The following is a 144179-nucleotide window of genomic DNA, read 5'->3' as shown; positions in this document are numbered from 1 at the left end:
AAATATCATAAATTACGAGCTCCACAGTGTAATCATATGTTTTCAAGTTTGAGCGTGTCGTATTTGTGATGCTTTCTACAAAGAAATGTCAATAGCGAGGATAATGGCCTCTTTTTTTCTCCATCTGTGCCTCTGAAAGACACACACTAATGGCTTTTTTCCAGGCGACTGTCGCACAGCTGGGTGCCCACAACGCATTACGTAAAGGTGGTCACTTAACTTTCTTACTGAAATATTTACGACACCAGTTTGCACTACAGTGACAGTCTCATATAAAATTTCACAGGTCGAGAATTTGCGTTACAAATATGTAGAAACAAAATCCTTTAAATATGATAGTGTCCAAAAAATTTTCGGCGGCATTGTGGTACATTCACACATTTACACACATTTCATAATTCTTTAAAGTACGGTTCCTGGTTTCCATCATCCTTTCTCACAAGTCAGTGTCCCTAACCACTGCTCCTTATTCCTTACCTTATTGCACATATACATATTCATCAACATGTCTTCAATATTTCATCATAATAAATACATAGCATAATCATATTCCTCATATAGCATCATCTCATTGATCATAAACATACCTCAACAGTATAATACACATCGTCGTAGTAATAATAACATCATAACATATCAATCACATCTCAAAATCGTCGTAGCTTTCTGAATATTTTATAACCTAAAAAAAATTCTCTGCTCATTTAAAAAGTGTCATCTACCTCAAATGTACTTTAAAAATCATGATCCCATACCAAATATGATATTCAAAGCTCTCATAGTATCACAATGGTTCCGAAAAAATTTGAACAGTTCACAAAGTACAGACAAAATACAATTTCATAAGTGTAAAGTTACAAAACGGTGTAATTATGTAAACATCTGTCACTGATGTAGTAAAAAAATTTTTGTTTCTCTGTTAAATAATCAGATAGCTGTGTAATTCAGTGTTAGAGAAATATGGTACCGATGTGTAAAGTTGTATGAGCAAATACCATATTAGCTAGGGCTCCTTGTGCTTCCCAAACGCATGGTACACAAAGTAAGCGTGTACCCCCCCTGAGGATTAATGTAGTTATACCCTCAGGTGTTATAGATTGCAGCAATGGAATGAAATGTATCACGGAAAACTTTCTTTATAATTCAAAAATCTTTAAAAAAAATGTTTTAAGTACAAAATTAATCACTCAAATGCGTGTCCTGTAGCGCTAAATCGTGCGTCTTGTTGTAACATAATATCTGTTATTACTTAAGGGTAAAAATGTGCCAAGTGTCGTAATTATCGTCGTCCGTAAGAAAAGTTCTGTTGAAGTCAATGTACTTACCTCGTAATAAACAAAAGCCAAATGCTATGCGTATAGATATTGTAGTCATTAAGTACAGTACCGTGATCAAGAAAGTACTACACTGTAACGTATTGTTGTGCTACAAAAAAGGCTGTCTTATTGTAGCTATACCACAAAGTTACTACTAAAACATGTTTTACTTTCCAGAAGAATTCAGAAAAACTGTCCAGATATAAAGCAGATACAGCGCAAAAGCAACAACGTAAATTGTGTCACACATTAGTAGTGTCGTGATATAATTGTGTAGCTGTCAAAGAAACTAACCACTGTGTCATCTGGTATCTCTCAGAAAGTACTTTAAATCCAGAATGGATTTTTAAGTAAACCAAAATGTTGCATTAAAATCTCATTAGCAGTACCAGTATATGTTCTAAGTATGTGAGCCTTATAGTCGTTACATAATCATGCAACTAACAAGCAAGAATGTATATACACAATAACACTGTGTCGTCTGCTCACTATAACAATGCATTCGTAATTACCTTCTAAATAAGTTGCCCAGGTTCTTGACTGGATAGTTAGCTTTGAAACATAGTTGAATGTTAACAGTTTCTAAGTGTGACAAAGCATACTAGTAACGTGAAGTGAAAAGTTTTATGGCAGAGACAAAGTTAAAAAGCAGATTATCTTTCAATAAACGGTTTTACATGTGAAATGTGGTGCAAGCCTTTACTCTTCCTACTATGCAGAGCTCCAGCTTCAACGGAATTATCATGTGGTGTATGGTACATCAGTAAAGAATGTTCAAATTTTTCTCAAGGTTAGCGTCTATGTTATTTTTCTCTGAGCCAGCCGGCGCTCGTGGCTGCCTCCGGTGCAAGTCATTGTCTGCTATCTCTTTGTTGGCGTGCGTCGTTATTGGTATTAGGAGACCCAACTTCTACAAATTCACCTTGCCGAGAGGGCCCAGCCCTGTTTGAATCCCGCCAGTTCTGATGCAATTCATGTCTGTTGTTATGATTACATCGTCTGTCGTCATGTCGGTAATTTCTGTAATTAATTTCTTGTCGGTAATGTGGTGGAGAACTTCTCCCTGAGCTGTAACTGTGCGGAGGACGGTTGTGTCTGAAGGTATTCTGCCTACCTTGATAATAATTGTTTTGGTTCCCATATTGTCTGTTTGTATGGATTTCTCTGTCACATTCATTACTACAGAAATGTGATCTTTCTCTGTAACTATTATTACTCTGCCAACGGTTGTCATACGGGTGGTGTCTGTTTTGGTCACGATTTATGTTGTAAGAATAGCCTTGTCGTGACCAGTTATTATTTCTGTCGTCACGGAATTGTGACGCATGTGACCTGTGATTGTTGTGCTCCTGTTTTCGCATCCCGCGACTGCCTGTGTCAATTTCTAATTCTTGTAAGAGTCCCTGAAAAGCTTCAATGTCGTCTTTGCAACGCCTTGCCAAAATAATACGTCTTAAATGTTCAGGCAATTTGATTAAGCAAATGCTGATGTGTTCTGAGGGGCTGTAAGGGTTTGACAGGTACTGATTCTTGTGCAACACGTCTTCAAAATATTTCACAAGACTGGAAAATTCAGATTGTTCGAAATGTTTCATCATTATGATTCTATGTTTTACTCGGTCTTGTGTAGCTTCAGACCAGTATGCTGAGAGGAAGGCCTGATAAAATTCTCCTTCACTGTGACAATCGTGAATGACCGATCGCATTCTTTCAGCTGGTTCACTCTCTAAGTAGCCACTCATAAATTCTAATCTGTGCTCTAATGACCAGTTGGGAGGAAAACAATGAGAGAATTGATGAAGCCACGCTTGTGGATGAATGTCGTTGCCGGAATTCTTAGATGTTTTGAATTTACGTGTAGTAATAAACAGCTTATAGTCAAAATCATCGTGTCGGCGAGTCGCATATCGGCCATTGTTACGTCGTGTCGGCGGTTCCATCTCAAAATTCGGTGCACCTTGCCTATTTCTTTCATAATTTCCGAAATGCCCTGTGTTATTCTTTGCGGCTTTTCCGTATTTCTAAGTCCCTCTTCCCGTGTTGGAGCGCAAGCGTCCTCTGAAATATGTAATTTTTGTATTACTTGTGCAACCTGATCTTGTACTTCCCGGATTTCTATTTTGTGTTGCATATTAATTTGATTCTGATGTTGTTTGAATTTCTTAATTTATTCATACTCTTCTGTGTCAGTGATGGCTACAGGTCTTGTGTCATTCAGATCATCATCTACCCTTGTAGATAAGTTAGTGACCTGATCCGACAGTTCGGCTACTTTCTTCGATAGTGTACCTATTTCCTCAGTGTGTTTTTCTGAACCAAGTTTCAGAGTGTCCATTTGTGTTGAAATCGTATCTACTGTGTCCTTTAAGTTTTCCTGAGTTTTTGCAAGTTGCGTAACCTAATCGGTAGATGCAACTGAGTCAATTTTAGCTTGCATGGTCTCATGATTTTCATGAACAATATTTTGCAGTTCTTTTATGGCTGCTTCGTGACTCTTTAATGTATATTCATGTCGCGGAAAAATAGGTTGGAAATGCTCACAAATTTGTGTTTTTACGTCATTACAGACTTTTTGACATTTCGATTCGATTTTATGTAACTCAATAGTTAAATCTTCATGTGTTTGTTCAAGCGTGGTGTGAAGATTTTGTTCCATTGCATCTAACTTTTGAAGATTTTGTCCCATTTCTTTCTGATTTTGTTCAAGTGTTGTGACTAACTTCTGTAGCCTTTGTCCCATTTGTTGCATTAAGTGTAATAACAATGCACTGGTGTCTGAAACATGTTCCTCAGTGCTATTTGGCAGTGCATTTGAACCGGCAATATTCACATTTTGAAAAGCAGAAAATGTGTCCTGACTTATTTGAGAAAATGGTGAGGACGCAAAACCTAAATCTACAGTATTTGCAAGATTGTGTCCTGTCATTTTGGATTCCTGAGGCGAGCTGTTGCCGACCAATCGATCGATAATGCTTCCCTGTTCACAATTTGTTTCACTGTCTACAACATTATTTGCCGCCCGCTCCATTTCCCTATGCACAATTACCAAATTACTACTTTGAATGTCTGTTAATTCATTACATGGTGGTGCTGATAAGCTACACTCGTCGTCACTATTATTTCTCAGTTTACTTTGTAGCCTAGTATTACGTTTTTTACACGCCATAATAATCACATATTTCACACAATAACACAGGAAAGCACAATTTGAAATGTAAAATAAGAAAACACATTAATGGAGCACTGAAAATAATATCTAGTTAATCGCACACGCAGCTGTGAAATACTTGGTGCAAATATACATGCGTGCCACAACTGTTTTATTGTACAACAATGAAAGACTGCAACTACAAAGTTAATTCTCTCTGCAATTATGCGCTACCAATAAACAAAAGCTACACTAATTACACAAACTACAAGAAAAAATCTGAAGATTCCAGTGAGGTATCCTGGCAGGGTCGCCATATGAAACGTCCCCTTAGAAAAATTTATACAATGACTGTGCTTAAACTGACACACAATATTTTTTTAGCGCAACGCTATCTGACTTTCAACAATCCCTACAAAAGAATGGCCCTGACTAACATTAACCTATACCTTTCACAAATCACTTACCTCACAAAAATCTTCATTACTCAAGCTACTGCAATACAGCAAGCGCCACTACTGCCAGCTAAACACAAGATTCAAACTACTGAAGGCACCAACTACTGATAGGCATAGTTAGCAAATGAAAGATTTTGATAGAGAACAAACAATGTATTTACCTTAATAGTGTTCAAAAGTGATAATATATATATATATCAGTTCATGACATCCATTCTTACAAATGTACTGTTTCTGATGGACACACTTCCATATCATCCGCTCTCAAAACACTGCCATTTCTCTCTGCACATCCACCACTGCTGGAGGCTCACCTCCAACTGCGCAACGCTACGCGCTGTTCACATCCAGCTGCCCAACGCTACAATGGCAGACAACAATGCAAACTAGCCACAGGCTACACACAGCACACCCAGTGATTTTCATACAGAGCGCTACGTGGCGTTACCAATAAGGAAACCTAAACACCTACTTACAAAGTCTCATTAGCAAACGACTGAATTTGTAAGTGCTTCACAGCTTATGGCCTTGTTAATCCACAGTAAGTAAATGTCTCAGTAGTACGCTTTATCACCAACGCAGGGACATTCATTAATTTACACCAAAAATTTGTACTGCTGAAATAAATGCAAAGATACTACACCGTTGCAGTCAAGATTAATCACAATAAATTAAAATGTTCCAGTGATCCATAAGGCACCAACAGCAGGGGTACAAAGTGCGTGTAGTACTGACAGCAGAGTGTTCCGATTACGGTCCTTGCATACGCGAAAACGATGGAGGCAAAACTGTAAGCGTCCAGGTCCGCACAGTATGGATAAACAGCGAAGTACAAATCCACTTGAAGGCCGTAGGAAGACACCGTCGAAACAGCACTGTGACGAAACGTCCCCTCAGAAAGATTTATACAATGACTGTGCTTAAACTGACACACAATATTTTTTTAGCGCAACGCTATCTGACTTTCAACAATCCCCACAAAAGAATGGCCCTGACTAACATTAACCTATACCTTTCACAAATCACTTACCTCACAAAAATCTTCATTACTCAAGCTACTGCAATACAGCAAGCGCCACTACTGCCAGCTAAACACAAGATTCAAACTACTGAAGGCACCAACTACTGATAGGCATAGTTAGCAAATGAAAGATTTTGATAGAGAACAAACAATGTATTTACCTTAATAGTGTTCAAAAGTGATAATATATATATCAGTTCATAACATCCATTCTTACAAATGTACTGTTTCTGATGGACACGCGTCCAGATCATCCGCTCTCAAAACACTGCCATTTCTCTCTGTACATCCACCACTGCTGGAGGCTCACCTCCAACTGCGCAACGCTACGTGCTGTTCACATCCAGCTGCCCAACGCTACAATGGCAGACAACAATGCAAACTAGCCACAGGCTGCACACAGCACACCCAGTGATTTTCATACAGAGCGCTAAGTGGCGTTACCAATAAGGAAACCTAAACAGCCTATTTACAAAGTCTCATTAGTAAACCACTGAATTTGTAAGTGCTTCACAGCTTATGGCCTTGTTAATCCACAGCAAGTAAATATCTCAGTAGTACGCTTTATCACCAACGCAGGGACAATCATTAATTTACACCAAAAATTTGTACTGCTGAAATAAATGCAAAGATACTACACCGTTGCAGTCAAGATTAATCACAATAAATTAAAATGTTCCAGTGATCCATAAGGCACCAACAGCAGGGGTACAGAGTGCGAGTAGTACTGACAGCAGAGTGTTCCGATTACGGTCCTTGCATACGCGAAAACGATGGGGGCAAAACTGCAAGCGTCCATGTCCGCACAGTATGGATAAACAGCGAAGTACAAATCCACTAAAGGCCATAGGAAGACACCGTCGAAACAGCACTGTGACTGCCACTACCTAAAGGAGTGACAACTCGACCTCGGCTCAAACAGGACAGCCGAAAGAACCGTTGCGCGCGAAAACCCAGGCGTGACACCCTAGCTGCACCCCTTCTGCCTGTTCTCACCTCACAACCCACTGCCGGCCTGTTTCAAACTCCCTGAGCCAGCGATCATCTACGATACCTGCAAGTTAAATTCGGGCCGCCTATCGGGGCCGCCAGCGAAAGAAGGCACCAGGAAGACAGAGATAAAATGAACGGGAGCCGCCATGGCTCAACTATGTTTCATCAGTCAACTGTTTTAGTACCTCCTGATCCTTAATTTTGTTTTTTCGTATCCCAACTTCTACATTCGTCCAGATGCACACACTGCGGGCCATCCAAATAGCAACAACAGGAAGGAGAGTAGACAACGCAGTCGAAGAATGTGGGATTAAATTTCTACGTGATCTGAGATTGTAAATGGTGTGAAATGTAGTATACAGAGTTGCCACCTCTGGCTGTAACAGTTGGTGGTTGCAACAAACGAATGAAAACAGTCGATACCGTCGGTAGCTGGAGAATAATCGACTTATTCGGCTGTACTTTTACGTATCGGTTGAATTATTTATTCATTCACTCCTTCGAGTGAAACAAGTCTATAGGAGCAACCGGATGAAAACAGTCTAGCCAGTCTGTTGTAGTTTTACAAACTGACTAAATTATTCATTCTTTCTTTTCCAGTTAAACCAGTCAGTAGTTGTTCTGTCGGTTGAGCCATGCATTCATTCTTTCAACTGAAATCACCTTCCAGTGTTTCAGTTGACTGGACTACCGATACATTGTCTTCTGACAAGGGAACCTCCCCATCGCACCCCCCTCAGAATTAGTTATAATTTGGCACAGTGGATAGGCCTTGAAAAGCTGAACACAGATCAATCGAGGAAACAGGAAGAAGTCGTGTGGAACTATGAAAAAAATAAGTAAAATATACAAACTGAGTAGTCCATGTGCACGATAGGCAACATCAAGGACAGTGCGAGCTCAGGAGCGCCGTGGTCCCGTGGTTAGCGTGAGCAGCTGCGGAACGAAAGGTTCTTGGTTCAAGTCTTCCCTTTTTTAAAGGTACGTCACAAGGCGCTTCTACAGAATGTTTCACTACATAGTACCGGCACTGCCGCGGCGCGCGCTTTAAATGTGTGGCTACGCCGTGTATAGATACGTCTCAGCTGTGTTCATTTTTAGGCAAATGCGTTAAGACCATAAGGAATACAAAAAACGATAGCTTCCTCCGAAACACAACATTATAGAGTAAATAATATTAAGATAAGAATAAACATAGAACCACCTGTTCATGTGAATGTATTGTATGTTCCTCTATTGCTGTTCGTAAAATGAACACCATATAATGCAATCAATCTGTAGAATTTAAGGCTTGTTTCTATTAAAAGATAGAAATTTTCTTTGAAGGATATCATTGAAATTTAACAATTTTTGCAACACGAAGAGTGTTTAAAAAGTAAGCAGAAATTTATAATGTTGTGTGTTGTATTAGGCCGATCTGCACTACTTTTTTGTCACTGTCTTCGTTAACATGTCTCAAAAGTATGTGTACAATGATATGCATATTGGGTATTTACTGTTGTTGTCAGCTGTCAAAAAGGTTACATGTGTCTTAGTAGCATCAACGATTATTTATTCTGTATAAAAACAAATTAGAGAATCTGTATTAAATTTTGTTATAGGAATGGAATAAAGTGTACGAAATTTTTAGAAATGTTAAATATTGCTTTTGGTGAGCCTGTTGTGAGTGAACCGATGGCATACAAGTGGTATAAACATTTCAAAGCAGGCCTTAAAGGACAGCAGTTTTACAAGCATGGCTGAGATTAAAAATGCACAGTTAAGAGACCTATAAACTATCACGAAGAAACAGTTCCTAAAGAATTTCGGGAATTGGAAAAAGCATTGGCATAAGTGTAGAGTATGTAATGGGGGATATTTTGAAGAGGATAACATTGCTGTAGATTAACAAATAAAGTTCTCACCAAAAAATAAAAATTAATATGTGAAGCACCTCGTATGTCAAGATATCTGCTTTGAAGTCCAAAATCGATGTACATATTTCGAGGAAAATTTCGGCAGTGTTTAGAATAGCTATTGCGCACATATTTCAAGCAATATGTCTCAGAAACAGGTGAATAGTGACCGAGATAGAGATTTAGTCTTCCATACGCGGTCGCAGGTTCGAATTCTGCCTCAGGCATGGATATGTGTGATGTTCTTAGGTTAGTTACGTTTAAGTAGTTCTAGTTCTAGGGGACTGATGACCTCAGCAGTTAAGTCCCATAGTACTCAGAGCCATTTGAACAATTTTTTTGTTCCATACGCACCAAAGGTTTTACGTGATTTTGAAACTGTCTATAACGATCGGTTTCCTCCCACGATTATTAGTTTTCCTTCGTGGCGATTCCACTAAACCACGCGACTTATTTTCGTGTTTCTTCCTTATGCGTCCTATTGGACGAGGCTGACGTTTGCATAGATTGCAGTCCTTTGATTGGAACTGGTAATATTAGCCAACAGTTCTTCTTGGGTCGCCTCTTCAATACACGCTGTAATAACATTAGAAACGCTCGTTACTCCACAAATACCTCCTCCTCCTCGTATTCTGCACATTTTGTTGCAATGCTAGACGATTATACATCACTTCCGGATGTCGAAGTACAGGGTGATTCAAAAAGAATACCACAACTTTAGGAATTTAAAACTCTGCAACGACAAAAGGCAGAGCTAAGCACTATCTGTCGGCGAATTAAGGGAGCTATAAAGTTTCATTTAGTTGTACATTTGTTCGCTTGAGGCGCTGTTGACTAGGCGTCAGCGTCAATTGATGCTAAGATGGCGACCGCTCAACAGAAAGCTTTTTGTGTTATTGAGTACGGCAGAAGTGAATCGACGACAGTTGTTCAGCGTGCATTTCGAACGAAGTATGGTGTTAAACCTCCTGATAGGTGGTGTATTAAACGTTGGTATAAACAGTTTACAGAGAATGGGTGTTTGTGCAAAGGGAAAAGTTCTGGACGGCCGAGAACGAGTGATGAAAATGTAGCACGCATCCAGCAAGCATTTGTTCGCAGCCCAGGAAAATGGACTCGCAGAGCTAGCAGAGAGCTGCAAATTCCACAATCAACTGTATGGAGAGTCATACGAAAAAGCTTAGTTATGAAACCTGAACGTCAACTACCCGAGGCGATGGATCGGCCGCCAGGCAGCCCGTGACAGAGCACTTCATCACTGGCCTCCAAGAAGCCCTGATCTTACCCCCTGCGATTTTTTCTTATGGGGGTATGTTAAGGATATGGTGTTTCGGCCACCTCTCCCAGCCACCATTGATGATTTGAAACGAGAAATAACAGCAGGTATCCAAACTGTTACGCCTGATATGCTACAAAGAGTGTGGAACGAGTTGGAGTGTCAGGTTGATATTGCTCGTGTGTCTGGAGGGAGCCATATTGAACTTCTCTGAACTTGTTTTTGAGTGAAAAAAAACCTTTTTAAATACTCTTTGTAATGATGTATGACAGAAGGTTATATTATGTTTCTTTCATTAAATACACATTTTTAAAGTTGTGGTATTCTTTTTGAATCACCCTGTATATCAGTAAGTGTACAGAGTTAACTGAATGACACTGACAACTAAGATCCCACAAACAGAAACGACGTATATCGCTGCACGCCGATCTACTCCGCTAGACAGGTAACGGGCAACACATTTTGGGTACCCCTGTAGGCCGGTGGCAACGTTCTTCCGGGAAAAGACACTTCCCCCACCAAAAGTGCTGCTCGCTCTTGAGTTTACAGACAGACTATACTACTACCTATGTTCGCAGCCGTCTGGGCGGCTAGGAGTGACGTGTTACGTCACCTGCTGCGCTGCTGTCCAGGATAGCAGCAGCAGTGGAGAAGTGGCGGGTATCACGCGCTGGGTGCAGGCGTCTGACGTCAGCGTGCCATGGCTACTTCCTCCGTTCGGCTGCTCGCCTGGCATCGCAGTGCGGACCGCGCTCTACTCTGTGTGGCGGTCACGCGAATTGCTGGAAGAGAAGGTGGAGGAGTGAGGTAGGGGGAGGGAGAATTAATATACTTTCCGCTCGTATGAAGAGCCTCTCAGCACATCTGTTGGTGTTCACAACTCGTGCAGTATCCAGTAATGATCTGCCGAAAGTTCCTTAAGTGTGTAAGTAGGCTGTTTAGGTTTTTATATTGGTAACGCCACGTAGCGCTCTGTATGAAAATCACTGGCTGTGCTGTGTGCAGTCTGTGGCTGGTTAGAATTGTTCTAATATTCGCTATAGTAGTGTTGGGCAGTTGGATGTGAACAGCGCGTAGCGTTGCACAGTTGGAGGTGAGCCGCCAGCAGTGGTGGATGTGGGGAGAGAGATGGCGGAGTTTTGAGAGCGGATGATCTGGACGTGTGTCCATCAGAGACAGTAAATTTGTAAGACTGGATGTAATGAACTGATATATATATTATGACTTTTGAACAGTGTTAAGGTAAATACATTGTTTGTTCTTTATCAAAATCTTTCATTTGCTAACTATGCCTATCAGTAGTTAGTGCCTTCAGTAGTTTCACTCTTTTATTTAGCTGGCGGTATTAGCGCTCGCTGTATAGCAGTAGTTTGAGTTACGAAGCTTTTTGGGAGGTAAGTGATTCATGAAAAGTATAGGTTATTGTTAGTCAGGGCCATTCTTTTGTAGGGATTATTAAAAGTCAGATTGCGTTGCGCTAAAAATATTGTGTGTCAGTTTAGTGTTGATCAGAATAAGTAAAGAGAGTAATGTCTGTGCACGTTCAGTTTTGCTCAGCTGTTTCAAAAGCAAATAATGTAAGAGGTTTATCAACACAATAATTCATTAATTTTTCTAAGGGGAAGTTTCATATGAAGAGCCTTATAATGAATTCTACTCTGCTTTTGTAAATGATGAAAGTCTATGTGAATGCAGCTTGCCGCTAACTTGGTGTAATGTTTTGTCTGTACAGAAGTGTATCTGTCGCCTTTATCGCTCTTTCCCTCTCACACATAAATCGGTACAATAAAGTCAGGGCTTCGTGTTTTCTAGTTAGGCTGATCCGTGAAAAGACAGAGAAACAATTATGCTAATGGAGGATTCTCTCACTCTCTCTCTCTCTCTCTCTCTCTCTCTCTCTCTGTCCTTTATCTGTGTACAGTTTAAATATATTATTTACGTGAAATCAGCCTAGTAGAATCTCTGGTGGAGCCCTTCGTCTTAATATTCAGCGGCTGGCTTGCTAGAAAAGATCTTTACATTGGTTATTATTATTAAGCGCTGCATTCAGTTGGGAAAATCGATCGTTTGAACAATTCGTTCAGTTTACGACAGATCTAAAATTTCAGATGTGGACGAAGCCTTTTTGGACGATTTAAAAAAACTCAGAGATTGCAGGCTCTCTTCGTCACAGCTGAAACTTCCCAATTAATTACAGGGTCCAGACAATCATCAATGATTCAGACAGAGAACTCATTCGTCATTCACTCTAGAATAAAATGGTCACAAACCTTATTTCTGAGGAAATTTGTATATTCAATCCATTTTCGTACATGTTCCGTTTTCTGTTGGTTCCAAGTCTCATGTAATTTTCTTTTACAGGTTTTTCTTTCTCTTTATCTATCACGCTAGCGGCACAAACTTTCCTAGCTCGCTTTAGCGCGAAGAAGAGTAAATAAATCTCCTTGAGCAATCCGACAATCTTCCAACCGATACTTCCGAAGCTGTTCCTTTCTCCCACTACATATCTGTACCTCTGTTGTTCCAAAGAATAAACGTACTAGAAAAATACCTTGGCGTCGACGAGCTGTCGGCGCATATATTACTAGAAAATCTGATCAGATACTTTTCAAACGTAAATACATGTGGATGATTTGGTTGACCATTATTAATTATTGCGTGGTAGATGGTAATTTTCCGTGGGGAGATTACAGCCTCTCAGAACATCTGTTGGCGTTCACAACTCGTGCAGTATCCAGTAATAACCTGCCGAAAGTTCTTTAATGTGAAACATGTAAAAAGGCGTTTATTTTAGTAAGATACGTTTTATTCACCTCTCCTCGAAGTAAGATACGTTTTTATTCTTTAAAAATGTTAGCAACCCTAGTTATGTTTCATGTACATCCGAAAAGTCTCAAGGGTATATAAGTGAAATCATTCAAGCCCAGAGACTGAGTGAAAACATCTATGTAACACGTTGTAACGCACCAAGGACAGAAAACCCCAATTAACAAACTTTGTGGAAACTTAAATTAGGGAAGTGAGTCATCTTGACAGTGACGGCAACTATTGACGATAAAATCTACACTGGTAATATTCTGATTAACACCTATATCATTCAAATACTGAGAATAGCATACAAAAACGGGAGATAAAAGGAAAGGATTACCATAGATTCTTTATCAAACATCTATAGAATAAATTCAAAATCATATGAACCAAGGTTAAATCCAAGAATTTAATTCAGTCAAAGGTAACATTTACCATGGAAGAGAGTTGTACCCGCATCGAAAAGGAAATTCAATACGACTACAATGCAACTCGGATATGGAAATGTTCAGTTAGTTAGTTGCTCTTGAGTCACTCTAGAGCACTTTTGCGATAGTTGTCTGGACGCAAACGCTATTAGATTGTTTCAGTTTCGGAAGTTTGATAATTCGTGAGGAGAGACTGAGGTATTGCTCAGCCATTCGACTGATGAAAGTGAATCTTTACCGCTCTCAACGCGACGGTATAGTAAGACGAGTGTTAGACTTCAATTGAGTGATATTGGTTTATCGGACTTAGCCTTCGTACTGATGAACAGTTACAAACGTTGAGAGCAATGGATCAACGACAGAAAAACAATTCGTAGTCTTGAGCAGGACGCAATAAAACGAAGACATGAAGAAAGACAAGCACGCCGATTAGTCAAAAGTTGTCGTCAGCTTCACTATTACTGAACAGAACACAAGTTAATCTTGAATGACATATCGGTGTGCGTGTGTTTTAGGGACAAACAATTAATTACAGAAAGTACTGAAACGTCCCCTTAGAAAAATTAATGAATTACTGTGCTGATAATCCTCTTACATTATTTGATTTTGAAACAGCTGAGCAGAAATGAACGTACTCAGACATTTCGCTCACTACCTATTCTGATCAACACTAAACTGACAGCCAATATTATTTCCGCAACGCAATCTGACTTTCAGTAATCCCTACAAGTGAATGGCCCTGGCTAACATTAACCTATACGTTTCACAAATCACTTACCTCACAAAAATCTTCGTTACTCGAACTACTGCAATACAGCGAGCGCCACTAATGCCAGCTAAATAAAAGATTCAAACTACTGAAGGCACTAACTACTGATAGGCATAGTTAGCAAATGAAAGATTTTGATAGAGAACAAACAATGTATTTACCTTAATAGTGTTCAAAAGTCATAATATATATATATAGTTCATGACATCCAGTCTTACAAATTTACTGTCTCTGATGGACACACGTCCAGATCATCCGCTCTCGAAACTCCGCCATCTCACTCCCCACATCCATCACTGCTGGCGGCTCACCTCCAACTGTGAAACGCTACGCGCTGTTAACAGCCTACTGCCCAATACTACAATAGCATATACTCCATCAACGCAAACCAACCACAGCCTTCACACAGCACAGTCAGTGATTTTCATATAGAGCGCTACGTGGCGTTACCAACATAAAAACCTAAACAGTTTACTTACAGAACAATAAAATCTGAGTCAAAAGATAAATCTTACGTGTCGCCTAACTCATTAAACGGACAATACAATGTGTATTAATGCAAGCTAATTGACTCTTTAAACATTTTAAGTGACTAAGTGAGTACATGATTAATGGACAGTGAAAAGCGATTAGTTTAAAGCAGTATTACAGCGTATTAAAAAAACATTTACTCCAACGTGAGTTATCTCTGGAGTTACGTCGGACCGTTGTTAATAACTTGAAGTAGCAACGGCATAGCAACGGAATAGTAGACAGCAAAATTTCATCCTCGCTATGTACGATGTGAAAAACGACCGTAATGAAGAAAAAAAGGATTAAAATTTTATTTCATCACAGAACTAACCGGGCATGAAAATAAAAATAAACGATTGCAGTTTACCAGTTCGTACAAGCTGAGAAGGCTATTGCTGACAGATAACAGAATATTTCTAAACTAGGCGAGGAGTTGTGTTCTTACGAGAGTTGCAGGTGGTGTTCCACGTCACACCGACGGGGACGAACATCGTTACGAGTTGCGCCTCCTCCCGGCCAGTATAGGAGGAGGGAAGGCACGTCACAACGTGTAAACGTCAGAGACCTGCGTCAGCCAATTGTCTCGCATTACGTGAAGGTACTCGGCCCCAAGGAGTGAGTGCGTAACAGACACAAAAACTTTTTTTTAAAGATATAATCGCTATTTGACTATACAGCATGTTTTATTCCACAAACAAGATTTCAGCTTTAGGAAATTTACAAGTATCAAAAATCACTAGACTTCAGTAGACCACACGCCATGGTCAAAATATTTTTTTTTCCCTTTATTGATTTTCAATTCCCCCGGAAGGGGGTGGGCTGTCAGCAGGTTAGTACGCTGCTCTACAGCCTACAGACTTTTATTTTAAAAAATGGAAGAAGAAAAGAAACAAGAAAAACAGGCGATAAAACGGTGACATAAAGTGTAAAATGGCGGAAAAATGTGGAAAGTTAAAACAGAAAGCAAAAGGGGTTGGCAATGTTAATAAAAGACACAGGAATCAGACAAGTATCATAGTACACAGACAATTAAAAAACTCGGCGACAGTCTGGTTTCTGTTCACAAGAGATAAGAAGCACACCCAGCTATAGTATGATGGCCGTTCGCAATACTTCTCAAAAAAAAAAAACACAACACGGAACACTCACTGTAAAACACTCACTGTAAAACACTGCACGAAAAGGGCGGCACAAAGACGACACTCCCAGGGCCAACGGCAGATGGGGGGGGGGGGCGGACCTGGAGGAAGGGGAAAAAAATGGGGGAACCAAGGAGGGAGAGGACTAATAAAGGGGGGGAGGGGCAGGGCAGACGCGAGAGGGAATGAGAGGAGGCAGAGGAGGGAAATGCAAAAGAACTCGGGGGAGAGAAGGGGGCAGAGTAGAGGGGAGTTGGGAAAAAAGAGGGAGGAAGGGGGGAGAGGGAGCCCGGGAAAAGGACAGAGGGAAGGAGGGGGAGTGAGGATCAGAGTTGATAGGAGGGATAAATGGAGGGAGAGTGGGCATCATCCAAGAGGGGGAGTTGAGGGAAGCCACCTTGGGAAAGGAGATGAAGGGTGTAGAGGTGGAGGGTAGGGGGGACACAACAGTGAAGACGTGGCAGGGGGTGGGGATGGAAGAGGAGAGGAGCAACCAGGGGGTGAGGGGGATCAAGGCAGCAGGAGGTGTAGAGGATGTGGATATGTTCGAGGAATAGGAGCAGATGGGGGATGGTCAAAATAGGTATCCTCGGTTATATAAACCAATTATCTCAAAAGTAAACGCGAGAATGTTCGTGTAACAGGCTAATTTACTGCCAATTAGCATGACTTATTCACTTGGTATGGTGATGGAATAAGATAAATGACCAAATCACATGTTAAACATCGCTACACTGTGTCTAAACGTCCACTGAGATAAACATAAGTGAAACGGTCGTCAAAGATCGTCATAAAGACATATCAGTTTGCACCATGCGATCTGTGGTATATCGTTTGACAATATTTTGATAATGAATTGAGTCCTACCCAATTCCAATTTTTTTTTTTTATATTTGTGATACTGGAAATTTGTCTAATGCCAAAATCTAGATTGTAGGATAAAATCTCTTCTACGATCAAAATAGTGGTTATATTGAGAGGCACCCACATGCCTTGCTCATACTGTGGCATCAAGCAGTCAGGCCAGCAAGATGAGTGGTCTGCCAAGCGAGTGGATTCATTCTTATTTATCGAGTAACATGAACTCTCGTACTCACAATTAAGTTACAAATTATCCTCCTGTATGAATAATATGCAATGGAAGCACCCATCTGACTATCAGTAATTTACAGAACTCTGACTGTTTACTACGCACTGGCAATACCACATTTTCTTTCCTTTTTATTTAACAGCTTTTATCAACACGTGGCCATTGCACTGAATATGAGTGGCGCACACATTATAAATTCTGGATATCATGACAACATACAATTCGAAGGAAAAGGCCACCAATATTTTTCTTTTCACTATCTAATTTATTCCGATAAATTCTATAACCTAAACACACAAATTCTATAACCTACAACAATAACACATGAGAAATACCGCCCAGTGGGCATGGCTTAACATTGGTGATTCTCTACCTTATGGTCTCGTAATTATTTAGCGCTACAGTGCACTTTCTGGATAGGATGGTGGATCTTTTATTATTTCTCACACTTCGACTCTCACAATCATCATCACGAAACTTTCCTCCAGACCGAGCAGTACAAAAGGAACATGCATAACCCACTAATCTTTTGAAACTACCTCGCTACTCTCCCATGCAAACCACACATACCCAAATTACATGACATACACCACACTCCAGTATGAAATACTACACAGGGAATAGTCACAACATTGTCACTTTCAGCTTTCCCAGTTTCACACGACACTGCCCCACTTCGTAATTCTACTTTCCTACTATGAACTCTGGAGATATATGCACGTCTTCCTGTGCAATGCAAGCCAAGTGGCGTTGCTGGATAGACGGCTGACTCACCTTGTTTCTCTCTCAGAGTTTGGATCTAGCGTCACACGGAATCGTATCACGCAAAGTAATATTAAGACCATATTCATCACACACGCGAGTCCTCAACTGATACCATGGACGAGTACTTCTCTTTATCTTTTGTCTCATACACAGTTTGAGACTCACACAGTACTCACCACGTGGAAGTACTCATCTCTAATTTCAAGTCCTGCACACGCCATTTCTTAAATATTTCAACTTATGGTACACACGATATTTTTTAAATATTACAACTTATTGTACACACGCTAGTAATTCAGCTTAACTTAAGCACACGGAAGTACACTCCTGGAAATTGAAATAAGAACACCGTGAATTCATTGTCCCAGGAAGGGGAAACTTTATTAACACATTCCTGGGGTCAGATACATCACATGATCACACTGGCAGAACCACAGGCACATAGACACAGGCAACAGAGCATGCACAATGTCGGCACTAGTACAGTGTATATCCACCTTTCGCAGCAATGCAGGCTGCTATTCTCTCATGGAGACGATCGTAGAGATGCTGGATGTAGTCCTGTGGAACGGCTTGCCATGCCATTTCCACCTGGCGCCTCAGTTGGACCAGCGTTCGTGCTGGACGTGCAGACTGCGTGAGACGACGCTTCATCCAGTCCCAAACATGCTCAATGGGGGACGGATCCGGAGATCTTGCTGGCCAGGGTAGTTGACTTACACCTTCTAGAGCACGTTGGGTGGCACGGGATACATGCGGACGTGCATTGTCCTGTTGGAACAGCAAGTTCCCTTGCCGGTCTAGGAATGGTAGAATGATGGGTTCGATGACGGTTTGGATGTACCGTGCACTATTCAGTGTCCCCTCGACGATCACCAGTGGTGTACGGCCAGTGTAGGAGATCGCTCCCCACACCATGATGCCGGGTGTTGGCCCTGTGTGCCTCGGTCATATGCAGTCCTGATTGTGGCGCTCACCTGCACGGCGCCAAATACGCATACGACCATCATTGGCACCAAGGCAGAAGCGACTCTCATCGCTGAAGATGACACGTCTCCATTCGTCCCTCCATTCACGCCTGTCGTGACACCACTGGAGGCGGGCTGCACGATGTTGGGGCGTGAGCGGAAGACGGCCTAACGGTGTGCGGGACCGTAGCCCAACTTCATGGAGACGGTTGCGAATGGTCCTCGCCGATACCCCAGGAGCAACAGTGTCCCTAATTTGCTGGGAAGTGGCGGTGCGGTCCCCTACGGCACTGCGTAGGATCCTACGGTCTTGGCGTGAATCCGTGCGTCGCTGCGGTCCGGTCCCAGGTCGACGGGCACGTGCACCTTCCGCCGACCACTGGCGACAACATCGATGTACTGTGGAGACCTCACGCCCCACGTGTTGAGCAATTCGGCGGTACGTCCACCCGGCCTCCCGCATGCCCACTATACGCCCTCGCTCAAAGTCCGTCAACTGCACATACGGTTCACGTCCATGCTGTCGCGGCATGCTACCAGTGTTAAAGACTGCGATGGAGCTCCGTATGCCACGGCAAACTGGCTGACACTGACGGCGACGGCGCACAAATGCTGCGCAGCTAGCGCCATTCGACGGCCAACACCGCGGTTCCTGGTGTGTCTGCTGTGCCGTGCGTGTGATCATTGCTTGTACAGCTCTCTCGCAGTGTCCGGAGCAAGTATGGTGGGTCTGACACACCGGTGTCAATGTGTTCTTTTTTCCATTTCCAGGAGTGTATTTCAACTTATTGCTACACGTAGTTTCATTGTGACCGTTGGTCACTTCCGAAGATTACTACAATCCCATTAATATTACCTGCCTGACATTTAATTCTCCCCACAAAAGTTCCTGAAATAGAGAAATTATTATTTCAAACTACTCTTAAATATTCCACATGCATACCATGTCTCCACTCTTTTGTCATTATGGAGCACAACTAAAACAGGTCTTAACAGCACAAGATCCAGCGGCAGTGTGCTGAAACATGGCCGTTCTTCAGGTCCTCTCACACATCTGTCGAAGTGGGGGAGCACCTTGCTACCGTATTGGTCAGCCACATTTCAGGCGCTCAAAGCTCAGGTAAATTTCATCTCTTTGGTCCCACCAAAGGTGACCAAAGGATCGACTCAAAGATGATCATATATTCACATTCACTATCTGCGGTTAGCAGACGACCATACAGATCGTGTATTCACATTCACTATCTGCGGTTAGCAGACGACCATACATTCATTCATTTCACAGATCTCACCAAACTGGACGTAGGGATTTATTTTGTGGGAGTGCACATGTGATCAATTAAATAAATAGTCATTCTTTCCCACACTGGTATCCGGCTTCACTGTATTAATTGAAATTGAGTTATTATTAGAAAAAATATGTTGTTCTGACAAAAATAATGAAGTATGTTGTACCTATTTTCACTGTCGGGCGGTACTGTACCCTTTCACCACCGGCTACCCATGCAGAAAAAAAATGGCACGGTGCTATCCTTGCAATGCGAGGGTAGTACCGAACCTTTTTTTAAGAAAGCTGTATTAGAACAAACGTAGCAAGTCATCAAATAACCAGGAGGAGACTTTAGCCCCTGGTGACCTCAAATAGACGACCAAATGCTGTTACTTTACCAAATTATTGACACAGTTGTTGCATTATTGTACTCTCCACAATCCGGAGTAATGTACACATACAAATTTACAACAATCCAAATGGCAAATAAAACATCACATCATACAAATAAAAAATAATGGTGAGATAAAAATTGGCTTAGTTACCAGGATCTCCGTTATTTTTAGGAGTAATACAAACTTCAATAATTCTAAAACAAATAAAAAAATACTAATAGTACTCATGAAATTTTAAATAGCTCACCGTCCAAACACAGAGCAAGTAATCTGACATTCATAAATTGCGGGGGAAAAACCTTTACACAGCAAAGTCTAAATACAAAACAAAATCAACAAAAGAAAAACATTGCATACACTAGTTACATATAGAATGTCAGGCTTCATACCATTACTCTAAAATATACATCAAACATACAGAGAAATAAAACTGAGAAGAAAAACAATGAAATATACCACAAGTTACATACTGGTTACGTAATATAGTCAACCTAAGACATCATGTCATACCTAATTAACTATCATCACTTAAGCAATTACCACCACTACTCGACTGTGAGTTTAACCTGATCCTTGTCCACCAGTACAAATACCTGCTGCTGATCTAGTCAGTCCATCAACTTTGATCAATACACACAGTAAATAGTTAGCAATAAATGCTTGAATCCACCAGTAGCTCTCGTATCTTACTCTACTGCTCATTTCTCTGTTGTTACACATTTAGACGACAAGAACTTGCATTTCGACTAGCCTTCATTACCCTTTAATGTGAAATATCACCACTGTGATAATCCAAATAAGTGGCTTCAGTCAACACACCAACAAGATCATTAATGTCCACGACATCAAAATGCATCAGTTAATTCCGATATTTGTTGTGCAATGCAAACTCTTGTCCCCTGTGACAACCTTACTGACCAATGCAACAAGAGCCGCTACATTACTATTACGCCACTGGCTAATAATTAAAGCATCATTGTACCAAATATTCAAATAAACATGCTACGTGAACTGGTAACCCAGAACAAACAAAAACAAAAACACTAACTATTCTAAACACAAATGTTAATGAAATACAATTACACTTGCTGTCCCTTCAGGAATGAAACATATAAAAAAAATTTACACAATTACAAGTACAAATACATTATTCCCTATCTTGCGAGTCACACGGAATCATTTCATTCTGTGATTTTCTTGGGGTCAACAAAGTTGCTGACAGGTTCCCTAGAAACACTGTCTCAGTGTAAAAGCTCTCCCATGGTTACCCGGGCGAAAGTCTTTAAGTCACTCAAATCGGCATTTTGAACACGCACTGAACAGTAAACTGTATCTCACATTAAACACAAATGTCATAATCACTCTCAGTGTACCATCCACACGAATCTGGTCGTCCAGAAATGGCCCTACAACCACTATTACCCACGGTTCTGTCCTTTCAGTTCATGGTGTAATTAAAAGTCGTATGTCCCAACAAACAGCACTTATTCCCGCACCAATTAAAGAAATGTCTCCCACTACAAACGCAAATGTCAATGTCCCACTCTAGTTTCTTGCGTTCATACAATAATTAGTCACCAAACGACAACTGTCCTCTTTAAGTATACCAAACGTCCCACATGCTATTCACAAAGCACACTTAACAAGTCACTGCCAAAACTTTATGGATCCCACCGTTCAGTGGTCAAGACAAAACAAAACAATCGTCCTGTCTGCTAAAGACAAAATCTTTTCCACCACTCACAATGTGGAAACACCAGTCCTTCACTTTCCACCTTATGGAGACATACGAGCAGTCATCTTGTTTCACGGCTCCACAGTCCAGTACTAGTCAATAGTTGCTGGTAACAAATGCCCGCCGGACTCTGCCCCACGTCGTTCATTCTGCCGTGGCGCCGCCGCACGACCCGTTGAGCAGCAGAAACCACCCGCTGTTGCCTCTGCGGGATACTTTCCCCCGTCGTAAGGGTGGCGGAACTTATGAATGGCCAGTGGTACGTGCGTGTCGCCCCAGACCGTTGACCTGCTGTAGCGGGCGCATGGAGTGTACCCCGACCGGCAGTGGAGTGGGGAGTGCACTGGCTCTGTTGCCGACGTCTGCTTGGCTTATGTGGTATGGGCGCGTTTGGTGTAGCCCCTCAGCGCTACGACACCCAATCAGTCAGACCCTTCCGTGCATCTCGCAACATTACAGACAAAAGGATATTCTTACAATATTTAAATACTCATTGATTACATGTATGATCTATTAGATACATTGGTAATAAAAGAATCTTTGTTGTAAAAAAACATAAAATCATACACCCTAGTTTTCTACACATACAACATCAACATTTATCCCTTTTCTATATACGGCCCACACTTGTGCTATTGATTGTACCTGTCGTCCCTCATACAAAACATGAAAGTGTAAAAAAAAACAAAAGGAATAAGAAACAATCTATACAGCTCATAATTACAATATCAAATAGTAGACTACTCTAACATCCTATCACAGTGAAAATATTAGAAACTGTTGATTCTAAAACTACAATATACAGTGAACCTTTGTGCTTGTGACAGATTGAAATTAATACCCCTTGAAAGTGTTCTAACAAAAAAAAAATAAGAAATAATCTACACAGCTCACAATTACCTACCACATGTTATTAAATAGTAAACTACTTTAACATCCTAACACCATAAACATTTTAGAAACTGATGACTCTAAATCTACAACATACAATGCACCTTTGTGCTTGTGACAGACTGAAATTAGTATCTCTTTATATATTTTACATTTTATTATATATAACAACATTTCTAGGACACGTATGTACCATCCACATGTCAGATGTTAGATCCTGACCTGCCATCGAGGTTCATCCAAATCAAACAATAAAGCACAATAATGTTTTAGTTATCGATCGGTAGCATCCCCTTTACAGGAGTGTGCACATTGATCACACTACTCTACGACTCTCACTCACCAGACATCACATTTTCCTTCTCATTCAATCCATTAATACACTAACAGAATAGGTCTAGAAGTCAGCTATCCTTAACACCACCACACTCACGACAACATACCATACCTTTGCTTCCTTATACTCAACCACATAACACATGAAGCTGTTTCGGAGATAGCTTTCCAGTCTCCAAATTCGTCCTTTCACTCTGGCACCTCTCTCCATCGGCTTACCTCTGCATTCACTTTACCGATTATTCATCCTGCTAAATATCAACTTAGAACTGCGACATTTCATCTAAGAACAAAAAATACACAAATTATTCATCCTGCAAAATAACTGTACACATTCTTGGTACCGTTTTGATTAGTTATACTGGTACCAGGCTTCAACAACAACAACAACAACAAAAATTATTTTTTTATATAGCAAATGTTATCGTAAGACTTACATTTATATTACATCTTACGTCAGTATTCCACAACGTTCACCATTTGGATCTCATACTCCCTTTATGTCCCTTCACGTTGTGCAGTTGTCCTCATCTCTTCATTCGTATTTCGGCTCTCCGTCCGTCCATTACTCCATCATTTCCTGGTCTTCCTTCGCCATTCGCATCAATCTCGATTGCAGCATACACAGGCCTCTCTGTAACATACATCTAAGACATCTCCACATTATTAATTCTACTCACCTTTATTTACCACTGTTTCATTACGTCGAATCTCTCTTTCTTAATCACACTGCTTCACGTCGCTTCTCTCCTTTAATATCACCTTTATCAACTACTATTTATCACGTCGCTTCTCTCACTATCTACCATCTTTATCCACTCATTAATCACCACGTCGTTTCTGCTTGATCCTTATTCATATGACAAAAAATACGTACATACACCACTCTGTCGACTCCTGTTCATGACTCATTCGACCAGTCTATTCCGTCATACTTCCCGACATCCCGCCTGAAAATTCTTATGTTCGATTTGCCCCTGCACAACGTTACACACCACAAATAAATACACTGACTATCTACCATAACTTGCCTACTTTCGATCTATCCTTCACTTTTCCATAATTTGATGTTAGAAATGTGATGAAGCCCACGAGATTGTTTTCCCTTGATCGTCTCAATCAGTACAGCATTTTCATGGACAATCCGCCTCCTCTGAATGGTCCACTATACACAGTAAAGAATTTGCTAGTTAGGAATCTAAACTTACATAAAAATTAAATGTGTGCAGAGAATATACAAGCTGGGAGAGATGGGACAGCCCAAGTGTTAGAAACTTTGGTGCTAGTGGCCTCTTTCACTAACACCAGATTCCGAACAACCATACACAGCACCTCATAACTGTCACCACGACTATGACATACTATAGATCAGATGGCATCTAATTTAAAAACTTCGATCACATTACTGATGTTACCTGTAACAGCAGTATAAACGTACCCTATTCCATACAGATCACAATGTTTACTTTTTACATTACATGTTAAGTACCTGCAATAGTCAAATCACACTAATTAAACTGGACTCATTGGCATTATTACATAACATTTTTTTAGCAACTGGTTTGTTTTGAGGAAACAGTCCTTTTACTTTAGTGTTCGAAATAAAAATTTGCAAATTTTGCTCTGAGAGACCAGCCTAACAGATGCCATTACTGGTGTTTTATTCTCTGATCAGACGTATTATTTATTCCGATAAATTCTATAACCTAAACACACAAATTCTATAACCTACAACAATAACACATGAGAAATACCGCCCAGTGGGCATGGCTTAACATTGGTGATTCTCTACCTTATGGTCTCGTAATTATTTAGCGCTACAGTGCACTTTCTGGAAAGGATGGTGGATCTTTTATTATTTCTCACACTTCGACTCTCACAATCATCATCACGAAACTTTCCTCCAGACCGAGCAGTACAAAAGGAACACGCATAACCCACTAATCTTTTGAAACTACCTCGCTACTCTCCCACCCAAACCACACATACCCAAATTACATGACATACACCGCACTACAATATGAAATACTACACAGGGAATAGTCACAACATTATCACTTTCAGCTTTCCCACTTCAATTAATATTTATCCCAGATTCACATGACACTGCCCCACTTCATAATTCTACTTTCCTACTATGAACTCTGGAGATATATGCACGTCTTCCTGTGCAATGCAAGCCAAGTGGCGTTGCTGGATAGACGGCCGACTCACCTTGTTTCTCTCTCAGAGTTTGGATCTAGCGTCACACGAAATCGTATCACGCAAAGAAATATCAAGACCGTATTCGTCACACACGCGAGTCCTCAACTGATACCATGGACGAGTACTTCTCTTTATCTTTTGTCTCATACACAGTTTGAGACTCACACAGTACTCACCACATGGAAGTACTTGTCTCTAATTTCAAGTCCTGCACACGCCATTTCTTAAATATTTCAACTTATGGTACACACGCTATTTCTTAAATATTTCAACTTATTGTACACACGCTAGTAATTCAGCTTAACTTAAGCACACGGAAGTATTTCAACTTATTGCTACACGTGGTTTCATTGTGACCATTGGCCACTTCCGAAGATTACTACAATCCCATTAATATTACCTGCCTGACATTTAATTCTCCCCACAAAAGTTCCTGAAATAGAGAAATTATTATTTCAAACTACTCTTAAATATTCCACATGCATACCATGTCTCCACTCTTTTGTCATTACGGAGCACAACTAAAACAGGTCTTAACAGCACAAGATCCAGCGGCAGAGTGCTGAAACATGGCCGTTCTTCAGGTCCTCTCACACCTCTGTCGAAGTGGGGGAGCGCCTTGCTACCGTATTGGTCAGCCACATTTCAGGTGCTCAAAGCTCAGGTAGATTTCATCTCTTTGGTCCCACCAAAGGTGGCCAAAGGATCGACTCAAAGATGATCATATATTCACATTCACTATCTGCGGTTAGCAGACGACCATACAGATCATATATTCACATTCACTATCTGCGGTTAGCAGACGACCATAGATTCATTCATTTCACAGATCTCACCAAACTGGACGTAGGGATTTATTTTGTGGGAGTGCACATGTGATCAATTAAATAAATAAATTGTCGTTCTTTCCCACACTGGTATCCGGCTTCACTGTATTAATTGAAATTGAGTTATTATTAGAAAAAATATGTTGTTCTGACAAAAATAGTGAAGTATGTTGTACCTATTTTCACTGTCGGGCGGTACTGTACCCTTTCAATATCTTTCAAAAAGTTTTATTTGAATGTGGCTTCACACCAAAGAAAAACCATTATAGGTAACAACGTATCTGACCTGGCTGGGCATCAAATTGAATTGTGCCTAGATGATACATATGTATGTGCCATTACATGCTGCTTCAATTCTACAACTATTTATCGTAGTAGGTGGCAGTGATGACGTGGCAGTCTCCTGGCATCCCGTCACCAGATGTTTTCAGTGGGTGAGAGATCTGGAGAACGTGCTGGCCATGGCAATAGTCGAACATCCTCTGTATCGACGTTTGTCTAGACGGCACAACATGTGGTCTTGCGTTATATTGTCGAAAGCCAACATCACAAAGACCCCGAAAATAAAACACAGCCACCGACTGCAACATCTCGAAAATGGAAAAATTGCTGAACGTGTATAACAATGACAAATGCAACCTGGCAATGTTCGTTCAGCTCAGGGCCTCCACGTATGGATACGTCCATTGTTGAATCGTACGCAGAGTTAGAAATCGTCTGAAAAAACAACAAAATACCACTGATTGTCCGTGTCGATGTGCTGCTGTAAAAAAGCCCATTTTCTGACTCACCGTACGTGACATGACTGTACCATCGTACATAGACAAATGAACAATATATCTTTCCTCCTGGGTGCTAGTCTTGTCAGGCCATTGGGATCCTACATGGTGCAGAGCATAGCCGTCCTCATCACACAATGAAGACTTTCTCGACAGGATGCGTGGTTCCAGACTGTAGCGTCTAGAACCGCTCGGCCACCCCGGCCGGCGATGTTTCTTCCAAAGCTGTGTTGGACATGTACGGAGACGCTCCTGGCGACACTGAGTTTTGCCGACTGACGAGTCGGACGTTGGAAAGCGACAGAGATACTGTGTAAAGTAGCCATGGTCGAAATTATACGTGAGCAGCAGAGCTAATCTTTGCCATCGATTGTCGTCTGTCAAGGGTAAAATTTATCTATCGATTCCGCGGAGCCACTGTCCACACGTCATTGAGTTTCATGGCTTCCTCTTTTCAGAGTGATTTTTCCACCATGTAAAATCCCTTAGAATTGATCGATGAGAGAATACAGAACAAATGGTTTCCACGCTAGAGAGAATTCATTCAATCATACATTTTTACAGAGACTGCGGTCTAATACGTACTGTACCAAGCAGCCACAGTTATAGTATGTGTTGAAAATGGTTTCCATGAGCATCAAGGCATGTCTGTAAGCGCTGTAGCATGTTCTGTCTCAGACGTTCACATCGGCCAGGCTGTATCTGAACAGTGTCAGAGGCAGCATGGACACGCTGCTCCAGTGTTTCCATATCTGAAAATGGCTCTGCATGCACGATAATTTAGAGACGGCCCCATAGCCAGAAATCCGGTGAACGAGCAGACCATGCAACTGGACTCCCTCGGCCGATCCATCGACCAGAGATGACACGACTGAGATTCATCTGAAAGTTAATGGCAAAGTGGGCTGGAGCACCATCATGCAGCATCAATGGCACTTCTTCCAGCAAGGGAGGCAAAGTCACCCGCACGAAAAGCCGATAGTTCCGGCCTGTTAGGCGAAGTGGAAGTAAGACGCTCAAGGTCAATATTTTGAACCCTGGTTATGACAGTCATAATAATAAAGACTCAACCCGTACCTGAGTGTTCTCTTACGTTTGACATAGTAGGACAGAAGTGTGTGGGACCTCTTCTCATGATGGTGGACAGTGGTTGTCTTGCTACTACTACTATTTCATCAAGTCCCACATTTATTATATCATCTCAGAGTTCTTTGAAGGCTCTTGTCAGTGCCAAAGGTATATAGCTCCGCTTGAAAAAAATGTTGGTGTCTTAATTAGTCAACTACGGAAGTTAAAATTTACTCATGCATGTCAGAAAATTCGTCACATTTTAGGCTAAAACTTAGTGAAAACCACGCTTTGGTATTTTTACTCGTTCTGGGTACACTTGTGTTGGCATGTCTTACAAACGGACCATCAAACCTATTATTCAAGGTTTTTGCCTTAGGTATGTTCTTACACCGGTTCCCGTGAGATCACCGAAGTTAAGCGCTGTCGGGGGTGGTTAGCAATTGGATGGGTGACCATCCAGGCCGCCATGCGCTGTTGCCATTTTTCGGGGTGCACTCAGCCTCGCGATGCCAATTGAGGAGCTACTCGACCGAATAGTAGCGGCTTCGGTCAAGAATACCATCATAACGACCGGGAGAGCAGTGTGCTGACCCCACGCCCCTTCTATTACTCCACTGAGGATGACACGGCGGTCGGATGGCCCGGTAGCCCACTCGTGGCCTGAAGACGGAGTGCTTGGGTATGTTCTAGAGGCGCTTGGTGAATACCTGGCTTTCAATGCGACGGCCTCCACTTCCTGAGAAAAGCGATGCTGAAGTTTTATGCGCGTCTCCTATGCCTGCACTGTTAGTCATGTGTTGTACAAACGAGCGTAGAGCAGCGCCTGTGGTTGACGGCAACCACGCAGGCTGTGGGGGTTCACTTTCCGCTCGTGTACTTTGTTTTCGATCATTTGTATGTCTCACAATCGAAGGTTTCCACTTACCCAAATAGGTTCCTCCTCATTTAATATTCTCTTACCATCAATAGAGATTTGCTTTGTGTTTGGGCCGAAAGATGCCATGCGACAGCAAACTCTTCAAACTCCGTCAATTTTTCTGTTTTACATCGTTCCTTAGAGGCTTCAAAATTCATTGAGGCATTTGCTGTCTACGCAACTAAGTGAAAGGTAGTTTCTTTATTGCCATACACGTTTCGCTTCTTTTATTTACGAAGCATCTTCAGTGGCCTGTAATACATGTTTCTTTTTATACATATAATAGATGTTTTATGTGGTAGTTAGATTTTGCCATGTTTTTCTCGTCTTTTTACAGATTAGGATCAACTTTTGTAGCACAAATTTCCAGTGCTGTTAGCTTATGTGTATGGTCCTGGAAATGTGTTTTTTAGCCTCCATACTCCAGCTGGCAGATTTCCGGCGCTCTTTCACCCACATTTGTTACCACACATGACTTACACCACTTGCACTTTACATTTGTGAACAACGTGTATGTGTTTACGGCGTGTACTGCTGCCAATATTCACTGAGTATCTTTCATCTTTTGTTTGTGTTGTGTATGTGGTTTGATATTTTTCATTTCTTTTGTGCGTGTGTGTGTGTGTGTGTGTGTGTGTGTGTGTGTGTGTGTGTGTGTGTGTTTGTGTGTGTCTGTGTGTATTTTGTTGTGTGTAAATGTGTCATTCTTTGTGACAGCATGTCGTGTTAGCCACTAAAACAATAATAAACAGAGATCTGAAACATAACCACAATAGCCGGCCGTGGTGGCCAAGCGGTTAAAGGCGCTACAGTCTGGAACCGCGCGGCCGCTACGGTCGCAGGTTCGAATCCTGCCTCGGGCATGGATGTGTGTGATGTCCTTAGGTTAGTTAGGTTTAAGTAGTTCTAAGTTCTAGGGGACCGATGACCTTAGCAGTTAAGTCCCATAGTGTTCAGAGCCATTTGAACCATAACCACAATAAATAATTAATGAAACTTTCTCTCTCTCTCTCTCTCTCTCTCTCTCTCTCACACACACACACACACATATGCATACACACAAATGTCCATTAAAAAGAGAGAGAAAGACAAACATGTTCTCACAAAGAATAAGACATTTGCACACAATAAAACACACACAAACACAACAGAAATGAAAAATATCAGATCACACGCACAACACAAACAAAAGACGAAAGATAAAAACACAGCGACAGTTGGCAAGACTGCACATCTTGAACACACACATGTGAATCACAAAATGTAAAGTACAAGTGATGTTAAGTGATGTGTTGCAACAAATGTGCGTGACAGAACGATAGAAATCGGCCAGTTGGAGCAGGGAGATTAATGAGCACATATCCAGGACCACACACACACGCGCGCTGGAAATCATAAGTAACACCGAACAATAATTTCACCTCACGAAATTTGTGCTACAAAAGTTGATTCTAATCTGAAAAACAAGAGAAAAACATGGCAAAATGTAACATAGTGAAATATTGTAACTATCACATAATACATCTGTTATAAATATAACTAAAAAGAGCCAACGGCCTTCCGCAGTGGTACCATCGCTTCCCGTCAGATCACATAAATTAAGCGTCGTCGGGCTTGGCTAACACTTGGATGGGCGACCATCCGGTCTGCCTTGCGTTGTTGGCATGTGGTGTTAGTGAGTTCACCTTTCGATTGCTTATCACACTCCTGTAGTTCTGGTGGATCTCCTTTCGGATGTACTTCTGTAGAAACAATTTTTTTTCAACATACTGCAGTGACGACAAGCTACGAAAACTAATGCTGGCTACAAATGCCAGCCTGGGAGTTACACATCGGTCCGTGAAGAAAGGGGGACAACCAGAGGCGACGTCACGTATAGGAAATTCAGGAAGCAAACATTGATACAAGAATGTAGAATTTTAAGTAGAACCACAGACAGAATACACATTTGAAGAAAGTTTGCTGTAACGATTGATTTATTAATGAAACTACTACGGAGAAAATGACTTTTTTGAATCAGTTTGCAGGACATATACTGTTTAATGACATTCTGTGCATTGAAACTGGAAAAAATAATAATATGCATCCAGCGCTCGAACCCTTACCACCAGCGTGTTAGCCATAAAACTTAGTCGCTACACTACGTTCGCCTGGTCGAAACGTTACTAAACTATATTACGAATATAGGAGGTACACATAAAACTTCAACATCGAATTTTTTCGGAAGCTAGGGGCACGGATGAAAAGCTGTCACGCAGATACTGATACCTAAGACTCATCAAAATCCTTGGTAACTGGTCTGATATTCCCCTTGTTAGCTGGTTCATCTCATCTACATCTACATATACATCTACATGGATACTCTGCAAATCACATTTAAGTGCCTGGCAGAGGGAACCACCTGCACAATTCCCTATTATTACAATTTCGTATAGCGCACGAAAAGAATTAACATCTATATCTTTCCGTACGAGTTCTGATTTGCCTTATTTTATGGTGGTGATCGTTCCTCCCTATGTAGGTCGGTGTCAACAAAATATTTTCGCATTCGGAGAAGAAAGTTGGTGATTGGAATTTCGTGAGGATTTCGTCGCAACGAAAAACGCCTTTCTTTTAATGATGTCCAGCCCAAATCCTGTATCATTTCTGTGACACTCTCTCCCATATTTCGTGATAGTACAAAACGTGCTGCCTTTCTTTGAACTTTTTCGATGTACTCCGTCTCTCCTATCTGGTAAGGATCCCACACCGCTCAGCAGTATTCTAAAAGAGGACGGACAAGCGTAGTGTAGGCAGTCTCCTTAGTAGGTCTGTTACATTTTCTAAGTGTCCTGCCAATAAAACGCAGTCTTTGGTAAGCCTTCCCCACAACATTTTATATGGTTTTTTCCAGTTTAAGTTGTTCGTAATTGTAATACCTAGGTATTTAATTGAATTTACGGCTTTTAGATTAGACTGATTTATCGTGTATCCGAAGTTTAACGGGTTCCTTTTAGCACTAACGTGGTCTAGCAGTTTGGTCCCTCCCCAATTTTTTAAACCAACCAACCTTATCTTATAAGTCTACCTAATTTTCAGCATCGTTCCATAGTACCACATCCAAACGCTTCTTCTTTTTCGGCTTTCCCACAGTCTTGGATTCACTACCATACAACGCTGTTCTCCAAAAAACATTCGCAGAAACCTCTTCCTCAAATGAAGGCCAATATTTGATACTACCACACACCTCTCGACCAGGAATGCAGACGTTTCGAGTGTTAACCCGCTTTTTATGTCGCCCTTGCTTCGTCCTTCATGTGTTGTTTTCCTTTCAAGCAATACTCCTTGATTTCGACTACTTTGCGGTCACCATCGTTGATTGCCAATCTCATTTCTTCTACTACTTATTATTTTCGTCTTTGGTCTATGCACTCTCAATCCATATTCTTGTATTCATCAGACTGTTGATTCCATTCAATATGTTATGTAATTCTTCTTCATATCCGCAGCAACGTCGCCAACGAATCATTGGTATCCTTTCACCACAAAATTTTAAACCAGCTGTTGAACCTTTCATTTTCTTCCATCGATGTATAGACGGGAGAGTAGGAGCGAAAGACGACATCTTTGGCTTACATCCCTTTTAATTCGAGCACTCTGTAATAAACATAGTACCTGAAGAAAATATTCATGTAAGAGCCACTGTTTCAGAGTGCACAGTGCTATTTCAACTAGTGAATATATTCGTACATCTGTTGTGCCTCTACACAAATTTTTCTTGAGACTAATTGCTTCCGTGGAAGAGGGAATGGTGGGGGCAGGAATGCGTCGGTTCGCTTTCATGAGAAACTATTAATAGCGTGAACGCTAAGAGACAGGTGAAAAGTACACAGCCGTTCGCTCCATTTCCATTCGTGCCTGTGATCCCGTCACGAGCGATATACGCAGGAAGTAAGCCGTAAGTCGGAGTCTCTTCTACGAAGACATACGCACACACACGCACAAACACACACGCACCCGAAGGCGTGTACAAAGTTGCGTTCACTTTTGTGCTCAGGCTGGGGTTCAATAAACCTCAGAACAGAAGTGAATTTTGAGAGATATTGAATGAACCAATGTACTACACTGAAGTTCCAAAGAAACTGGTATAGGAGGGCGTATTTAAATACAGAGATAAGTAAACAGGTAGAATACGGCGCTGCGGTCGGGAACGCCTATATAAGACCCGTTACTGCTTATACTATGGCAGGTTATCGACATTTAAGTGCGTTTGAACGTGGTGTTACAGTCGGCGCACAAGCGATGGGACACGGCATCTCTGAGATATCGATGAAGTGGGGATTTTCCCGTACGACCATTTCACGAGTGTATCGTGAATATCAGGTATCCGGTAAAACATCAAATCTCCGACATCTCTGTGGCCGGAAAAAGATACTGCAAGAACGGAACCAACGACGACTGGAGAGAATCATTGAACGTGACGGAAGTGCAATCCTTCCGCAAATTGCTGCACATTTCAATGCTGGGCCATCAACAAGTATTAGCGTGCAAACCATTCAACGAAACATCATCGATATGGGCTTTGGAAGCCGAAGGCCCACTCGCGTACCCTTGATGACTGCACGACACAAAGCTTTACGTCTCGTCTGGGCCCGTCAGCAACGAATGTTTAGAAGTTACAGGGGTACTAAAGTTTATGCTGACCGTTACCTTGTAATAGCAAAAATCACAAGCCGAATATCTAAAGCAAGGAACTTTCATGGATTTCAAGCAAAAAAATTCCGTGTTGACAAGTCAAGGAGCCTGAGACTGCTCAAAGATTTTCTGACTTGCTCGAGAAAAACCTGGCAAACTTTCAAGAGAGTGAGAGGATCTAGGAAATATGTAATAACGAAAATGTCATTCTTACAAAAACCGTTATTGAAGGTGTATGAAGAGCATATCGAGCCATACTCAGTGACTGGTTTGATGGAGAGTGTACACAAGTAACAGCAATTACAAACGACGTGTGCAAGTGAATGCAAGAGGTAAACCATTCCTGAATATCTGTAGAAGGTTATAGAATAACAAGAAGAGAAGAAAAAAATGCTACGAAAAAGAAAAAGAGAAAGCATGTATGGAAAGGACGGTAAGAAATGAAACAACTGAAAAAGATGAATGAGAAGAGAGCTTTTTGTCACAAGTTAAGCAAGAGACAAAAGTATTTTCAGCCTAGGACAAATTTATGTAGAAATTTAAATGGGTCAGTTTTGAGCAGTGATGAAGAAAAGTGTGAAACATGGGCTAAACCAAGAGTATCCAACCTTTTAGTTTACCTGGGGCCCATTGGAAGAAAACGATTATTCTTGGGCCGCAAATACCATACTTAACAATAACTATATCTGCTCAAAAAAAAGAAAAGAAAAGAAGAAGGATGGACCAATGAGAGAATCATGTGGCGTCAGCTTCAAGCTGAAAATATTCAATCTAAAATAACTTTTAAGTAAACGGATTTTTTTGAAAAATCGTTCGTTTGTTCGATGCTCACATGTCAGGCCACACCAATACATGCTTTGTGCCGCATGTGACCTTCAGGCCGTGGAGTGGACGCAACTGGGCTAAACGCTTTGAGAAATGCTTAAGAAGACTTTAGCTGATAAAAAAGGAATCTTACCTCCTGAAAACACAAGGAAGTCAGAAACAGAGAAACCAGCACCAGCTGCTGGGAAAGCGGTGACAGCCATCAAGAACCTGAAGAATCCCCAGGAGTAGATTTTATACTAGCAGAGATGGTGAAAAATATAAGAAAGGATTTGTCAAACAATTACACAAACTTGTAATTAAGATTTTGATAAATGAAAGTATCCCTGATGAGTGGAATGTAAATATCACGTGCCTAATGCTCAAGAAAGGTGATAAAATGGTGTGCTCTATACGTGAACATGTCTGTTACCTACTCCACACAAAATATTCTGCAACATCCTCATTAGCAGGCTTGAACTTTAATCTTGGAAATGCTGTTGGTGACTATCAACGCGGATTTCGCCAAGGAAGGAGAGCCGTTGATCACAACCTCACGATACGTAAATACCGGAAAACTGCAAATACTAGAGCAACGTTTACAATTTAGGAATTATGTACATCACCTCTTTATAGACTTCAGATCAGCTTACGCCAGAATTGACTGAATTCAGCTGATAATAGCAATGAAGGAGAGGTTCCTAGTAAACTGACGGCCTTAGGGAAAGCTATGAAAAGTTATGGAAAACACGTGGGGTCAATTTAAGATACAAAATATGTTCTCGTGCTGTGACAACAAAAGATAGAGTACGGCAGGAAGATTCATTAGCCTAACTTCTGTTCAATATATCTTTCGAAAAAGTTATAAGAGATGAGGTTATCATTGCAATGGGGACTCCCCTGTAAAAACCTGTTCAGGTACTGTCATATGCAAATGATATTGATACAATTACAACAACACCATAGCAATGAAAGAAATCTTTACAAGTTTTCAAAGAGATGCTGGAGAAATAAATCTGGAGGTAAATGAAGGGGAAACTGAGTATATACCTATAACCAAGAAAAAATATCGTAATGAACAGCCATTCATTGAAATTGTTTCATACAGGTTTGATGTCGATATCTCGGATCGGCAGAAAACTGTAAGAATAACGCGTACTTTGAAATTAAAAACGAATATCCTTTGCCAACAAGTGCTACCATGGCCGTACAAAAATCTGAAATCCAAGTTGCTGTATCAAATTGAGATGTTAAAACCAGTGTTCAGTTTGCTATTTCATCGAAGTGTCATATCTCCATTCTGTGACTGCATAATACGTCAAGTTGAAAAAGAGTGTTTGTGAGAGGGAGAGATCAGCGTGGTATATGTATGTGCGTACGATCAATCCCTTTCCTCAAAAACATTTCTCTTCTGCATACTCCCTCTGTGTTACCACAGATGACGTGTCAGCGATCGCATTTGAACCAAGATTGCAGTACACGCGAGGTACCTATTTGCGTCCACCGCCCTGAGTGGAATGTACAAGGTGTTTCAAAAATGACCAGTATATTTGAAACGGCAATAAAACCTAAACGAGCAGCGATAGAAATACACCGTTTGTTGCAATATGCTTGGGACAACAGTACATTTTCAGGCGGACAAACTTTCGAAATTACAGTAGTTACAATTTTCAACAACAGATGGCGCTGCAAGTGATGTGAAAGATATAGAAGACAACGCAGTCTGTGGGTGTGCCATTCTGTACGTCGTCTTTCTGCTGTAAGCGTGTGCTGTTCACAACGTGCAAGTGTGCTGTAGACAACATGGTTTATTCCTTAGAACAGAGGATTTTTCTGGTGTTGGAATTCCACCGCCTAGAACACAGTGTTGTTGCAACAAGACGAAGTTTTCAACGGAGGTTTAATGTAACCAAAGGACCGAAAAATTTCAATGGACTGGGAACGTGACGGATGAACGTGCTGGAAAGGTAGGGCGACCGCGTACGGCAACCACAGAGGGCAACGCGCAGCTAGTGCAGCAGGTGATCCAACAGCGGCCTCGGGTTTCCGTTCGCCGTGTTGCAGCTGCGGTCCAAATGACGCCAACGTCCACGTATCGTCTCATGCGCCAGAGTTTACACCTCTATCCATACAAAATTCAAACGCGGCAACCCCTCAGCGCCGCTACCATTGCTGCACGAGAGACATTCGCTAACGATATAGTGCACAGGATTGATGACGGCGATATGCATGTGGGCAGCATTTGGTTTACTGACGAAGCTTATTTTTACCTGGACGGCTTCGTCAATAAACAGAACTGGCGCATATGGGGAAACGAAAAGCCCCATGTTGCAGTCCCATCGTTCCTGCATTCTCAAAAAGTACTGGTCTGCGCCGCCATTTCTTCCAAAGGAATCATTGGCCCATTTTTCAGATCCGAAACGATTACTGCATCACGCTATCTGGACATTCTTCATGAATTTGTGGCGGTACAAACTGCCTTAGACGACACTGCGAACACCTCGTGGTTTATGCAAGATGGTGCCCGGCCACATCGCACGGCCGACGTCTTTAATTTCCTGAATGAATATTTCGATGATCGTGTGATTGCTTTGGGCTATCCGAAACATACAGGAGGCGGCGTGGATTGGCCTCCCTATTCGCCAGACATGAACCCCTGTGACTTCTTTCTGTGGGGACACTTGAAAGACCAGGTGTACCGCCAGAATCCAGAAACAATTGAAGAGCTGAAGCAGTACATCTCATCTGCATGTGAAGCCATTCCGCCAGACACGTTATCAAAGGTTTCGGGTAATTTCATTCAGAGACTACGCCATATTATTGCTACGCATGGTGGATATGTGGAAAATATCGTACTATAGAGTTTCCCAGACCGCAGCGCCATCTGTTGTTGAAAATTGTAACTACTGTAATTTCGAAAGTTTGTCTGCCTGAAAATGTACTGTTGTCCCAAGCGTATTGCAACAAACGGTGTATTTCTATCGCTGCTCGTTTAGTTTTCAAATATACCGGTCATTTTTGAAACACCCTGTATAAGTTTTAATTAATGTTCACCAACCTGAGACTTCTACAGATGTTGTCCCCTGCGCGAAAACAGCACGTAGGTCATGAATCCGTAATCTTCAGCCTGTAAGAAAATCTTGGCGAGGAATAGTTGTTTTAGAAATGATTAAATTTCTAATCAGTTTGTTTATACGGTGTGCCACTCGCTTTTTATTGGCATAACAGGGGAAACTGCACAATTACGTTCCTTTTTAGAGCAACAAATGATTTTTATTCTTATTGCTAATAAAGTCTTAACTAATTCTTACGGCGACAGACCACATTTCTGTCTTCCGATACTACTGAACCAGATGTGGTTTACATACTAGACATTGCTAAGTCCTGACTGATACCGCGGCGGACAACATGACCGTCCTCCGAGACTGCCTAAACAGTTCTGATTTTACAGCCGAACCACTTCGCTCGTCATCCAAGTTAGGTGCGATCAGATCATCACCGAAGTGCTTCGTCTGCCTTTCCGTTTTGCAGCTATTTATTATTCTGATGGTTATTAATACTTGTGAAGTAATATGGTAGCACGCTATTGACACACGCTTTAATTCAAAATTCAAGTAAATACGCTGTTTACTTTGTCCAATATTAATAACAGAAGACTGTCATTTTGGGGCGCAACTACCGAATGGGGCAGCCAATCGCGGAGAAGGAGCGCAATTTAGGCGGTCTTTCTCACGATACCCGTACCGAACAAACCACCTGTCATCGGTACCTCACACCACATTATGTCATCTTGGAGCTGCTGCCTTCTCAATTGCTCTAACAAGGGAACCTCCCCATCGCACCCCCCTCAGATTTAGTTATAAGTTGGCACAGTGGATAGGCCTTGAAAAACTGAACACAGATCGATCGAGAAAACAGGAAGAAGTTGTGTGGAACTATGAAAAAATAAGCAAAATATACAAACTGGGTCGTCCATGTGCAATATAGCCAATATTAAGGGGAGTGTGAGACGAGGATAGCCGTGGTCCCGTGGTTAGCGTGAATAGCTGCGAAAATAGAGGTCTTTGGTTAAAATCTTCCCTCGACCGAAAATTTTAACTTTTTATTTTGTTTATGTGACAAACCCTTATGTTTTCATCACTTTTTTGGAGTGATTATTACATCCACAAGAAAACCTAAATCGGGCAAGATAGAAGAATCTTTTTACCCATTCGCCAAGTGTACTAGTTAGGTGGGTCGACAACATATTCCTGTCATGTGACGCACATGCTGTCACCAGTGTCGTATAGAATATATCAGACGTGTTTTCCTGTGGAGGAATCGGTTGACCTATGACCTTGCGATCAAATGTTTTCGGTTCCCATTGGAGAGACACGTCCTTTCGTCAACTAATCGCACGGTTTTGCGGTGCTGTCGCAAAACACAGACACTAAACTTGTTACAGTGAACAGAGACGTCAATGAAGGAACGGACAGATCATAACTTTGCGAAAATAAAGAAAGCAAAGTTTTCAGCCGAGGGCAGATTCGAACTAAAGACCTATCGTTCCGCAGCTGTTCACGCTAACCACGGGACCACGGCGCTCCTCGGCTCACATCCCCCTTAATATTGCCTACCTTAGGCATGGACGACCCAGTTTGTATATTTTGCTTATTTTTTCATAGTTCCACACAACTTCTTCCTTTTTTCTCGATTGATCTGTGTTCAGTTTTTCAAGGCCTATTCACTGTGCCAACTTATAACTTAATCTGAGGGGGGTGCGTTGGGGATGTTCCCTTGTAAGAAGAGCTTCTTGTAGCCGAATATGATGGCTGCAAAGCCAGAAATATTACAAGTTTGTATTAGCAACAGAAGATGACAAACGTTCTGTAATGCAAAACGAAGTTTTTATTCTATGAGTCGCTGTAATACTTGTCTGACTTTGAAAACTAGTTGAATGTGGATAATTGAAAGCATTCCAACTGTACTAATTCATTAAATCGCTATAATGCCTGAGTGACTTTCAAAAGCAGTTGAAGGCAGGTAGTTGAAAGCATAACAGCCCTCGTTCTCATCTATATGGATGTGTTTTAAATTCAGGTGTTAGAACTACTGTACAGTAGGTCATTTGATCAGTGTCACGTAGAGACCTCCGTGTGACGGCATAAGTCAGTCAACGCCAAATGTACCTTGACATATAACTTAGGTCAGTAGTGGCACGTTTGTTTGTCCAGTTACAGGGCAAAACTTTACATGTTTTGATAAATAATAGCGCCAAATTTATTTTGATAGAAAGATCGAATTTTCGTGTGTGACCAGAGATCTGTGTAGAACCTATATCTACATCTACATCTACCTGGATACTCCGCAAGCCACCGTACGGTGCATGGAGGAGGGTACCCTGTACCGCCACTAGTTATTTCCTTTCCGGGAAAAGCGACTATCTACAGGGTGTTTCAAAAATGACCGGTATATTTGAAACGGCAATAAAAACTAAACGAGCAGCGATAGAAATACACCGTTTGTTGCAATATGCTTGGGACAACAGTACATTTTCAGGCGGACAAACTTTCGAAATTACAGTAGTTACAATTTTCAACAACAGATGGCGCTGCAAGTGATGTGAAAGATATAGAAGACAACGCAGTCTGTGGGTGCGCCATTCTGTACGTCGTCTTTCTGCTGTAAGCGTGTGCTGTTCACAACGTGCAAGTGTGCTGTGGACAACATGGTTTATTCCTTAGAACAGAGGATTTTTCTGGTGTTGGAATTCCACCGCCTAGAACACAGTGTTGTTGCAACAAGACGAAGTTTTCAGCGGAGGTTTAATGTAACCAAAGGACCGAAAAGCGATACAATAAAGGATCTGTTTGAAAAATTTCAACGGACTGGGAACGTGACGGATGAACGTGCTGGAAAGGTAGGGCGACCGCGTACGGCAACCACAGAGGGCAACGCGCAGCTAGTTCAGCAGGTGATCCAACAGCGGCCTCGGGTTTCCGTTCGCCGTGTTGCAGCTGCGGTCCAAATGACGCCTTCGTCCACGTATCGTCTCATGCGCCAGAGTTTACACCTCTATCCATACAAAATTCAAACGCGGCAACCCCTCAGCGCCGCTACCATTGCTGTACGAGAGACATTCGCTAACGATATAGTGCACAGGATTGATGACGGCGATATGCATGTGGGCAGCATTTGGTTTACTGACGAAGCTTATTTTTACCTGGACGCTTACGTCCAAAGGAATCATTGGTCCATTTTTCAGATCCGAAACGATTACTGCAGCACGCTATCTGGACATTCTTCGTGAATTTGTGGTGGTACAAACTGCCTTAGACGACACTGCGAACACCTCGTGGTTTATGCAAGATGGTGCCCGGACACATATTTCGATGATCGTGTGATTGCTTTGGGCTATCCGAAACATACAGGAGGCGGCGTGGATTGGCCTCCCTATTCGCCAGACATGAACCCCTGTGACTTCTTTCTGTGGGGACACTTGAAAGACCAGGTGTACCGCCAGAATCCAGAAACAATTGAACAGCTGAAGCAGTACATCTCATCTGCATGTGAAGCCATTCCGCCAGGCACGTTGTCAAAGGTTTCGGGTAATTTCATTCAGAGACTACGCCATATTATTGCTACGCATGGTGGATATGTGGAAAATATCGTACTATAGAGTTTCCCAGACCGCAGCGCCATCTGTTGTTGACAATTGTAACTACTGTAATTTCGAAAGTTTGTCTGCCTGAAAATGTACTGTTGTCCCAAGCATATTGCAACAAACGGTGTATTTCTATCGCTGCTCGTTTAGTTTGTATTGCCGTTTCAAATATACCGGTCATTTTTGAAACATCCTGTATATGCCTCCGTATAAGCCGTAATTTCTCGGATCTTATCTACGTGGTCCTTATGTACAATGCTTGTTGGCCGCAGTACAATCGTTCAGAAGTCATCTTCAAATGCCAGTTCTCTAAATTTTCTCAACAGTCTTTCTCAAAAAGAATGTCGCCTTTCCTCCAGGATGTCCCATTTGGGTTCCCGAAGCATCTCCGTAACACTTTCGTGTTGTTCTAACCTACCAGTAAGAAATCTAGCAGCACGCCGCTGAATTACTTCGATGTCGTCCTTCAATCCAAACACTGGAACAGTACTCAATAATAGGTCGCTCCAGTGTTCTGTAAGCGACCTCCTTTACAGGTGAACCGCTCTTACCTAAAATCCTCCCAATAAACCGAATTCGACCAGTCGCCTTCCCCACCAGAGTTCTCATAAACTCGTTCCATTTCATATCGCTTCCCAGCGTTACGCCCAGGTATTTAAACAACTTGACTGTATCAGGCAGGACACTGGTAACACTGCAACCAATCATCATAGGTTTGTTCTTCCTACTCATCCGTATTATCTTACACTTATCCACATTTAGAGCTAGCTGCCATTCATCACACCAACTAGAAATTTTGTCTAAGTCGTCTTTTATCTTCCTACAGTCACCCGACTTCGACACCTTCCCGTACACCACAGCATCATCAGCAAACAACCGCAGATTGCTGCCCACCCTGCCCATCAAATCATTTATGTATACAGAGAACAACAGCGGTTCTATCACACCTCCCTGGGGCATTCCTGACGCTATCCTTTGACGAACACTAGACGTCGAGGACAGCATACTGAGCTCTAACACTCAAGAAGTCTACGAATCAATCACATATCTGTGCATTATTCTCCATGTTCGTGCCTTCGTTAACAGACTGCAATGGAACACCTTCTCAAATGCTTTCCTGGACTTCTAGAAATGTGGAATCTCCATGTTGTCCTTCATCCATAGTTCGCAGTACATTGCGTGAGATAAGGCTAGGCTGAGTTTCGCACGAGCAATGCTTTCTAAAACCATGCTGCTTTGTAGACACAAGCTACTCAGCCTCAAAAAAGTTTGTTATATTCGAACTGAGAATCCGTTCAAGGACTATGCAGCAAACCGAAGTTATGGATATTGTTCTGTAACTCTGCGGGTCCGTTCTTTTACTCTCCTTATATGCTAGAGTCGCCTGCGCGTTTTTCCAGTCGCTTGGAACTTTGTGTTGGGTGAGAGATTCACGATAAATTCAAGCTAATTAAGGGGCTTGCTCATCATTGTCTTTGACATACGAAAACTGTGCGATGTTTACCAATCTAACATATCGAATTTGGTCCTTTTCGAAGCTATACTTATGTTTTACGAAAATATACAATTTAAGTGATACAACGCATTAAGGATCTCGCGAAAAGACATCATTTTTGTATACCTTGTTTTGCTAAAGTGTCAGTGTATACACATAATATAGATATTGGTATTATTTAGTAGATGATTATGGAGAAACAGTCTGCAAACCTTTTTAGAGAAACTTGGCATCGCAGTTCCGGTCAGTAAAGGTCGCATCGTTCTTCGAAAGTTTGTTTTTGTATACCACTGGAACATGCCCATAAGTAGGTCCAGGATCAGACGCTATAAAAAAACTGCATTTGCCAGTCAATACTCCCAAATTTGCCCTGGTGTTAGATTTTCCATTTCCTGCAGCATCAATTTCTGATCTTTGGTAGATGTTCTCTGCTACCTTCATTGAGTAAAGAGATACTCCTCTTTTGTTCATTATCTCCCAAAGCTTTTCTCTATTCACTTTATCGAAAGCTTTCTCATAAACTACGAATAGAAATGTGGCTCTCTGTTGAACTTTCTGTGTTCTTCAATGATATGTCTAATGGCGAACGTTTTATCTGTGTACGATCTACCTTGCCTGAGCCCCGTTTGCTCCTCTAGCAACTGCTGTTAACCATCTCCTCCTGAAAAAACATCTTTCTTTTTTACACGTCACCTATAGAAAGGTATCAACGTACCATATTATAAACAGTCGCGCGTAGTCTCCCCCGATTTTTTAAAGAATCGAACTCCAGTGTATTCATTTGCACATTTTAACCGCCGTAGTTTTTTTGCGGCTCTCAATGTTTACGACGTCTTATCTCCTGAATCATGTTTCGAGCAATGATATAATTTTGCAAGTACATTCAGTGATCTGTGTTCATACTACACTACTGCCCATTAAAATTGCTACACCAAGAAGAAATGCAGATGATAAATGGGTATTCATTGGACAAATATATTATACTAGAACTGATATGTGATTACATTTTCGCGCAGTCTGGGTGCATAGATCCTGAGAAATCAGTACCCAAAACAATCACCTCTGGCCGTAATAACGGACTTGATACGCCTGGGCATTGAGTCAAACAGAGCATGGATGGCGTGTACAGGTACAGCTGCCCATGCAGCTTCAACACGATACCACAGTTCATCAAGAGTAGTGACTGGCGTATTGACGAGCCAGTTGCTCGGCCACCATTGACCAGACGTTTCCAGTTGGTGAGAGATCTGGAGAAAGTGCTGGCCAAGGCAGCAGTCGAACATTTTCTGTATCCAGAAAGGCCCATACAGCACCTTCAACATGCGGTCATGCTTTATCCTGATGAAATGTAGGGTTTTGCAGGGATCGTATGAAAGGTAGAGCTACAGGCCGTAACACATCTCAAATGTAACATCCACTGTTCAAAGTGCTGTCAATGCGAACAAGAGGTGACCGAGACGTGTAACCAATGGCACCCCGTACCATCACGCCCGGTGATACGCCAGTATGGCGATGAGGAATACACGCTTCCAATGTGCGTTCACCGACTTGTCGTCAAACACGGATGCGACCATCATGATGCTGTAAACACAACCTGGATTCATCCGAAAAAATGACGTTTTGCCATTCGTGCACCCAGGTTCGTCGTTGAATACACCATCGCAGGCGCTCCTGTCTGTGATGCAGCGTCAAGGGTAACCGCAGCCATGGTCTCCGAGCTGATAGTCCATACTGCTGCAAACGACGTCGAACTGTTGGTGCAGATGCTTGTTGTCTTGCAAACGTCCTCATCTGTTGACTCAGGGATCGAGACGTGGCCGGCCGCGGTGGTCTCGCGGTTAAGGCGCTCCGTCCGGAACCGCGCGACTGCTACGGTCGCAGGTTCGAATCCTGCCTCGGGCACGGATGTGTGTGATGTCCTTAGGTTAGTTAGGTTTAAGTAGTTCTAAGTTCTAGGGGACTGATGACCACAGAAGTTAAGTCCCATAGTGCTCAGAGCCATCGAGACGTGGTTGCACGATCCGTTACAGCCATGCGGATAAGATGCCTGTCATCTCGTCTGCTGGGATCCAGCACGGCGTTTCGTAATGCCCTCCTGACCCCACCCATTCCATATTCTGTTAACAACGCGAGCAGCAATGTCGCGAAACGATAACCCGCAATCGCGATAGGCTACAATCCGACATTTATCAAAGTCGGAAACGTGATGGTACGCATTTCTCCTCCTTACACGTTTCACCAGGCAACGCCGGTCAACTGCTGTTTGTGTATGAGAAATCGGTTGGAAACCTTCCTCATGTCATCACGTTGTAGGTGTCGCCACCGGCGCCAACCTTGTGTGAATGCTCTGAAAAGCTAATCATTTGCATATGACAGCATCTTCTTCCTGTCGGTTAAATTTCGCGTCTGTAGCACGTCATCTTCGTGGTGTAGCAATTTTAATGGCCAGTAGTGTACATGCAAAGTAGAGTCAGTCGTAAAGAGATAATAAGTTAGAACATCATACCTAATGCTGATGGGCGGCTGGAGTGACCGTGCGGTTCTAGGCACTACAGTCTGGAGCCGAGCCACCGCTCCGGTCGCAGGTTCGAATCCTGCCTCGGATGTGGATGTGTGTGATGTCCTTAGGTTAGTTAGGTTTAATTAGTTCCAATATCTACGCGACTGATGACCTCAGAAGTTAAGTCGCATAGTGCTCAGAGCCATTTGAACCAACCTAATGCTGATGTTTTACTACAAGAAGGCAAAAATGTTGTAAACGATAATTTTTTCCTTTCATTATTTTTGGGGGTGGCAGCGAGTAAAAGTTTCAAAAAAGTTTTGAACAACGTGTAAAGTTTGTTGAAAGGGTTAAGTGCTCTAATTCTCAAATACTGGATGAATATATTCGGGATATTTGCGCACTAAGAATAACGCTGTATCGAGACATATATTAGTACGCAGCTTCTAAATTTAACGCGTAACTTATGGTGTGAACCATTTAAGGAGATTATGATAGAATTTTAAATTAGATCAATTATTATATGAAATGCTGAAAATCGAAGTTTCGTTGCTCCTGGAAGCGATTAGATTGGCAACCTGCGACTGGAAATGGGTGATCGGGTGACTGTTATAACCGTGTAGTAATAATGTGAATGATTCACGAAGTCCCCGCAGTTTAGTGGTTAGAACGGAGACAGCAAGTAGTTTCCTATACGACGGCAGCAGAAAATAGGAGGACGTGCTTGGTTGTCCGGACGGCGGCCGGGTCGCGCTGGGAACGACACGCAGTTTTGCGAGAGCAAGCGCTGGAAACCAAGGTGGGATCGATTTTCATCTTGGCCGCAGGTGTGACGTCACCTAATAGATCCATCAAGGCGCTCATTCGCCGGCGGCCGACTGGAAAATCACTTTAAAGCAGCGCTGGCCGGGGGCGGCGCTCGCCTGGGGTGGAGGTTAGCGGCGGGGGAGAAGTGGCGCGCGGGGGCGGACCGCGGGGGCGGCGGGGGCGTTGGAGGCGACCCTGGCTGCTGGCTATCACCACACCACGCCCCATACACACACCCGGCGGCCGGCACCGCTTCTTCCGCCAGGACAGCACAGTAACTTTAAAAACAGTAAACAACTGAAGCCATTAATTCTAAAACAGCACAGGACAACGTTTTGGCACTATATGAGCTGCTGGTAACAGTTTATTCACCCCGCTTAGCCAAACCATTGACAAATGTAACAGCACAAAATTTCCAGCGAAGTGGTATTTTTTAGAGACATAGCAACACAGATCCTTGAACCAGTGCATTGTGACCGTTATTTTGTCGGTACGGAACTAAAGAAAAGAAAGCAAAACACTATATACACATCAAATCAGCGGTTAAGATAAGCCAGGCGACTGCTACTAATATAAGTGTTGTTGATGTTGAGCTGTCCCTGATCAAAGATTAAATAATCGTTTTAAGTTTGAAAGAAACTGTTCCACTGGCAAATAATCAAGCGAGACGGAAAGCGACGACATGTCACGGAGTATCATAAGAACCGCCTGACTGAAAGTAATAGTGCACGTTATCTGCTCACTGACACATTTCAGTTCTGACACAAACGGATTCTTAATCATGAGTCACATAAGTGTGCTTATAAAGATGACAAGTCCTAAGGCAAAGGAAACTGAGAAGTATGTAGCATTCACAGATTCCCAACATTGGTGGTACTTTGAAGAACTAATGCAAAAATACAAAACGTGAAAGGAGAAACTTACTTATTCAAAAGTGAAGCCTAGGACTCGGATTAAAAGTGTGAATTTGTTTCTCACGCTGCTGTAAACACATTTTAAGTGAAAAAAAAAAACAACTGTTTCCATCTAACTTCACTTGGGCGCTCTTATTACAGGGTTGACACTCTGGAATACGGCTTCCAAAACAGCATAAAACCAAGATTTTTATCATTTTTTCAAATTTAAACCACTATCTGAACGTCACTGATATGAAACAATATTGTAGATACATATGTTAGTCAGCTGCACTCAAAATATCAGTATAATAAACTAAGTAGCTTCAGAGATACACACATCAAAAAATGTTTTGCATCACCTCAGTTCCGAGAGCTCCGGTACGTGTACAGATAATTTGAACACAGATCAACATAAACATCAATCCCGTCCGTTTTATTGCTCATGAAAGCCACATATTGCATATTGCACCACCATACAGCGAGACCTCCAGAGGTGGTGCTCCAGATTGATGTACACACTGGCACCTGTAATACCAAGTAGCACATCCTCTTGCACTGATGCATGCCTGTATTTGTCGTGGCATACTATCCACAAGTTCATCAAGGCACTGTTAGTCCAGATTGTCCCACTCCTCAGCAGCGATTCAACGTAGGTCGCTCAGAATGGTTGTTGGGCCACGTCGTCCATAAACAGTCCTTTTCAATCTATTCCAGGCATATGCGATAGGGTTCATGTCTGGAGAACACACTGGCCACTCTAGTCGAGCGATGTCGTTACGGCGCCTTCCATGACCATCAGCGGCGTGCGTCGGCCCCCATAATGCCACCCAAAACAGCCGGGAGCCTCCACCTCGCTGCACTCGCTGGACAGTGTGTCTAAGGCGTTCAGCCTGGCCGGGTTGCCTCCAAACAAGTCTCCGATGATTGTCTGGTTGAAAGCATATGCGACACTCATCGGTGAAGAGAAAGTGATGCCAGTCCTGAGCGGTGCATTCGCCATGTTGTTGGGCCCACCTGTAAAACGCCTGGGCATTTCTAAACGTAAATGTGTGTGAATTTCTAGGGGACCAAACTGCTGAGGTCATCGGTCCCTAGACTGATACACTACTTAAACTAACTTATGTTAAAAGCAACACACACATACCCATGCCCGAGGGAGGACTCGAACCTACGACGGGAGGGGCCGCGCAATCAGTGACATGGCGCCTCTAATCGAGCGTCCACTCCGCGTGGCGCCTGGGCATTTATAAGTTGGAGCAAATGCCCAAGATAAATGCCTAGGCAAATGCCTAAAATTCATAAATCATTCTAATGATTAATTGATAAAAGGCGATTATAAAAAATTTTTATCTCATATTTTGTATTGGAAAACATGTTCTGCAACACTGCTTCTCCAGCGGTTCAGTAACTAAGTTGAAAAAACTGCATGAGAGTTAAGGAAGAATTATTATGAAAAATAATTTGTGCTGTAAACATAACTTTTTACATCTTTAATTAGGTCAATGCTAGAGGTAGTACATAACAAAAAACTGCGAGGTGCCGGGGCTAGCAGTGTATTTAACACTAAGTTCTAGAATCTACATATGTAAATGATGCTCTAAGCCCACCCTATTCTAACTCCGACTTTTGCTGTTGCACAAGGATTAAAAAATATACGCGAACTGACTGTAATCAACCGTGGAAGTGGGGTAGAAAAGAGTTTGGCACCTGCAATAATTTAATTTGATAAATAAGTTAAATAAAGGAAGGTTTCATTAACGTAGTGAGAAATGATGGGTTGCTCTACCGATTAACAGAACGAAAGTTCTGTCCAAAATAACAATATGATTTATTAAGACTAAACACAAAATAATAAACAAAAACAATGAAACATTTATAATACATCAAATTGGCTCAAATTGGATACACAAACAAACGCTGTGAAGGTGAAGTTGTCCCTAAACTAGATTGTGAGGTTTATGACGAAGTGGTATGTGGAGCCAATTCCTTGCCACTCAAATCTTAAGAGAGACACACAGCTAACCCAACATTAATTGCTGCTACTCAAGACAGAACAAAGTTAGAAAAAGACGAACAGGCGCACTCACCTAGGAAAATCCCTATCTGCCGGTGCTGCGGACATACATTACCAAACTGTCTTCTTAACTGCCAGAACACGATCTGGCGTACTGGAGGCGATGGCTGGTTGCTTCGACGTCCTCGACCGAAAGGCGAGAGCCGACTACCTAGAGCACCCGTACAGGCCGAACACACAACATTCTCGCCCCCACGACAGTGGCCATGGTTAAACGTTCCAATCAGCAACTCGAAAACCGGCGGAAAATTCCACTCCATTGCCGGAGCACTACCATTCCACCAATGGAGATTCTTGGCGCCAATTTCTGCGCTGATTTTGCTACGTCACGGAGCTATGCCCTGAGCCAGCCAATCACAGTTACTATTTTGCAGAAAGCACGGGAATTCTCGCGCCACAACTGCCTGGGTACACAAGTCATTCCCACGCCTCGCTGGTAGCCTGCCAGAAAGTGTTTTCGCTAAGATTCTGCGAAGTAACAGAACCTCTAGCCCAGCCGCTACTTCAGACCCCTTCGGGCGTGTCTTTTGACAATGGCGGCGTCTGCAAAGCATTCACTCGACTTCCTCACACCCGTCGGCTTAACCCTCTCGAGATCCGCAGAGCCCGCCTGTCACCGGACCACCCGGGTGACGAGAGACGCTGCGTGGGAAGTCCGCGTGTGAAGGAATAGCGACTTTTCACCGCATGCAATTAGAGACGAAAATCGTAAGATAGAAATATGAGAGGGGGCTCATGCCACCTCTCAAAACAACACTCAGTTTTAAAAGCAATTTTTGAAATAAAGTATAAGTAATATTAAGTACCTTGCCTGTAGAGTGAAGGTAATAATTACGTTTATACCATACTACTGCAAAAAAATTAGTAATCAATAATGATTTTAATTAGGAATGTGCCATTTTCCGATTCCGATTACACATGTTCCAGAATCGCCGGTACTTTAGGAATCGACTAGTACCAAAATCGAACGATCCCATCATCTTGGGCATCGATACTTTGTTATTACATTTTTTTATGTTAGAGTTCCCACTTTAGCATCACACCAGCACAGTCGCATGAAAGCAGATAAAGAAAGGAGAGAACAGAAAACTATAGTCTGTCTCAAATGTCGCTAAATCTGGTAATACAGCATTTTTTTGCTTTGTTTTTCACTGAAAACAGCTTAACATTTAAAAATACATTTATAATCAAGAAGCACAAGCCAGCTGTTTATTAATTTCAGTAATAATTTCAGTATCAATTCAATAATATTCCGAGATTTGCCACGGATTATAAGGTGTATTACATTACAAAGCGATGGTTTAAGGACAATGTTTTTTTTTTTTTTTTAATTTTATACTGACTTATCACTACACAAGTGTTCAACGCAATGTGTGTTTATGTGTGTGCGTGTGTGTGTGTGTGTGTGTGTGTGTGTGTGTATGTGTGTGCGTGCATGTTCGCGCGCGCACGAGAGAGAGAGAGAGAGAGAGAGAGAGATTGAGAGTGAAGAGCAGAACTAGTGAAAAGAAAAGAGACATTATAAATGATGAACAACTGTCTGCAACATGCACTGTTCCTTAGTACAGCAAGTTGGTATGCTAGTAGAAATAAACATGCTTCTCTCTCCTTTCCTTTCATTCTTACAAATAAAGGCAATGAATAGCTTTCTATTTTTTGTTTTGTTTTGCTACTGCCTTTATCCCGCATTGTGCGCAGGGACAGCAGGGTGAAGTACGGAATTGGCGTGGTTAATTTTTGGGGGTGGCCGGATGCCCTTCCTGCCGCTACCCCCATACCCCACGGGGAAGGAATCAGTGTACCCCAGCTGTCTGCGTCCAGTGTAAATCATGAAATAGTGTGAATGTGTTACAAATGTCTGCGAGTCGTGTAACTGAGGTGGGACGTGGTGACCAGCCCAGTATTCACCGAGTAGGATGTGGAAAACCGCCTAAAAACCACATCCAGGCTGGCCGGCACACCGCCCGTCGTCGTTAATCCGCCGGGCGTATTCAATCCGGGGCAGGCGCGCCTACCCGAGTCCAGGAAGCAGCCCGTTAGCGCTCTCGGCTATCCTGGCGGGTAATGAGTACATTAAGTATGTTTACGCGTAAACATTTACTAACTTTTAATATCGGGAGTATCGTCCCATCCTTTGTTTTATTTGGTAGATTGTATAGTCTACCAGTAAAAACTTTAAAAGGCAAGTTTTTTTATAAATGCCCAAACTTTGGGCATTTAAACCTGCTTTGGGTAAATTCGCGGATAAATGCCTGTTTATAAACGTCCTGCCCACTGGACATTTGCCCGGTCCACATCAGTAATCACAGACAAGCTGCATGCTCATGTGTTACCTCTCGTGTGAGAGTATCTTGCCATTTTGCAACAGGACAGTTCTCGTCCACACATGGCACTTGCTTATATGAAGTGTCTGTGTGACGATACGGTACTCCAGTGATCAGCAGGACCCCCAAATCTGCCGCCAATGGGAAACGTATGGGTGCAGCTCGGACATCAACTCCGACCCAGTTCCAGAGTCCAGGATACCATGGACCAGTCGCAACAGTTATAGAACAACTTGCCATAGGGGAGGGTACAACGGCTTTGTAATACCTCTCTAACGACGTCGATGTCGACGGGACATTAAACCTGAATCTTCCTTTCTTCCCATACGCCGAGAAAGCATGACTGCGTTCACTTGCCATTGGTCCCAGTTGCAATTCACCAGGCAAATCTTTTCAACTAGTCGAAGATTGTGATAACATCAGTAAGCGATCACTTCGCACATAAAATCTTTGCAATATGCTTGCGATCTAGACTACAAGGAAGAAAGAAAATTGACATTCTGACAAGCAACTCAACGTGTAGTTCTACAAACATGACTGCAGTTCTTCAAAATGTAGATCTAGCTCTTAAATGTGTTGCAGATTATTTAAAATACTTACAGTGTTCGATAAAGTTGGGAATTATACCCCCTTCTCAATAGCTAGCATTACCTTCCGAATACTATCGGATATTTTATCAGTATTTTTATTCAGGGTATAGGTGTTCGTTCCCCTTTTTGTTCAAAGTATTTCCTCATCTCTGGTCACACACTTGTGACGGTCTCCTCTTTGCTCATGCAGTCCTGAAAAAATCAGCTTTGATTGTCTCTCCTTTATGTCATCAATTGACCAGAAATGACTTCAACAGGGTTGTAGCACGAGGACAGTCGCTCGTTGAGAAAGCTGATTGCGCAAGCGCACTCTCATGGTGGAGAAACACGAGTAGTCTTGCCACAACTGTAGTCATTTGTTGATAATTTCTGGCGCAATGTTTTCAAAACGCTTGCATAGAACTGATGGTTGACTGTTTGACCTCGAAGCAAAAATTCACAATTCACCATTCCATGGATGTCAATAAAATTGTGAGCATCCTTGTCCTGTATCTTGGACACAGACAACCCACTGTGATGTTTGAACTTATGCCATAACATCGTAGCCCTAAGCCCAACACATATCTCCTGCGATGATCCCTGTATAACTGTTTCATCACTGACAGCTCATACTTATCTGGTGGTCACGGACCTTGTAGATCATGTGTGAACATCGCGGACTCTCACCACCATATTCTGTCCTGCGCAGCTTCCATCCAGTTTCCTAGGAATCCTAGATGTTGCAGATCTTTCCGAAGTCCACCATCCCATCTTGTTCTTGATCTTCACCAGGGACATTTTCCATGACTTTCCTATTACTTTCGGAATAGCATTATCACTAATTCTCGCAACGTGTCCGGTCTATTGTAGTCACTTAACATTTGTTTGTTGAATAATATTGGGCTGCGTCATCATAGCGTATAATGTATATTTTTCTTCACTTTTCAGTTTCCTCCACCCTTTATCTTCGTCCGCAGCTCGTGGTCGTGCGGTAGCGTTCTCGCTTCCCGCGCCCGGGTTCCCGGGTTCGATTCCAGGCGGGATCAGGGCCTCGTGATGACTGGGTGTTGTGTGATGTCCTTAGGTTAGTTAGGTTTAAGTAGTTCTAAGTTCTAGGGGACTGATGACCATAGATGTTAAGTCCCAAAGTGCTCAGACCCATTTGAACCTTTTTCTTCCTTCACTGGGATAAAAACCTTTCTCATGATCTTCCTCTCAAATTCCATTAGTTTTTTCCCAACGCTCTTGGTGATACTCAATGTTTCTATGTCATATAACAGCACTGTATCAATTATTGTATTACATGCTTTCTTCTTAACTTCCTTCGAGATTACCACTGATTTCGTTATTGTATTAGATTATGATATGATCTGAAAGTATTAACGATTCATCGGATTACTACTATTTGGACTAATTCCTCCGTTTGAAATACACTGAAGCGCCGAAGAAACTGGTATAGGCATGCGTATTCAAATACAGAGATATGTGAACAGGCAGAATACGCCATTGCGGTCGTCAACGTCTAAATAAGGTAAAACTGTCTGGCGCTGTTGTTAGACCGGTTACTGCTCTTTCAGTGGAAGGTTATAAAGATTTAAGTGAGTTTGAACGTGGTGTTACAGACGGCGCACGACCGATGGGACACAGCACCTCCGAGGTAGCGATGAAGTGGTAATTTTCCCGTATGACCATTTCACGAGTTTACATGAATATCAGGAATCCGGTACAAAATCAAATCTCCGACATGGCTGTGGTCGGAAAAAGATCCTGAAAAAACGGAACCAACGACGACAGAAGAGTGTCGTTCAACGTGACAGAAGTGCAACACTTCCGAAAATTGCTACAGATTTCAGTGCCATCAACAAGCGTCAGCGTGCGAACCATTCAACGAAACATCTTCGATATTGGCTTTCGGAGCCGAAGGCCCACTCGTGTACCCTTTATGGCTGCACGACACAAAGCTTTACACCGCGCATGGGCCCGTCAACACCGACTTTGGACTGTTGACGACTGGAAATAGTGCCTGGTCGGACAAGTCTCGTTTCAAATTGTATCGAGCGGACGGACGTGTACGGGCATGGAGACAACCTCATGAATCCACGGAACCTGCATGTCGGCAGGGGACTGTTAAAGTTGGTGAAGGCTCTGTAATGGCGTGGGGGTGTGCAGTTGGAGTTATATAGGACCCCTGATACGCCCAGATACGACTCTGACAGGTGACGCGACTGTAAGCATCCTGTCTGATCACCTGCATCCATTCACATCCAAAGTGTATTCAAACGAACTTGGGCAATTCCGGCAGGACAATGTGACACCTCAACGTCAGGAGTTGCTATAGTGTGGCACCTGGAACACTCTTCCGAGTTTGAACACTTCCGCCGGCCGCAAAAATCCCGACATGAACATTATTGAGCATATCTGGAATGCCTTCCAACGTGCTGCTCAGAAGAGATCTCCACCCCTTGTACTCTTAGGGATTTATGGAAAGCCCTGCAGGATTCATGGCGTCAGTTCCCTCCAGCACTACTTCAGACATTAGTCGAGTCCATTCCACGTCGTGTTGCGGCACTTCTGCTTGCTTGCGAGGAATCTACACGATATTAGGCAGGTGCTCCAGATTCTTTGGCTCCTCAGTGTATAATTTCAGGTACTTAAGTTCCTAACTACCTTCAACTTCATCTTTCCCACCACTTTCCAATAGGCAGGTTGTGATTCATCTTTCAACTTAATTCCTTCACTTCAGTCGCTTCTGCATTAATTATCAAGCACATCCACTTCTTTTGGCATTTCTTCTCTTGACTCTGTAATGGTCCAACTTCTGGAGCAATATTTTGTTATCAACACAATCAATTGCCTAAGTTAAATCTAGTACATGCCAAGCGTTCGAAACCTTTTGTTTAGCCCATCCAGCACCTCACAGAGGAAAGAGACTACAGCATTTTCAGTTGTTAAACGACTTCTAAAGCCGAAATGTACAGTTGATAGCAAATCGTGTGATATGATATTATCAATTGTCCTTACATATACAGCCTTTTCAATAACTTTTGCAAAGACTTGCATAGAAATAGGTCTAAAATTATCTACATTATCCCTTTCTCCCTTTTTATAAAGCGGCTTTACTACTGAGTACTTTAATCGCTCAGGAAACTGATCATTCCTGTGGTGTCACCGCCAGACACCACACTTGCTAGGTGGTAGCCTTTAAATCGGCCGCGGTCCGTTAGTATACGTCGGACCCGCGTGTCGCCACTGTCAGTGATTGCAGACCGAGCGCCGCCACACGGTAGGTCTAGAGAGACTTCCTAGCACCCGCCCCAGTTGTACAGCCGACTTTGCTAGCGATGGTTCACTGACAAGTTACGCTCTCATTTGCCGAGACGATAGTTAGCATAGCCTTCAGCTACGTCATTTGCTACGACCTAGCAAGGCGCCATTATCAATTGCTATTTATCTTGTGATGCATGTACTGTCAGACCGATGTTCACCAATTATGGATTAAAGTTGAGTACTCCAGCAGCTACGTACTTTATTTGCTAGTCTCAATTACTTTAACTGTTCCAGACCTCACGCCAGCCTGCGTGAGCTTAAACGCGTGCCTTTCGGCTACCTCCTAGTGGCTTGGCTGTCTTGCCAAGTCACAACAATTCCTGAAGGAAAAATTACAAATATGGCTAAATACAGGGCTGACATGTGCAGCACAGTACTTTAATATTCTGCTAGACACTCCATCACATTTATGAGAGTCCTTAGTCTTCAGTGATTTCATTATTGACTCAATCTCCCTCTTGTCTGTATCACAGAGGAGTATTTCAGACATCAATCTCGGAAAGGCATGTGCCAAGAAAGTTATATGATTTCCTTTAGAAAATAAATTTTTATTTAATTCACCAGCAATGTTCAGAAAATGATTGTTAAATACTGTACATATACCTGATTTATCAGTAATATATTTTTACTGCGAACTGACTTTATATCGTCGACCTTGTGCTGCTGACCGGACACTTCCGTAACAACTGACGATATAGTTTTAATTTTATCCTGTGAATTAGCTATTCTATTTGCATATCACATACTCTTTGCCTTCCTAATAACAATTCTAAGCACCGTACAATTTTGTAATAGGCTACTGTAGCTTGATTGTGACTACTTCTAACATTTTGATGTAATTCCCGCTTTGTTCTACAAGAACCCTTATCCCACTAGTCAGCCTATTACTGCTACTTCTCCGTTTAGAACGTTCTAATGACAAGCAACTCTCAAAGAGCATGAGAAATGTGTTAAGGAAAGCATTGTATTTATCATCTATGTTATCGGCACAATAAACATCCTGCCACTCTTGCTCCTTGACAAGGTTTAAAAAAACTCTCTATTGCTGTTGGAGTAACTTTCCCACATAGTTTGTGATTAAATATGACACTGGTTTGAATACAAAAGCCTTTTAGTGTTAAAATTTATGCATCATGATCTGAAAGGCCATTCGCGCTTTTTCTAACAGAATGCCCATCTAGTAATGAAGAATGAATAAAAATATCATCTATGGCTGTGCTACTGTTCTCGTTCACTCCTGCACCCCTATAGAACAATTTTTGTACGCTTACATCAAAGGTTGAGCTGTTTACGTATATGTTTTCTCTACTTTAACGCAAAATTTCACGATGCATTGTTGGCTGCGTAAATAATACATCGCAAAAATCTTCACGAACCCTGTACCGTCTTTTGCTCAAATAACAGTAGCTCGGTAACAAAGCGCGTTATTCACCATGTGGTTATTGAGAAAATCGTGACAAATAGAGCACCGCCAATGGAAGGTCGCTATGGCATTTCGTTGACGCGAAAAAGTTAGCAAATTTTTAAACAGATTTCGCTTGTAAGGACCACAGCTTGCTCCTTTTTTTTTTTTCTTCTTCTTCTTCTTCTTCTTCTTTACTACCAAGCCACGTGCCACAGTGATAAGCATTGGATCATTGGATTCGTATACTTGAGGACGGATGTTCAAATGACCGTACGGCCATCCACATCTGAAGTTTCCGTAAAATTTTTAGTGTCGATTTTCGGATAGTTCCTTTAAAAGCGGACCGCCAGTCCGAGTTTTGTGCTGAGTTTTTAATGATTTTGCTGTCATGAGACGTAAATTCTTTCTCCCTTCCTTCCTTTGTTTTATACTTATTAGACACCTTCAAGTAAGAGTTACAATCGCGGTGCTTACACAAATGCCACTCACTAATTTACATAGCAATCAACTGACTAATACCGAACCTGGAAAAAGGAAAAATATTACAATAATTCGGTGCTCACAGACAAGACGATGTGACACTGAAATGTGAAGAGCTCTCCGTTAATGCACCATACTCGCTCTGCCATGATTTGTGGCGAGTCCCCGCCGTTATTAGCAACGCAAGAGGCAAGAAACGGAAGAAGCTCGCTTGGCTTACTGCGTCAGATCCACTTTTTTTTCCTCCCCTAATGAGAAAATTGGCATCTGTAATTATCTGGCAGTCGTGAGCGTCCCTCCATTATTTCCAGGGAACGAATTTAAAAGTTGTGTCCCTCCTCACAAGAAGAAAAGAAAGAAAGAAAGAAGTTTGCCCCATGTCCCTCGCTTCACACCATGGCCGCCTGCGGCTGCGCGTCGGGGGAATCCCCGCCAGCTGCCGCGTCCTGCCGCCAGAGGCCACCACTAGCGCTCTCCTCCCCTCCCACCTTTTGCCGTGCAGGATATTAAAAGAAAAAGCACAGTCTGCACATATTAATGTACCTCTACTCTATAAAAGGACTTTTATCTTAATAATATGAATATTTATATATGTGTTTGGAGAGAGAGAGAGAGAGAGAGAGAGAGAGAGAGAGAGAGAGATTGTTTTTTGATTGAGATTTTTACTTTAAGTCGTAACTGGTTCCTGAATTTTGGTGCTGCCTCGTTGAATGATCAGCTTCTGCACCAGTTTGGTGACGTATCATAATTTGGAGGAAGTTATTGTTCTTTAAGGATTAAAATACGACTCTGTTAGTTACCTGGCCGTATTGCGGATAGCTTTGAGCCCAAGTTTTCGTAGCTTTTCATACCTAAGGGGCCACTGTTGTAAGTAAATAAGATCAAACAGCAATCCAATTACTGTAATTAAGAAATTATGAGAGGTTGTTACTTATTGGATGAAAACTATAGAGAATGCACTTCTTTTCCTGTATTTTAGTGAACTTTCTGTCGATTGATAGCGACGACAATGAAGTTCACCTCCTTTTTCAAAAACAAGATATTTCTATTCTTCACTTCCAGAAAATTTGTATACATAAATGTTTGGCAACTCATCAATTGTCTTTCTTTAGGGTCCATACTCAAAGATTCACAACTACCATCGTTGCAGGGATTGCGCGCTAAAGAGTTTGTTGCTGTCCAGCTGCGGTTCACTTCACTTCCAGTACTTTTTGAATCGCATTTACATTTGCGGTATTTACATACATTACTGAACTTCTCAGAATAAAATCAGGTACAAATTAGTTTAAAAAAGCAGTGAGGCACACATAACATTACAACTCGGTCTCCTTTGCCTACATGAACGTCCGCAGAAAATTACTCAAGAGGAGGCTAGGTTCTACAGTTGCCAGTTTTATATTACTCATTCGAAGAGTTGAGAACATCTCACGCCCCAGAACTAAAATTTGGCCGGATATAGGGAAATTTTACTGTATCTCAAAGAACTGAGAGTTATCCACTCAAAATATTTTTGAGAGGTATATTATTTTCACGTCTAATAGGTATACATGTTTCTTTAGCATATGCGTAGCAGATCTTTTCGTACTATTAATACGAATACGGGTGCTGTCTTTTTTAATCTAACGATCTGAAACGAAATACCCGTGTGATTAAGTCCAGCATATTCAAGCAGTTGGAAAATGAAGCTAGAAAACAGTCACTAAAGATATTGTTATTTATTTACTAATAATGTTACCTTGACACTGAACATTAAATATCTGAAGCGGAGAAAACCATCAGACTGACTGAAAATAGTCTTGTTATATATCATCAAAAAGAACTATCCAAAAATTCCATTGATTAATATTCCCCAAAGTGGAGAAATAGAAAATATTTTTATTCAACTCTGATGCCATTTATAATTGTGCTTGTTTACAAAATTTCACGCATGATAATTTTAATGGATTTATTGCATTCTTTCCCTACCATCTATTTTCTAATCTCGAGGGGACACAATGAAAGTTGAACACAGCGTTTTATGTAAGCTACCTTTTGTGTGACTTGGCTACGGGTTGACCATTGGTGATTATTGCACCCTCCCAAAATAACCCTGAGATTAGCCGCTGGAACTGCTCTTAACAGTCTACGACTAAACCAAGATGGAATATGTCTCTACAATTTGACATGTTCCTGTGCAGCCACCCCAATTACAGTCCAGAATTTGTATTTCTGCAACTGTTGCACTGTATTCTATCCCACGGAGCATGGAGCATGAAATTCCGCACTTTCCTCTCTCTCTCATCTATACAAATGTTAAATTAGCGCCCAGGGGATAGGGGGAGGGGGGGATTTCCTTTCCGGAATTAGGGACAGATGTTGGACAATGTACTTCAATCACGTTTATTTCATGCTGCGAATTGTGGCCGAAATCCGTGCGTCATGCTGTTGAAACGACCCCTTTTTATGTAAGTACGGGATTTCCGAGGAAGAGACACGGAAAAGACCCAGAACTCGGTTTCAGCAATGTTGTACAAAGGTTCGCCTTACCTGTGGGGCAGTTCTAAAGGCGCCTGCGCCCCAAAGAAACATTATAATATTCCGTAGACAGTCCGAAGAGTATAACATTCCTGGCTCTTGGAGCCGTAGCATTCACTCCCAGATCTGACTTAGTAATTGACAATAATAACTTTAGCTCACGTACTGTATGGCGTAAGAGGTGGCGTGAGCTACAGACATTTTATTTATTGACATCTCTTTACATCTAAGTCAGATTTTATTGATAGCTGTAGCAGCGATCTTCAATAGTAAGCTTTCTTACAGTTTACTCCTATTATTTTCATGATCTGCCTTCTTTAGCAACGTTAGTATTATGCAATGCAGACGAAGAAGCATTTTGCGTGCCTTAGGTCACATGCTAGTAACGTTCTTTCAGCCTCACATCACGACGAACTCCATCACCTTTAAGCTACTTTTGTGCTCAGACATCAGAAGAAGACACCAGGTTAGTGAAATTAGAACTTTTGCTTGTTCCCTTGTCTCGGCAGCACAAAGCTATGGCCTCTCACATACTCTCGCATACTCTACATTAAAAGTAGAAACTTGGACAGGAGCATGTAATCTGTAGCAAGAGAGAGGAGGGAATAGGCAGGACATTAGGACGTTTTTGAGACGAACGTAGACTCTTGTTACCTTGCGGTTGCAAAGGTTAATTAGTTCCCACACAATTAGTGTCTACAGCAATAATAGCCTCCACTGTCGTATTGTTGTTCTGCAGTAAGAGCATACAAATCTATATCATATGGTGATTAGTACAGTATTTTCCGTCGCGCTCGGCTGTACTGAGAATCACAGCCATTTCTAGAAGTACGCGACAATTCTGTGATGAATGAGTGTCTGCACTCCAGATTCCAGGAGCGAGAAAATACCCCGTCCTGATCTCCCATGCGGATGCTTATGTGTGTCTAATTTAAGATTATGTAATGCAAGTTAAGTTCGAATATCTTGTCGACATCGGAATCATTAGGAACGGTACTCCAGTTCAGTTGAACAACAAATAACAATAGATAACTACTGCCAGTCGCTTGTGAAGCACTTATTTCCATAAACTAGTTATCGAATATTTTGAGGCTCATCGAATGGGTCGTACATGAGTTACATAGTTATTCTTTGTTCTGTATCGTGACGCTGGGTACTGGCTCTGTGACAAGAACATACGAATCACTTTAATTGCTAATCTTGAGTGTTAGTTACACGTCAAGTCACGTGTTTTACGATGTTCGTAAAGGATAAGCTTATAAGTTGGACAAGCATGTAGGACCGAAGTTGCCACGATCTTCCCAAAGGAACGAGTCTGATAGTAATTTGAAATAATTCCTTGGAGAAATTTGTTTTTCAATACAACTTACCATGTAACTTTTGCATGCCCCCTGTGAGGATAAGCCTGAAAAGGTTCGAAAACTAATTCATAGGAATATATATTTCGGCTACACAAAAAACCGCACGCATCTAAAGGCTGTAAATTCAACTACTTAGGGATTACAGTTTCGAATAACTGAAGTTGGAACGATGACATAGATAATGTTGCAAGTAAAGCAAACAAAAGACTACGATTTATTTACAGAACACTTGGAAAACACAACAGGTCTACTAAACAGACTACCTACATTAGGCATGTACGTCCCCTTCAGCAGTATTTCTGTGCGGTATGGGATCTGCATCAGATAGGATCGACAAAGGATATCGAGAAAGCTCAAAGGGCAGTTTGCTATCACGAAATAGGGGAAGAGTGCCATAGATAAGGTACACGAACTATGGTGTCTATCATTAACATAAAGACTTTTTCGTAGTGGCAGGATCTTCTCTTGAAATTTAAATCACCAACTTTCTCCTAGGAGTGTCAAAATATTTTGATGACGCCCACATACATCTGGAGGAATGATCACAATAATAATGTACGAGGAATCAGAATTCTCACGGAAAGAATTATGTGTTCGTTTTTCCTGCGCGCTTTCCTAGAGCGGAACGGTAGAAAATCAGCCTGAAGGCGGTTCGACGAACCCTCTGTCTGGCACTTAATTTCTAATTGCAGATTAATCACGTAGCTGTTGATGTGGATAAGCTACTGGTGGCAGTTCTCTGTATTTATTGTCAGCTAATGAATGCGGTCTTCGCGAAAGACCACACCCAGATTTTAGGAAGCAATAGGAATCCTAAATCGGAATACTTGCATAGTGATCTAAGCCATGTTTATCTCGAAATGAGACCATTGCTGTAACCATAATGGTATCTTTGTCTCAAAAATGAAGTTACTGTATTTGGTCAGATTCTCTCGAAACGTCGACTTCTTGAGGATTTTCGTAACATTGAGTATTTCCTAAGAGGTGATATTCGAGAACTTAACATCTACAGATTTCATACTAAAAATCTTCTGTGAAAAACTGTTATGTCATATAATAATTTCGGTGTGCCTGTCTAAATTTTTTGAAGTTCTGCCCGGTGTGACCTGTAATGATAGTAATTTTCGCCTCACAAACATTAATGTACGCTCAATAGTAAACGCCTGATGGCCTAAAGTTATCGAACAATTGTAAAGTGAAAGAAATGAACCATCGCATAGCAGCGACAGAATCTATTATTCTTTCTCTTTACCGTTCTTGCGCGGTGCCTGTAAATCTCTATGTATATGTATCGATTAATGATATAGAAAATAATTCTGTTGTTTCAAGACAAATGAGGCATTGGGCGCCTCACCTTTTACTGTTTGTATTCCATGAAAAGCGGACGCGGACTTGCTGCGTTCCGCATCGTTATTTTACATTTTATGTGAAAATATTCAGTAAATATGCTAACTGTTATTTTTTCCAATCAGACAACATGTAGTTTCTTGTAATTGTTCACGAACAGACAGCATCAAGAGGACATTTTGACTGTTATGTATGAAGTATTTAACCACAATGGTCATCTATTGTAATTTAATATGAAAAGGTACGTAGCATTAAAAAACGTGTGTTAAAGATAAGTGTGCCCATTTTAGTAAATTAACCTTGATGATTTCCATCTCCTCATTTACTTGAATGTTAATTATTTTGTGTTAGTTCGTCAACAGAAATGACGATCACGCTGATGGGCCGAACGCAGCATGAGGCAGAAGAAACATTATAGTTTTCCTATTATTTCTGAATCAGCTCTTCTTTTTTAATTGTGTAGTGTTGCAATTCTTTTAAAGTCTATAAATCTTCTGGTCCCTTAGTGTTGTTCCGGGTATGACTACATCGCGACTATAAAAATGCACAGAAATGATAATGTTTCTTCCGAACGATCTCAAATAAATCAATCTGCTGCTCTTGTTCAAAATAATCCAACCAGGTATTTAATGCTCAACTTATGTTATTATAATAGTGTAATCAAATGGTTCAAATGGCTCTGAGCACTATGGCACTTAACATCTGAGGTCGTCAGTCCCCTAGAACTTAGAACTACTTAAACCTAACTAACCTAAGGACATCACACACATCCATGCCCGAGACAGGATTCGAACCTGCGACCGTAGAGGACGGAAGCGGCTAGAACCGCTCGGCCACGCCGGCCGGCTAATAGTGTAATCAATCCCTGATTCTGTTGTCAAGTGGCCCACCAAAATATTAATTTCTTCGACATTTTTCAAAAAAAATATAAAATAACAATTCTTTTTCTTTTCGCCCCCCCCAAGAGCAATGCTACAGCCCAGTGCCGAGTAGGCCAGATCGGGGCTGGTGTGTCGATCGGAACGTCAGTACGGCACGCGGCCGATGTAGCGGAAGACAGGGCAACAGGCGAGCATTACGAAACAGTCTCCGAACGACGGAAGCAGAAGCGCAAACGCCGGAATGCTACATAACACACCAGTACGAAGTGACACTGTGCAGTCCTAAGCATCGCCTACACACCGACCAGCGCATCGCCGCATAACGGTATCAAAAAGGCGCTGACCCGCGCGCCAACGGAAAGAGTAGGCATCGCCACACCTCCAGGAAAACAGAGTTCAGCGTTCGCTGTCAACGCCGATATATCCAGCCACCCATCGCTGGCCGGCCTAGTTCCGTAACAGACTTGTAGAACGTCAGTACTGAGTAGTAGGAAGACGTTACTTAGCCTGTGTTCTGCGAGTAGTAATAGACTGTTACTATAATTGCATGCATGACGCACAGGAATCAGAGGAAGTATTGTTTCTTCCCTGAATAGGAATGAAGTTTTCTATTAATCTTGAAGTGTAATGTATACAGCTTATTTTGGATTTCTGCCACCGGAAATCAGAACTTCTCTCCTTCCTTGTTTGTGTCGGTGCTGACTCCTGCAATAGCCAACACAACAAACAATCAACGGCCAGAGCACCACTACAATAGTGAGACTACATAACAGGACAAACTCTACATAACAGGGCAGTATGAAGTAATACTCTGTAACTTCAAGGGCTAGAGCGCAACTGCAATAGTCAAGCATTGCAGAAAGACCCAAGCTCAGCGACCCATGATAATTATTGAACCACCACAGCGAGGCAAGGAGTGCTGATAGGACCAGTAGACGACGACGGGTTCGATAATGCATCGCGTCATAGGCTCGCTCTCAGCTCTTTAAACAACGAGGCTTTCGGAGGTCAAAGATTGATGCAGTCGTGCCGCCGTTCTGTCCTAGTCGCTAGAACCAGAGACCGTGGCGGTCTGCTGAGTTTCAGTGAAACCGTGACAAGCTGATCGATGCTGGCCCATCTGCTAACCACTTGCTGACTTCAATGCTGAGATTCAATCAACCTGATCCAAATCACAGCCGTGGTGTGCCGTTGCTCTCTGTTGGGACGTTGTGGATGAGGAGAACACTGGTGCGCTGCCAGCCCTCCTCAGCTGAGGGACAACCACAGATGATTTGCAAGCTGTCACCCCCACGCCGTCTAGTCGTGGTGCATTCGCGCAGACCTCCGGCCAACTCGTGAACATCTGGTGCAGTCTTGGTCAATCCGTGTTGGATGACCAGGACCTATTCTTCACGACAGCTGACCATGGAGTTGCCTATCGTCGCCTAAGCTTTAGACTAGCTGTCTACGAGTCTGCTCAGGTGTAAGGGCTGCACTGTACCGCAGTAACGTTTGGGGTGAGCGGCTCCCGCCCGTTCCCACGCTACCACCTGCTCGGCAACACGCGGTCGCCCATCACTTACCCGCGGCTCCAACGTAACGACTCGCTGATGAAGCGGAACAGCGCCTCTTCACGACTTCAGCTGATGCCCGGCTCCCTCCGACGTATTGAGACACTTTATAACACTGTAAACTCTTTCTGAGAAATGAAATTTATTACTTATCCCGCTGTGTCGCTAACGCCTCTCGACCACTCTCCCACACTCTGTGCTCAGCCTCCTGCACAGAAACTGACCCTATCTCCCTGGGTTGCAACAACACAGGTGCTGATAGTTGGTCGTAAGCAAATACTTGTTTCATCGTTGTTATGTTCCCAGTTATTCTGTAGCATACTAGAGCACCAGTCTAACTTCTGCTGCTCTGTGGAAAGAAATGAACCATTAAGTAGAAAGAGACCTTATGTCATCGGGCACGGTTGTCTGGTGTCCAAACAGCAATTCTTTGTGTACCCATAAACTATTTTCTCTATTGTATCATCCCAACAAGTCTTCAAATGGTTCAAATGGCTCTGAGCACTATGGGACTTAACTTCTGAACTCATCAGTCCCCTAGAACTTAGAACTACTTAAAACTAACTAACCTAAGGACAAAACACACATCCATGCCCGAGGCAGGATTCGAACCTGCGACCGTAGCGGTCGCGCGGTTCCAGACTGTAGCGCCTAGAACCGCTCGGCCACCCCGGCCGGCAACAAGTCTTCCATTTGTACAATAGATGCCTACTTAATTTTAAAATCTCTGTAGTAACACCAAGTTTCAACACTTCCAGTCTTCTCTTATATGGTTTTCCCACCATTTTCATTATACTTCCGTATTCCACACGAGTGGCTACAGGTTTTTTGAAAGTTATCTTAATAAAAATGATATGATTGAGCGTTATACATTAAGAAGTTTGCTTACCGGCAGAATAAGTATCTATAAGCTTACGTAAACTTTAAGCATAGGAATTCCTGAACTTTGAACCTACGAATTCGACTGCGAGAATATGGTGTAAAAATCTGACTGCGAGAAAGTAACTTCAAAGTGCCTAACTGGTTCCTGTCTGTTTACATATTCGTAATAGCAATAATACTGCCTGAATTCAACACTGAGAATAATTAATCTCTGATAAACTTGCCCTGGAAAAATTTAGTATTCATTCTTTTTACTATCTAATTTTGACTTTACCTGTTTCACAATGGAAACACCGTGACACTGCTCTTAAAGCGCGTTGAAAATGCTGAGCTTTTGCTGAGCTACAACTACTGAGATGCGTATGGTGCAATGCGTTCTATCTTTAAAAAAACCAATGCATACTTGGGCATACTTGGTCCATAACAAATCTGAATAAGTGAAAATGATAACTCATATTCTGGCATGGACTTTGAATGTGGACAATGACCTGGGATAAATTATAAATCAAATGTACGAGGGCTATTCGGAAAGTAAGGAACGGTGGGTCGCGAATTGGAAACCACAGTGAAAATCAAAACTGTTTTATTTGCAATGGTTAGCTACACCTTCCAGCTAATCCTATACACAATCGCTGCTCAGACGTAGACATCTGTCATAGCGTTGTACCAACTTGTCAATCCCCTCGTTATAGAAGACAGCTGCCAGTGCTTTCTTACAATTTTCTACTCTAGACTGCGGCTTGTTGCCTGTGTAAAAATATTGTCTTCATAGCCAGCATTTCATTTGAGCAGAGATGAAACACAGCATGAGCCAATTACAGGCTGTATTTTGGGTGATCAAACACTTCCCATCGAAAACGCTGCAGGAGCGTCTTCATTGCCCCTGCAGAGTGCAGCCGAGAATTATCATGTAGAACGAACTGCATGACAGTTATGTTATGTGGATTGCATAGCTTCAGGCTAAATCTTTCGCCAGGCCCAAACCACATGACAGTTATGTTATGTGGCTTGCATAGCTTCAGGCGAAATCTTTCGCCAGGCCCTCATACTTGGCGGGAGACACTAATTTCTAGCCATCTTCACGTTCTCACTGTGAACTCAGAATTGAAAAGAGCAACATTATGCCATCGACGGGCTAACTAGACACTGTGCCAAACGCATCTGTGCAAAGCTTCATTAGATTTTCACTGTATTTTCCATTTCGCGACCGATCGTTCCTTACTTTCCGAATAACCCCAGTAATTAGTTTTCTGATTAGGAAAATTATATATTGAAAAATTATCTCCTACTTTGCTTAGAAAAATTAATACACAAAAAATTACAGTTCTTGAGTGGGCAAATGTAAGTAGTATTTATCATCAAATTCATTGCGTAAAAATGAGATTGTACAGGGTGTTTCAAAATGAACATACCGGTCTTAAGGCATTGTAGCATTCAGTTTACAATTATAAATAATACACCAAATGAAAGATCAACTCAATCAGTTTTGTTTCTATGCCTGTGCGCATTGGGAAGAACATGGAATGACAAAGAGTGACTGAAAACCGAGTTGAACCAGTGCGAGTCTTTCACGCTTAGCCCACGAAATATCCCTGTCGAAACTTTATGGGCTTTCCTTTTTCGGTGAATCAACTGTGATCATATCTCGATGTGCTACAGCTATGGCCCATGCCGCAATGGGAAGAAGCTAAACAACACTTCTTTATTTTGGAGCAAGATGGTGCGCCGCCTCACTGGAATAACTCAGTACACGACTGGTTAAACGACGTTTACCCAACCAGTGGATTGGGCGCAAGGGGCCGGTGGACACAGCATTTTATGCATGACCTCCACGTTCACACACGATCAGACGAGATCATGTGTATGTGCCTCTGATACCAGCTGATCGATCCGACGTTAGAAACAGTGTTATTGCAACAGTTCTCTCCTGACACATTGATCAAGGTTTCGGAACAACTCGCCTATCGACTCTATGTGTGATCGGTGTTCACACTGAATAACTGTAAGAAAAACTGTTTGTGTTTCTCTTTCATTTTGTGTATTATTTATAATAGTAAGGTGGATGTAATACGTGCTACGAAGCCTTAAAACAAGTATATTCATTTTGAAACACCCTGTATATTCAACAATTATTCCTACCCAAAATTCAAGTTGAACATTATGCTTGGCAGTTTATTTTTCCCTATATTCAAGTCTCTGGATGACTGAACCAAGAACGCGTAGCTACAAGCTGCGAAAATATAATACAAAATCTGAAATCAATTACCTTAATTTAAATCCTCTTCTATTACTTATCAAAATAATAATAACAAAATATTCTTCTCAAAATGTTTCAATCTCTTTCTCCATCTCAAAAAATTAATCAGAAAACCAACATGTTCCACTTGCTCAGAATATAACTGCAATCGCCCCACTCGGCCTACGCCGTATTACTGCTCATGATAAACCACTGCTGACTACTTTGTTTACTCATCTCACGATTAACACGGCGCATCATTTCTCGTGCAGCTTGCTTCTATGTTCATTTTGCAAAGAAGAGATGGTTTAAGCAAGCCTCCAGGGGACACCGTATCTCTGATGACAGTACACGCTTATAATTTCAAATAGTACAAAGGCGCCTACGCGTTCATTACATGCAAAGACTAGATAACAGCTCATGAAATTATCGGCCTCTTCTTCAATCCTATGACTGCGTTTGACACCAGTAAAGATATATTAAAAAAGATGTCATTTATTGGATATGCGTATTTCTGTTTGATATTATTTTTGGTTGGATCATGTCATGTAATCATGCCTCGTAGACATCAGAATTCTTTCGATTTTTCTACTGCTTCGTTCTATTGCTCACATTATTTCTCTGCATAATATTCAGCTTCGTTTCGATTGTTCTTAACTTAAAACGCCTTTCTAAGTAGGCTGCACATTCCATTCAATAGTTTCACTAAAAATTCCTTGCTTCAGAATGGTAATTCTCGAGTACGACCCTTTGGAACGATATTTCACTCCCCTCCTAGGCTTTTATCCTGGCCTGAAATTTTCCTTCACTTTTCTGAACGTTTCGCCGTCATACAGGTTAAGCACTGATTGTTCAGTGATTAAAATGACTTAGAATATGTCCCATTGTCAGATTCCACAGAGCATCCCAGCGCTGTCACATTCAAAATCTCCGGGTAGCAGCTCAGGAACTTTGTGCAGACTCGACAAAGAGAGTTGTTTGGATAGTATGTTGCACCCAAGTGTCAACAACAAATAATGTGAAGTTCCGGGTTTGAATTACGTGAAGAAATGCGGCAGTTCTTTATGTATACATTTATTTACTCCAGACTTGTCTCGATTTTCCATCCTTCTTCAATAGGCGTAGTGTAGTTATATGATTTTTATCGTTGATGGCTGCTAGGTGGTGGCTCTTAAACTCATTGTTATAACGCAGTCGCAATCACCTTTCAAATGAAAAAGCTCTAAAATAGGCATGTTTCAAAGAAGCAAGCCTTCATCATCAGATGAAGGTATTTATATCCTCATCAATACAATTTTTGTCGACTGCGTGCATCGCTCAAAAATTATTCGACAAAAATGGATGTTTCAGCTGCCGAGAATTTTTCCGAGTTGTATGCCTGTGGTCCATGGAACTCTTCAATCCCTGACGTTTCGCCCAAAGCTACGTTGCACATCTTCGGAGGTGCTCCTGGTTGTGCTGAGTCTTGCCGACTCTCAGCGGCTGAAACATCCGGTCGTGAAAGCCTTCAGTGTATAAAAATCGATGTATTGTTAAAAATGTAACTATTGTGCCAACTGAAGATGAGTGAAAACCTGAAACGCGTCTTCCAACAAATGAAGCTACATAAAAAGTGGTTGGTGACTGCACTTGTTCAAGTAACTTAGTCCACGACCACGGACCTCAGTCCACATTATCAAGGAAAAATTAGTGCTGTACGTCTGAATTTGTTGTTGTTGTGGTGTTAAGTCCAAGGATTGATGCGATGTACCTCTCCAGGCTTGTGTATCCTGTGCAAAGCTCTTTATTTCCGAATAACTACTGCAATCTACATCCCTTTAAACCCGCTTACTGTATTCCTCTCTTGATCTCCCTTTACAATTTCTAACACCCACATTTCCTTCTAACACTAAACAGATGATTCCTTGACGTCTCAGATTGCGTCCTATCAACCGATCCCTTCTTTTTGTCGAGTTGAGCCACAAATTACTTTTTTTCCACTCCTATTGAGTATCTGCTCGTTAGTTACGTGATCTACTCATGTCATCTTCAGAATTCTTCTGTAGCGCCTCGTTTCAAAAACTACTGTTTTTCTTTCCTTCAAATGGGTCAAATGGCTCTGAGCATTATGGGACTCAACTGCTGAGGTCATTAGTCCCCTAGAACTTAGAACTAGTTAAACCTAACTAACCTAAGGACATCACAAACATCCACGCCCGAGGCAGGATTCGAACCTGCGACCGTAGCGGTCTTGCGGTTCCAGACTGCAGCGCCTTTAACCGCACGGCCACTTCGGCCGGCTTTTCTTTCCTAAACTACTTGTTGTGCACGTTTCACTTCCGTACAAGGCTACATTCTACATGCTTTCAGAAAAGAGTTCCTAACTTAAATTTACTTTAGATTTTAACAAATTCCTCTTTTTTCAGAAGTGCTTTCCTCACTACAGCCTGTCTGCATAGAATACCGTCTCTGCTTCGGCCATCATCTGTTTTTTTTTTTTTTTTTTTTTGCAGCCCAAATAACAATCTCATCTATTACTATTAATGTCTCATTTCCTAATGTAATTCCTTCAGCATCGCCTGATTTAATTCACAACATTCCGTCACCCTATTTTGCTTTTGTTGATGTATATCTTGAAAACCCATTTGAAGGCACTTGAGTGACAGTGTCTCACGGAGGTTTTAAAGGAGCAGTGTTGCTGATATCCTAGCCCAACCCAATATCAATTACCGTTGAAGACTGTTCATAAAGGAACGAACAAGTATGCGCTCGTGCCGCCGTTTGCTGGCGCGGAATGATGACACAAGTTCTCTCTAACAGGTGTTACTGTCTACAGTTTTAATCATATCGTCGAAGGACCTACCATGAAAGACAAATTTGTAAGATAAGCCCATCGCTGTGAGTGCGTTTTTGGTCGTTCAGTCGCACTGACAGTTCCAGTTTCGCTCAAAATACTATCTAAGTCACAAAAGACGACGCACCACGAAGAAATTGTCTGACAGAGGCAGAAATCCGTAGATGTGATGCACATATACTGACAAACAAATCATTACAATATCAGAAAAACTGGGTGATATATTCAAGAGAAAGAGCTTCGAAAACTGAGCAAGTCAGCAATGCGTTGGTCCGTCTCTGGTCCTTATGCAAGCAGTTACTCGGGTGGCATTTACTGACAGAGTTGTGAATGTTCTCCGGAGAGATATTTTGTCCAATTGGCTCATTAGATTGTCAAAATCCCGAGCAGGTTGGAGCATATTTCCCATAATGCTCCAAACTTTCTCAACTGGAGTGAGATCCAGCGATCTTGCTGGCGAAAGACAAGCAGCGAAGACAAGCAGTAGAAACTCTCACCGTGTGCTGGTGGGCTCTATTGTGCTGAAATGTAATCCCAGGATGGCTTGCCATGAAGGGTAACAAAACGGGGCGTAGAATTGTCGTGTCCTGACATAGGTGGCAGACGGAGAAAAGGGGTCACTGGTCAGTCTGCGCTCCCGAGCGGTACAGGGCAGAAGGCAGAAGGACAATTCACAGTGAAGGCATTTCATTGTTTTCTTCTATCTGAGCCAACACTGGTACAGGCATTTACTAGAAATGCAGGTGGTGGGACTCGGTAGGGAACTCCTTGTGGAGACTCTTGGACAAACAGGGTTTTGAAATAGTTGTTTATTCCAGACAGGACTAACTAACACACTGGAGGCTAGTTCTAGGGTTAGAAAAAGCATGAATGACACTGTTACAACAGAAGCCAGTGCAGAAGTCCCAGGAGTGAATGCTAACCACAGAAGCAAACACTAGCAGCATCTTCAGGCAACAACTTAGTTGCAAGACAAAACATACTAAACGTGACACTCTTCACTGAGGCACTGCCAGTAAGAGAGCAGACTTACGCGGAGCTGGACCGAGGCTGGAGTCGACGGACGCGGATTCGGCGCCCAGATCGTCTGACTGAGAACTCCGCCAAAATGCGGAATCTAGGGCTTTCAAAGAGTCGCGTGGGGGCACTGTTTTTCCCACTTAAAGCCTCCCAGACAATCCCGCAGGTCTCTTGCAGGCGCCTGCCAATCACGGTTTAGTTAGGTCCCCTCAACTGCGCCTAAGGCGGGGATGTTAATGCAGTTGCACTAACTAAATCCGTGTTTGGTATCAACATTGTTCAGCTGAAAGCTAAACGTAACTGCTCTGCCAAATAAGACTTGCAACATTATTGTTATACGTCATTTAGCCCGGCCCCTCGGGCTCCCCGGAGTAGGGACTGCTAGGTCAACAGTTTTTGGCGTTTTCGCTCTCTTTCTAACCCTTCTGAGCCTACTGACACTGCTATTCTCAGGGCTGGTATCAAGCTGGCTTTATCACTAATATGTGCCTATTGGTTACAAAGTTCTACGGTGGCAACCTACCACAGCGTCTAGACGGCATATGAGGTTATATGTTCTGCATTTTCGCAAGGCTCTCCCCTTACGGTTTACTTCATGTAACGATATCTCTCCTAGTTTCGCCTGCCCTCAGCATCGTCTCTGTTTCCGCGCCTTGGAGCGCCTGTCCTCCTTTCTCACAGCTTCAAGATAACACTACAGTAGCAAGGAATAATCACTATATTACAGAATATCGGCGACGTACCGCTGTGCTAGAAGGATTGCGCGGATGACAAGCAAAGGCGTCCTGCTATGAAAAAAAAATCGCACCCCAGACCATCGTTCCTGGTTACTGGGCTGCATGGCGGGCGACAATCAGTTTAGTACCCCATCACTGTCTGAGGCGTCTTCAGACAGGTCTTCGCTTGTTATCAGGGCTCAGTTCGAAGTGGTACTCAGCAGTGAAGACAATCCTACTCCAGCCAATGAGATCACAGGCCGAAGACCTATGTGGAGACGTCCCAGGCGGTGGTGAAATACCAGCCTGATTGTCGCCCACCATAGGGCCCAGCAACAATGAACGATGGTCCGGGGTGCTATTTTTTTCACAGCAGGACCCCTTTGTCAGTCATTCGCGGCACCGTTACAGTCCGGCGGTACATCGACGACATCATTCGCCCCATTCTGTTGCCCTCCATAATAAGCCATCATGGGCTTTCATTTCAGCAAGATAATGCCCTCTCCGCACACCGCGAGAGTTTCTATTGGTCGTCTTCGTGATTGCCAGACCCTGCCTTCGCCAGCAAGTTTGCCGAATCTCTCCCCAATTGAGATCGTTTGGAGGATTATGGGCAGGGCTCTCCTACCAGCTCGGCATTCTGACGATCTAAAGCGCCAGTTGCACACAATTTGGCGCGACAACTCTCAGGAGCACATCCAGCAGCTCTATCGACCAATGTAAAGCCGACTGCTTGCGTAAGAGCCAGACTTAGATGACTGACCAGGTCGACGAACTCCACAAGTTCTATCTATTCCACCCCAAAACTCCGTAACTTGCCCAAAACTGCCCATTTCTGCAACACCAGATCTCCGCAACTAACAACAGACTTGTGCTTTTTCATGGCCACTCCTCACAACGTATCAGTGCGCCACTCAGCAATGTTAAGCTGAAGAATTACTATTATATTACAAAAATGCACTAGAAGGTGAATCATTATCTTAAATGTCTAAACTGATAGAAGGGTGACAAAAAGGCGTGAAAAGAAAAATAAGTATACAATAAGGATCTTAGATTGCAAATTCTTGTACTCAGAAGATTTTTAATCTCGAGATGACTATTAAACTTTGTACAAAACACACTTCAAAAGGAACAATCTGGCCTTGTTTCCATTGCACAATTTCGTTCTGGATGAATACTTGTCTTCTTTGGTTTTCTTGGCGGTTCAGAACCAGACCCATCGCTATTTATCTCAATGAAAGTGTCTGTATTCACGTTACAAAAATGTGAATGTAAGAGGTAGACGATTAAAACGAAGTGTTAAAACGAGAGTGAAAACTCTCACACGCATCTGCTGTTCTCCAAAGTGCAGAGAACTCATCTTCCTAAACACATCTACGCGCTCTTGTACCTGCAACTTGCAGGGTGCATTGCAGAATTCGGATAGTGATATTAGTGGACCTTTCCTCAAACTACTTTGAATTGCGATAGTCGTGTTCACCGGAGTCGACACGTAATGTCCTGCGACCGATGGTTTAACATTTACTTGCTTGTCTGGAAGAACGGACATTGCCGAAGATAGACAGCCGTACGAAATTAGTTCGAAACAAATTCGCTGAGTGCGGATATTTTGGCATCGGCTGTATTATCTATAGGTGTATTACCTATTAGTCACATGAAAATCTGCCCAGGATCGTGCGGTTGCCGATCGTCAGTAGTGGCTGTTCTTTCAGAGAAGAAACTAAGTAATACTTGACAAGGCAGACAAAAGGCTATACCATCATCGGTCACGATCCCTCACCTAGTGTCATTAGCACTGGTGCAAGAATCCGGAGGAATGCTGCGAGCACTCTGTCATGAATGTAGGGGACTATGGTACATGAATGTAGAAGCGTGACATATGGAAGTTTGGGTCGGTCCTGGAAGCGTGCACGGATAGCCGAAGTGGTGGCGGTACTGCGACAGATGGGGTACCCGTACCCCTTCCTAAAGGTGGTGTTGCGTCTTCTTTGCAGAGCGACGTATAGAGTGTTGTTGTACAATGGTCGTCTCACGTCGCCGATCCTGATCCAGCGCCGGTGTGACAGGGTTGTCCTGTCTCAGTAAGATAATACACTATTGCCCACATGCTTGACATCGGCGAGAGAAATATACACAAACTGTGCCGATTTTCGGCACGATTGTGTTCCGGCCGCGTGTGTTAAGGGGAGGTTTACTGTCTTTTGGTTCAAAAAATCGTCTTTCTTTAAATTGCATTGTTGGATCCATGAAAGTGTTTAGAATCCACCCCTGAAACGGTTTTTACGAATACGGAACGGAAATGTATGTTATTCGCAGTTGAACAAAAAAATGCACCCGCCTGAAATCGGCACTTTTCACGCACCAGTTTTTTTCTTTCGGAGGACGTGTTATTGTACCGGTGCTTGGGAGGAAACACACAAATTTCAAATGAAAGTTTGAATGTGTCTGTTTGGAAGTTAGCCCCCCAAGCATCTGCATTCTGGTGCGAAGACGGTGGAGATTGCGACTTTCCTAGCAATGAGCAGCTCCAACGAAGGGTATTCAGCAATTCTGAAGACCATGACAACGATGGACGTCACCCTGGGACTCTATTTGACTCAGTTCGCCAAGCATTCGGACGAAATCGCTTGTCACCGGCCGTACGAGAGGCTCTAGAGCAGCGCAGGATGGCCCAGATCGAGCAGAACGCCCTCTATGAAGAAGAGGAATGACTGGTTTATGGACCCGGAATAGCAGATGGAACGTAAGTTGCATAATATTGCATTTATATGTAGCCAAAACTTCAAACGCATTTTTCTCGCAATGACTTTTTATCGCGCAGCATGGTAACTTCAAATCTACCGAACCGATTGGATGATTCTTTATTTCCAACGAAGCTAACTAAATTATCTAGAAGTTGCACCACTTTTATTCCGATCCATCAACTATAAATATTTTTACTTGGCCGGCGAAGTCGAAAAATCGATGAAAAAAAAACCCTATTTTGTTTCAAATGGCCGTCATTTTGTTTGCTATGTTCCAAATAACTTAAGCGAGGTACAGCTCCTAAAGAATCTTATATACTTCGCTAACGTCAACTCAATTTTGATTTCAGACGAGCCGGCTGACCTGTGACATACCGCGCGTGGAGGTCTACATCGAAATTTTGTTTCGTTCCGACGGCCCTTCTGCCTTTGCTCTAAGACATTTCAGGTCGAAAAAAATCCAGTTTGTAGAGGATATATCAACAAACGTTTTGACCAAATTTGACATTGATATCTATAACAAATCCCGAGAAAAAAAATTCTCAAAGAACATGCTTTTTTCGGGCCAAAGGTAGTAAACCTCCCCTTAAGGTCGATATTGGCCTGGCCAGGGATACTGGGAAGCCGAGCTGGCGATTAGTGGCCCTCTGATGACGAGGAGAGGAGGATTAGACAGTACCGAGCCAGAAGGACAGAACGGCAGAGTGTTTGGGTCCGGATGGTCCGAAATGTGCATTTAATAATTTTTCCATTCTGTGGTAGTGGACTGATGGTGAGACCGAGACGCTTGGGAATTCAACGCTGCTGTGTAACGATAAGCAGTGGGCTATGCATTTTATGGACGCAATTTACGGCGAGCTGTGGGCGATGTCGTTTCTGGGTGTTTTGCCACGGCATACAAACAAGACAGCGTGGGCCCAACCTGAACACGCTGTGCTGTAGCATGTTTGCCCGCAATAAGGATGTCATGATATTGGAGAAGAAAGTTGAGGAATACGGTACGTGTATTAACCTTCAGTGGCTTCTGTGGTGTTAGTTTGCTTACCTATGTGGATATTGAGCAGTAACTGTCACTTTTCAAGAGAACGGATGAGTGTGGAAAAGTGTGGCCAATGCCGCATGGGCGTTGTCATAAAGTTATTATATTTCTTATTTGTGAACATAATTTTGTTATCAGGATTACTCATTGGATAGATTCGAAATTCAGTTCTGTGCTGTAGTTCAGCGAGTTATAAATACTGGAATTTACCATATCTGCTAACTGTGAGTTTTGTATATGTTTTTATATCTGCATGTTAAATGAAAGATAATTTTGAAGTTTGAAAGGCAGCTTTCTACCATTAAGATTCTGTAAGTTTTTATTTGGAAGTGACGTTGTTTGCTATTGTTATTGGTTGAGATTTTACTACCCAAAGGAACAGTTATTTAATCAGTGTTTTATGAAGTGTTTTAAGACTTGTTGTTTTTGGTGAACTGTTACTAATAAATTAAATAAATTAGTAATGTTGTGTAATCAGTTATTGAAGGCACCAATCTTCATTGGCAAATCAACCATGGCCAGCTGGGAACAGCCATGGAAGTAACATTAGGGAACTAGAGGCTATTTGTTGTTATTGTTGAAGTGTCTAGTCGCCCCTAAATTAAATAATAATTCTGCACAAGACCCACAGGCCTACAAATGTGTAGGACGTCGGACGTGGTTGAAAGGCAAAATGCCCACGTAGAAGAGTTGTGTGGCACGTGGTGATCGCCGCCACTCTTGATACAGACGTTCAGTCCGCTTGGTGAAGGTTAAAGTGAAGTAGCCCGCATCTCGTGGTCGTGCGGTAGCGTTCTCGCTTCCCACGCCCGGGTTCCCGGGTTCGATTCCCGGCGGGGTCAGGGATTTTCTCTGCCTCGTGATGGCTGGGTGTTGTGTGCTGTCCTTAGGTTAGTTAGGTTTAAGTAGTTCTAAGTTCTAGGGGACTGATGACCATCGCTGTCAAGTCCCATAGTGCTCAGAGCCATTTGAACCATTTTTGAAAGTGAAGTAGATGCGCCGTTCTCGCCTACATCAGATTCACCTCGCAGGCTCTCCATTGTGTGTCAGCTGCGGAGTGATGGACGAAGATAACCATCGCCTTGTCTGCGAATTAGCGAACCATATTTGGTTTTTGGTGCGCCAGATGTCGGCTTTCTTCACACGCATAACTCGGTGCGCCAGCTGTAGGCTTTCTTCACACGCGTGACTCCCGGCCAGACAACTGCATAATCGCTCATCTTCCGGGATGAGGTGTATATTCCGAGAGCAAAAACAAATTCTGTGAGGTGGATACGCGACCACGTCGTCCACTGTTTGTTAGGTGACGATGGGAAGTCCTCGATGTTTTGCACTTCTGAGACGAACTATACGGTGCCATCGTATGAAGCGTCAAGTACCAGCAACATTTCTTAAATTTTCTCCGGACCGCGTTCCATATCCCAACTCGCAGCTGGTTTATTCATGACAAAAAACGTGAATCTCGAATATTTTCTTTAAAACTGAACTACCAACGGCAACCAGATCGATACGAGAAGACATGTATCGATAATTCCGCAGCCAGTAGCACCATGCACCGTCTCCACGTCTTAACGAGACGACCTCTTTTGTTCTTCTTCCTGTATTGACACTGATCTACAGAATTTTCCCTGACAAAGAGAACTCAAACTTAATCTATTCATTTATTACCCACAATATTCGAGCCCAACGCATTCTGACTGCTATACACTGACAACATGACTTCCAATAATTAACACAAAAGAAGGACCCTGAATTGCAAGAAATCCTAACCATAATACAAATCCAAAAAATATGAAATTAAAGGAATATGAAACTACCTCCAACACTGTTAATTGCCTAAACTAATTTCAATCACGAATCCCGATAGTCGAAATCCCATTCTTTTTCATAAGTTACTCGCACTTACCTCACAGAAAATCTTCATAACAGGAACTACAGCAATTACAGCAAGTAGCAACAACAGCCAGCTAAATAAAAAGATTCTAACTGCTATAGAATTTAACTACTAGGACGCATATGGTTAGCAAAAGAAAGATTTTGTTGAAGAGCACACAATGTATTTAGAAAATTTTACCTTATTCATGTGACAACCAGTTCCAAAAATTATATAATTGTCAATAATTCCACTACCGAAACATTATCAACAACATCCATCCTCATACATTCCCTTGCATATTTTCTTATAAACACATCATTTCATCTTACTTTACATTGCGTGTCCTATCAATACAAGAGTCTCCACTAACAAAATCATGTCCATACACTTCCCTATCCACTCGCTAACTGCTAGTCCGTCTAACCACAGAATCTCTTGACAAGGGCGCAGAGCGCTGTCACTAATATTTTCTCAGAAGCTGAGTAGCATAGTCACCGTGGTGTAATGACTATCATACTAAGCTGTTGAATGGATTAGTCGTGAGTTCAAAGCTCATCTGACTTTTAGAATTTTAATTTCTATATGCGGTTCGAGAATTCTAGAAGTATCCACAAACGTCAAGAAACATTGTACTGGAATGTTCTGTAACTGTATATGTACCATACGTGTTCTGGCCGGAGACAGTTCCGAGCTCTTGTATGTGCAAGTGCTGAATAAACCTTCCTTAGGTGAAATTAGTGTTCGTCATTCATCTAATTACACCTTCTTCTACGTGACATTATTAACACAGTCTATAGCGCTGCCAACATACAAAGGTTACTTACAGAGCGACTTTACCTTACCTTCCCCTCGGTGTAACGAACCATGCCATACCACGAGCTTTTGCAACACACTGGTGATGGTACAAAATGTAAGAAATAAAAATAAATAAGTAAAATAAAATAAAATATATTCGTTCCCTCTTTTCCTTGATGCATATTGGCCCTCTGAATACTCTGCTGCCCCCCCCCCCACCCCCACCCCTTTTAGCTCTGAGGGGGCTGCGACTCTTCCCCAATTTGCCGCCGATCCCTTCCCCTCCCCCCTCCTCCCCCCCCCCCCCCCCGATCCAGTAATGATACCCAAAGAAAAAGTGGGTAAGGTGACGGCTCGCGATAAACGGGAAATCCGGGTTCGAGTATCGGTCCGGCACAATTTTTCATACTGTACCTAATACAGCCGATGCCAAGACATTCGCACTTAGTGAGTTTATTTCGAACGATGGTTTAATGTTCGCGCGCAGTCAGGTCTCTCGTAAATATACAGTCTATTGAGCGTCGCTGAAAAACTTCAGAAGTAGGTGTCCTCAGAATGAATCTTTCACTCTGCAGCGGGGCCCCATCCGGGAGGTTGGCGATTTAAAGCTCCATCTGGCCTTACACATTAATGTTTCCGTCGCGCTATAAACTGCTTAAGGCAGTTCTTTTGGAAAGGACGTGGCCTATTCCCTTCTCCAGTGTAGCGGTTTGCTCCGCCTCTAAAAAGCTCGTTGTCAACGGGACATTAAACTCCAATGTTCCTTCCTTCTTTTGGAACGTCTCAGTTGACAGAGTCATAACCTTATGTCTTCCATATTGTTCTGTTTATTTTACCAAGCACCGCCAATTTATCATACAAAACTGCTGTGTGAGCGTCAGTCCCATTTTTTACTAAACACCCACAACCCGTTTAGAGGGTTTGCGTCTCCACCTTTTAGCGGAAACAGTTTGTTTTTTCCTCATGTGTTTCAGCTGCTTGCTGCTTGCCATCTACTTTCGGTGTCTTCCTGAAAACCTTCCCTTAAGCTGCACAAATAAGTGAGGTTGAAGCGTTCACACGAATGTGCATATACAAATGTTAGTTAAAAAATGTTTGTGCAAATTTGGGCTCTCATGTAAGTATCAGGGGATGATTTCCACACTTGGTGCATTAGTACACTGTTCCACACCCGCGCATTAGTTACAGTTTTTGAATTAATATTCACTCAGACATGAGTACAGTTTATGCTAGGGAACAAAAATTAGGCGATTATTATAGGAAAATAATTTTTCACGACACAGTTCAATTAAGTTTTTATCATAACTATTTACTGGCGTCGTCCTTTTCTTTCACACAATGAAATTAGCACTGGTGAGACGGTTTACACTTTTACTTCAATAATAATTTGACTCCGAGCCCCCAATAGCAGTAATGTAGGCTGCTATAATCGAAAGTTACTCAATCAATTCGAACAGAACCACAAGTCCCACTGTCCTCTTTGTTCTAGCAGTTTTTGTGCGAAATCACAGATCGCCACATGTTCACTTACGCCGATGTTTACCTCGTAGTTCGTACTCACACAAATAATCGTAGCACTTCCAGTTCACCAAATATATGCTTGCACACTTGAACTATTAAACAATACTTCCAGAATGAGAGGTTCGCAGGAGAGCTTCTGTAAAGTTTGGAAGGTAGGAGACGAGATACTGGCAGAAGTGAAGCTGTGAGACCGGGCGTCAGTCGTGCTTCGGTAGCTCAGATGGTAGAGCACTTGCCCGCGAAAGGCAAAAGTCCCGAGTTCGAGTCTCGGTCGTGCACACAGTTTTAACCTGCCACGAAGTTTCATTAAACAATACTCTTTGTCGAAATAAATCGGCGCGAAAAATTCTTACTCAAGCGACCACATGGGCCATCCACAAGTGGGGCGCGCTCTTCACGCACCCCAAACGACTCATCAACGATTGACGAACGACTGACCCCGGGCCAAGATGGCCACTCATATAGGCTCAGATGTCTACCCCCCCCCCCCCCCCCGGCTATGCAAGTACCAATCTCACCAGTTAAGGTTACAAATGTTGACATACACAACCCTCAACAGTAATAAGTACACCATCGGAACCGCGCTAAAAAGTGCATCTCATTTACTATGTTACATTAATTTCTAGGATTATTCTATCGCCCGTAAATCAGTTTTTAGTTTTTTGCAAAATTTCGCCACTAAGCGGAAATTTGTTTGTTTACATCTGTGCTGCAAAGTTTTAACATAGAACTGCATATAGCACTGTTTTTAGACTAATCTATAGCAATCTACACATTGTGCTGCTCAAAAATCTTCATATTTATAATAATTAATTAATTATGGGCAATAAATATTAATAATAATATGCAAACAATGAAAACTATTGCAAGTTAAGTGTATAGTATAACTTAACTAGTTTAAAATACGTGTGATGCCAGCCAACATATTATACAGAGCCGTTCCTTACGTCATGAATTTTCTATTGAATTTTATAAACAATTTCCCATCAAACTTTGTTTATTGCTCTGTACGAGCTTAATTATTTGTGAATCTTAACATATGACTACGGCACTCGATCCGCTATGACGAGAAGTTTTTAATGTGCGCTTGCTCATCCCTGTAAGTTGTTATTTACTACTTTTATTAATCTTTCAGTATTTGTGTTATTAAACAATTTTCAAGTTACTATAAGTTTTGCGTCTCGTGACTTAAAATAAAGATCGATCTTTCAGAAGGTGCTTATTGCTGACCACAATCCACTGCCGCATCGGTCTTCACCGTCAGTTACATAGTTTCCGCGTAATGGGCAAAAAAGCAAAAATCCACTGCCGCATCGGTCTTCACCGTCAGTTACATAGTTTCCGCGTAATGGGCAAAAAAGCAAACAATGCCCCAAGCTGCGGGCCACGTGGTCGCCCGGCGGCGATGGCATCCCGCCGACACGTTGCAAATCTCGCGCAGGCGCGCCACGCGCTTCCGCGAATGGCGCACCATGTCGCGCGCTCGCTTTCCACAAACCAATCCTTGCATACTAGACCTATTCATCCACTAACGGGGGTTCGACCCGTCACAATGTACGGTCGCAGAAAGACCTGGCTGTGGATGGCCACGTGGCGCTATCTTTGGCGTATGACTCTGGTGGCGGTTCTAGGCGCTACAGTCTGGAACCGCGCGACAGCTACTGTCGCAGGTTCGAATCCTGCCTCGGGCATGGTTGTGTGTGATGTCCTTAGTTAGGTTTAAGTAGTTCTAAGTTCTAGGGGACTGATGACCTCAGAAGTTAAGTCCCATAGTCCTCAGAGACATTTGAATCATTTTTATTTTATTTTATTTTTTTTTTTACTCTCGCGCATCGTAATGCATCTGCCTGCAGCAGCAATTTGAGCAGAAGTTGGCACTACAGTGACACAATGAACTGGTACAAATCGGTTACTTCAAGAAGGAGAGTTCCGAGCCAGACGACCTGTTGTGTTCATTCCAATGACCCCAAACTTCCGTCATTTGCGACTTCAATGGTGTCAAGCGAGAGCTCATTGGAGAGGAGAGTAGAGGTCTGTTGTGTTTTCTGATGAAAATCGGTTCTGCCTCGCTGCCAGTGATGGCCATGTGTTGGTTAGAAGGAGCCAGTTGAGGGCCTGCAACCAACCTGTTTGTGTGCTAGACACACTGGACCTACACCTGGAGTTAAGATCTGCGGTGCGATTTCGCATGACAGTGGGAGCACTGTTCTGCTTATCACGCACACCCTGAATGCAAACTTATACATCAGTCTGGTGATTTGACCTTTTGTGCTGCCATTCATTAACATCATTGCAGAGAGTGTTTTCAACAAGACAACGCTCGCCCACATTCCGCTGTTAAAACCCAAAGTGCTCTACAGTGTGTCAACATGTTGTCTTGGCCTGCTCGATCACCAGATCTGTCTTCAGTCGAGCACATGCGGACATCATCGGACGACAATTCCAGCGTCATTCACAACCAGCACTAACCGTCTCTATATTGGGCAAACAAGTCCAACAGACACGGAACTCCATCCTACAAACAGACATCTTGTGCCTGTACAACACAATGCATGCGCGTTTGCATGCTTGTATTCAACATTCTGGCAGCTACACCGGTTTTTAACATATTCACATTTACATTGCCTATCTTGCGCTTGTTCGCAGCTCGTGATCACGCGGTAGCGTTCTCGCTTCCCGAGCGCGGGGACCCGGGTTCGATTTCCTGCGAGGTCAGGGATTTTCACCTGCCCCGAGATCACTGGATGTTGTTGTGTCGTCTTCATCATCATCATCATTCATCCCCATTACGGTCGGAGGAATGCAACGGCAAACCACCTCCACTAGGACCTTGCCTAGTACGGCGGTGTGGGTCTCCCACATCGTTCCCGTATTTTTTGGGGCAATACATCAAGCCAAGCTAAAGTTTTTCGAGTACAAAAACGTGCAGTAAGTGTTATATGTGGTGTGAACTCAAGAACATCCTGCAGAAGCCTGTTTAGGCAACTAGTGATACCAACTACTGCTTCCCAATATATTTATTCCTTAATGAAATTTGTCATTAAAAATATATCACTTTTTCAAACCAACAGCTCAGTTCATGGAATCAATACTAGAAATATGAATAATCTTCACAAAGATTTAAAGTCACTTAGTCTTGTACAAAAAGGTGTGCATTATTCAGGAACACACATTTTCAATAACTTGCCAGCAGACATAAAAAGATGAACAACCAATTAAATTCAGTTTAAGAGAAGCCTAAAGGATTTATTGGTGGCCAACTCCTTCTACTCTATTGATGAATTTCTCAGTAGAACCAAATGATTTGTATATATATATATATATATATATATATATATATATATATATATATATATACTCCTGGAAATTGAAATAAGAACACCGTGAATTCATTATTCATTGTCCCAGGAAGGGGAAACTTTATTGACACATTCCTGGGGTCAGATACATCACATGATCACACTGACAGAACCACAGGCACATAGACACAGGCAACAGACCATGCACAATGTCGGCACTAGTACAGTGTATATCCACCTTTCGCAGCAATGCAGGCTGCTATTTTCCCATGGAGACGATCGTAGAGATGCTGGATGTAGTCCTGTGGAACGGCTTGCCATGCCATTTCCACCTGGCGCCTCAGTTGGACCAGCGTTCGTGCTGGACGTGCAGACCGCGTCAGACGACGCTTCATCCAGTCCCAAACATGCTCAATGGGGGACAGATCCGGAGATCTTGCTGGCCAGGGTAGTTGACTTACACCTTCTAGAGCACGTTGGGTGGCACGGGATACATGCGGACGTGCATTGTCCTGTTGGAACAGCAAGTTCCCTTGCCGGTCTAGGAATGGTAGAACGATGGGTTCGATGACGGTTTGGATGTACCGTGCACTATTCAGTGTCCCCTCGACGATCACCAGTGGTGTACGGCCAGTGTAGGAGATCGCTCCCCACACCATGATGCCGGGTGTTGGCCCTGTGTGCCTCGGTCGTATGCAGTCCTGATTGTGGCGCTCACCTGCACGGCGCCAAGCACGCATATGACCATCATTGGCACCAAGGCAGAAGCGACTCTCATCGCTGAAGACGACACGTCTCCATTCGTCCCTCCATTCACGCCTGTCGCGACACCACTGGAGGCGGGCTGCACGATGTTGGGGCGTGAACGGAAGACGGCCTAACGGTGTGCGGGACCGTAGCCCAGCTTCATGGAGACGGTTGCGAATGGTCCTCGCCGATACCCCAGGAGCAACAGTGTCCCTAATTTGCTGGGAAGTGGCGGTGCGGTCCCCTACGGCACTGCGTAGGATCCTACGGTCTTGGCGTGCATCCGTGCGTCGCTGCGGTCCAGTCCCAGGTCGACGGGCACGTGCACCTTCCGCCGACCACTGGCGACAACATCGATGTACTGTGGAGACCTCACGCCCCACGTGTTGAGCAGTTCGGCGGTACGTCCACCCGGCCTCCCGCATGCCCACTATACGCCCTCGCTCAAAGTCCGTCAACTGCACATACGGTTCACGTCCACGCTGTCGCGGCATGCTACCAGTGTTAAAGACTGCGATGGAGCTCCGTATGCCACGGCAAACTGGCTGACACTGACGGCGGCGGTGCACAAATGCTGCGCAGCTAGCGCCATTCGATGGCCAACACCGCGGTTCCTGGTGTGTCCGCTGTGCCGTGCGTGTGATCATTGCTTGTACAGCCCTCTCGCAGTGTCCGGAGCAAGTATGGTGGGTCTGACACACCGGTGTCAATGTGTTCTTTTTTCCATTTCCAGGAGTATATATATATATATATATATATATATATATATATATATATATATATATATACTTACATTACTGCACTGAACTGGTGCAGAAGTTACATTGTACTTACACACACACACACACACACACACACACACTTATTTACAATGAACACCTTACTGCACTGAAATTGTGCAGAAGTTATATTGTACTTTTCTCAGTAGAACCAAATGACTGAGAAAAGTACAATATAATCCGTAGTGAGAAGGTCTTCCAGGACGTAGAACATGTCAGAAAAACAGCAATACATGACAAATATTTACAACTCGAACAAATAAGCTAATTTACCATTCCACAGGTCCCAAGTGGCATGGTCGTCATTTTTTAATGAACGCTATATGAATCATGTTACAAATACTAATGCACTGAATTTAAAATAAGAAAAGGTTTTTATTTATTTATAAGGTAATAAACGTGTAATAGAACTACTGAATACTTATTTACAATGAACACATTACTGCACTGAACTGGTGCAGAAGTTACACTGTACTTACACACACACACACACATACTTATTTACAATGAACACATTACTGCACTGAAATTGTGCAGAAGTTATATTGTACTTTTCTCAGTAGAACCAAATGATATATATATATATATATATATATATATATATATATATATATATATATATATATATATCATTTGGTTCTACTGAGAAAAGTACAATATAACTTCTGCACAATTTCAGTGCAGTAATGTGTTCATTGTAAATAAGTGTGTGTGTGTGTGTGTGTGTGTGTGTGTGTGTGTGTGTAAGTACAATGTAACTTCTGCACCAGTTCAGCGCAGTAATGTGTTCATTGTAAATAAGTATTTAGTAGTTCTATTACACGTTTATTACCTTATAAATAAATAAAAACCTTTTCTTATTTTAAATTCAGTGCATTAGTATTTGTAACATGATTCATATAGCGTTCATTAAAAAATGACGACCATGCCACTTGGGACCTGTGGAATGGTAAATTAGCTTATTTGTTCGAGTTGTAAATATTTGTCATGTATTGCTGTTTTTCTGACATGTTCTACGTCCTGGAAGACCTCCTCACTACGAATCAATTGCAATGAAAGTAAATCTAATCTAATCTAATCTAAACACTCTGTCAAGAAGCACGGTACTTCATTTCCATTCCATCTTGCTCTTACCTGTGACCTTGCAACGTTAATCACTTAAATATGTTTCAAGAATGAGGATGCGCTGATATGAAACTTCTTGTCAGATTAAAACTGTGTGCCGGACCGAGACTCGAACTCGGGACCTTTACCTTTCGCTGACAAGTGCTCCTGAAAAATTTTCAAATGTGTGTGAAACCTTATGGGACTGCTAAGGTGATCAGTCCCTAAGCTTACACACTATTTAACCTAAAGTATCCTAAGGACAAACACACACACCCATGCCCGAGGGAGGACTCGAAACTCCGCCCGGACCAGTCGCACAGTCCATGACTGCAGCGCCTTAGACCGCTCGGCTAAGTGTTCCTCCATCTGAGCTATCCAAGCACGACCCAAGACCCGTACTCACAGCTTAATTCCGCCAGAACAGTGTCTCCTACCTTCCAAACGTCACAGAACTCTCTTGTAGATCTTGCAGAGGTACAGGGGCAATTGAAACTGTCAGGACGGGCCGGGAATCGTGCTTGGGTAGCTCATACGGTCTCTGGCACATTACCTCACCGTGTTCGGTCAGAGGGTTAGCTACCCTCTGTAATGAAAAAAAACTGAGTGAACGGATCAACGAACAACCTGAACGGGTGACATCGGACGTCCGCCGCGAACAAATTCAACGAACAGTATACAACAAAATGAGATCAAAAAATTGGTTCAAATGGCTCTAAGCACTATGAGACTTAACACCTAACGTCATCAGTCCCCTAGACTTAGAACTACTTAAACCTAACTAACCTAAGGACATAACACACATCCATGCCTGAGGCAGGATTCGAACCTGTGACCATAGCAGCATCGCTGTTCCGGGCTGAAGCGCCTAGAACCGCTCGGTCACAGCGACCGACAAAATGAGATCAACAAAACAAAAAAATGGTAGAGCACTTGCCCACGAAAGGCAGAGCTCCTGAGTTCGAGTCTCGGTCTGGCACACAGTTTTAATCTGCCGGGAAGTTTCACTTCAATATGTTATCCAGACATAAGTGTTCACGAAATTTCATTAATCTACATTAATTATTCTTTGGTGTTGCATTTTTATTTTTTTCCGTCAGTGTTTCAGCTTTCTTAGTGGAAACTATTGCTCGTGTTCAGACATTAATTTCCAACCACGTCGATCGATTGAAAACGCGATATTTAAGGACCCCGGAAATCTTTTCTCCCGTAACGCGTATTCACACTATTGGCCATTAAAATTGCTACACAAGGAAGATCACGTGCAACAGACGCGAAATTTTACTGACGGGAAGAAGATGCTGTGATATGTAAATGATTAGCTTTTCAGAGCATTCACACAAGGTTGGCTCCGGTGGCTACACCTACAACGTGCTGACATGAGGAAAGTTTCCAACCGATTTTACATACACAAACAGCAGTTGACCGGCGTTGCCTGGTGAAACGTTGTTGTGATGCCTCGTGGAAGGAGGAGAAATGCGTACCATCACGTTTCCGACTCTGATAAAGGTCGGATTGTTGCCTATCGCGATTGCGGTTTATAGTATCGCGACATTGCTGCTCGCGTTGGTCGAGATCCAATGACTGTTAGCAGAATATGGAATCGGTGGCTTCAGGAGGGTAATACGGAACGTCGTGCTGGATCCCAATGGCCTCGTATCACTAGCAGTCGAGATGACAGGCATCTCATCCGCATGGCTGTAACGGATCGTGCAGCCACGTCTCGATCCCTGACTCAACAGATGTGGACGTTTGCAAGACAAAAACCATCTGCACCAACAGTTCGATGACGTTTGCAGCTGCATGGACTATCAGCTCGGAGACCATGGCTGCGGTTACCCTTGACGCTGCATTACAAACAGGAGCGCCTGCGATGGTGTACTCAACGACGAATCTGGGTGCAGGAATGGCAAAAAGTCATTTTTTCGGATGAATCCAGGTTCTGTTTACAGCATCATGATGGTCGCATCCGTGTTTGGCGACATCGCCATGAACGCACATTGGAAGTGTGTATTCGTCAGCGCCGTACTGGCGTATCACCCGGCGTGATGGTATGGGGTGCCATTGGTTACACGTCTCGGTCACCTCTTGTTGACACTGACGGCACTTTGAACGGTGGACGTTACATTTCAGATGTGTTACGACCCGTGGTTCTGCCCTTCATTCGATCCCTGCAAAACCCTACATTTCAGCAGGTTTACGCACGACCGCATGTTGCAGGTCCTGTACGGGCCTTTCTGTATATAGAAAGTGTTCGACTGCTGCCCTGACCAGCACATTCTCCAGATCTCTCACCAAGTGAAAACGTCTGGTCAATGGTGGCCCAGCAACTGGTTCGTCACAATACGCCAGTCACTACTCTTGATGAACTGTGGTATCGTGTTGAAGCTGCATGGGCAGCTGTAGCTTTACACGCCATCCAAGCTCTGTTTGACTCAATGCCCAGGCGTATCAAGGCCGTTATTACGGCCAGAGGTGGTTGTTCCGGGTACTGATTTCTCAGGATCTATGCACCCAAATTGCGTGAAAATGTAATCACATGTCAGTTCTAGTATAATATATTTGTCCAATGAGTACCCGTTTATCATCTACATTTCCTCTTCGTGTAGCAATTTTAATGGCCAATAGTCTATTTTTGGTGTTACATTTTTTTTTCGTCAGTGTATCAGCTTTACTAGTGGACACTATAGCTCCCTGTCAGACATTAATTTCCAAGTACGTCTATCGATTGAAAACGCGATATTTAACTACCCCGGAAACCTTTTTTCCCGTAACGCGTATTTAATTACCGTCTTTACGATGCCAGGCTGGTAATGGATCCTGCTGCTGCAGCGGACCTAACGTATATTTATACTTCCCGTGGCAGCAAATTTTTCCTCCCTTATTACGAATGACATACGGCAATAAAATGTGCAACCAGTGGCGGGGTGCCGCACCAAAATTAATCGCGTAATAAAAACCCGGAGCCAGGTGCGGGGACAGTTCTCTTTCTCTCTGTCTCTCCCACTCACTCCATGTTTATGTGTGTGCGTGTGTGTGTGCGTGCTGGCAACGGGAACGGGATTCTGGCGCAGCTGGCGGGGTCGCTGTCATCGGCGACAGCTACACCAACAGCGGCGTGCCCTCCCCTGGGCAGAAGACAGACAGACAGACGCCTTCGGCCCTCCGCCGGTGGCCCACCTCGTTCCGTTCCACGTGACCCTGAGCTCACGTGACAGACGAACCAAAATACTGCCTCTGTCTGAAACGTACGCCGCTCGTGTGAGTGGCCGCCCGCTGTCGCATTCACCGCGGCGTGCGTCTTTGGCAAAATTAACTGTTCTCGGGAAAGAATGCATTTGCGTCCTAAGTTCAGCAAACTCGCCCTGTCCTCGACAGTTTGGTTGTCGTATCGATAGCTACCATGCCACGGCATAGGTGCAAGTTCTTAGGTTGGCACTACGACACCGACGACAGCGCCTTCTAGCCGGCGCTGTGGAGCTCTACGAGCTCCACTCCAGATTCAGCCCATTTGATCAAGAGCAGACGGCCGGGACTCTTACGCTACATATAGAGGCTTTGCACCGTGCTCCGCAATACAAAGTTATGTATGCCTTTGTGTATATTCATGCAGCAGTAAACCGCTTTTACTTACTTGCAATACCGACGTGTTTTACCTCACCTGCTCCTACTCGCTTCCTTGATTCGGCCAACCTTTCAGTTTTCAGGAGCAGACCCACGCGCCGCCTTCCAGACGGAATACAAAATTGGTGATATGAATACGGAGGTTTGTCCGAAAGACAAACCACCCACGCAAATGGCGTGTGCCGTACGACAGCATCGCAGTATTGTGCAGTAACTACGGGGCGTTTCCGCAGGCGGGTCAGTGGCGCCGACTTAGTGGGGGGTGGGGGGGGGGGGGTGGGGGGAGACAATCATTTTGCCCCCCCAATAGTTAAAAGTAGGGGCCTCACTCCCCCCCCCCCCCCCCATATTCAAACATGAATATCTCACCACTCTCTCCCCCTTCCTCATCCTTTACTGGGAAATTTGTCAAAACTTGCACATACATTTTTGCGTACTAGTTGGTAATGATTATATGTAGGAAAAAAATACCGATTTTACGAGCTACTGCGTATTCCTTTCTGCTACTCCTCCAACCTCTGCATACGACGAACTGTCGTGACAGGGTTTTTCCCTTGCATCTGTACTATTTTCACACTTTTACTGTACGGAGGTGTGCGGGGAACGAAAGCTCACCATGAGCTCGCAGCGCTTTGGCTGCTAGGACGAGCTCCACTTCCTCCCACAGCAGCCTGCTGGCAGCTTGTAAAAGAAACTAATGAGCAATAGTGACACCGAATTTGATGGCGATCGCTAGAAGGACTAGGTAACGTTAAAGACTCTTCATTCATTTTTGTAAATTCTATTGACAATCACTAGGTACAACACCACACAAAACAGCACCGGCTCCAGGGATTTTGCCGCCCCGCGCGAACATGTCCAGCCCCCCCCCCCCCCTCAATTTTTCGACATAGTCAACTTTTCCCACAATATATTTCGTACATGACGCCTTATTTTCACATATCACACTCATTCGTCTCTTTGTTGTGAATATGCCTTTAAGATCAAAGCAGCAGTCAGTGATACGTTTACAGCGCAATAAATTTTAAGCCATTTTTGTTGGAGGAAACGTTTCTTTCGTAAACCGGAGCACACTGTTTCTGTACCATAGATAATTTTCAGTAAGACCCGTGATTTTATGAATAATTTGTAGTTCCAATTTATTCTCACAATCTTTCATTCACGCAAGATGGATTAAAATCTGCCGCCCTGGGCGATGGCACGGTTCGCCCCCCCCCCTCCCCCCCCCTCCCCCCCCCCCGCCGCCCACTCCCTAGAGCCGGCCCTGACAACAATCAACACTTTTTGTTACATGGCTACTTCTTGATAGGCGCACAGTACTGTTACGCAGACCGCAGTTAATGTTGGCAGCGAACGTAAATATTCCGGAGCTGAGCATCGCCAGTGGTCAGTTAGTCTTACTGTGACTCGGTTCAGTTGTTAATCTTTCGTCCCTTAGTGTCCAGTTTAAAATGAACAAGTTTATAATTAGGAAGAAATCTGAAAATGTGTCAAGTGTTAGTGATGGTGAAGCTAGACCCAGTGTTAGTGGTGCTGTGTGTGACAACAAAGACACAGATAGTGACGGAACTGTGGCGGTGACAAAAAACACAGTTCCTGGCAAAAACAACGCTGTTATCAGCCCTGTTGGAAACAGCAGTTTGCATCGATCGATTACAATAAGGTAAAAGATATTATTTTTTGCAAAATTTTCAGACAAATGTTTGAAGAAAATCGTTTTCAGTTTTCCCACAAAATGGATAAAACTTTCATGGAAACTGGTTTTTCGAACTCGAAGAAAGGAGTAGAAAAGTTGAAAGCGCATGAAGCATAGGGCTGCCACAGAGAAGCTGTACTGAAATTTAGATCCTTAAAATCGAATGTCAATGTATTTAGCCAGATTTCCAAAGAAAAACTGACACAACTGAAAGATAAGCGAACTTGTTTACTAACAATCGTACCTTCCCTCCGTTATTTAGCAGTGCAGGGGCTTGCAATATGTGGGCATACTAATGAAACAAGTAACTTTGACAATTTATTACGCCTTCGATGTGAAGATAACCAGCTACTTTTAATATGGCTACAGCGCGAAACTTACAAATGGACATCCCATGATGTGCAAAACAAAATTTTGGCCATTTTAAGTCATACACTTCTTAGAAAATTATTGGAGGATATCAAGAGTGCAGAGTATTTTGCAATAATAGCAGACGAAACAACAGACATAGCCACCAAAGAGCAATTTAGTATCTGTATAAGATTTGTTGATGCTTCGCTAGAGATAGAAGAATATTTTTTAAGGCTATACTCAACACAACGTACCACAGCTAAGGCTCAGTTTGATATTATTATCGACATTTTAAGACGATTTGATTTGCCTACATCTAATTGTAGGGGCCAATGCTTTGACGGTTCAGCCAAAATGGCTGGATTATATAATGGCGTCCAGGCAAAGTTTATGGAAATGGAGAAGAGAGCTATGTTTGTGCACTGCCTCGCACACTGTTTAAATCTAACACTACAAGACATTGTGAAAGCAATTCCAGAATGTCGAAATGCATTGAATGTTATGAAGGACTTAATAAATTTTGTGAGAGAGTCACCTAAAAGATTAGATCTTTTTGCTCAGCTGAAGGCATATGCCTCTACAAATTTGAGACCACTCTGTCGTACAAGGTGGGCCATAAGATACTTGGCAATGTCTTCAGTTTTGTCCAACTATACAGAACTTCAGGAATTTCTTATAAATGTTTCAAGAAACGACAATTCAGAGAATGGGGCCAAAGCAAACGGCTTTTTGATTAATATGCAGACATATGATTTCTTTTCCATGTTATCACTTTTGGTAAAACTGTTTGGTCACATTGGTACCGTAAACCTAGCACTACAGATGAAATCCCTATACTTAGAGGAGGTCAATAAGATGATTTCCACTCATGTAACTTCTATTAAATTTATGAGAAACAATTTTGAATCATTCTGGGGTGAAGTAACTTCAAAATGTCAAGATATAGATGTTGATTCCCCAAAATTACTCCGTAGAAGAAAAGTCCCTAAGAAATACGATGACTCCATCAATTCACCTGTAGAAACATTCACTGAAGTATGTGACAAATATAGAAGATTATATTATGAAACAATGGATACATCCATCAGCTTCTTGGAATCACGGTTCAAAACTCAATCATTCATGTTTGTAAATCAAATTGAACAATTTCTTCTTGGTGATAACAAACATTCGTTCGATATTTTATCTTTCTACGAATCAGATATAGACAAAGAACGCTTGCTTCTCAACCGAAGCATGTTTCATGAAATTATCCGAAGTAGTGATTCTGCGAATATTAGTTCGTTGGATGACAGTGAAATACCTAAAACAGGAAACCCACCCGTTTGACCCGCTGCCTGAACTAGTGAAATTCATACGTGTAGTGCTGACGATTCCGGTAACGTCCTACACCGCTGAGCGATCGTTTTCTTGTCTGTGGAGGGTGCAAGCGTATCTTCGTTCTATAACGAGGCAGGATCGTCTTAATGCTATCGCCCTTCTCAACGCCCATAGCGATGAATCGATGAAACTCGACCTTGATGCCATATGTGACGAGTTCATATGCAGGAATGATCTGGGGAGGAGTACATTTGCCATCAAAAATTAAGGTATGTTTCTTCAACTTTATTTACGTATTTGTTTTGTACCACTGCTGATCTATACTCCGACTGAAATGACATTGTGATTGACATTTCAGTGAGTCGAAGGGTAGAGGCTAGTCACCAGCCAATCGTTGTTTGCATGATTTTCAGCTGTTTGCAGTTTTCATTATCCTCACAATCTTCTTTTGTTTCTTGAAAGTTGTTGAGGTGTGAGGGGAATTTCCCAAGAATATGATGTCATAACTCAAAAGGGAAAGTATGCTTGCATAATACACCTTTCTCCTTCAGCACTTGTGTTGTTCCATATAATTCTCATTGCATAGGTCATTTTAGATAGCTTAGAATTGAAGAATGTGATGTGGGAATTCCATTTCAGATTGTCTTGTAAGTAAACAAAGTAATTTTGTTTCAGTGACAATTAATTTTTGGGTTTTCCAAAGAAATATTTGGTTTTAATGGATTTTTAATTTTGCTGTGCGTGGAATAGTATAGTGGTGTTTTTTTCTTTTTTTTAAGAGTTAATCAGCAGCTTATTCCTCATAAACATGTCGAACATGTAGATGGAAACGTAAAGTTATCTGTCTTATGTATTACCTAATAAAATGATTCTTGCCCCCCACCCCCCCAACCAAAAAAAAAATATTTTCAACTCGGCGCCTCTGAGGCGGGTCCTTTTTCTACTGCCGACGGGCTGCTGACGCCTCGAGCGTAAACAGTGAGCAGGGAAAATTACAGAAAGACGCCTTTTGATAGACTGGGACTCGCAATCTGTTGTTGGAAAGAAAAAGTTCGGACAGGTCGCCGTTCGAAATATTCCAAAATAATCGATGTCCAACCTTCCAAAACAAAATTTTTTGGATGTTTAGGATTGGTGGAACGAAGTACGCGGTCTCAAATCGACCCAAATGGCAGATTGGGCGGGTTCACACCGAGAAGGAGCTGAAGAATAAAGTATTGGACACCTCCTCGCTGAAAGCCACAGTAAGCACTTTTCCGCCATGAACCATAGTAGACGGACTTGGTCGTCGAGAAGCGCAGGGAACGGTTTTCACCGCAGCGAGAGGAGAAGGCAATTCACGAGCATGCGGGAGCCCCATGCAGGCTTCCAACCATGTATACAACCTCACCGCGCCTCGTCTCGCGCAAATGAAGCAAGTGTCGCAGCCACGACTTATGAAATTCGTACGGGATAAGAGGCGTGTTGGTTTAGTTTCATCAGTTACTGTGTGGTTATCTCTCGGCCATTATTTTACTCTTTGGTGTTCTATTTCTCTTTACTCACTAACTTTCAGATGCAGTCATCACCGTAACATATCATGCGAGTGCGGGAAAATTTACATTGGCCAAACTATTCGTACTGTCAACTACAGGTGTATTGAACACATCGCCATACACGATTATTACAACCAGGTAAATCTGCGGTGGCTGAGTTTTGCCTTTCAGAGGGACACAGGATGCTATACTGTGAGACGCAAGTACACTACTGGCCATTAAAATTGCTACACCAAGAAGAAATGCAGATGATAAACGGGTATTCATTGGACAAATATATTATACTAGAACTGACATGTGATTACATTTTCACGCAATTTGGGTGCATAGATCCCGAGAAATCAGTACCCAGAACAACTACCTCTGGCAGTAATAACGGCCTTGATACGCCTGGGCATTGAGTCAAACAGAGCTTGGATTGCGTCTCATGTACAGCTGCCCATGCAGCTTCAACACGATACCACAGTTCGTCAAGAGTAGTGACTGACGTATTGTGACGAGCCAGTTGCTGGGCCACCATTGACCAGACGATTTCAGTTGGTGAGAGATCTGGAGAATGCGCTGGCCACTGCAGCAGTCGACCATTTTCTGTATCCAGAAAGACCCGTAAAGGAACTGCAACATGCGATCATGCATTATCTTGCTGAAATGTAGGGTTTCGCAGGGACCGAATGAAGGGTAGAGCCCCGGGTCGTAACACATTTGAAATGTAACGTCTACTGTTCAAAGTGCCGTCAAGGCGAACAAGAGGTGACCGAGACGTGTAACCAATGGCACCCCATACCATAACGTCGGGTGATACGCCAGTGTGGCGATAACGGATACACACTTCCAATGTGCGTTCACCGCGATGTTGCCAAACACGGATGCGACAATCATGATGCTGTAAACAGAACCTGGATACATCCGAAGAAATGACGTTTTGCCATTCGTGCACCCAGATTCGTCGTTGAGTACACCATCGCAGGCGCTCCTGTCTGTGACGCAGCGTCAAGGGTAACCGCAGCCATGGTCTCCGAGCTGATAGTCCATGCTGCTGCAAACGTCGTCGAACTGTTGGTGCAGATGGTTGTTGTCTTGCAAACGTCTCCATCTGTTGAGTCAGGGATCGAGACGTGGCTGCACGATCCGTTACAGCCATGAGGATAAGATGTCTGTCATCTTGACTGCTAGTGATACGAGGCGTTCCGTATTACCCTCCTGAAGCCACCGATTCCGTATTCTGCTAACAGTCATTGGATCTCGACCAACGCGAGTAGCAATGTCGCGATACGATAAACCGCACTCGCGATAGGCTACAATCCGACCTTTATCAAAGTCAGAAACGTGATGGTACGCATTTCTCCTCCTTACACGAGGCAGCACAACAACGTTTCACCAGCCAACGCCGGTCAACTGCTGTTTGTGTGTGAGAAATCGGTTGGAAACTTTGCTCATGTCAGCACGCTGTAGGTGTCGCCACCGCCGCCAACCTTGTGTGAATGCTTCGAAAAGCTAATCATTTGCATATCGCAGCATCTTCTTCCTGTCGGTTAAATTTCGCGTCTGTACCACGTCATCTTCGTGGTGTAGCAATTTTAATGGCCAGTAGTGTAGTTGCAAAGGCTTCTCGGTATTGGGATTGTGTTTTAAAAGAATCTGTTGAAATCAGACGAGCAGATAATATCATTAATCGTGATAATGGATACCCGCTAAGTAAAACGTGGAATCCTGTTTTATCAGACATGAAGAAACAAAGGCATCTGAATCTCCCGGCTATGAATAATCATTTGTACCGATATATCGTGTTCAACAGCATTCACCACTGGAGGCCCTGCAACTCTTTTTGCGTCAGGGGGCAGCAGGAATGATTGAGTGCGTGAGCACTGTATCTAGCTCATGCGCTGTTGTATTTCGGATGCATATAAAGGTGCAGTCATTTGCGAGTGGATTCCCGCCTGGCAGTTTTATTCTTCGTCGTGTGTGCTCCAAATGGGTTTTAAGTGTGTTGTTCCGGAGTGTTTTTACTGCTGTGGCCGACTTTTAACGTGAGCATGTCCATTCAGTGTCTTCTCTGAGTTTTGAAGAATCGCCAGCTGTGTTTTTTAACTTTCTGGTGACTTTTTTTAACTGTCCTCCATGAACGTCTCCACGTTAGTCTATATTTTCTACCTCCATTTTCTCCCATTATTCTGTTTTAAGTTCCCCTTTATCGCCTTATGTATGTAACATTTTATTCTTATTTTAAGTTCATGTCACTCGGCTGAAGAGCGGCGGATTGTGCCGCTGAAAGCCCTCCCCTGCCCATATGGGGCAGGGGAATGAAATCACAATAAAGAAAAAAAAAGAGTGGAATCAGTTATCGGAGAGAGCAGCGTAGCTTTTCTTACCTGATGACAGCGGCCAGGTGCACCACTGAAATATTGCCCAGATGACAGTTTGATCTGGCTGGAAACCAGACAAGAATTTGATATAGTAATACGCCGGGGAAGTCTACATAGTCACGCTGTAACATACCGTCTGTATTGGTCAAGAAATACGCCGTAGCGGAAGTGAGTTGCAACAGAGCCAGCTGCAGGGCAGTGGGAGTGTTATGCGTTGCAAAGCAAAACATAGCCGACTGGCGTCGCGAAGAGGAGCCAGCTGACGCTGCAATGTGCCGGCCGCTGTGGCCGAGCGGTTCTAGGCGCTTCAGTCCGGAACCGCGCAGCTGCTACTGTCGCAGGTTCGAATCCAGCAGCGGGCATGGATGTGCGTGATGTCCTTAGGTTAGTTAGGTTTAAGCAGTTCTAAATTCTAGGGGACTGATGACCTCAGAAGTTAAGTCCCATAGTGCTGAGAGCCATTTAAACCATTTTTTTTTTTTTTTTTTTTTTTTGTTGCATTTGTAATGGGACGCGAAGTTAAAGCGTCACCCATCCACAAGGATCAGCTCAGTTTGCAGGTAAATATAAGTTTAATTCAGTGTTTTGTTTATGTATTTGTAATATTTTGTTATGTTTGTAAAATATTTAAAGTTTTGTATTTTTGATTTGTATGTTTGATGTTTGAAGAGAGCAGCGCAACTCGCGGAAACAGCGTCGTCACTGCCGGAACCAGATAGAAAATTGCTGGCCACTAGACGTCGCGGGTCAACGGCCAAAGAGCATCAGAAGATCCTTGACCGGGTTGTTGCGTCGATCCTCCAACAGTCAAATAAATAAAAATTTGTAATTTTCCATTGTAATGACGTAGAATGTTTAGTTCATGTTGTATTTTGTTCAGTTCTGTTTTGTCGAGTCAGATTTTCACATCTGTATGTAGCATATACGAAGACGATAAAACAGTGTATGCTCTAAAGCTTAAATACGTGTTCGAGAATTATTTATGAAGAGTTATACTGAGGAAGAATTATTACTGAATTTTTCCAAGATATTAATTTTCAGAACAGTTTGATTTCGATTTTTTTGAATCTTAAAGGTTTTACAGTCTGATTTTAATATTGGAAAAATAAGATAACGTGCAAGAATATAATTTCCAAGTAGAAACAAACGACATCCAAATTTAAAAAAGTTTGCGCAAACCAGTTGAACTGAGTGACGTAATTTTGCACAAAAGACTCAATTGAAGGTGTTTTAATTACAATTTCGTTCTAGAATCTTTTATAGAGAACTTTTAAAGGATCTAAATAATTTTTTGAAGTGTTTTGTAAAAGACGTAGGTGACGAAGTCTGCACATGGTCATATTTCGAACAAAAATCATTGAGTCATACGCGTCGTAACACTACACATTGCGCTAGCGGAAGGGCAGAAGCCCTTCCTCACTTGGCACCATGGAACTGTGTAGAGTAGTTGCGGTAAGTGCTAAACGTAAATTGCCTGGAGGGTATAAGTACTCAGCGATTCGTGAACTAAATGATTCTCCTGCCTCGCGGAGTGGCCGTGCGGTTAGAGGCGCCATGTCACTGATTGTGCGGCCCTTCCCGCCGGAGGTTCGAGTCCTCCCTCGGGCATGGGTGTGTGTGTTGTCCGTAGCGTAAGTTAGTTTAAGTAGTGTGTAAGTGGTGTGTAAGTCTAGAGACCGATGATCTGAGCAGTTTGGTTCCTCAGTAATTCACACATTTTTGATTCTCCTCTCAGTATCACAGCTTGCAACATGAGCCTGTGACATCTGGAGCGACACCCTGGAATGCAGTACGGAGTCTATTGTTCGACCAAGAAACAGGGCAGCTTGCCTTGAGTCATGAGGGAGCCGCCCGCTGGCTAAAGGCAGTTCAGGATTTCCTAGAAGAAAGAACACAACATGTCATTCTTAACGGTTCAAAATCTGCAGATGTAGAGGTAATTTCGGGAGTACCGCAGGGAAGCGTGATAGGACCTTTATTGTTTACAATATACATAAATGACTTAGTTGACAACATCGGTAGCTCCGTGAGGCTATTTGCAGATGACACGGTTGTCTACAAGAAAGTAGCAACATCAGAAGACTCGTATGTACTCCAGGAGGACCTGCAGAGGATTAATGCATGGTGCGACAGCTGGCAGCTTTCCCTAAACGTAGATAAATGTAATATAATGCGCATACATAGGGGCAGAAATCCATTCCAGTACGATTATGCCATAGGTGGTAAATCATTGGAAGCGGTAACGACCGTAAAATACTTAGGAGTTACTATCCGGAGCGATCTGAAGTGGAATGATCACATAAAACAAATAGTGGGAAAAGCAGGCGCCAGGTTGAGATTCATAGGAAGAATTCTAAGAAAATGTGACTCATCGACGAAAGAAGTAGCTTACAAAACGCTTGTTCGTCCGATTCTTGAGTATTGCTCATCAGTATGGGACCCTTACCAGGTTGGATTAATAGAAGAGATAGACATGATCCAGCGAAAAGCAGCGCGATTCGTCATGGGGACATTTAGTCAGCGCGAGAGCGTTACGGAGATGCTGAACAAGCTCCAGTGGCGGACACTTCAAGAAAGGCGTTACGCAATACGGAGAGGTTTATTATCGAAATTACGAGAGAGCACATTCCGGGAAGAGATGGGCAACATATTACTACCGCCCACATATATCTCGCGTAATGATCACAACGAAAAGATCCGAGAAATTAGAGCAAATACGGAGACTTACAAGCAGTCGTTCTTCCCACGCACAATTCGTGAATGGAACAGGGAAGGGGGGATCAGATAGTGGTACAATAAGTACCCTCCGCCACACACCGTAAGGTGGCTCGCGGAGTATAGATGTAGATGTAGATCGTCAGCTGCGGCGATGTGCTGTCATCACGGTCGCAGCCAGAGATGAATAATATCAGACGGATGCCATATTCCTTTACTTTCGGAAAGCATTTGACTCGGTGCCCCACTGCAGACTCCTCACTAAGGTACGAGCATATGGGATTGGTTCCCAAATATGTGAGTGGCTCGAAGACTTCTTAAGTAATAGAACCCAGTACGTTGTCCTCGATGGTGAGTGTTCATCGGAGGTGAGGGTATCATCTGGAGTGCCCCAAGAAAGTGTGGTAGGCCCGCTGTTGTTTTCTATCTACATAAATGATCTTCTGGATAGTGTGGATAGCAATGTACGGCTGTTTACTGATGTTGCTGTGGTGTACGGGAAGGTGTCGTCGTTGAGCGAGTGTAGGGGGATACAAGATGACTTGGACAGGATTTGTGATTGGTGTAAAGAATGGCAGCTAACTCTAAACATAGATAAATGTAAATTAATGCAGATGAATAGGAGAAAGAATCCCGTAATGTTTGAATACTCCATTAGTAGTGTAGCGCTTGATACAGTCACGTCGATTAAGTATTTGGGCGTAACATTGCAAAGCGATATGAAGTGGGACAAGCATGTAATGGCAGTTGTGGGGAAGGCGGATAGTCGTCTTCGGTTCATTGGTAGAATTTTGGAAAGATGTGGTTCATCTGTAAAGGAGATCCCTATCAGGTCGGATTGAGGGAGGACATAGAAGCAATTCAGAGGCGGGCTGCTAGATTTGTTACTGGTAGGTTTGATCATCACGCGAGTGTAACGCAAATGCTTCAGGAACTCGGGTGGGAGTCTCTGGAGGAAAGGAGGCGTTCTTTTCGTGAATCGCTACTGAGGAAATTTAGAGAACCAGCATTTGAGGCTGACTGCAGTACAATTTTACTGCCGCCAACTTATATTTCGCGGAAAGACCACAAAGATAAGATAAGAGAGATTAAGGCTCGTACAGAGGCATATAGGCAGTCATTTTTCCCTCGTTCTGTTTGGGAGTGGAACAGAGAGAGAATATGCTAGTTGTGGTACGTGGTACCCTCCGCCATGTACCGTATGGTGGATTGCAGAGTATGTATGTAGATGTAGATGTAGATATCGCCGTCAGCAGCATTCGAGTGATGTCATGCTCGGCCGCGCTCTTTACCCTGTGAGCAATGCCGAACGTCTATCGTTTCATACGAGAGGCAACTGGGCGCCTCCACCAAGCTGTTCCCGAAGTACTACGGCCGAGGGCCGGAATAAAGAAGTTAATCTGACAAATCCGCTGTCGTCCTGGCGTCTTATTTGACCCTCCATGGGTGACAATGCAAGAGTCATTTAACATTACCAACGCTTCAGTTCAAAATTGACAGTCAGTTAACAGGATTTCTTGTTCACTCGGTCTGCTTTATGAGAACTTTTCCAGTCCTTCTCTCTGAAAACGCTCAATCATCAAACGCTCATATGTGTATATGCATTCATTCTCCTGTGACGAGTATTTGACCCTTGTTTGTTCAGAGAAATCACTTAAGTCATAAGAATAAAAGTACATAATTTGTAACCCTTGCTTCATTACAGTAGCTGCCCCATCACTACTTAGTAATTTTTAACGTTTAATTAGAGCACAAAACTGCAATCCACTTGTTAGAGCGAACCCTTTCGTTCTGTTTCTATGTGAATAATTCCTTTACAGACTCTTGGGCCGTAGTGGGGGACTTGCACCTTGAGAGGCGATACTCAGCGGCAAAACAGATCAAGTAGAGCCTTACGCCAGTGACGCATTGCACAGTGCTGATTTGGAGATTCTTATACTTTTCATGCATAGAACACGTCCTGCAAGCTACATCTCCTTTCAGGAATGATTTTATGCCGGCGGCGTAGACCACTTCTTCTCAGCACTTCAACGTTTGAAACGTGGTCGCGGTAGCTGATCTTCAAAACTCGCATCAAGCATTGTTGATGAAGAACAGTGAGCTCCTGTGCTGATTTCGCTGACATTTTCCGAGTCTCATATGCGTATATTGTCACCGGTAGGGTGCCGCATTCGCTGGAAGACTACAGAAATTTTCACAGTAGTACTAAAAATGGTTCAAATGGTTCTGAGCGCTATGGGACTTAACATCTGAGGTCATCAGTCCCCTAGAACTTATAACTACTTAAACCTAACTAACCTAAGGACATCACACACATCCATGCCCGAGGCAGGATTCGAACCTGCGACAGTAGTAGTCGCGCGGTTCCAGACTGAAGCGCCTAGAACCGCTCGGCCACACCGGCCGGCCACAGTAGTACTGGTGATCTCTGCATCTACATTCCCTTTATTGCAGATAATGCTGCTGAGATATGAAACTTGGTCAACATCTTATAGTAGTTTGTGTTGCACTATAATTTGAGGAGATACATTTACACTTTTTATTGACATTGATTTCGTTTTATCACTATATATTTTTAGCCCCACAGAACTGGCCATTTCATCCAGCTTGACAGTCATGAATTGTAGCCTTTGTGATATTTTTGCATTCCCGGCGGGGTCAGGGATTTTCTCTGCCTCGTGATGGCTGGGTGTTGTGTGCTGTCCTTAGGTTAGTTAGGTTTAAGTAGTTCTAAGTTCTAGGGGACTGATGACCATAGATGTTAAGTCCCATAGTGCTGAGAGCCATTTTGATATTTTTGCGAAAAGAACAATGTCATCAGCAAAATCCAGATCCATAAGCCTAGGCTGCTCATTGGAACGTATGCCTACGTTGGAATTGTCCATAGATTTTCTCATTACGAAAGCTACGGCTAATGTGAAATGTAATCGTGACAAAATGCATCTCTGTCTGACACCTGTCAGAATACCAAAGAAAGGATGTTCCCATCTTCAGTTCTTATACAGCCTCTCGAATCTTGCCATAGGTTCCCGCAAACATCAGTCAGTTGGCTGTGAATTCCACATAAGCTGACTGTATTTCGCCGTGATTCTCGAGGTATACTGTCAAACGTATTTTCTTTTCTTTTTATCAACGAAGTTTAGGTGCAGTGAACAGTTCAATTTTGTGCATTGTCATATTACTTTTCGCAGAACAAGTATTTGTTTGTGTTAACCTGTCCTATTCGTAGTTGACAATCTGCTTCTGCTTGTATCCTTTTTAGAAGAACGAGAAGAAGACTTGGTCTGGAAATTTGTATGTTTGGTTAATCGGCCAGGAAGTTTCATATCAGCGCACACTCTGCTGCAGAGTGAAAATCTCATTCTGGAAACATCCCCCAGGCTGTGGCTAAGCCATGTCTCCGCAATAGCCTTTCTTCCAGGAGTGCTAGTTCTGCAAGGTATGCAGGAGAGCTTCTGTGAAGTTTGGAAGGTAGGAGACAGGGTACTGGCGGAATTAAAGCTGTGAGGACGGGTCGTGAGTCGTGCTTGGGTAGCTCAGTTGAGCCAGCACGGTAACTCAGCGTGTTCGGTCAGAGGGTTACGTGCCCTCTGTAATAAAAAAAAAAAAAAGCTGAGTTAATCGATCATCAACGAACTTAAACGGATATCTTACGACGTCCGCCCCTAGCAGACGCAACGAATAAGAGCGAACAAAATGAGATTTTAAAAAAGTTGGTAAAGCACTTGCCCGCGAAAGGCAAAGGTCCCGAGTTCGAGTCTCGGTCCGGCACACTGTTTTCATCTGCCAGGAAGTTTCATATCTGCGCACACTCCGTTGCAGAGTGAAAATTTCATTCTAAAAAAAATTAGTTCTATTAAGGACAAGAAACAATAATAGAGAAAAAATTCAACAGAGGAAAAAGAAATTGAACTGTTCACTCAGGTCAGTTCACATAAAACTCCGTGTATGGTATATGAAGATATTTACACATACCTAACAAGTCGGTCATTTTTTCTGTAGACAGAGCAAGATGATCTTTACACAACAAAGGAATTTAGGATTGCCAGAAGACATGTAAGAAGTTCAAAAGAGGGCAGCTCATTTTGTGTTATCCCGAAAGAGGGGAGAGTATGTCACGGATATGATATGCGAGTTAGGGTGGCAATTATTAAAACAAAGGCGTCTTTAATTGCGGCGAGATCTTTTCACGAAATTTCAATTTTCAGCGTTTTCCTTCGAGTGCGAAAATAATTTGTTGGCACCCATCTACGTAGGGAGAAATTATTATTGTATTAAAATAAGAGAAATGAGCCAGCCGCCGTGGCCAAGCGGTTCTAGGCGCTTCTGTCCGGAACCACGCGGCTGCTACGGTCGCAGGTTCGAATTCTGCCTCGGGCATGGATGTGTGTGATGTCCTTAGGTTAGTTAGGTTTAAGTAGCTCTAAGTCTAGGGGACTGATGGCATCAGATGTTAAGTCCCATAGTGGTTAGAGCCGTTTGAACCATTTGAATTAACAGAAATAAGTGCTCGCACGGATTGATTTAACTCTTTCGGACCTGATTTTTTTCTGGAGGAAGGAAAATTTTTCTTCACATGTTAATACTTTTACGTGATTTTTTAAATGATTTTAGATGCAAGATTTATACAAAAATATGTACCCGTATTCACAATATATTTTCTACACTTGCGTTCATTTTAAGGGTTACAATAACTAATTATGGAATATTCTCTATTGTAATAAATAAAATGATCATTCAATAATTAACATGCAAAATAACAATAACAATATTCATTTATGCAGTGGACTATAGGGAAACAACCACAGAAGTGTATTCTGGTAGTGATGAGCTGCAGCACACTGCTACACTGACTTGCTGACCTTTTCGTAGTGATGCCCAACAGTTGGCAGCTCTTCCGCATGATGAAAGGGCTAAACATTCACAAATGTGTATCTTAGGTTTCCATTGGGGAGAAATATTTGTGTTGCAAATAAGGCACGTAAAAGTTAATGTGCGCAATTGTGTCCAGAGGCTCTGAAAAGGTTAAGTGTTCGTTTTTCCGGCGCGCTGTTAGCGTAACGGTAGAGAAATGGTGTGAAAGTGGTTCGATGAACCTTCTGTCAGGCAGTTAAGTGTGAATTGCAGAGTGGTCACGTACATGTAGATGTAGGAAACCTCATAACGGGTAAAAGATGTTAACTTGAGATTGATTTTCTCATTTGTTTTTAGCAGAGAACGACGTACCCAAGGGTGAATGGCGGTATGACCGAGACGCAGATACACTGAATTTGGATCATCAGCGTTGATATTCTCCCATGTAACTAGTAATTTCCGAGTTTGGGTAACACGTCCTAATTCCTTTGAGAACATTGTCGGCAACAGTCATTCTGGCTCATTTCCTTTATAATGAAAGATGTACTTAAACAAGCTTAAGATATTACAGACTTTCATTCACAGGTATAATCATGAATCTATCTCTCTTCTTCTTTTCTAATTAATGCAAAAGTACGCTCCTACGGCAAAGAGCTATGTCCCAAAACAATAAACTACTGCTATACAGTTATAAAACATCCTGTCAAAACAATGTAGTTGTACAAAAGTGGCACTTTCAAGTCGTTGTTTTGCCCAAACCAACAACCAGACCAAAAAAAAAAAAAATATTCTGGTGCATAACTTTCACATTACAGTGATATACGATGTTCTTGCACGTGTCACTTTTGATGTAGTTTTCTCAAACAAGAGTTTACCAGCTGTAGAAATATAAGATTTTTCCACTAAGCCTCCTACCCTTTTTTTTTTTTTTACATTCTGATTCAAGTTTGATGGATCCGTTTTGCTTTCACTGCTTTTATCTAACGATACAATATCCTTTGGAATGAAACTTACATCAGTCACATCAGCCATTTTCATCGATATACAAGTTCTTCCAGAATGATCAAATGTACAACTACAAATGGATCAAATGGTAACGGAAAAAGACATCTGTTGCTATGGTAGAATGTGTCATGTGAGGTGCGACTTAACTCCAGTGAAGATTAAATATTGCCAAAAATGTAAAGTACACTGAAGTGACAAAAATAATGCGATATCGATTTGCACATGTACAGATGGCGATAGTATCGAGTACACAAAGTATCAGGATAAGTCAATTATTATCCGCAAAGTAGTTATAAAATTTTATTGTAATCAAATAGGAAACTTACAAGAACATCATTTTTCGACAGAGTCTCCTTGCGTTTCATCGAACTTGGTCCATCGTTGTACAGGCTTCCTGATGCCCTCATAAAAGAAGGTTCTCGGTTGAGCTGCGAGCCAGGAATGAACCGCTTCTTTCACTGCTTCGTCCGAGGCAAATCGACGGCTACTTAATGCCTATTTGAGTGGACCAAACAAGTGATAGAAGGGGCAAGATTGAGACTATAAGGAGGATGATCCAGTACTTCAAGTTTGAGTTTCTGGAGCGTGTGGGCAGCAGTATGCGGATGGGTATTGTCGTGTAACAACACAACACCTTTTGACAGCAATCCTCGGCGTTTGCTTCGAACTGCAGGCTTCAGCCTGGCAGTAAGCATCTCACTGTAACGTACACTGTTTACAGTTGTGCCCATTTCCCCACAATGTTCCAGTACTGGACCTTGTGCGTCCCAAAAAACCGTAAGCATCAGTTTTCCTGCGGACAGTTGGGCCTTGAACTTTTCCTTGCACGGCGAATTCGGGTGTTTCCATTCCACACTCTGCCTCTTACTCTCTGGCTCGTAATGATGGATCTATGTTTCGTCACCAATAATGATCCTGTCTAAGAAGTTGACCCCTTGGTTACAATAGTAATCCAAATGTTTTTTTGCAGATGTCCAAGCGCGTTTGAGTTGTTTTGGGACCCATCTTGCACAAACTTTATGAAACCCAAGTCTGTTGTGGACGATTTCGTAGGCAGAATCGTGACTAATTTGCAGACAATGTGCAACGTCGTCAATAATTAATCGTCCGTCCAAGAGAATCATTTCACATGAACGCTCAATAGGTTCTCCATTTGCGGCGGTAAACGGTCGTCCGGCTCCTTCATCGTGCGTAACACTTGTCCGACCATTTAGTAATTTTTCAATCCATTCGTAGACACTCCATTGTGGCAAAACACTTTCCTATACTGTACCGAAAGTCTTCGATAAATTACGGCCCCTGATACGCCTTTAGACCACAAAAAACGGATCACTGAACGTTGCTCTTCTTTGGTGCAAGTAGACAGCGGAGCAGCCATGATTAACAGCACGGCAGCGACATCGATGCTAACCTAGCAGCTTGAAAATTGCAAAGATATAACAATAAATAAACAAAGCATGCGTCATCAACGTAAAACGACAGTACTACCAAAATAAACGAAAATATAACTAAATTGAGGAAAATAATTGACTTAACCTCGTATAAAAGGGCAGTGAATTGTCGGGGTTGTCACTTTACTCAGGTAATTCATGTGAAAAAGTTTTTGAGGTGATTATAGCTGCACGATGGGAATTAATAGGCTCTGAAAGCGGGATGGTACTTGGAGCTAGACGCATGGGACATTCTATTTCAGTAATCGTTATGAAATTCAATACTCCGAGATACAGAGTGACAACACTGTACAGAGAATACCAAATTTCAGGCATTACCTCTGACCACAGACAACACAGTAGTCGACGGACTTCACTTAACGACCAAGAGCAGCGGCGTTTGGGTAGAGTTATCAGTGCTAACAGACCAGCAATACTACGTGAAATAGCCGCAGAAATCAATGGTGGACGTACGATGAAAGTATGCTTTAAGACAGCGTGGCGAAATTTGGCGTTGATGGGCACGGTAGCAGACGACCGACGAGAGTGCCTTTGCTAACAGCACAGCGCCGCCTGTAGCGCTTCTTGGTTGGACCCTAGACGACTGGAACATCGAGGCCTCGTCAGATGAGTCCCGATTTCAGTTGGTAAGAGCTGATGGTAGGGTTCGAGTATGGCTCAGACCCCACGAAACCGTGGACGAAAACTGTCAACAAGACACTGGGCAAGTTGGTGGTGGCTCTAAATGGTGTGGACTGTGCTTACATGGAGTTGACTGGCTCCTCTGGTCCAACTGAACCGATCGTTCAATGGAAATGGTTATTTTCGGCTACTTGGAGATCATTTGCAGCCATTCATGAACTTCATGTTCCCAAACAACGATGAAAATTTTTTGGATGACAATCCGCCATGTCAGTATATTCTGGATAGTTCGAGCGAATGATCTGGCCACTCAGTTCGCCTGACATGAATACCATCGAACAAATATGAGACACAATCGACAGTGGCTCGATTATTGCACTTTCGTGTCGTCATAGAAATATTAAACGAACATACCTGTCGTACATGTGATTGCAGTGTAGCCAAGCTACCTTTCTTCTTCTTCTTCTTCTTCCTTCATCGTCTTCTACGCCATAGTCCTGTTCCGTCTACTAAGTATCCAGCAACATTTTCATCTGGCTGTTTTTGTTTTGCTTGTTTTTTTTTTTAAAAAAAAAAATATATTCCCAGTACGGAATGCCACCCTGTAGCCGGGCTATATACATGACAGGGCTGCCATCTTTTGGCCTCATGACTTTCCAGGAATTTTTGATCAAGGTTTGCTTCCTCTAGAATTTCGTATGCAGCTGTTTAATATTTTTCGGGATATTTCCATAAGGAAGGTTGACTTCACCACATCTGAAAGCCCTTCCTGAACCTTGTCTGAGACCTCATGGAGGCCGTCTAACCCTTAAATGCATGATTTTTTATTTCAAGCTGTAAAAATTACCATGTTTAGTTTATAGTGCCTACATTTCGAAAAAAATATTGAAAAATTTTTTTAATTAAATTAACGAAGCACTATTGTTGAAAATCGCTTTGTAGCTGATCAGCTACATTTTGAGTTAACACCTTACGAGCCACAATAAATGTGCTTATTTTGCTCCCTCAATTTTGACCAAATCTCTCGTAATTTAATTGTTGATTATGATTAAATACTTTGTATAGGAAGGGAAAAATCCTAAAATAATAAATAGGACATTAATGTTGTAAATATTGAGCATTTATTGTATATTTTATACAGTTTTATATATGAACAATAAGGTATCTAGTTCCAACAGGTTTGTACCCAAGCATGTGATAATCACTTTACATGAAAAGTTTGAAAACAGTTCTTTTGTTTGTGCAAACACAATGCAACTGCACATTTATTACACTGAACCCAGGAAAATCCCTTGCATCCTGGCATTTTGCACCTCTGTCTCACTTGCAAGTACGAAGGCAGGTGACCTACTTGATCCAGCCTTACATCTTGTGGAGGTACATGTGCTGTGGGCCCCTTTGTCTTCTTAGCTTGTATTTGGTTTTCGAGTTCATTACTTGGCCTTCCACGTTTTGCTGAAGTTTGACCTGAGCGACACAAACAGTGAGCAATTTCCATTCGAAATTTGGAGAGTTTCATAGTTCTCCTAATCCCTTTGGTTTCTGCTACTCTCCTATACAACAGCCAGGAATTGACTACTCCCATGTCCAGAAGATGGTAAAACCATCTTATATACCATTTTCGACTTTTCACAAGAATTTTATGTCGACCCATTATGCTGTCAAGAAGGTCAACACCTCCCATATGTTTATTGTAGAGCTTAATTATTTGTGGACAAGGTATTGTTATTCTTGACTTTGTTTTTTTGTCATACCTCCCTGCTTCATGAATAGGCTGCTGTCCAGCAAGTGTAGAAAGCAACAGCACACTCTTGTTATCTTTCCACACTACATTTGATATGTCGACACCATCCACTGTTGCGACGCGCTCTACTGATGCACCTCGTGCCATTTTCTTCAGCTCAGCTTCTGAAGGGAGCTTGCAGTCTGGCACTCTGTTTCTTCTGACTGTCCCAAGTGAGTAAATTCCTTGTTTATGTAACCATACAAGCAGTGGCAGACTTGTGTAATAATTGTCACAGTACAGTTTGTGGTTCATATTTCTTGGTAGTATCCTACTGAGTCGAACTACAACATTTGCACTTGCTCCCAAGTCTTCCTCCCCAGTCACTCTTTTTTCTGGTTCATTTTCATCTCCAGTGAAAATCTCAAAATCGTAGGCATAACCAGATATCCCACTAATAACAAATAATTTGTATCCATATTTATGAGGCTTGTTTGGCATGTATTGTTTCAAATAACTTCTAGCCTTTGTTGAACATATCTGTTCATCAACAGAAACACACTCCTCAACAGGTATTGTTTGAAACCGAGATCTCATCAATTCTATTATGGGTCTTATCTTGAAGAGTCTATCATGACCTTTTTCACCCCTGGGTATCATTGCACTGTTGTCATTGAAGTGAAGAAACTTACGTATTTGCTCATACTGATTCACTGTCATTGTTGTCTTGATCAGATGAGTACCAGTAACTTCTCCCCAGTAATCCCTCGTATTAGGTACATGAACTATTGACATTACGAGACAGATGCCTATAAATTTTTTTATGTCATCATAGGATAAATCTATTGGTCTATCAGGATTACACTGCACACTGTATCTATGAGACTCTTCGACAATTAGATCAAACAATTTAGATGGAAATATATGTTTGAAGAATTGGTATGGAGTATTTAAGTTTATTACTTCTTCTGGTAATGAAGTATTGCCATGAAATTTTGACTGCAGTTCGGGAATAATCAACTGTTTATCTTTCCAAACCACACTCCTGCTGTTTTTGGTAACATTTTTGCTGCTGCATGGCAGTTTCAGAGCATTATCAGACAACTGTGACGTCGATTCCTTCATTATAACATCAGATTGTCTTGTTCCAGAAACATCTTCAGTCCTAATTACTGGTACTTGACTTTCTTCGTCACTACTGTCACTATCACAATCAACAGATTCTGGAGCAACATATGTCTCATCTTGAATGGAATCGTCAGAGAAACACTCAAGATCGTCATCACTGCTTAGTGGAATCTCTAACCATTCCATAAGCATTTCTTCTTGACTCTTTCGAGACATTTTTACGTCAGCGCCTGAAATGCAGTAAATGAAAAATGTAGCTGATAAGCTACATACACAAAAATAGGCCTCATTTCAAATCTATCGCAAAGACACTCGAATTAACTGTTTACACCATATCTACTTACGTTTTCAAAAGGAAAAAGTAATTTTCAAACCCAGAAATCAGTGCACAAACACCAAAAACACACCTCAACTTTCCGCCAAAACACACACTTGGCAGTATGTCCACACAGCTCACTGTCGAACTGCTTCAGCTCGTCCTGCCATCTATGATCGCTATGAAGAACTACTAGAAACTGCAGCGGAGTGTATACACTTAGCTACATAACGAATTTGATCGAAAATGTTTCTCCATATGGAATAAATCGAAGAAATGAGGTCTGTAGCTTATCAGCTACAGTATGCATTAAAGGGCTAATCTGGAGCGTTCGAGGGCCTCGTTCTGGACTGATCCCAGCACTTCGACTTCTCTGGCTTGGGTGACCCTGCCAGGAGCTTAAGCACCCACCAGCATAGCTCTCAAAGTATAACGAAGCACGTAAACTTACTCACCACAGCAACGTGGCAGGCTTCGAGAAGGACCTTTCTCTACATCTATTTTCTATCATCTTGCGCATTGTGTCTGGTATTTTGGAGATATTTTTATATATCTGCATTGGGTTTTGGATAATGCACACCATCTTTAGTTCTTGGTCCTAGGATTTTCCTCATTATTTTACGCTCTTTCACTTCTAATTCCCCTTTTAGTGTTCTGTCTTGTAGATTCAGTGTCTCAGATGCGTAGAGAGCTTCGGGTTTAATTACTGTTGTGTAGTGTCGTATTTTGCAGTTCCACGAGACGCTCTTTTTCTTGCAAACGTTTCTTGTTGACTGAAACGCCTTCTCCATTTTCTGGGCTCTTGATGTGACAGATTTCTTTTCATTACAATTTTCTGCAATCCATTCACCTAAATATTTAAATTCTTTTACTCGAGAGGTGTAGTTACTACCTGTTTTGAGATCAGAAGATGCATCTTTGATGTCACTCATAAATTTTGTTTTTTCAAATGAAATTTCTAATCCAATTTTTGCTGCCTGCTCTTGTAATAATTCTAGCTGTTTCTGTGCATCGGTAATGTCTTGGGCGATCAGTGCCATGTCGTCAGCAAATGCTAAACAGTCTAATTCTATGCCCTTAGTTTTGGTCCCAGTCCGTGCGATGGTGCACCTGCTTTTCTCCATTCTCGATCGACTTTTCTACCTAAATGTGCTTGGGACAAAAATTTTGCTGCAGACCTTCTGTACTCTCCTTGCGGAAAGAATCGCACTGTGGCGTCCGAGTATGCGGGTATTGGTTCACCCTCCATACTACGCTGGTATTGAAACAAAACAGCTATACATACAGACAGAAAGTTAAGGATTTCCGCCCAGTCTGATACCCTCCCACCCATTTGTGGTGCCCTTGCCAGCTGTATGGCTCGCCTATGCGGTAAAGCTGACTCTGTGTCAAGGAGCCGAAAAAGTACTATTCATCTACATCTACATCTACATCTACATGATTACTCTGCAATTCACATTTAAATGCTTGGCAGAGGGTTCATCGAATCACAATCATACTATCTCCCTACCATTCCACTCCCGAATAGCGCGCGGGAAAAACGAACACCTAAACCTTTCTGTTCGAGCTCTGATTTCTCTTATTTTATTTTGATGATCATTGCTACCTATGTAGGTTGGGCTCAACAAAAAATTTTCGCATTCGGAAGAGAAAGTTGGTGACAAATTTCGTAAATAGATCTCGCCGCGACAGAAAACGTCTTTGCTTTAATGACTTCCATCCCAATTCGCGTATCATATCTCCCACACTCTCTACCCTATTACGTGATAATACAAAACGAGCTGCCCTTTTTTGCACCCTTTCGATGTCCTCCGTCAATCCCACCTGGTAAGGATCCCACACCGTGCAGCAATATTCTAACAGAGGACGAACGAGTGTAGTGTAAGCTGTCTCTTTAGTGGACTTGTTGAATCTCCTAAGTGTCCTGCCAATGAAACGCAACCTTTGGCTCGCCTTTCCCAAAATATTATCTATGTGGTCTTTCCAACTGAAGTTGTTCGTAATTTTAACACCCAGGTACTTAGTTGAATTGACAGCCTTGAGAATTGTACTATTTATCGAGTAATCGAATTCCAATGGATTTCTTTTGGAACTCATGTGGATCACCTCACACTTTTCGTTATTTAGCGTCAACTACCACCTGCCACACCATACAGCAATCTTTTCTAAATCGCTTTGCAACTGATACTGGTCTTCGGATGACCTTACTAGACGGTAAGTTACAGCATCATCTGCGAACAACCTAAGAGAACTGCTCAGATTGTCACCCAGGTCATTTATATAGATCAGGAACAGAAGATGTCCCAGGACGCTTCCCTGGGGAACACCTGATATCACTTCAGTTTTACTCGATGATTTGCCGTCTATTACTACGAACTGCGACCTTCCTGACAGGAAATCACGAATACAGTCGCACAACTGAGACGATACCCCATAGGCCCGCAGCTTGATTAGAAGTCGCTTGTGAGGAACGGTGTTAAAAGCTTTCCGGAAATCTAGAAATACGGAATCAACTTGAGATCCGCTGTCGATAGCGGCCATTACTTCGTGCGACTAAAGAGCTAGCTGCGTTGCACAAGAACGATGTTTTCTGAAACCATGCTGATTACGGATCAATAGATCGTTCCCTTCGAGGTGATTCATAATGTTTGAATACAATAAATGCTCCAAAACCCTACTGGAAACCGACGTTAATGATATAGGTCTGTAGTTCGATGGATTACTCCTACTACCCTTCTTAAACACTGGTGCGACCTGCGCAATTTTCCAATCTGTAGGTACAGATCTATCGGCGAGCGAGCGGTTGTATATGATTACTAAGTAGGGAGCTATTGTATCAGCATAATCTGAAAGGAACCTAATCGGTATACAATCTGGACCTGAAGACTTGCGCGTATCAAGCGATTTGAGTTGCTTCGCAACCCCTAAGGTATCTACTTCTAAGAAACTCATGCTAGCAGCTGTTCGTGTTTCAAATTCTGGAATATTCCATTCGTCTTCCCTGGTGAAGGAATTTCGGAAAACTGCGTTCAATAACTCCGCTTTAGCGGCACAGTCGTCGGTAACAGTACCATCGGCACTGCGCAGCGAAGGTATTGACTGCGTCTTGCCGCTTGTGTACTTTACATACGACCAGAATTTCTTCGGATTTTCTACCAATGCCAGTCGGAAGGTTTACGGTTGTAAAACACTTTTTAGGAATTCCCTGTAGTGTGAATTTGCGCTACTGCTTGAGCGGCCGCTGTAGTGTATGCTCCCCGTACTTGCCAGGCGAGGCCGGAAAGGGGCTCACAGAGGTGATCAGCTTGCAGATCCTCAGCGGGGACCCGGCGGAGGATAAAGACGCGGCGGACGGCTGTATCCGAGCGATTGAGTGGCGGGGTAATACAGTATCCGGCCGTACGTGCGGCCGCGACACGGGCCGGCTGGATGTCCCGCAAAGTGGCCGGCCTGAGCCGCTTACGGAGCGCCGCGATAAAGGCGCTTGATTACCAGCTTTTCAAGTCTAAACGCGGCCCGGATTAGCGCCCCTCCGGGCGGAAATAGCAATTTGGCGCTCCATTGAAGTGCCGCCGGCTCCGTCTTACCTAGCGAACGCCCCGCCCTGCGGCGAGGCGCCGGCGGCAGCCATCGCCTGCGCTGCAAGACCTCGCAGCGGCTCACTAGCACTCTGGGAGGGACAGCATGCGGACTGCGTATTACTGGGGGAGGCGACAACTGTCTCTGGATACATGGTATACGGGCAGCTCTGCATAAAGCAGTAGACTAGACCATGGTATCCGGACAGTTCTGCATAAAGCAGTAGACAAGACGATGGTATGCAGACAGCTCTGCATAAAGCAGTAGACTAGACCATGGTATCCGGACAGCTCTGCATAAAGCAGTAGACTAGACCATATGATCTGGATAGTTCTGCATAAAGCAGTACACTAGACCATGGTATCCGAACAACTCTGCATAAAGCAGTAGACTAGACCATGGTAGACGGACAGCTCTGCATAAAGCAGTAGACTAGACCATGGTATCCGGACAGCTCTGCATAAAGCAGTAGACTAGACCATATGATCTGGATAGTTCTGCATAAAGCAGTACACTAGACCATGGTATCCGAACAACTCTGCATAAAGCAGTAGACTAGACCATGGTAGACGGACAGCTCTGCATAAAGCAGTAGACTAGACCATGGTATCCGGACAGCTCTGCATAAAGCAGTAGACTAGACCATATGATCTGGATAGTTCTGCATAAAGCAGTACACTAGACCATGGTATCCGAACAACTCTGCATAAAGCAGTAGACTAGACCATGGTAGACGGACAGCTCTGCATAAAGCAGTAGACTAGACCATGGTATCCGGACAGCTCTGCATAAAGCAGTAGACTAGACCATGGGTCTGGACAGCTCTGCATAAAGCAGTAGACCATCCCATGGATGTGTACAGCTCTGCATAAAGCAGTAGACTAGACCATGGTAGACGGACAGTTCTGCATAAAGCAGTAGACTAGACCATGGATCCAGACAGCTCTGCATAAAGCAGTAGACTAGACCATGGATGCGGACAGCTCTGCATAAAGCAGTAGACTAGACCATGGTATCCAGACAGCTCTGAGTAAAGCAGTAGACTAGACCATGGTATCTGGACAGCTCTGCATAAAGCAGTAGACTAGACCATGGTATCCAGGCAGCTCTGCATAAAGCAGTAGACTAGACCATGGTATCGGGACAGCTCTGCATAAAGCACTTAACTAGACCATCGATCCGGATAGCTCTGCATAAGGCAGTAGACTAGACCACCAGATATCACAGCAGGTGGGCCCGCCAGTTGAAAAGGAGGTAGGAGTATTGTGGTGTCATGACAGAAGCAGGAACAGTAGAATGGATGGATCTGGGTAGCTCAACGACTTTGAACGTAGCCTAGTCACAGGATGTCATCTTAGTAACAAGTCCATCTGTGACATTTCTGTTACGGTCGGGCCGGTAACCGTAATTTATTTATATATTTTGCGTTCGACAACCAGACTGTATACAATCAGCCAGAACATTATGACCACCTACCTAATAGCCGGTATGTCCACCTTTGCCATGAAGAACAGCGGTGACGCATTGCGGGATGGAAGCAATGAGGTGTTGATAAGTCGCTGCTTGGGGAACGCCAGAAATCACTTATGTTTTACACGATGACTTTCCGTCAGTTACTACGAACTATGTCCTCTCAGACAGGAAATCACAAATCCAGTCACATAACTGAGACGATATTCCATAAGCACGCAATTTCAATACAAGCCGCTTGTGTGGTACAGTGTCAAAAGCCTTCCGGGAGTCCAGAAATACGGAATCGATCTGAAATCCCTTGTCAATAGCACGCAACACTTCATGTGAATAAAGAGCTAGTTGTGTTTCACAGGAACGATGTTTTCTAAACCCATGTTGACTGTGTGTCGATAGACAGTTCTCTTCGAGGTAATTCATAATGTTCGAACACAATATATGTTCCAAAATCCTGCTACGTATCGACGTAAACGATATGAGTCTGTAATTTAGTGGATTACTCATACTAACTTTCTTGAATATTTGTGTGACCTGTGCAACTTCCCAGTCTTTGGGTACGGATCTTTCGTCGAGCGAACGGTTGTATATGATTGTTAAGTATGGAGCTAATGCATCAGGATACTCCTAAAGGAACCTAATTGGTATACAATCTGGACGAGAAGACTTGCTTTTATTAAGTGATTTAAGTTGCTTCAGTACTCAGAGGATATTCACTTCTACGTTACTTATATTGGCAGCTATCCTTGATTCGAATTCTGGAATATTTACTTCGTCTTCGCATTTCGGAAGACTGTGTTTACTAACTTTGCTTTGGCAGCACTATCAAATGGTTCAAGTGGCACTGAGCACTATGGGACTTAACATCTGAGGTCATCAATCCCCTAGAACTTAGAACTACTTAAACCTAACGGACCTAAGGACATCACACACATCCATGCCCGAGGCAGGATTCGAACCGTAGCGGTTGCACGGTTCCAGACTGAAGCGCCTAGAACCGCTCGGCCACACTGGCCGGCGGCAGCACTATCTTCGACAGTATCTCCATTGCTAACGCGCAGAGAAGGCATTGGTTTTTTTCTTTCCGCTAACATACTTCACATACGACCAGAATCTCTTTGGATTTTCTGCCAGATATCGAGACAAAGTTTCCTTGTGGAAACTGTTATAGGCATCTCGCATTGAAGTCCGCGATAAATTTCGAGCATCTGTAAAAGATCGCCAATCTTGGGGATTTTGCGTCTGTTTAAATTTTGCACATTTATTTCGTTGTATCTGCAACAGTGTTCTAACCTGTTTGTGTACCAAGGAGGATCAGCTCCGTCGTTTGTTAATTTATTTGGTATAAATCTCTCAATTGCTGCCGATGCTATTTCTTTGAATTTAAGGATGGGTGATGAAGTCCGACGCCAGGGTCAATCACATGCCAGATCTGTTCGGTCGGGTTCAGATCTGGTGACTTGGGGCTCCATCACATCAATTGGGACTCACCACTATGTTCCTCGAACCACTCCATCACATTCCTGGCATTCTGACACGGCTCATTATGTTTTTGGAAAATGCCACTGCCGTCGGGAAACACGATCGTTACGGCCTACAACCAGTGTACGATACTTATTGACTATGATGGTCCATTGTATTAGGCCCACTGGACACATGGATCCTCACGTGAATCTTCTTCACAGCATAATGGAGCCATCGCCATCTTGTCTCCGTCCTGCAGGTACAGATGTCAAGGAACTGTTGCCCTGGAAGACGACGGATGCACGGTCTCCCACCGGCATGATGAAGAAGGTATCGGGATTCATCAGACCATGCAACGGTCTCAACTGCACCAACATCCAGTGCCGATGGTCACGAGCCCATTATAGTCGTAGATGCCGATGTCGTGGTGTTAGCAATTGCGCAGGCGTGCGTCATCGGCTGAGGAGGCCTATCGTTAGTTGCGTTCGCTGCACTGCGTGGTCAGACACACTTTTACTCCTCCCAGCATTAAAGTCTGATGTTAGTTCCGCCCCAGTCAACCACCTGTCCTGTTTTACCAGTCTGTCAAGCCTACGACGTCCGACATGCCTAACGCCACGACGTTTGGACGTGATTTCGCCTTGGTTTGAAGGCACTCACCGCAGTACTCCTCGAACACCCGACAAGTCGCGCAGTTTCCGAAGTGCTCCTGCCGAGCCTCCAGGCCATCACAACCTGCCCTCGGTGAAACTCAGATAGATTGCGCCCCTTCCCCATTCCACGCACGGACAGCACGCTCACTGGTACAATGAGCACCTTCCATATGTCTGACTAGCAGTCATTCCTCGCTAGGTGTCGCTGCCATCACCTGGACTGGTTTATATCGATAGTCGATCGGTGGTCATAATGTTCTGGTAGATCAGTGTAAAATGAATAATGATAGAGATAACAAAAATAAGGAATGGGAACTAAACAAAAAAAAGTATTTCGATGTAGACCTAACTCATGAAAAGTCTTCCATACTCATGATCCTCGTCAATTCGTATAGGCAGCTGGAGGTTCTGTGCGGCTGGGTGTTCATGGGAAGCCGACTGCGAGAAGAGAAATCTGTCTTTCTTCCGGCTGCTGAAGCCTTCGTTCCCAGGTCTTCGCGTGCTGTGTTGCAGCGTCTTTATTCCGACAGGAGCCCGTCAATTTGGTGTTCTTGTTAAGTACTTTTCTCGCCGGCCTGTCTTCTGAAGTTCGTCTCATTTTTTAAGGCTTTGTGTAATGCTAAGCCAAGTGCATCGAAGCCTAGAATAGGCAGATATCATGTACTGAAGGACAGGGATCGTCGAGCAGTATGGAGAGTGGTTGTAAAGCATCTCATGAAATCAGCGGCAGGAATCATTCGCGAGTTCCAAAGTGCTACCAGCAGTCCAGCAGGCAGAGTAACTGTCCGTAGTGAGTACAATCGCCGGTTGGCTACATATACGCCACACATTTCTGTAGCCAGAGCTTAAAGACGCTTGAGGTGGTGTAAAGAGTGACGGCGTCGGGCAGTGCATGACTGGAAAAAGAGTGATTTGCGTGATGGACCACTCTACACTCTGTGGCAAGCCGATGGAAGCGTCTGGGTTCGGTGATTCCCTGGAGAACCTTACCTGCCATGGTGTGTAGTGCCAACAATGAAGTACGGAAGAGGTGGTGTTACAGTATGGGGATATTTTTCGCGGTCAGCGCGTCGTCCCTTACTGCGCTTAAGAAAAAGATGAATTCGAACAGATAAAGAATATTCCACAGCATGCTGCACTGCGTTCACTCGAGGATCAGTTGGGGGACGATGATTGTTTGTAGCGGTATGAGAATGCGCCTTGATGTAAATTGGCATCTGTGTGGCAATGTCTTGGGGATATTAACATTCCTGTAATGGACTGACCTGTCTAGGGCTCCGACCTGAATCCGGTGGAACACTTCAGTGTTCTCTCCAGAGTCCGAGGCCCTACATCACTATCCTGTCTGGTTTCGGCTTTTGAGGAAGAATGGGCTGCCATTCCTCCTTCTTCCATGTATGTTTAGACGCATCACTGAAAGTGCCCCTGCAGAGTCAAGCCATCGTAAAGGCGAAGGGCGGACTCATCCCACGCTAACGCGCACTAACTGGTGTCCTTATACTTTTGATAAAAGCTAATTTTCTATTTTTACGTGTTATGTGAAGAGGAGCCGAGATTTACAGTTCTTCTCATTTATAGCTGGTTCAAGCACTGATTTTAACAACTGAAAGATTTGTTGTACTGTATTAGTATTACACTTGTAATTGTACAGTTAACCTGGAGTTTCCGAAAATCCCATTGTTTAAGCGATGGTTACCCTTTTTACATTTGACCAGGTGAAATGGTAACAGTTTGAAACATTTTATTGATATCTGTTCCTTTTTACAAGCGACAGAATTAAAGTTATTCAGCAACCCGCCAGGATAGCCGAGAGCGCTAACGCGCTGCTTCCTAGACTCGGGTAGGCGCGCCGGCCTCGACTCGAATACGACCGGCGGATTAACGACGACGGCCGGTGTGCAGACCAGCCTGGATGTAGTTTTTAGGCGGTTTTCCACATCCTCCTAGGTGAATAGCGGGCTGGTCCTCATGTCCTGCCTCAGTTAGACGACTCGCAGACATTTGAAACACATTCACTCTATTTCACGATTTACACTAGACGCAGACAGCTGCGGTACACTAATTCCGTCCCAGGGAGGGGGGGAGGGTACGGGGTGGCGGCAGGAAGGGCATCCGGCCACCCCTTAAACATTCACCTTACCCTGCCGACCTTGCTCACAATGCGGGATAAAGGCAGCAGCGAAAGAAGGAAAGAATGAAAGTTATTCAGTGAATTCCTGTGACAGCACAGTTGTTATGTTCTGCCGGACAGGGAAATCAGTAGTCTGCGGCAGTTGGTGAACGACGCTGTCGAGTATGGGAAGGTGTTCGCAGTCTGCTTTCGGATGCGGTGGGGCGAGGACGTCCGCTGCGCCCCGCCGTGCGCGACCGTGAGCGCTTGCTTGTGTTTACCTTCTCGCGGCGCGAGTTGTATTTGTTCCAAGTTCAGTGCGATTATGGCACACACATGGCGCCACGATACGATCAAAATTACTTTCCAACCAGGTCACGCGCGTCTTCGAGCCTATGAAATAGAACAGTTCATACGCGACGATCTACGTTTAGATCCGGCTACTGTCGTCGGAATACATTTTTCTATAACGGCGAGCGTGGTTTAAGTTAAAATGACCAGTGCAGAGGTCTGCGCGACAGTGGTTTCTAAATACTCGAACTCTCTCCGATTCAAACATTCTGAAGGGCATATCGGTGCAGTGACGGAGGATCATGCAGGCATGGGCCTAAGGACTGTAAGGGGTTTTGAGCTCCCCTTCGAGGTCCCAGAGGAAGTTGTCAGGGACGCCTTCCGACCATATGGCAATGTTATCAGCCACGTTGCAGAAAAGTGGCAAACTTTCTCGACGTGTAAGGTCTACAATCGTGTGCGCCAAAATTAAACTTGAGCTCAAGAAACATGTGCCGTCCTATTTGAACATCGGTGGCTGTCGTGCAATCATCATGTACGACGGTCAACCGCGTACCTGTTCCGGATGTGGGCAGGAAGGCCATGTTCGATCGAGCTGCTTACAACGTAGAATTACGCAGATACCAGTGGGGGACTCCGTTTCCCCGACGGGGACGAGAATCCTGCCCCTCACGTACGCTCAGACGACGATGCGCACCATAGTTGAGGACGAAACGGGCGATCAGACACATCCATCGACGCCAGAAGTACCAAGGGAGGAAGAGGAAGGACCCTCGGTGCCAACCCATATGTCGCCCCCTCCACAGCAACAACAGCAGCAACAGTCCCACGGACTCCAGACGCAACATAACATTCAGAACGCGATGGACGTGGACGGGGTGGCGGCAGGAAGGGCATCCGGCCACCCCTTAAACATTCACCATCCGTCCTTACCCTGCCGACCTTGCTCACAATGCGGGATAAAGGCAGTAGCGAAAGAAGGAAATATTCACCATCCGTCCTTACCCTGCCGACCTTGCTCACAATGCGGGATAAAGGCAGTAGCGAAAGAAGGAGAGAATGAAAGTTATTCAGTGAATTCCTGTGACAGCACAGTTGTTATGTTCTGCCGGACAGGGAGATCAGTAGCCTGCGGCAGTTGGTGAACGACGCTGTCAAGTATGGGAAGGTGTTCTTGAGTTACTGCAGGAGGGTACAGGATGAATTAAAGTTTCTAATTGGTGTGATGAATGGCAGCTAGCTCTAAATGTATAAACATCTACGTTAATGAGGAGTAGTGAGAAGAACAAACCTGTCACGTTAAGATACATTATTAACAGTGTCCTGCTGGACACTGTCAAATCGTTTAAATATCTGGGCGTAACACTGCAAAGCGATACTAAATGGAACAAGCATGTGAGAATAGTGATGAGGAAGGGGAATGGTCGACTTCGGTTTATTGGGAGAATTTTAGGAAAGCATGGTTCATTTGTAAAGGAGACCGCATATAGAACATTAGTACGACCCGTTGTTGAGTCCTGTTCCAGTGTTTCGGATCCGCACCAGATCGGATTAAAGGAAGACATCGAAGCAATTCATAGGCGGGCTGCTAGATTTGTTACCGGTAGTTCGAGTAACACCCAAGTATATTATGAAGTTGTTTTAGGAACTGAAATGGGAATTACTGGAGCAAAATGAGTCTGCTGCCACCAGTGTACATTTCGCGTAATGACAGTGAAGATAAGATTAGAGAGGTTAGGGCTCGTACGGAGGCATATAGATTGTCTTTTTCTCTCACTCTATTTGCGTGCGGAACAGGAAAGGTGAATAGTAGTGGTTCAGTGTATTCTCCGGCACGCACCATAGGGTGACTTTCGTACTATTTATGCATATGTAGAAATAGATTTGTTGCTCTACAAGTCATTTACTTCATCACTTCCTCAAGAGTACAAGACAAAATATCATCTTGGCATGAAACATTCAGTTTTCGAACGATTCCTCACCAATGCGTGTGAAATATTTAATTGTGATTTTGACACCTTTTTCTGACCATGACTTTTTACACAAAACTAGCGTTTATCTTTCACGACTGTTACTTAATCCAACACAGATACCGAAACAGTATCAATGTAAGAAGCATAATAAACACTGAGGCGACAAAAGTCAAGGGATAGCGATATAGATGGCGTTGGTATCGCGTACGCAAAGTATAAAAGAGCAGTGATTTGGCGGACTTGTCATTTGTTCTCAGGTGATTAATGTGAAAAGGTTACCGACGTGATTATGACCGCATGACGGAAATTAACAGGTTTTATTCGTGGAATGGTAATTGGAGTTACAAGCATGAGACATTCCATTTCGAAAATCGTTAGGGAATTCAGTGTCAACAGTGTGCCGAGAATACCAAATTTCACGCGTTACCTCTCACCATGCACAATACAGTGGCCGACGGCCTTCAGTTAACGGCCGACAGCAGCGGCGTTTGCGTAGAGTTGTTAGTGCTAACAAACAAGCAACACTGCGTGAAATGACCGCAGAAATCAATTTGGGACGTACGACGCACGTACTCGTTAGGTCAATGCGGCGAAATTTTGCAGTAATGGGCTATGGCAGCAGACGACCGACGCGAGGGTGAAAGGTCTCTGTTGGATTCCTTTCATGTTAATTTCTTAAATCTGTTGTCATTTATGGCATACATTCCACTTCTAAATTTACTGTGGTGTTTCGGACTCTATCTGGGAGGAGACTGAGCAGTGGAACGTGTTACTTTTACACATAATCAAGAACGATCTGTCACACTACTACACCTTAAAACACAGTTTATATGTAATTCATGTCACACAGTCTCATACAGAACCTACATCCGCTTTCTTTTATATACTGCATATGATAAGGTACTGTCATCCCCCTTCCCTTCTGTGTGAAAGGATGGATGAGCAAATGTACTTCTAGTTGCATGCTCGATGGTAGCAGACAAGCCTGTCTGCTAGAGAACAGTAGGACCAACGCCGGAACAGGTAGCTACGCTTTTTAAAAGCAGAGAGGTTTCTATTCTTGGTATGGTCCTGTCCGTCCCTTGTCATGTTGGTACAGGAAGCTGCCTCTTTGGTCACTTCCCTTTGTATCTGTCAGGTGCCCTCGGTAGGGGCCCAGGCCAGTCTGTCCGCAGCGAGCGTCTGAAGTGGCAAGATCTCCAGCTAAGCGCGTCTATGGATTTCTTAAGTTCAGCCTAACTGAAAATTTAATCACCTTTATTTCAGGTTTAGATCTAAAATATCTTATCTCAAATTGCGACGCAGTGTAATTCGAGTGCGAAGTTCAGAATATCTTCCAGTAGTTGCTTTGTCACTACTTTGTGAGTAAAGTAGAACCATGTGTTGATGATCCGTAACTCTAACTAAGATCATCAACCTTAAATGCGAATGTGCGTGAGATTATAATGTCTCGTCTTGACAATATTTTTCAATATAGCGACTTTTCTTTATGTTCAACCCATGTGGGGTGTACTTTGTGAGACCAGTACCACGTGCTTATACAATTGTTTGACCCATCAGGTTAATAGTAAGATGATAGTAACCAGTTCGAGGTTTTTCTTTTGTAAATTGCGTTTCGATGTAATTTATTTTAATTATCAAAATTGTTGTGGAGTTACACTCTTTGCGTAAACCAAGTTGACCACGTGAAGCATGTGGTGTAATCATCAAAGTAGCCCTCAGCTATTCTTTTCGGGAAGATTTCACAGAGAGTTAGTATGAATTTAGTATACCAGTGTGTGGTAATTTCATGACGGACAGGATTGCGCTACGAACGTAACTTATTTGTGTGAAAATTGAATCGGTTGGTTGTGGTTAATTTCGTTTTGCATATGTTTCAACGTTCTTCGTGTGTTATTTTATGAATGCATTGTTGTACGCAGTCTCCCAATCTTGGCTCCATATTTGATGTGTTCCGTAACATTACAAACTCACATTTTCACAATTCTAAATAAGGCATCAGTTTAGTTATGAATCAAGTTTAATATGCTGAAATTTTAACGGAGCAATGATCAATGTTAAAATAAATGTCCAAATATAAACCGATTTATTTCTTATTATTTAAATTATATATATATATATATATATATATATATATATATATATATATATATATATCTCACCGGTTGTCGTAAGATGACTATTAAAAGATTATAATTGATGTTAGTCTGGTTGGGAATTTGGTAAGCTAGACTGGATACCTGGCGAAACAGTTGCTCAGTAATGCAAGTTTAGCTTCCCCAGATAGCTAACAGCTTTTAACCCGCTTTTATTGTCTTGAATATCAGCACCGCTTTCAGAACAACTTAGCCGGCCGAAGTGGCCGTGCGGGTAAAGGCGCTGCCGTCTGGAACCGCAAGACCGCTACGGTCGCAGGTTCGAATCCTGCCTCGGGCATGGTTGTTTGTGATGTCCTTAGGTTAGTTAGGTTTAACTAGTTCTAAGTTCTAGGGGACTAATGACCTCAGCAGTTGAGTCCCATAGTGCTCAGAGCCATTTTTTTCAGAACAACTTAATGCATCAACGTTACAGGGGCCTTTGCTAACAGCATGACATCGCATGGAGCACCTGTCCTGGACTCGTGACCATATCGGTTGCAATCTAGATGACTGAAAAACTGTGGTTTGGTCCGATAAGTCCCCATTTCAGCTGGAAGAGCTGGTGGTGGGGTTCGAGTGTGGTGTCTACCCCACGAAGCCATAGACTCAACTTGTCAACAAGGCAATGTGCAAGTTGGTTTGTGGCTCCATAATGATGTGGGCTGTATTTACATGGAATGCACAGGATCCTCTGGTCCAACTGAACTGGAAATGGTTATGTTTGGCTACTTGGGCACCATTTTTTTAGAGCCGAATAACAATGGAATTTTTATAGATACAAAGCATCATGTCACCAGACCACAGTTGTTCACGATCAGTTTCAAGAACATTCTGGATAATTCGAGCGAATGATTTAACCATTCGGATCCCCCGACATGAATCCCATCGAACATTTATGGGATCCAGTCGAGGTTACAATCGTGCACAAAATCCTGTACCGGCAACATGTTCACAATTGCCAACTGCTATAGAGGCAATAGGGCTCAATATTGCTGCAAGGGACTTTCAACGACATTTTGAGTCCACGCCAAGTCGAGCTGCTGCACTACACCGGGAAAAAGGAGGCCCGACTTAAGTCACCTCAGTGTATACCGTCTACAGTCTAAACGACAGGAGGGCTTCCGGCGCATTCTCCGCCAGCTGGTTTCAGTCTCGATGAAATTCGTGAGAGAGAGAGCGAGGCGCAGCATAATTTTGCAATGGATGTTTTTAAGATAACTAACGTTAAATGGCCTAAGCAAAGAAACAATGTTCACGACGCGTAAATAAATGTAAACATCTGAAACTGGGATGAACATAACACGAACGTACTCTCAACAGCACGTGTTTTGAGGAGAAATTGGTTGGCGTACCGTGTCGGAAAGGCATGATATTCATATCGGTGCGGTACCCCTTAAACACTAATGTCACGGACAGTATACTGTTGGCTTCATGCGCGATTAGCGCTGACGCCGTGTCACGTGACGATGTTGCCTGCGGAGTTAAGAAAGCATTTAAATCAGGTCCGTGGGTCACCAAAGATTGCCCATGCCTGCTCTGTTCTACAAAGGGTGACGCTTGTTAAAGTTTAAAAACCACTGCAGCGACGTAGATTACGCTTGTGTCGGGAAATACCTCAAGAAGTTGACCACAAACGAACGGTGCCAACGAAATACAGGGTCCTCCTACGAATTTGTGACGTCACACTAGCAGTCTTCTTGGCCACACTTCGAGAACGTTCAGCTCCGTGGAGGGCGCACGGGAAATCAATATTTAATTGAAAAAGTCCCACTAAAGGTCTCAATATTGTTGTGTGGTGTCGAGTACTTGCAAAACGCGCAGTTAAGAATTATTAAACTCGTCTGAAATAGCCACTCGCTCCCCGCAGTAGACGGCTGCTGGCACTCGTAAGACCTGTAGTGTCACGTGCTGTGACGTACGCGCCATGGTCTATCTTTCTCGTCGGTCTCGCAAATGAATATGTGACGTCACCAGATGACGTTCCTCGCCGCACTTGAAGCGGTGGGGCTTGTCGATCCTACCCTCGGCGGTAGGGGGCAGTGGTACACACCACTCCGCTTGGGTACACTGTTTTCGTTCTCGCGTTGTCCGATATGATACGGGATTGCTCTCTGTAGCGGTAATACGGGGTGTTACAAAAAGGTACGGCCAAACTTTCAGGAAACACTCCTCACACACAAATAAAGAAAAGATGATATGTGGACATGTGTCCGGAAGCGCTTAATTTCCATGTTAGAGCCCATTTTAGTTTCGTCAGTATGTACTGTACTACCGCCAGTTGGCCCAATTGAAGGAAGGTAATTTTGACTTCGGTGCTTGTGTTGACATGCGACTCTTTGCTCTACAGTACTAGCATCAAGCACATCAGTACGTAGCGCTAATTGGTTAGTGTTCATCATGAACGTGGTTTTGCAGTCAGTGCAATGTTTACAAATGCGGAGTTGGCAGATGCCCATTTGATGTATGGGTTAGTACGGGGCATTAGCCGTGGCGCGGTACGTTTGTATCGAGACAGATTTCCAGAAAGAAAGTGTCCCGACAGGAAGACGTTCGAAGCAATTGATCAGCGTCTTAGGGAGCACGGAACATTCCAGCCTATGATTCGCGACTGGGGAAGACCTAGAACGACGAGAACACCTGCAATGGACATGGCAATTCTTCGTGCAGTTGACGATAACTCTAATGTCAGCGTCAGAGAAGTTGCTGCTGTACAAAGTAACGTTGACCACGTTACTGTATGGAGAGTGCTACGGGACAACCAGTTGTTTCAGTACCATGTACAGCATGTGCAGGCACTATCAGCAGCTGATTGGCCTCCATCGGTACACTTCTGCGAATGGTTCATCCAACAATGTGTCAATCCTCATTTCCGTGCAAATGTTCTCTTTACGGATGAGGCTTCATTCCAAGGTGATCAGATTGTAAATTTTCACAATCAACATGTGTGGATTGACGAGAATCCGCACGTAGTTGTGCAATCACGTCATCAACACAGATTTTCTGTGAACGTTTGGGCAGGCATTGTTGGTGATGTCTTGATTGGGCCCCATGTTCTTCCACCTACGCTCAATGGAGCGCGTTATCATGATTTCATACGGGATACTCTACCTGTGCTGCTAGAACATTTGCCTTTACAAGTACGACACAACATGTGGTTCATGCACGATGGAGCTCCTGCACATTTCAGTCGAAGTGTTCGTACGCTTCTCAACAACAGATTCGGTGACCGATGGATTGGTAGAGGCGGACCAATTCCATGGCCTCCACGCTCTCCTGACCTCAACCCTCATGACTTTCATTTATGGGGCCATTTGAAAGCTCTTGTCTACGCAACCCCGGTACCAAATGTAGAGACTCTTCATGCTCGTATTGTGGACGGCTGTGATACAATAGGCCATTCTCCAGGGCTGCATCAGCGCATCAGGGATTCCATGCGAGGATGGATGCATGTATCTTCGCTAACGGAGGACATTTTGAACATTTCCTGTAACAAAGTGTTTGAAGTCACGCTGGTACGTTCTGTTGCTGTGTATTTCCATTCCATGATTAAAGTGATTTGAAGAGAAGTAATAAAATGAGCTCTAACATGGAAAGTAAGCGCTTCCGGACACATGTCCACATAACATATTTTCTTTCTTTATGTGTGAGGAATGTTTCCTAAAAAGTTTGGCCGTACCTTTTTGTAACACCCTGTATAAGACTGCGATGGATTGGTTTGCTTTTAACGAGCCTGCATATATGAATTTGTGTTATGGTACCGTCCTGCCATTCCCGTCTGACTGTGACGTAGAAGGAACGCTTTAGGCAATGCTGCACATGGCTAAGATGCATCCCGACACATCCTTCGTCACTTCTTCGCAGTGAATCCGCACTCTTTCAAATATAGGAGCGGAAGCCAGTATAAAGACATGGATATTTTCACTAAAATTAATATTGTCAGTTGGAATAGTTGTGCACAATGTTTATCCAATAGCATGAAACTCAGTATACCGAGTGGTATCGTGTTTGATGTCAGTAGTACAGAATACAACAAGACATAAACGATTTGGCTGGTAGGGGGTTGAACTCGGTTTAAAGGTAGTCGGTTCTTGCCGTGTTAGTGTGTGCGTACTTTCCTTTAGGGGAGATAGGAAACAGACGCTATTAGCGGCAGTGGATGTTATTTATATAATCACGACAGTGACAATGTCACGCCGAAAACAGTTACCATGTGATGAAAAAGCAAAGCCGGCCGCTGTGACCGAGCGATTCTAGGCGCTTCAGTCTGGAACCGCGCGACCGCTACTGTCGCAGGTTCGAATCCTGCCGCGGGCATGGATGTGTTTGATGTCCTCAGGTTAGTTAGGTTCAAGTAGTTCTAAGTTCTAGGGGGCTGATGACCTCAGATGTTAAGTCCCATAGTGCTTAGAGCCATTTGAACGATTTTGAAAAAGCAAAAATCGGTACACGCAACGCAATGGGACTCTCTAATCGTCAAATTGTCACGAATATGAACTGTTCAAGTTCAGTGATTGATAATTTAGTCAGATTGGGCGCAAGATGTGGACAGAACGGAAAATGTGGGCAAAGTAGAACATCATCTGTGGTACAGACAGGGTTACCTTTGATTAAAGCAAGGGCCACAAACCATTATTCTGCACAACTTGTTTCTGATTTACTGTTGCCAGTAACTGCCAGACGTGTACGACAAATTTTGTCACTTGACAAACATTTTGCTATCAAGAAACGACTGCAGAAACCCGTATTAACACCCAAACATAAATAGGCTGGATTGGAGTTTGCAGAAAAACATATGTCAGCGACTACAGAATGGCATAAAGTAATCTTCAGTAAAAAGAAAAATTTAGATGGGCAGGACGGATTTCAGTATTGTTGGCATGATCTGAGGACAGAGGAGCAGCTAAGAATGGCACATTGTCTAAGAGCCACAGCCAGAAATATAGACTCTTAGACAATGTGTCTAATAGTGTATTTTAATACGACAGTATGCTATTTTAGGCAGTTTACAACACTTAAAACACTTGATAATGGCACTTTGAAGCCGAAATCATGATTGTGTAAGTGTAAATGTAATACTGTAAATAAACAACAGTCTAATGGCGGTACTGACTTTAAAGAAATATATTATGACTGTGACCCCACTTTATGATAAAGTTATTAAAGGCATTAACTGTTTCTTGCCGCTGGCATTTTTACATACCACCCGAACCTCTTTGGATTTTCTGCCAGGATTTGAGACCAAGTTTCGTTGTGGAAACTATTTTAAACATCTTGCATTGAAGTCCGGCGCTAAATTTCGAGTTTCTGCAAGAGATCGCCAATCTTGGAGATTTTGCGTTCGTTTAAGTTTGGCATTGTTTTTTCGTTGTTTCTGCAACATGATCTGACCTGTTTTGGGTACCAAGGGGGATCAGCTCCGTCGTTTGTTAACTTATTTGGTATAAATCTCTCAATTGCTTTCTATACTATTTCTTTGAATTCAAGCCACATCTGGCCTACACTTACATTGTTGATTTGCGAGGAGTGGAGATTGTCTGTCGGGAAGCAATAAAGCGATCCTGATGTCTCATCTCAGCGATTGCTTGAGGATTTTGACCTACCCACACGTGCGTACTGTGGTAATTTATTGCTCATCTCTCGCTGAATCATGATTATACCACCGAATACTTACTTTACTCATTAGAAGTAAAACGGGCCGTTTTTCAACAGGTTTTAGTTTCCGGGCATATAATTAGAGAAACTTTTGTTCTAGTTTTGACCAATACTACTTTCTGCAGGAGTATGTGGCACTGTTTTTTAAAAAAACATTGTATACAAGAATACAAGGCACCGCCGATCTGTCGTGGAGGGCAGGTAGCGACTCCATCACAAGCTCGGCCTACTGGTCTGAGTCTGGTTGCTCCACACAGAGTATGCTGACATTCATTTTCGGCAGCAACACTTATGCCTCACTTCTGAGGGAAGTGGTCAACAAAGAGCTGATGCTGAATCTACCTTTACTGCATACGCTCCACCGCTGCCATTGAGTCACTATTTAGTCGACCTCACTTCCAAAGTTGTCTGATGGTTCACAATGAGTTTGCGCTTAAGTTCGTAGGGTTTTTCCATAAAACACAACAGGTACTCATAAGAGACTTTAGTCATTAGTAATACACTCCTGGAAATGGAAAAAAGAACACATTGACACCGGTGTGTCAGACCCACCATACTTGCTCCGGACACTGCGAGAGGGCTGTACAAGCAATGATCACACGCACGGCACAGCGGACACACCAGGAACCGCGGTGTTGGCCGTCAATGGCGCTAGCTGCGCAGCATTTGTGCACCGCCGCCGTCAGTGTCAGCCAGTTTGCCGTGGCATACGGAGCTCCATCGCAGTCTTTAACACTGGTAGCATGCCGCGACAGCGTGGACGTGAACCGTATGTGCAGTTGACGGACTTTGAGCGAGGGCGTATAGTGGGCATGCGGGAGGCCGGGTGGACGTACCGCCGAATTGCTCAACACGTGGGGCGTGAGGTCTCCACAGTACATCGATGTTGTCGCCAGTGGTCGGCGGAAGGTGCACGTGCCCGTCGACCTGGGACCGGACCGCAGCGACGCACGGATGCACGCCAAGACCGTAGGATCCTACGCAGTGCCGTAGGGGACCGCACCGCCACTTCCCAGCAAATTAGGGACACTGTTGCTCCTGGGGTATCGGCGAGGACCATTCGCAACCGTCTCCATGAAGCTGGGCTACGGTCCCGCAGACCGTTAGGCCGTCTTCCGCTCACGCCCCAACATCGTGCAGCCCGCCTCCAGTGGTGTCGCGACAGGCGTGAATGGAGGGACGAATGGAGACGTGTCGTCTTCAGCGATGAGAGTCGCTTCTGCCTTGGTGCCAATGATGGTCGTATGCGTGTTTGGCGCCATGCAGGTGAGCGCCACAATCAGGATTGCATACGACCGAGGCACACAGGGCCAACACCCGGCATCATGGTGTGGGGAGCGATCTCCTACACTGGCCGTACACCACTGGTGATCGTCGAGGGGACACTGAATAGTGCACGGTACATCCAAACCGTCATCGAACCCATCGTTCTACCATTCCTAGACCGGCAAGGGAACTTGCTGTTCCAACAGGACAATGCACGTCCGCATGTATCCCGTGCCACCCAACGTGCTCTAGAAGGTGTAAGTCAACTACCCTGGCCAGCAAGATCTCCGGATCTGTCCCCCATTGAGCATGTTTGGGACTGGATGAAGCGTCGTCTCACGCGGTCTGCACGTCCAGCACGAACGCTGGTCCAACTGAGGCGCCAGGTGGAAATGGCATGGCAAGCCGTTCCACAGGACTACATCCAGCATCTCTACGATCGCCTCCATGGGAGAATAGCAGCCTGCATTGCTGCGAAAGGTGGATATACACTGTACTAGTGCCGACATTGTGCATGCTCTGTTGCCTGTGTCTATGTGCCTGTGGTTCTGTCAGTGTGATCATGTGATGTATCTGACCCCAGGAATGTGTCAATAAAGTTTCCCCTTCCTGGGACAATGAATTCACGGTGTTCTTATTTCAATTTCTAGCAGTGTATTTTCCTCTTAACTAATTACAACATTCTGCCAACGCTGGGGTAGCTTTTTGGTTTCCCCACTGTAACAATCACGTGTTTGTCAGGAGGAGAACTCGTCGAGTCACGTTCGGAGCACATTTTTGGTTGGTTGGTTGTTTGGGGAAGGAGACCAGTCAGCGTGGTCATCGGTCTCATCGGATTAGGGAAGGATGGGGAAGGAAGTCGGCCGTGCCCTTTCAGAGGAACCATCCCGGCATTTGCCTGGAGTGATTTAGGGAAATCACGGAAAACCTAAATCAGGATGGCCGGACGCGGGATTGAACCGTCGTAGAACGTTTTTACCCGGAAAGGAAGTTCCTTGAACGTTGTTCGATAGAGAGCGGCAGAGGTGAAAACCTGAGGGCGTAAGGGCAGGTTAGTAAGATGGCAGGGAGAATGTCTTCCCAACCCAACACCTGTATACTGCTTTTTGTCAGTGTAGGAGAGTGCGAGCGGGCGTTATCGTGGAATAGCATCGATTCACGCAGTCTCTCTGGTCGTTGTTCTTTGATTACGTCTGCAAGACGTCTCAGTTGTTGACAATAAACATCAGCAGTGATGGTTACATCTCGGGGAAGCAATTCGTAGTACACCACACCGTCGCTGTTCCACCAGACCATACGGCGAGTTGCTGCTTTGTTCGGGCTGAACCATCCCTTCCTATTCCTTACACTAGCATAAAAACACATTTTATCATCTTGTCACCAGCAACGATACAAGATAGGCTTCATCGGTGTTTTTCGTGAGCAGACTAACGAGCAAGTAAAGATGCACATGTGACCATCTGCTGATTTTTGTGATTTTGGCTTGCAGCATGCCATACCCATGTACCCGATTTTTGGACCTTCCCCATTGCATTCAAACGTCGAACGATGTTGGAATGTTTGCAGTTCATCAGATTTGCAGTTCTCGAATACACTGACTCGGATCAGTGTGGTTTAATGCGTTTAAACGATCTTCAGCAAACCCCTAAGCTCTTCCTGAATGTGGAGAGTCGCTAGTGTCAAAACGATCTTCCTTAAAACGAGAAAACCATTTTCTTGCCGTGCCCTGTCCAGTGGCCTATTTGCTATACAAGACGCAGATGTTTCTGGCTGCCTCCCTGCTGTCACCTCAGTATTGACCTCAAACAGAAGAATATGTCGGAAATGTTACGATTTCTCCACTTGATACTGTATTTCCTAGCGTCCACATCTCCACTCACTATCTCCATATGACAGAACAAATGTATGTACAGTCAAATAACAACAGTGAACTAGAAATAAAAAATGACAATCAATAAATAAATTTATAGCAACCGAAGAAGCAACATGCAAAACAAAAACGTTATGAACTTACGCACCAACCTAACATTTTCATTCGCGGATAACAGTTCAAACACACGTCAGGGCGTCCTGATTTAGGTTTTGGGTAATTTTCCTAAATCGCTTCAGGCAAATGCCGGGATGGTCCCTTCGATATGACACCGCCGACTTCCTTCCCCAGCCTTCCCTAATCCGAGAGGACCGATAACAGCTGTTTGCTCCCCTTTCCGCAAATCAACGAACCAACCAACATTACCATCGTTTAAGGACTAAATCCTATTATTTGACCAAGAAGTCTTTCGTTGCGGATTTGCTGTTCTCTGTGCTCTTGTTGTGCTGACTGACTATGGATATTCGAGCTTTCACCAATATCCATCCTCGTGTTCGTTAAGAAAGCAACTGACTGTTAAAGAAGTAACGGAATCACATAGCTGTAGCAGTGACCACTACGACTTGTAACTGCATTGGCGCCAACGATGTCCGTTTCTCGCAGTATCTTTAAGTTCATCACAGAAGTTGGGAAGGAAAACATACGTACAAAGAAGGTAGCTGCGAAGAAACCATGGGTAACAGAAGAAATACTTCAGTTGATTGATGAAAGGAGGAAGTACAAACATGTTACGGGAAAATCAGGAATACAGAAATACAAGTCGCTGAGGAATGAAATAAATAGGAAGTGCAGGGAAGCCAAGACAAAATTGCTGCAGGAAAAATGTGAAGACATCGAAAAAGATATGATTGTCGGAAGGACAGACTCAGCATACAGGAAAGTCAAAACAACCTTTGGTGACATTAAAAGCAACGGTGGTAACATTAAGAGTGCAACGGGAATTCCACTGTAAAATGCAGAGGAGAGAGCAGATAGGTAGAAAGAATACACTGAAAGCCTCTATGAGGGTGAAGATTTGTCTGATGTGATAGAAGAAGAAACAGGAGTCGATTTAGAAGAGATAGGGGATCCAGCACTAGAATCGGAATTTAAAAGAGCTTTTGAGGACTTACGGTCAAATAAGGCAGAAGGGATAGATAACATTCCATCAGAATTTCTAAAATCATTGGGGGAAGTGGCAACAAAACGACTATTCACGTTGGTGTGTAGAATGAGTGTATGAGTCTGGCGATATACCGCCTGACTTTCGGAAAAGCATCATCCACACAATTCCGAAGACGGCAAGAGCTGACAAGTGCGAGAATTATCGCACAATCAGCTTAACAGCTCATGCATTGAAGCTGCTTACAAGAATAATATACAGAAGAATGGAAAAGAAAATTGAGAATGGGCTAGGTGACGATCAGTTTGGCTTTAGGAAAAGTAAAGGGACGAGAGAGGCAATTATGACGTTACGGCTAATTATGGAAGCAAGGGTAAAAAAAATCAATTCACTTTCATAGGATTTGTCGACCTGGAAAAAGCGTTCGACAATATAAAATGGTGCAAGCTGTTCGAGATTCTGAAAAAAGTAGGGGTAAGCTAGGGAGAGACGGGTCATATACAATATGTACAACAACCAAGAGGGATTAATAAGAGTGGACGATCAAGAACGAAGTGCTCGTATTAAGAAGGGTGTAAGACAAGACTGTAGCCTTTCGCCCCTACTCTTCAATCTGTACATCGAGGAAGCAATTATGGAAATAAAAGAAAGGTTCAGGAGTGGAATTAAAATACAAGGTGAAAGGATATCAATGATACGATTGGCTGATGACATTGCTGTCCTGAGTGAAAGTGAAGAAGAATTAAATGATCTGCTGAACGGAATGGACAGTCTAATGAGTACGCAGTACGGTTTTAGAGTAAATCGGAGAAAGAGGAAGGTAATGAGAAGTAGTAGAAATGAGAACAGCGAGAAACTTAACATCAGGATTGATGGTCACGAAGTCAATGAAGTTAAGGAATTCTGCTACCTAGGCAGTGAAATAACCAATGACGGACGGAGCAAGGAGGACATCAAAAGCAAACTCGCTATGGCAAAAAAGGCATTTCTGGCCAAGGGAAGGCTACTAACATCAAATACCGGCCTTAATTTGAGGAAGAAATTTCTGAGGATGTACGTCTGGAGTACAGCATTGTATGGTAGTGAAACATGGACTGTAAGAAAACCGGAACAGAAGAGAATCGAAGCATTTGAGATGTGGTGCTATAGACGAATGTTGAAAATTAGGTGGACTGATAAGGTAAGGAATGAGGAGATTCTACGCAGAATCGGAGAGGAAAGGAATATGTGGAAAACACTGATAAGGAGAAGGGACAGGATGATAGAACATCTGCTAAGACATGAGGGAATGACTTCCATGGTACTAGAGGGAGCTGTAGAGGGCAAAAACTGTAGAGGAAGACAGAGATTGGAATACGTCAAGAAAATAATTGAGGACGTAGGTTACAAGTGCTACTCTGAGATGAAGAGGTTGGCACAGGAAAGGAATTCGTGGCGGGCCGCATCAAACCTGTCAGTAGACTGACGACCAAAAAAAAAAAAAAAAAACGTACACTATGGCACATTTCATAACTTCACTATAAATCCTTAGCAATAAATACACTTACACATATGCTAGCTGTTGTGTTGGCAGAAGAGCCAACACCGCGTTACTAGAGGAGGCCGAAATGCACGTGTTTTAGCTCACGCAGGCTGGCGTGAGGAGGGAAGATCTATACTAAGGTGAGGTCTGGAACACGACAAGGAATGAGAATTCAGAAAGCGGACGTAATTAGTTTGATACTTAACTTTAATCCATTAATGATGAACGTCGCTCTTGACGGTACATGATTCACAATATTATCAGTTCAGAATACATTCTTGAAGAATATGGCGCCTTGCTAGGTCGTAGCAAATGACGTAGCTGAAGGCTATGCTAAACTGTCGTCTCTGCAAATGAGAGCGTATGTAGACAGTGAACCATCGCTCGCAAAGTCGGCTGTACAACTGGGGCGAGTGCTAGGGAGTCTCTCTAGACTAGACCTGCCGTGTGGCGGCGCTCGGTCTGCAATCACTGATAGTGGCGACACGCGGGTCCGACATATACTAACGGACCGCGGCCGATTTGAAGGCTACACCCTAGCAAGTGTGGTGTCTGGCGGTGACACCACACTAGCTCTCATTTCCTGTATGGGATGTATAGATGTTATGATTTTCAGTACGAAGAGTCGTTTGAAGCAGTTCCTCGCTCTAGTTTATCTTGTGCATGCCTCTTCGTTGGGTTTGCTCTTCATCATCGAAAAACTGTTGCAAGCTACATCCATTCCAACCTAATTAGCGTATTCATCCCTCAGTCTTCCTCTACAATTTTTATCCCCAAAGCCTTGTCTTCATTAGCAAACAGACAATTCGTGGATACTTCAGAATGTGTCGTATGAATTGAATTTTAGTCAGCTTGGGCCATAAAATTTCTTTTGTCAACAATTCGATTCAGTGCCTCTTCATTACCCCACCTTCCTTGTCCTTTGTGGCAGAGGACTATCCTCGCATTATTACGCCTGTCCTCGGTTTTATTCGCGACAGAGGTTTGCCTTCTTAGGTTTAAGTAGTAGCAATTCCCTCTATAACTGGAGTTCCTCCGTTAGCGCTGGCGTTGGTTATGGGGGCCTTGACCTTGGCTCCACATCGGCCAGTTCCTCTCACCCCCTTCATCCCTACGTTTTGTCTGGTTTCCGTGCCGTTTTGTCTCCCATATTCTTGTGTCTTATATCTTGGTGTTGTCCCCGTTGTGCAGTGATCATGGTATGGTGTTTGGATCGGGAAGGGTCGGTGGCTGTGCTGGTGTCCCAACGAGCGTAGCGTTTCCGCAGCACCCCTGTTCTCGCTGACCCCATCCCAAACCCCCCCCCCCTTTTTCCCCCTTCCTGCTGCCTCAACGTTCCTTTTAGCTCTTTGCTTGCCTGTTTTCTCTTCCTCTTGACTGGATTGTACTGTTTGTGTTGATCCTCCCTTGGTTTCTGCCAGTTTAGATCATGGGACCAATGGCTTCGCTGTTTGGTCCCCTCCCCCAATCAAGCAAACAACCTCCTCATTAGTTCCGTGATCTTCCCATCTAACCGTAATCATTCGTTCGTAGCACCAAATTTCAAAAGCTTCTGTTCTCTTATTGTTTGAGCCGCTTATCGTCCACATTTCTCTTCCGACAAGGCTACACTCCAGACAAATAACTTCAGAAAAATCTTCTTAACATTATATTGTTGTTGTTGTGGTCTTCAGTCCTGAGACTGGTTTGATGCAGCCCTCCATGCTACTCTATCCTGTGCAAGCTTCTTCATCTCCCAGCACCAACTGCAGCCTACATCCATCTGAATCTTCTTAGTGTATTCATCTCTTGGTCTCCCTCTACGATTTTTACCCTCCACGCTGCCCTCCAGTACTAAATTGGTGATCCCTTGATGCCTCAGAACATGCCCTACCAACCGATCCCTTCTTCTAGTCAAGTTGTGCCACAAACTCCTCTTCTCCCCAATTCTATTCAATACCTCCTCATTAGTTATGTGATCTACCCATCTAATCTTCAGCATTCTTCTGTAGCACATTTCGAAAGCTTCTATTCGCTTCTTGTCTAAACTATTTATCGTCCATGTTTCACTTCAATACATGGCTACACACCATACAAATACTTTCAGAAACGACTTCCTGACACTTAAATCTATACTCGATGTTAACAAATTTCTCTTCTTCAGAAACGCTTTCCTTGCCATTGCCACCCAACATTTTATATCCTCTCTGCTTCGACCATCATCAGTTATTTTGCTCCCCAAATAGCAAAACTCCTTTACTACTTTAGGTGTCTCATTTCCTAATCTAATTCCCTCAGCATCACCCGACTTAATTCGACTACATTCCATTATCCTCGTTTTGCTTTTGTTGATGTTCATCTTATACCCTCCTTTCAACACACTGTCCATTCCATTCAACTGCTCTTACAACTCCTTTGCTGTCTCTGACAGAATTACAATGTCATCGGCGAACCTCAAAGTTTTTATTTCTTCTCCATGGATTTTGATACCTACTGCGAACTTTTCTTTTGTTTCCTTTACTGGTTGCTCAATATACAGATTGAATAGCATCGGGGAGAGGCTACAATCCTGTCTCACTCCCTTCCCAACCACTGCTTCCCTTTAATGTCCTTCGACCATTATATTAGATATTAGCAAATTCCTCGTTCTCAGAAATGCTTTTCCTGCTGTAGCCAGCCTGCATCATGTAACCTCTCTACTTCGGCAATCATAACTTATTTCGCTGCGAAAATAGCAAAACTAATCTGTTGTGTTTAGTGTCTCATTTCCTAATTTAATTTCCTCAGCATCACCTGATCTAATACGGCTACATTCCATTTTCTTTCTTTGATGGTTTTGGTATTCATCTTCTATCCTCCTTTCAAGAAATATCCATTCAACCGACCTTCCATGCCCCTTGAAGTCTCTGACAGAATTACAGAGTAATTGTCAAACCTGAAAGTTTTTATTTGTTCTCCTTGAATTTTAATTCCCTTTCCAAATTTCTTCTTGGTTTCCGTTACTGCTTGCTCAATGTACAGATTCAGTAATATCGAGGACTGGGTACTACCCAATCTGACTCCCTTCTCAACCACTGATTCCCTCTCATGCCCTTCGACTCTTACAACCGTCGTCTGTTTCCTATATAAGTTGTAAATAAACTTTCGCTGCCTGTACCTTCAGAATTTCTAAGGTTGTATTCCAGCCATTACTCCCAGAGTTGTCTCTAAATCTACACTGGACAAAAAAGTATCATTTTTTGAAGCCCTGTAATTGTTTCCCATTGCGACCCATACATTCAATTTGGCTCAAAGGTACCTATAAGCTTACACTGCCATCATGCCAAAGCGTGGCCCCTGTAACGTACCCTCAGGCTCAACGTCGCTTCAGACAGCAAGGTGTCGACACGTGCGAAAGAAACGCTGCAGCTCAGAAGTTCATCTGAGGTATAAGGTGGGCTAATGATGTCCCATTGGCACCATATTTCTCCACAATTCTGCTCAGCGCCATGGTGGACGTGTCACTCGCCACCGAGGTCGCGACATCCTTTATTACCTACGTTTTACCCCTTCCGTTGACGCCTCTGCGATGGAAGTCAGAACCACGACACGCAGCGTTGAAATCGCGCGGTTTCCCTATGGGTTCCCTGTTACCGACGACTGTGCCGCTAAAGCGGAGTTATTGAACGCAGTTTTCCGAAATTCCTTCACCAGGGAAGACGAATGGAATATTCCAGACTCTGAAACACGAACAGCTGCTAGCATGAGTTTCTTAGAAGTAAATACCTTAGGGGTTGCGAAGCAACTCAAATCGCTTGATACGGGCAAGTCTTCAGGTCCGGATTGTATACTGATTAGGTACCTTTCAGATTATGCTGATACAATAGCTCCCTACTTAGCAATCATATACAACCGCTCGCTCACCGATAGATCTGTACCTACAGATTGGAAAATTGCGCAGGTCGCACCAGTGTTTAAGAAGGGTAGTAGGAGTACTCCATCGAACTACAGACCTATATCACTGACGTCGGTTTGCAGTAGGGTTTTGGAGCATTTATTGTATTCAAACATTATGAATCACCTCGAAGGGAACGATCTATTGATACGTAATCAGCATGGTTTCAGAAAACATCGTTCTTATACAACGCAGCTAGCTCTTTATTCGCACGAAGTAATGGCCGCTATCGACAGGGGATTTCAAGTTGATTCCGTATTTCTAGATTTCCGGAAAGCTTTCGACACCGTTCCTCACAAGCGACTTCTAATCAAGCTGCGGGCCTATGGGGTATCGTCTCAGTTGTGAGACTGGATTCGTGATTTCCTGTCAGGAAGGTCGCAGTTCGTAGTAATAGACGGCAAATCATCGAGTAAATTTGAAGTGATATCAAGTGTTCCCCAGGGAAGCGTCCTGGGACCTCTTCTGTTCCTGATCTATATAAATGACCTGGGTGACGATCTGAGCATTTGTCTTAGGTTGTTCGCAGATGATGCTGTAATTTATCGTCTAGTAAGGTCATCCGAAGACCAGTATCAGTTGCAAAGCGATTTAGAAAAGATTGCTGTATGGTGTGGCAAGTGGCAGTTGACGCTAAATAACGAAAAGTGTGAGGTGCTCCACATGAGTTCCAAAAGAAATCCGTTGGAATTCGATTACTCGATAAATAGTACAATTCTCAAGGCTGTCAATTCAACTAAGTATCTGAGTGTTAAATTTACGAACAGCTTCAGTTGGAAAGACCACATAGATAATATTGTGGGGAAGGCGAGCCAAAGGTTGCGTTTCATTGCCAGGACACTTAGAAGATGCAACAAGTCCACTAAAGAGACAGCTTACACTACACTCGTTCGACCTCTGTAAGAATATTGCTGCGCGGTGTGGGATCCTTATCAGGTGGGATTGACGGAGGACATCGAAAGGGTGCAAAAAAGGGCAGCTCGTTTTGTACTATCACGTAATAGGGGAGAGAGTGTGGGAGATATGATACGCGAGTTGGGATGGAAGTCATTAAAGCAAAGACGTTTTCCGTCTCGGCGAGATCTATTTACGAAATTTCAGTCACCAACTTTCTCTTCCGAATGCGAAAATATTTTGTTGAGCCCAACCTACATAGGTAGCAATGATCATCAAAATAAAATAAGAGAAGTCAGAGCTCGAATAGAAAGGTTTAGGTGTTCGTTTTTCCCGCGCGCTGTTCGGGAGTGGAATGGTAGAGAGGTAGTATGATTGTGGTTCGATGAACCCTCTGCCAAGCACTTAAACGTGAATTGCAGAGTAATAATGTAGATGTAGATGTAGATGTGTGGTTGAGGAAGATATTTCAGACTAAACCCTCTTGGAATCGATAAAAGCCGTCAGGAAATGGCATTAAGAGCATCAATAAAACCATCCTTTACCTTGCGGCGTTGATTTCCATATACTTCAGGCCAAAAACGACAGTTCCCAGTGCGATGAGCAGCAAGAAGACGTTCTCGACAATGTCCGACACTGCTGACACCCCCCCCCCCCCGACCATTCAATCCCACTATAAGAATATCGTGCGGCTTTGAACGTCAACTGATGCCTCTGAACTGTAGGGTGACGGCAGTTTTTACTGTAGAATACTAGATAAATGTAAATGTCGTGTGACTAGGGTCTCCCGTCGGGTAGACCGTTCGCCGGGTGCAAGTCTTTCGATTTGACGCCACTTCGGAGACTTGCGCGTCGATGGGGATGAAATGATGATGATTAGGAAAATACAACACCAAGTCCCTGGGTGGAGAAAATCTCCGACCCAGCCGGGAATCGAACCCGGAACCTCAGGATTGACATTCTGTCGCGCTGTCCGCTCAGCTACCGGGGCCGACATCTAAATCAATCCTGGCTATATAAATGAAATCAGGCATTGACTGTGGTAAGATCTGCCATCACCGACATGAGGGCAGCGGGACACGTCTTCTGTCTCCGAGCTCTCGACCGGCACTACGGCCGGTTGCACACACGGCGGATTTTTCCGCAGCGGTTGATTGACCGTCGCCGCCGTTCCCGCAGTGGTGCACAGGAGTAAGTCAGAGCTTGCACATTAAGCGGAAGAAAAAACGAGCGGTAAATCTGCCGTCGGTGGTAGCTGTGTGACCGCCGGCTGCCACTGGCGCCGACGGCAATTCTACCGCCACGGCCAAAGTGGTGGCGCACTCCACCAAATGCATGCCTACACACGTAGCGGTTTTTCTACCGTCGACAGCTGTTTTGTTCAGTGAGAATAGAGTCGTGGTGTTCACAGTTGTTAACTGGTCTCTTCTTTCAGACATGAGTAATCTAGACATAGATACTGAAATTTTAATTTCATTAATTCAAGAAAGGCCTGTTCTATGGGACAAAACCCTCGACATATACAAAGACCGATATGCTACCAGAAATGTTTGGCATGAAGTTTGCAAGGATATCGTGCGGCTGTGAACGTCAACTGATGCCTTTGGACTGCAGGGTGGCTGCAGTTTTAACTTTAGAATACTAGGTGGAACCAGCAGGGAAGATTTAAAACCATTCGATGAAATTTGGAACTGTACTCGAGCAGAAAAGGGTGATTATGTTTTTTCAACCCTCCTGTTCCGCGCCGACTTGTGGCGTCATCAGGGAGGAGTGCAACATTGACACGTGCTTGAATAAAACGGCAAAGGAACTGTCTAACACGCATTGTTGTTGAGCACACTAATAGTGCGCCTGTGGTTGACGTTGACATCCATTCAGCTGAGTGGTGCATCGCGGCTGCTCTAACGCCTGATGGCAAGCAACCCCTTCGACTCCGTTTAGTTGTCTTTAGAGAAGGGTTGAGTACGCGGCCGCGCTGGCCGTGCAGTTCTAGGCGCTTCATTCCGGAAACGCGCTACCTCTACGCTCGGAGGTTCGAATTCTGTGTGATGTTCAAATGGTTCAAATGGCTCTGAGCACTATGGGACTTAACATCTGAGGTCTTCAGTCCTGAGACTGGTTTGGTGCAGCTCTCCATGCTACTCTATCCTGTGCAAGCTTCTTCATCTCCCAGTACCTACTGCAACCTACATCCTTCTGAATCTGTTTAGTGTATTCATCTCTTGGTCTCCCTCTACGATTTTTACCCTCCACGCTGCCCTCCAGTACTAAATTGGTGATCCCTTGATGCCTCAGAACATGTCCTACCAACCGATCCCTTCTTCTAGTCAACAAACTTCTCTTCTCCCCAATCCTATTCAATACCTCCTCATTAGTTATATGATCTACCCATCTAATCTTCAGCATTTTTCTGTAGCACCACATTTCGAAAGCTTCTATTCTCTTCTTGCCCAAACTAACCATCGTCCATGTTTCACTTCCATACATGTCTACGCTGCATACAAATACTTTCAGAAACGACTTCCTGACACTTAAATCTATACTCGATGTTAACAAATTTCTCTTCTTCAGAAACGCTTTCCTTGCCATTGCCACTCTACATTTTATATCCTCTCTACTTCGACCATCATCAGTTATGTTGCTCCCCAAATAGCAAAACTCTTTTACGAATTTAAGTGTCCTAATCTAATTCCGTCAGCATCACCCGACTTAATTCGACTAAATTCCATTAGCCTCGTTTTGCTTTTGTTGATGTTCATCTTATGCTCTCCTTTCATGACACTGTTCATTCCGTTCAACTGCTCTCCCTAGAACTTAGAACTACTTAAACCTAACTAACCTAAGGACATCACACATATCCATGCCCGAGGCAGGATTCGAACCTGCGACCGCACCGGTCGCGCGGTTCCAGACTGTAGCGCCTACAACCGCTCGGCCACCCCGGCCGGCTCCTGTGTGATGCCCTTAGGTTAGTTAGGTTGAAGTAGTTCTAAGTTCTAGGGGACTGATGACCTCAGATGTTAAGTCCCACAGTGCGCAGAGCCATTTCAATCATTTGAAGAAGGGTTGTGTCTTCCGGGATAGGGTCAGCAGTGTCGAACGTTTTCAAGAACATCGCCGTGTTGCTCACCGCAGTGCGCACTGCCATTTTCGACACCGCATTGTGTATGAAGCAACGAGCCAAGGGGTTGTGTCACTGACGCTCCTCATGCCACCTCCTGAGCACTTTTCGTGTCAGTTCTGACCGGCGGTGCGTCTGAAATGTTTTCCACTGCCACCCTTAAGAAAATAGCAAGATTTCAACCTTGGTGGCCTTGGTTCTGATT

General features: G+C 43.3%; 1 protein-coding gene across 1 annotated transcript; it reads right to left on the bottom strand.

The window, feature by feature from the left end:
- Nucleotides 1–46014: 46014 nt before the first annotated feature.
- On the bottom strand, nt 46015–114692 carry LOC124788516 (piggyBac transposable element-derived protein 4-like). Its single transcript, XM_047255785.1, has 3 exons — nt 114547–114692; nt 109547–110908; nt 46015–46213 (listed from the first exon to the last, which is right to left on the bottom strand). The coding sequence occupies exons 1-3, from the start codon at nt 114690–114692 to the stop codon at nt 46015–46017; spliced, it is 1707 nt and encodes a 568-aa protein (XP_047111741.1).
- Nucleotides 114693–144179: the final 29487 nt, after the last annotated feature.

This window comes from Schistocerca piceifrons, chromosome 3 (assembly GCF_021461385.2).
Source record: "Schistocerca piceifrons isolate TAMUIC-IGC-003096 chromosome 3, iqSchPice1.1, whole genome shotgun sequence".
Taxonomy (NCBI): Eukaryota; Metazoa; Arthropoda; class Insecta; order Orthoptera; family Acrididae; genus Schistocerca; species Schistocerca piceifrons.
This window is presented reverse-complemented; position numbering and strand designations above follow the sequence as displayed.

What these genes read in the sequence shown, in the direction of transcription:
- LOC124788516 (XM_047255785.1), bottom strand. Translation starts at nt 114,692, where the DNA reads ATGTATCCAGAGACAGTTGTCGCCTCCCCCAGTAATACGCAGTCCGCA. An exon ending in CAGGGCGGGGCGTTCGCTAG is followed by an intron (nt 110,909 to 114,546) that starts GTAAGACGGAGC and finishes TTGTGTATGTAG; the next exon opens with CTTATCAGCTACATTTTTCA. An exon ending in CCTATTCATGAAGCAGGGAG is followed by an intron (nt 46,214 to 109,546) that starts GTATGACAAAAA and finishes CTGTTTTTAAAG; the next exon opens with TTACTGTGCTGTCCTGGCGG.